The following is a 106,195-nucleotide window of genomic DNA, read 5'->3' as shown; positions in this document are numbered from 1 at the left end:
GAAGTTGTGCTTTATTAGCACTCTTTTTGCTTCAAACACGCTCTCGGTGCCTCTCTCAAGTTATACAGTTACCTCAGGCTACCTGAGCTTGTCTCAAATTCAACAATCGACTACAGGTGTTCAGCCTGCTCTGTGGCATCAGAGTTTACCCTGGAAACCTTGCACTGAACACTTGGGGCTAATTTAGCCAGCAAAGGTCAGCATTAAAAGGACAGAAACCATCTCTGGCTGAATATTGGCCCGACTATGTCTTAGCAAAGCTTAAGGGTGAGTCCATTTCCGTTTCCAGGGTCAGCTGCAGACAAGACCAATCTTAAAGAAATGAAACAGCTTAATTTTCAAATTTTATTTTGAACAAATAAAGTACAGAATTCAACAATAAATACAAACATTACGTTAACCAAAAATGCTCTCATGGGATGAAAGATTAATACCCTGAATCTAATTCTCATTTTTCTCAAATGCCGGGTTGGAAAACACTTCCAGCTTGCTCTCCGTCCCGTCGCCGACTTGGTCTGCATAGATGGTTCTGTTCAGCGGAGGCCAGTCTGGGTCCTTTTCCATGGCGCTCAACAGCTTTTTATATTGACTGCTGGGCAGGAGTCGAAAGCAATTCTTCAGTGCTATCCAAAGCGCTCTGTTATCAAGGATAACATCCTGCAGAATTAATTGTGGACAATATGTTGAAACTCTCAGCTCAGGATGCAGCGAAAATCAAAAGAGAAAATAGGATAGTGGCATAGCACCCTCAATATTGAGAAAATTCTACTTTTGGGGGGAGGGGTGTAAACTTCCATTGGGGTTAGTACCCCCAATCATTTTGAAAAGCTGGCTCCTATGGATAGTACAAATGTTTCTGAAAGGAATGATACCACCCCATCTCGAGTACTGTAAGCAGTGTGAGTTGTCCTATATATGATAGATAGATAGATATATACATATATGTATATACATATAGATATATAGATAGGTATAGATAGATAGATATATACATATATACAGATAGATATATACATAGATATATATATACATAGATATATACATATAGATAGATATATATACCGGTAGATAGATATATACACATAGATAGATAGATACGATAGATAGATACGATATATATGATACGATATATCTATATCGTATATATCATATTATATATATACATACACACACACACACACACACACACATATATATATATATATATATATATATATATATATATATATATATATATATATACCAGATTTATATATTATATATATAATATTATAAATACCAGATTTTCCTTTGGGAAAATCCAGACCCATGGCAATGCCCCCATGACTGCCCAGATCCACCTCTGCCCTGTTCTGCCCTCAGCCTCGTCCCCAGATGGCATTCGAGCATGCACGGATGCCTCTTCCCGACGTGTCTGATGAAATCTGGACATCTGGAAGCCATACAATGTAACTAGAAAAGGTCAAGCAATGGAGAACCTCATTTATGAAGAATGCTAAGAGGTTAGGGCTATTTACTGTGGAAAAGAGACAGCTGAGGGGAGATAAGAAAGAACTCTTTACAATAATGAGTGGGGTGGAACAGGTACATTAGGAACGGTTGTTTAATCTTCAAATAGTTACTAGAACTACAAAATCCTTGCCCCGATTTACTAAGGCTTTTCTAGGGTTTATATTCAAAACCACTTATGCAGCCACCTCTGGGTGTTAACCGCTGAGGTGGTTTTGTTCAAATTAGCCACTGCTGAAAGGAGACACATTTTCAAAGTTTAAATTGTTAAGGCCAAAGTTTATCTTTATGATTTGAGGCATGGTACAGAGGTTGGGCCTGAAGTTATACATAGGATTACAAGAACGTCTGGATTTCCCCAGACACATCTTCCTTTTAGAACAGGTCAAGGGGGGCGGGCCTGGGGGCATGGCCAAGAGTCCGGATTTTCCTGAAGGATAATTTTGTATCCCTAGTTATACATGTCTCCCTCCGTATTCGCAGTGATAGGGGATTAACCCTTTCAGGACCAAGGGACATATTTGTCCCATAACTTTAAAATCCTATAAATTTTGATTGGGATAGTCTACAGTTCTAAATTTGATATGTACGGATTCCATATGATACTGCCTTTATGTAAACAAACTGGTTCCGACATTCATTCATTAGCGTCGTTGCTAGATTGACAAGAAGATTCACTTGCCACACTGTCCATAAGCCAGAAGTGTTATTTTTTTAAATAAAAATAATGATATTTCACAAAAAAAAATCAATTTTTTGGCATCTGCAAGCCCTTTTTACCATAAAAATGTCGTCAAAACCACAAAAATTGGCCTACGATCCTTATGGTCCTGAAAGGGTTAACAGACCCATGAATACAGAAAAACTGCAAATAACTTTTTCACATGTTACTTGCTGTTTTACATTAAAAACCATCGTGAATATGGTGAAACCGCGAATAACATGGTGGGAGACCTGGCCTGTTCTTGAAGGAGAGGCAAAACACGGTGAAGAAAGTGCTGGGAATTGGCGATTGTCTCTGTAACCGCTTGGAATCGGCGATTTCTCTATGCAAGCTGATGTCATTTTGGGGGAGGAGCCAGCGAGCTAAAAACCGTGAATAATCGAAACCGCGATTATGGAGGGAGAAGTGTACAGAGAGTGGCAAAATCAAGTTGCTCTCTGTGAGGGTCATTTTACTAGGCAAATTTTTTTCTGCACACTAAAACCAGTTTTACCACAGACGGAAAAGTTAGGCGCTGTTTATAGGACAGCGCAGACGCCCAAGAGCCTGGCCTAACCTTAGGCGTAACCATTTGCATCAGCAAAACCTTGTGCTTAAAGTTAGGCGTGGAAGCGCCTTATTCTATAATTACCCGTGTAACTTTGAGGAATGTTCCTGATCCGCCATTTCTGTGCCCCTATTTTGACACCGCATGTAAATTTTAGGCAAATTATTTTTGGGTTATTTTTTTAAGAAAATGTATTTTATGGTACTGTAATTTAGCTCTAATTTTAGAATTGTAATTTTGTCTTGTATTTGTAATTATGTACAGTTCATTTATACGGAAACTGCTTTGTTTAAAGGCAGTATATAAATTTAATAAATGAAAAATAGGCATGGATTGCGCACCTAACTTTACACGCATACGTTTAGATTAAAACCAATTAAAGCTAATAATTGCTTGCCAAGAAGTCAGTTATTAGCATTAAGGACCGGATTCTGCAAACGGAACCTACATCGATGGCTGCCTTAGAAAATGCCGCCGATCTCATGTCTTTTTTTTTTTTTTTTTTTTACTTTATTTAGTTTTTAATGCCAACAAAAAGTGCAATACAATTTAAATACAAATAATGATAATCAACCAAGCACTTATAATCAATCAGTATCTATACAAAAGATAAAAATTCCCTCCCACAGCCATCATTACCATCAGGAATAATGCCAAAACAAAATATATACCCCCCCTTCCGGATGTGTGGGTGAAAAACAACGGAAAATAAAGATAAATCCTCCACTTGGACACACACGACTTGATGAAACACAGTCAACATGGATTCAGGAAAGGGAAATCGTGTTTGACGAATTTACTCCAATTCTTTGAGACCGTGAACAAGCAAATTGATAGTGGAAAGCCGGTAGACATAATATACTTGGACTTCCAGAAAGTGTTCGACAAAGTTCCACACGAAAGACTTCTCAGGAAGCTACAAAGCCATGGCATAGAGGGAGATATACAAAGATGGATAGGCAAATGGCTGGATAACAGGAAGCAGAGAGTGGGCATAAATGGGAAGTTCTCCGACTGGGAGAAAGTGACTAGTGGTGTACCCCAGGGCTCGGTACTTGGGCCGATCCTTTTTAATATTTATATCAATGACCTGGAAAACGGAACATCCAGTGAGATCATCAAGTTTGCAGACGACACAAAACTCTGCCGGGCAATCAGATCGCAGGAGGACAGTGAGGAACTCCAGAGCGATTTGTGTCGGTTAGAAAAATGGGCGGAGAAATGGCAGATGAAGTTCAACGTGGAGAAATGCAAGGTAATGCATTTAGGCAGTAAAAATAAGGAATACGAGTACAGAATGTCAGGTGCAACTCTGGGAAAAAGTGAACAGGAAAGGGATCTGGGTGTACTGATAGATAGGACCCTGAAGCCGTCGGCACAATGCGCGGCAGCGGCAAATAAGGCAAATAGAATGTTGGGCATGATAAAGAAAGGAATCTCGAGTAGATCGGAGAAAGTTATAATGCCGCTTTATAGGGCAATGGTCAGACCCCACTTGGAATACTGCGTCCAACATTGGTCTCCCTACCTAAAGAAGGATATAAAACTGCTGGAGAGGGTGCAGAGACGAGCAACTAAACTAGTGAAGGGTATGGAGAAACTGGAATATGAGGATCGACTTAAAACACTGGGATTGTTCTCCCTTGAGAAAAGGAGACTGCGTGGGGATATGATCGAGACCTTCAAAATACTGAAAGGAATCGACAAAATAGAGCAGAGAAGATTATTTACATTGTCCAATTTGACACGGACAAGAGGACATGAAATGAAGCTAAGGGGGGACAAGTTCAGGACTAATATCAGGAAGTTCTGCTTCACACAGAGAGTGGTTGACATCTGGAATACTCTCCCAGGGGAGATTATTGTGGAATCGACAGTCCTAGGCTTCAAAAACAAACTAGATGCATATCTCCTTGAGAGAGGCATATAAAGATATGGTTGGCTATAAAATAAGCCAGGTGTATACCTAGCAGGGCCTCCGCGTGTGCGGATCGCCGGACTTGATGGACCGAAGGTCTGATCCAGAGATGGCGCTTCTTATGTTCTTATAAAGATATCAATCGTGCTACAGCGCCATTTGTACCTACCATCAAATGTAAGCACCAGTTTTGAAGTCCTACATTCCTGGCGCCTACATATGAAGAGAATATCGTCCAAAGAGGGGTGGCACGTCAAATGCGCGCCAGTGGCGCCCAAGGTCATTTCCAGCATAAACTACGCCCACTTTGATCTGAGACACCATTAGATGCCTCTGTGGACGCAATTATGGCATCCTTTTTTGGAAACACCTAAGGATGCCTCCGTTTGTTATGATGTTTTAATCGGTTTTAAATGACACGGTCAATTACTGAACCGATTAACACCAATTAAAACCGATTAAACACCCCCCCCCCTCCTTTTACAAAACCGTAGCGCAGTTTTTAGTACCGGCCGCAGTGGTAACAGCTCCGACGCTCATGGGAATTCTATAAGCGTCGGAACTGTTACCGCTGCAGCCGGCGCTAAAAATCCACGCTACAGTTTTCTAAAAGGGGGAGGGGGTAAGTTAGGCAGTGGTAGAGCACCTAACTTATGGCGCCATTTAGAGAATTTGGGCTTAATTGCCTTGTTGTTCAATTAAAAAACGCACACCCCCAAATTTGCACACTCACCCGAAAGCGCGATTTATAGAATCTGAGGAATACTGACAGATGCACAGTGCTCAAAAGTGTAAATAAAGTCTCTCACCTCTACCAACGTTAACGTAACAAAACACACAACCAGCATAATTAGCATGTGAACCCTCCAGAGGGTGGGCGTGCAGACAAGCTGTGGGAGAAGCAAATAGACAAGTCCAGTTTACTAATAAAATTGGTTTCATTCTTAGAAAGAGATGAGCAAATATTTCTTTATTTACCGCCTACCTAGGCGGTTTACAATCAGGTCCTCAAGCCTTTTTCCCTGTCTGTCCTGGTGGGCTCACAATCTGTCTAATGGACCTGGGGCAATGGGGGATTAAGTGACTTGCCCAGGGTCACAAGGAACAGTGCGGGGTTTGAACCCACCACCTCAGGGTGCTGAGGCTGTAGCTTTAACCACTGCACTACTCTAGAAATCAAAATGTAGTAGAAGTGAGCCAAGTATAAGACAATCAAGCCATTGTGACATCACTGATGAGGTTGGCTCTTATTGGTGGAATGAGGCATTGTGACATCACAGTATCAGCTCTGGTTACCAGAAACTATTCAATTTTCTCTACTGTTCTCCCAGGGGAGCTCAGAATGGTTTACATGAGTTTATTCAGGTACTCAAGCATTTTCCCCTGTCTGTTCCAGGAGGCTCCCAATCTATCTAATGTACCTGGGGCAATGGGGGGATTAAGTGACTTGCTCAGAGTCACAAGGAGCAGCGTGGGGTTTGAACCCACAACCTCAGGGTGCTGAGGCTGTAGCTTTAACCACTGTCCCACTCTAGAAATCAAAATGTAGTAGAAGTGAGCCAAGTATAAGACAATCAAGCCATTGTGACATCACTGATGAGGCTGGCTCTTATTGGTGGAATAAGGCATTATGATGTCAGAATACCAGCTCTAGTTATTAGAGGCTGAAACTTTTCACACTTTATTTATTCTATTTTCTATCCCGTTCTCCCAGGGGAGCTCAGAAATATTTACATTAATTTATTCAGGTACTCAAGCATTTTTCCCTGTCTGTCCCGGTGGGCTCCCAATCTATCTAATTTAGCTGGGGCAATGGAGGGATTAAGTGACTTGCCCAAGGTCACAAGGAACAGTGCGGGGTTTGAACCCACAACCCCAGGGTGCTGTGGCTGTAGCTCTAACCACTATGCCACTCCTTCCTCCTGCATTAATGATTCTCCCCCGGCAAATGCACCAAAGTCCATAGGAATTGAATGGGCTTCGGTGCGTTTGCATGGAGAAATCACCACCAGGACTTTGTAAAAGGGGCCCAAACAGAGAACTACTGTAATATATAATGTTTCAACATTTATGTAACAGTCACAATCAGGTCACTTAGTTGATAAATATACAAGCCTCTGCCTGGTGGTGCACGTTTACCCACGTGGGTACTTGCAAAGTGACTAAGCACTGCTCTATAACAGCTCATGAAAGTGGCATGGAGGAGCATTTCCAAAAGAATGTCTAAGTCAGAATTGGGACGTCCCCAATGGCATAGTAAGAGGGGATTGGGGGAGGGGGGAATTGGACCACCATGGGCACTGTCTTGATGGGGGCACCGGCACCTCTTCTCCTCTCCCCTTTTATCTCTTTTCACCAGCGCGAGCCGCATATTCAACCTGCTGCTTGTGCCAGCCTCGGCTCTCCCTCTGAAATCACTTCCTGGTCATGGGACCAGGAAGTGACCTCATAGGGAGAGCCAAAGTCAGTGCGGGCAGCAGATTGGAGATGCTGCTTGTGCCAGTGAAGAGTTAAAGAGGTATGGTGGGAAGGGAGGGCACGAGCACGGCAGGGAGGGTGGGGAAGGAGTGGGGGTGGAGAAGAAGGTGGGGAGCGCCTTCTACCCTTGCTACGCCACTGGAAGTCCCGCTCATAATGTCCCCCCAAAAGTCCATCTCACAGCTATTTTTGAACAGGAAATACATCAGTGAATCTCGAGCGGCACACAGTTTGTGATACACTGGTATAGACACTCACACACACAGTCTCATCTCTCAGTTGGGATACTCACTTCCAGGGCAATGTATAAACCCTCGATGTCGGCGAATATTAAGAATAAGGTGAAAGCAACTTCAACAAGCAGCACACACATAAAAATGTCTGAAGGAAAAAGGAGAACTCCGTTAGCCAAGAGATTTCCACAGCACAAATGTTTGCAGCTAATCTCCACAAAGGGAAGAACTCATTGTGCACTACGGGGCTTCTTAAATCTGCTCCTGCATCCCTCTCCAACCCGCTGCCCCTGGTTTCCAGAAAATCCGACATGAATAGCCATGAGATAATCTAGCGCTCTCACGGCCCTGCTTCACCGTTCTCATTCAAGTTTATTAAAAATCTTTTTAAACCGCTTAATCGTTATTCTAAGCGGTGTACACTCTAAAATTATTCAAATACATGTTAAAAAAGGGATACTAGGTAAAAACCAAGTGTCATAACAAAACACTGATAGACATAAGGACTTAATTCAAACAATAGGAGAGTGGGGAAGAACTACAATTGTGAAAGAAAACAGCAACATAAAAGGAAAATACAATAGGTTAGGGGAAAAATTATCAATTTAATCTAAAATTTAATCTAAACTAAACTAAAACTCCATAAGCACGGCGGCTGGTGCAGAACGAGGCCTCGGGCACTGATGGCATCTGTACAACGCTAGTACCACAATGCTCACTTATGAATTATGAATTGTATGGACGTGAGTCCGTGCTGTTGCACTTAGTCCTCAAGTCTGATTTGATTGGCTCATGTGATCTGCACGCCTGTCGCCACATCTGCAGTTCACACAATGCAAAATACAGACGAGCAGATTTGCTTTGCTCCTGCTCTCCTTTATTTACTGTACTGTACACGAGCAATCATGGTCGATTATTTCATTAAACCGTTATTATGATTATTATTCCTGATTTACAGAAAAATTGCATTGTCTTTTGTGTTTCAGATGTTGAGCCTTAAATATTAATCTGCAAAACCGCTCATGGATTAGTGCCCGTTTCCAACAATTCTTTTGCCAGGAATTTCATGCAACATGTGAAAACATTTAATGCCAAATAAGGACAATCTGACCCCTAGGGCAGGGCCATAGCTATCAATGAGTGAACCCAACAAAAGGACAGGACAGGACAGCCCAATGGTAGGGCCACCTCCAGTCAAACCCAAAGTGCTCACATTGACTTCCTGCTTTTCATCTTTATTTTCTAGCATCTCTAGCCCCCACACAATATCTCTTCCCTCCCCCTCCCCTGCCCTGATGTCTCTCTCTAGCTCTAACCCCCCCTCCCCCCCACCCACAATCCTCCAGACCAGCACCACCAACAGCAGTAATGTACACAGGCTGCATCTTTTTTTCTGAATTTTCTAGCAGTAATATGTTGACTTTGGGAAATGTGCATCTCTGATATCTTGCATTTCAGTATATTGTAAGTATAATTTGGGGGAACATGATCCCTAGGTACAGTACTGCAAGACTACAGATAGAGGCGCTGTATTGATGGAAGGTGCCGACCAGGGTGGGAGCAACTGGGAATCGCTCCTGTCACTAGACCACCATGGACTATTAAGGGTAGGGGTGGGGTGGAATCATTTGGACGGAGATGTTGGATCACAGATGGCGCTTTGAATCGGGTGGTGGGACTTCTGACTGAGGAGCTTGGGTCTTGAACCCCTGGAGTTTGGGGAATTATTGGGGTCTTGAGTGGAAGGGATTCAGAAGATCATCAGGACCTTGTGGTTTGAGCAGGAGTGTGTGTGGGGGGGGGGGGGGGGGGCTCAGAGGATCATCAATTGCCTGACAGCATCGACAGCCCCTCTGAGAATGGCTTGGGAGCATCGGGCTTTGCGTTGTTGCTCGATGCTCCTGAAATGCTAGAATACCGTGCTTGCCGTGATAGTGCAGGTTGGCGTAATAAGAGCTCACCCCGTCAAATTGGGACCTGTGCTAAAATAGTAAACTGGCATGTCTTAACAGTAGCCCCCCCCCCCTTTATAAACGTGCGCCATAGTGGCGAAATAACACTTCTTAATGGTAACTGACATTGATAACTACTGTATATTCAACTTTCCGAGTTTATTACCTATTTGATATACCATATATCAAAGTAGTCAGTGGTGTAGCGAGGATGAGAGGCACCCGGGGAGGTTGCGCCTCCTCCCCGTCCTCATCTCCGTGCCCCCTACTCCTTCCCTGACCCTCTCCCCCACCGCTGTGCACGTGCCCCCCCCCCCTTCTCTTCCCCTGTACTTCTAGTTCACCGTGTGAGCAACAACTTCAACGTGGTCAAGAGGGGAGTGTGTGGCTCAGTGGTTAAAGCTACAGCCTCAGCACCCTGGAGTTGTGGGTTCAAACCCACGCTGCTCCTTGTGACCCTGGGCAAGTCACTTAATGCCCCCCATTGCCCCAGGTACATTACATAGATTGGGAGCCCTCCAGGACAGACGGGGAAAAATGCTTGAGTTCCTGAATAAATTCATGTAAACTGTTCTGAGCTCCCTTGGGACAACAATATAGAAAATTGAATAGTTTATGGTAACCAGAGCTGATACTGTGATGTCACAAAGCCTCATTTCACCAATAAGAGCCAACTTCATCAGTGATGTCACAATGGCTGGATTGTCCTACACTTGGCTCACTTTAGCTACATTTTGATTTCTAGAGTGGCTCAGTGGTTAAAGCTACAGCCTCGGCACCCTGAGGTTGTGGGTTCAAACCCACGCTGCTCCTTGTGACCCTGGGCAAGTCACTTAATCCCCCCATTGCCCCAGGTACATTAGATCGATTGTGAGCCCTCTGGGACAGACAGGGGAAAATGCTTGAGTACCTGAATAAATTCATGTAAACCGTTCTGAGCAATCCCCTGGAAGAACGGTATAGAAAATTGAATAAATAAATAAAACGTGTTCCTCGCAACCGCCGATGTCAGTTCCGGGTGCCACACTTAGGAATCCTATGCGCGGCACCCAGAAGTGACATCAGCGGGAAGCGACGCGGTCATGAGTAGCATGTTGAGGTTGTGGCTCACAGTGGTGAACAACTAGAAGTTCGGGGAAAGGTAAGGGGCGGCTCGTTTGCAGTGTGAAGAGGTGAGCTGGAGAGGTGGAAGGGTACCGGACTACCGGCGACCACACGTCGGCACCTAGGGCGAACTGCTTCCCTCGCCCCCCCCCCCTTAGTACCCCACTGCCTGTAGTTGAAGTGGTCAGCTCAGCTGGAGAAGTTTTGAAGTGGGGGGGGGGGACTGGCTAACTGTCAGAATCCAAAAGGATTCCCTTGCGTTAATGGTCCGCAAAACTACAAGAGCATACTCACAGTTTTTGTAGACGGGTTGCCTGAATGGTTTTCCTTTGGAGAACACAAACGCTATTATCACAAAATGATTTGCAGTTATTAACCACAAAGTGGTGTTTTCATAACTTCTATGATCTATGCCGGAACCATACAAGTGTGAACCGAAGTTGCTAATGTTCGTATATCTACCAGGGCATCCGCTGCAAAAGCAAACACAAAACACGCGGACAAAGTTACTGTATCCAGCAATCTCCAAAAGAACAACATGGCGAGACAGTCACAGGAGCGAGAAAATCTCAATGCATAACTGACCCCCCTCCCCCCCCCCTTTTACAAAACCGTGATAACAGTTTTTAGCATAGGCTGGCACGCTGAATGCTCTGCGCTGCTCCCGACTCTCGTAAGAACTCTACGAGTGTCGGGAGCCGCGCAAGAGCATTCAGCACGCTATCCTGTGCTTAAAAAAGCTATCACGGTTTTGTAAAAAGGGGGGAGGGGGTATAAGAGGCTTGTTTTACAAAAAAAACATTGAGAATGGAAGTCAGAAGAACAGTCCCTGCTTTCTCTTTATTTTTGTTTTCTGCTTTATCAGATTTTGGTGCTCTTTTATTTATTGTATTTACAGTTTCTATTTAATGTAAACCGCCTAGAAGTCGCAAGATTGCTGGCGGTATATAAGAATAAAGTTATTATTATTATTATTATTTTCATTTAATTAGATTCTAAACCACCTAGAAGGGCCTCCAATGGGCAACAGAGTAAATCTATCTATAGATATATAGATATATAATCTATTGTAAACTGCATAGAACTTAACGGTATTGCGGTATATAAACTGTTATTATTATTATTATTATATATAAAATTGGACTAACATCACACCACAGCTGCACTTCTTTATATACTGTTGACTCTGACATCATTCTGACTGTGTGATATCATTCCCCGAGCTTCACACCATTGGTCCATCTATATATTTAAATTCTGATGTATGTGTAGCCCCCTTCCCATCCCCACAGTATTTTCCCCCAGATAGTAAGTGATATGTATACCAAGTTTGGTTGAAATCTGTCCATGCGTTTCAGAGTTATGCTGGAACATACATACACACACACAGATAAATCCGATTTTATATCTATAGATGTAATTGTTTTAATTTACTATTCAAACATCTTTTATAATGACCTTTTATTGATGTACACCGCCTAAAAGCCTCACTTGAAACATACTGGAAATAGACAATCTACTTCTCAACAATTACTATAATTCTACCAGCCATATTAGTCTTGAAGAAAGCCAGACTCATGGGGAGAGATTCTTCCTGTTGGTCCAATAGAAGAATGAGCCAAAGACTACCTAGCTCTCTCTTCCTCAGATATCTTCTTCTATTATCGTCTTTAACCATTCTGAAAAGTATCACACTTTTGCAAACACAATTTGAATCTAGTGTGTTGAATTCTTCTACCGTCGTGTATTCTGAGGACTCTAGTTACCTGGACATGTTTGTGGCACTATACCAGGGTTGTTGCTGGACTATGAGGAAGGCGTAGGTTTCCATGGCGACACTGAAACAAATATTAAAGATCACCGAAAGCAGCATAGGGGGAGAGATCAGCTGTCCGGGAGGTCTATACGGGGCCAGCTTTGGATAGGCATGGGTGGAACTCACTAGAAAATATAAATTATATCGTTTTAATTCAATCATTTAAGATAAGTCATTGAATTTATGAATTATTGAAAAGTTTTAACAAATAACTTACTTAAAAACTATTTTAAAATATTTATATACAAAAATATAGCACTGAGCACTTTATATAAAAAAAGCATGAAAAAATTTGAAATGGGCTAGTGAGGAGGCCATAAGCCAAAAGTTGAATGGTGACCAAAGAAATGTCTGGGCACCAAATGGCAAATCTGAAGCCCTAAGAGGATTCTTAGAATAGCATTCAACAAATATAGGGGACATTGAAATGTTTTTTTTATTTTTAAAAGTAAAGGGGAACATGTTGGAGGCGTGTTCTGGGCGGGCTTAGACTGGGACATCTTGTGGGTGTCAGGTCAAAAGCGCGCCGGGACAAAGGCGCGAGCAGACAATTGAGCGCAGCGTGAGAAAATTACTGTTTTAGGGCTCCGACGGGGGGGGGGGGCGTGGGGGGGAACCCCCCCCCCACTTTACTTAATACAAATCGCGCCGCGTTGTGGGGGCATTGTGGGGGGTTTGGATTTTACTGAAAACTTCACTTTTTCCATGTTTTTAGGGAAAAAGTTAAGTTTACAGTAAAATGTGGGGGGTTACAACCCCCCAATCCCCCCACAACGCCGGCGCGATTTGTAGTAAATAAACTGGGGGTACTCCCCAACAAAACCCCCCGTCGGAGCCCCTAAAAACAGTAATTTTCTTCGGCGTGCACCTCCGTCTTGCGCTCAGTTGTCGGCGCGCGCCTTTGTCTTCCGTGTTGTTGTCTATGAACCCATCTTGTGGCAATAATCAAACGTTTCCTAAGATGTCCTGGATGGAACTTAAGACATCCAGAGCTGATGACCACTGAAGGGATTAAGTAATGAATCACCCACACTCCACCAGTGGTCACTGACCTCCTCTCATCCCCCTCCCCCCCCCTAAAGACCTAAATGAAACAACATATACCTGTCTCTAGAACAGTAGCACCTGGTATGGGAAATCCTAGCAGAGCATCACACAGGTGTCTTAAGTAGCCTGGTGAGTGGGCTAGTGAGCCATAGAGAGGAAGACCCAAGCCCATAAGCCACTCTAACCACTACATTTATGGTGGAAATTGTGAGCCTCCAAAACCCTACTATATTGCCATAAAGGTGCCACCTACAGCTATAAGGGCCATTGGGGTGGTAGACAGGTGGGTATAGTAGGTTTAGGGGAGGTTTTAGGGGGCTTATGGTGAGATGCACTTCTGCACCCTTTATGTGATGTTCACAGCAGTGCCCTCTGCTCAGTTGCTATGTCTGTGTGGACAGCCCATTCTGGCCCTTCCAACATCCAAATGGTCTGGATTTGGACATTTTGACCTTGGACATTTCTGTGGTCGAAAATGGCAAAAAAGTTAAGTGTCCTAAGGATGAATGTCCTGTCGGACAAGATGTCTAAATAGGTGATTTTTTTTTTTTTTTTAAATGGGCATGTAGCAGTTTTGCAGGTTTTGAAAATGGCCGTTTCTCCGCCTCCGATTTTGGACGTCCTATCGAAAATGCCCCTCCACAGCAGATATCTAACCAAAAAAAACTGGATGAAAATGTAAAATGCTGCCCTGGGTTGAAAAAAAAACCTCTACTTCTGAATAACGATGCATTTGGGGGCAGATCCAGCTTCAAGTTGCAATTTCAAAAAGGCCAATAGTTATGTACAAAATGGTTTTAGCAAGACACGTACTTGTACAGAAAATGACAAACATGACAGCGAAATCATGGACGAGAAACTGGTTATTCCCAAAGATGTTTCTTTGCTAAAAAAAAAAAAAAAAAGAGAGAGAATTAAGAGAATCTTGATTCTTCAGCTTATCATATCACAAGCAAACTATTAGGTAAGTCACATTTTAAAACTTATCAGAATAAATAGATTGCCAATATAGTAACTTATAAGATCCAAGTAAAAAGAATACAGAGTACAAATGCTGTATACTGACTCCCTGTATCGACCGTTTTAGCTTTTCACATACGAGTAGCATTTGGCATTTTCCATTAGCACACATTAATGTAATAGAGCACTGCGAGGGTCTGTGTGGAACAAGGTAGGGTTTCCTTAAGAATACTCCTTCACTGAAGCAGAGCCACCTTAAGAATAAATAGGTTCACAGCCATTCGTGCGTGGGACACAGCCGCGCCGACATTTGAGTCCAGACAATTGGGCGCAAAACTCCAGCACGCCGCCGGAAAAGTTAATTTTAAAGAGCTCCAACGGGGGGGAGGTGAGAGGAGACCCCCCCAGTTTACTTAATAGTGTTTGTGCTGCTGTTGGGGGTGGGGTGGGAGGGTTGGAACCCCCCCATTATAGAGGAAACTTAACTTTTTCCCAATTTTTTTTGAAAAAAAGTTAAGTTTTCTGTATAATGGGTGGGTTGCACCCCCCCCCCCACCCCAACAGCAGCACGAGCAGTATTAAGTAAAGTGGGAGGGTTCCCCCCCCATACCCCCCATCGGAGCACTTTAAAATTAACTTTTACAGCGGCGCGCTGGAGTCTTGCGTGCAATTGTCTGGGCCAAAATGTCGGCACAGCTTTGTCCGGCTTGCTTTTGTCCCGTCACTGAATAAATATGTTAGCCTGTCTGGCCAGCAGGGCGGGGCTCAAGCAGAGAATAGGTAATTAAAAGCCCTCTGGCAGAATAGGATTGGGGGTGAGGGGGGGTGTGGTCTGGAGAGATGTCTTCAAGGAGGAGGCCTCAAGTGAGAATCTTTCCAGAGTGTTCCGGTTTGGCTGCAGTTCCTAAGGAGGGTTCAAGGGAAGAGCAGAGGCCCTAGTTCAGATGCTTGCATTTTGTGCTCTAAGAAGTCTTAAATCCATGCCTCCATGGATGCCAGGGATTTTAGGGATTGTGGGGAGGTTTTCTTGCACATGCACAAATACTCCACCATTTCTAGTCATGAAGCACACCTACTGAGAATGATGTAGCAAACTTACCCAGTACAACAACAGTGTGTTATTGTATTCAATAATTCCAAAGAGAGACATGTACTTGAACATGCAGAAGGATGTAACAAGTGCAGCACGCCCTTCCCTGTTCAAAAAAAAAAAAATGCACAGACCACACCGTCAATACATAAATACAATAGGGTGGTAAACTCGTCCTTTTCCTGCCAGTGCCAAAACTGTTAAGTGTGGCCTTTTGCCTTGATCGAAATGGACAGTCAGTTCCCAAAGCAAGTCGGTGAGATTCCGTACAAAATCTCCAAACACAGTCAGAGGCATACCAGAGGTGGATACTTTTGGCAGACCTGCATACCATGTCAACCATTGTTCCGAGTACGATGGAACACTTGGATCATGATAATGATAATAATAATAATAACTTTATTCTTTTATACCGCCATAACCAAAAGTTCTAGGCGGTTTACACTAAAAAGAGCTGGACAATCATTGAAATACAATAATACAGTAAAAAATACAAATATTTGTAAAATAGAATTTCAATAATAAAACTCACTAAGTAATAAACTTATCGAACAAAGTGGTCTTAATTCATTTCCGATAACATAGCTTGCTGAATACATTTACCTAACCAAGATTGTTGCTAGAGTCCTATCTAAGAAGGTCTTATATCTACACCCATTAATTTTTGGATAAGCAAATAAGGAGAAGCTTCTAGTTTCTCTTGATGGTCTGTGCAAAACAAAATGAGGAAAGATTTTCCACATCATTGGAGGAAATGTGAAGAGATGAAGCCTTCCGACTACGAGACCAAATTAAACGGCAGAAGAAAATAGATTGTTGCAGATCACGTGACTATTTGAAGTCCCCTGCCCACAATTAAAGCCACAGGAAGAACGGAGATGTTCAGAGCACCCTCTTGTGGTTGACAGTTGATGTGGGGTTTTATTCCAATTCTGGGACATTTGATACCTTGGAAAAGATTTCTTGCACTTGTAACCGTTTTAAAAAAAATGACATGGATTATTATGATTGTATGTCCGTGGTGATTACCAATTTTCTTATTATAAACTGCTCTGAGCTATATAGATTTTGCAATAAATAAATAAATGATGATGATAATTAAAATGCCAGATCATAACGAATGGTATTAGACATTTTAAAATAATAATCCTGATCATTTTTCTGGCCCCTAATAATTGCATCCTAAACCCAAATTTCACTGACTGTACCAAGTGGTCTGGAGCAGAGCTGGGCAGTCAAGAATTTTTTATTTCACGTTGTTTTTCATCTGGTTTGTTCATGGGATTCTCCTCCCCTCCCCCATTTTATCATTATGGGATGACACAAAATGAAAATTTTCTGGCCCTCCCTCCAAGTAGTCACTCCTTTTGGACCCCTCTCTTCATAAGACCCCCTACTCACTCACCATAGCCCCCCTGAGATTACCCCAATCCCTGATGGTCCTGTGTCCATCTGCTCCTGTCCATGGCTGCAGCCACATCTAGGGTTACGAGACATCCAGATTTCTCCGGACCCATCCTCATTTTGAGGACATGTCTGAAGGGTCTGGACGGCTTTTCAAAACCCAGAACTTTGTCAGGGTTTTGAAAAGCCTCCTCAAATCGCGTCTGGCAGGTAGCGGGGGGGGGGGGGGGGGGCGGGATTAAGGCGTTACATGGCAGGGATGGGTGGAACTGGGCGGGCCTGGGGGGCGGGTCTAGGGGTCCAGATTTTCCGATTGGAAAATCTGGCAACCCTAGCCACATCCAATGTGGCAACTGCAACCTTTCAGCCTAGCCTCTCCACAGAAAGGGGGGTCAGAAGAGGCGGTGAGGGGATTGGGACTATAGCTGCCACATCTGTCATTGGTAAACAAAACCCTGCCCATTTTCATTTGCCAATGACAGGAAACACAGAATAAATGTCATTTGACGTTTCCTTCATCGTTGTTAATGACTTCCCATACCTAGTCTGGAGAGCCATTCCTCACAGAATAAGATTACATGTGGCCCCCGCCCCGTTCGACCCCTGCCCCACACCCCAGAACCCTACCTCTTCTTCCCGGAGGTTGGGGCCACATCTGAAAGGCCTCCAAGCATGCACGGATGTGACATGACGAAATCACACACATGTACACATACGTGTGATGTCACATGTCACATCCGCACATGCTCAGAGGGCCTCCAGGTGTGGTCCCGAGCTCAGGCAGAGCCCGGGCCGTCCAAAACCTGGACAAAGTGCCTGGACAGGCTTCCCAAAACCCGCAGTTTGTCCGGGTTTTGGAAAGCGCCGCGGTGTCCGGAAGGCCTCTGAGCATGTGCAGATGACATCACATGCACCCGTGTATGCTCGGCGGCCCTCCAGACCCAGCGAGAAAGAAGAGACGAGGCAGTGTGGGGGCGGGGCTGGAAGCAGAATGGGGTGGAGTTTGGGCCAGAAAGGAGTGGGGCCATGCGTCCGGGATTTTTTAGTTTCAAATATGGTAACCCTACTAACTCAGAGGTAAGAAGCAGCCCTCTGGCACCTCGAACTCCTGGACATGAGGTCAATACAGAGCCTTGCAGGTTGATTGCACCTTTATAAGCAAGCTGAGTGTGTAGAACAGCATTTTGCAGGGCATTCAATAAACAAAGCAAACACTTAGGTGCTGAAAAAATTCAGAGCTGACTGCTATTCTATAAAGGGTGCACACCTTATATAGAATAGTGTTTAGCATGGATCCTGCACCTAACTTTTCGATACCAGACTTACACCTGCTAAAATCTTATGTAAATGCTGGCGCCCAAGTTAGGCACGGTTAGGGAGTATTCTGCAATTCCGCATGCACTTTTTCGGAACAACCCTGATACACCTAAGGCTGTGTCCCCTTTTGAAAAATGCTCCATGGGAATTAGACACCATGCCTTAAAAAAACAACGCCTATCCAGGAGCGTGCACACATGGTAATGGGTGCCAATTAACATCCCAATTATTGATGGTTCAGAGCTCACTCTCCAATGAGAGAGTGTAAACTCACTTGAGTAGATCAGACACGCAGGAGATGTTGGTGATGCTGGAGTTGAAAGGTGCAGCCACAGAAGCCTCTTGTTCGGACAGAGAGATCCCCGCATGGGCAGTTTTCAAAGCCTGAAAAATATACGCCTAGATTATGCCTATGGAAGTACCAACAGTAGGTGCTGTCTTGTCATCATGCGTGCTTGTTCTTATATCATAAGGTGTTTTTAAATGGCATATACAGGTGGAGAGACTTTTATAATTGAGCCCTGATGGAGTAATTCTATAACTAAGATATTCACATTTGCATACATGTGTACATAAGAATTGCTGCTGTTGGGTCAGACCTATGGTCCATCATACCCAGCAGTCTGCTCACGCGGCAGCCCTTAGTTCAAAGGCCAGCGCCCTAACTGAGACTAGCCCTACCTGCGTTCGTTCTGGTTCAGCAGGAACTTGTCTAACTTTGTCTTGAATCCCTGGAGGGTGATTTCCCCTATAACAGCCTCCGGAAGAGCGTTCCAGTTTTCCACCACTCTCTGGGTGAAGAAGAACTTCCTTACATTCGTACGGAATCTATCCCCTTTCAACTTTAGAGAGTGCCCTCTCATTCTCCCTACCTTGGAGAGGGTGAACAACCTGTTCTTATCTACCAAGACTATTCCCTTCAGTACCTTGAATGTTTCGATCATGTCCCCTCTCAATGTCCTCTGTTCAAGGGAGAAGAGGCCCAGTTTCTCTAATCTTTCGCTGTACGGCAGCTCCTCCAACCCCTTAACCATCTTAGTCGCTCTTCTCTGGACCCTTTCGAGTAGTACTGTGTCCTTCTTCATGTTACCAACTTTCCGAGATTGGCATCACCTCCACTGTCCTTGAATGGTTCTCAAAATTCCTTCGTTCCTGCTCCTACATTGTTAACATGAATGTACCTCCCCCTGGACACCAATCTGTGGAGTCCCGCAAGGTTCACCTCTTTCTCCTATCCTCTTCAACATTTATATGTCCTCCCTAAAACTCCTCCATCTATCCCCCCTTGAAACAATTTACACCTATGCTGATGACATTCTTGTCCTTCTCGAGACCGACTCGAACCTCACTGATCTCCCATTGAACATATCCTCCTGTATCTCAAACCTCCAATCTTGGGCCCACACCGTCCAAATGAAATTGAATGAATCCAAGACAAAACTACTTTGGCTTGGCCCAAAATTAGCTCAGCTACCCCCCTCAATCCCACTGCCTTCCGGCTCCTCTCTGCAGCTCGAATTCTCCAGCAAGGTCCTGGGCGTCATCATTGATTCTACACTGTCCTTCAACGAACACCTCAACTCCCTGGTAAAAAAATGCTATTTCAGCCTTCACATGCTGAGGTCAGTAAGATCCTGTTTCCATCAAAAACAATTTGCCGTTCTTGTCCAATCCATCATCCTCTCCAGAGTGGACTATTGCAATTCCATCTTCATATGCCTAACGAAGAAAAACCTCCACAGACTCCAGCGGATCCAAAATGCCGCGGCCAAGCTTATCTTTGCTAAAAGTAAATTCGATCATGTCTCACCACTCCTTTCCAAGCTTCACTGGCTTCCGATAACTTCCAGAGTCCACTTCAAATGCATCAGCCTAACCTTCAAGATCCTCCACGGCATCCTTCCTCCATTAATTCCACTTTCCTGGAATTCCTCGAATCTTAGTACCTCCAGACCTACCCAAAAATCGAAACTATCCTTCCCCTCACTAAAAGGCATTTCCCACCCAGGAAAACAGGGGACTTCCCTCCTCTTCAGATTCACCGAGCTGTGGAATAACCTCACCTCCCCCCTTCGGAACCTGAGTGCTCTCCAACCCTTCCGCAAACATCTGAAAACCTGGCTTTTCTCTAAAATCTAACTCTCCCTCCTCTCTGACATCCTAGCTCTCTAACATTCTTCTTCCCTCCGATCTTCATCTAACCCTTTCCCTGGAGTTCCTTTCTCATTACAATCCCTGTAAACCGTGCCGAGCTCCACAACCATGGAGATGGCGTGGTATAAAAACCTAAGGTTTAGTTTAGTTTAGTCAAAAATATACCTAACACTATTCTATAAATATGCATATAGACCCAGATTCTCTAAACAGTGCCGGATTTTTTAGGCACCCAAGCTCAGTAAAAAAAATGCTGTTTATACGTTGTTTGAAACTGATCTTCAATGCGCCTAAAATTCTGGCGCCTGAAATGCGCCTCCTTAGGAGTTTTACGGCGTTTAATCCCTCTGTAGTCATTGCTAAGGTCAAAAGTGGCACTAGGCGGAAAAAAGCGAGCACAATTCCCGTCAAAGGCAGGCTCTGGAAATGTAGGCCTTAGAGAACTGTCCAGACATCTGGATGGGTTTTCAAAACCCAGCACTTTGTCCGGGCTTTCAAAACCATTGAACTCAGGGGGGGGGGTCACATCTGGAGGGCATCCGCACATACGCAGATGCCCTCCAGTCGCAACCCTGAAGAGATGAGGTTTATGTGGGGCTGAGGTTGGGGGTGGAGTGGGGTGAGGGGTTGGGCAGAATGGTGCGGGGTCACCCATCCTCTTTTGGGGTGAGAAAAAGTGTAACCCTAAGAATCCCCGCCCTGTATCACAAAAAAAAATTGCTTTTGCTGCTGCTAAAAGTCTTGATACATTTCTGCTGAAATTCTCCTAAAAACAGGGAGAAAAAAACATTTTTCAGAAGAGAGGCAGAAATGATGAGACATAACTGGCTGATTCAAGAAATGATATCGCATACTGCTACAATTCATGGGATACAAATCTAGAAGCAATCAGGTCTGGCATTGCGCCTGGTGTTTGAGTTAGAGACTGATGAGGACTGGTTGGCGCGGCCTCATTCAGGGACTTGTTCCGATTTCTCAAATTGCATTTCCTAAGGAAAGCAAGGTTATTTGTCCCTGCGTGCAGATAGATAAACCCAGGAACGGATCACTATGTCCTTGTGGAAAAAGTAAGTTATGGTCAAATTAATGTGGTAATGTGTCTGAGGGTGTGGTTCAGATCTGCTAGAAAAGACAGCTTTACATTCAGGATTTTCAAACAAAAAGAAAATATTTATTGCTCTGAGTTAAAATGTATCGCTCTTTAACACTCTCTTCCCAGGGCTGGCTCTGAACATACACCCAAAAAGTGCCTTCTGCATATAATTTTAGATTCTTTCCTACCTTGATCTTCTTCCCACAAAGATGCTGGAGCCAGACTTCTTCCCTGATCCTCTACTCTTCCCTCAGGGCTTCCCTCCTGGAAGCCTCTCTTGCCTCAGGGCCTCCCTGAACTACTCAACTCCGGGATATTTAAATTCCTCACTGCCTGGGCCCAACCCCTCTGACTCAAGACCTGTTCTAGCAGTTTGTCGCCACCTGCTGTCAGCCAGCTAAATTGCGCCCTCAGTGAGGAAGTGCTGATCACTATTCCACCTAATTCCTCACAGTCCTGAAAATCTAGATCCAGTTGGCAACCTTACATCAATGGCCTAAATATCTTGGTTTAGCGGGACACTAATAATTGTTATATTTCAATTTGATGGAATTCCAAAGTGGAACATAGATAGGTATAAAATATGAAATTTGGTTTACTTACTGCACAGTCGTTTGCTCCATCTCCACACATGCCCACATAGTAACTGGAAAAGAGGAATTATGATGGTGGTTAAGATTTCTTTCATCTTTACAATCATCTGACAAGGTGGCATCTTGGAACCTTCCTACGGACAACTTGTAATTCACTATTATAATAATAATAATAATAATAATAACAGCTTATATACCGCAATACCGTGAAGTTCTATGCGGTTTACAAAGATTAAGCAAAGGTACAAATTGATTGACTTTAAGAGGGGAGGAATAAAGAGGGTTAATAGGACAGGAAATCCATTTTTGAGGAGAGAGTGATCAATAGAACAAGTTAATCGCTATAGAGGGGAGAGAGAAGAGAGGATCAGTTGTCTAGATACGTTAGGAACAGGTGTGTTTTCAGACGTTTCCTATAACAGTTCACTGGTAATGTGGGGAGAGTATTTAATCGAAAGAGGAAACCTACTGGATAAATGTTACATCAGGGAGTGCTAGGGAGGTAAAATTCATAGATGTCATAAATGACTGCTTCTTGGAGCAACTGGTACAGGAACCAACAACAGGGGGAGCTATTTTAGATGTGGTCCTTGGTGTGACTTGGATAGGGCTCCGTGAAGATGGGATACTGGGCTAGATGGACCATGGTCTGACTCGGAAAAGACATTCTTATGTTCTTACTCTAGACTTCGATAGTCTTCAATCAGGGTTGCTTTCTGCAAAGGAGACACTCTAGCAAAAACCGTTCCATTCATCAGAATCTGGAAAAAGACAAACACCAATGGACAACTTGTAACATATACAAATACCTTTTAATAACCTTTTTACATGTTTCCAAGTGGATTTCATAGTCTTTGCTGGAAAATACCATAGTGCGTGTGGACGTGTATAGATAGAAGCTCGTTCAATAGAATTTGCACAAATAGCATTTAGAATGGTGACTATGTTCCTTTGTGTGTGCAACCATTGGTGTAAGCAGATTGTCCCAGGCGCTGTCTTCACAGGGGGCACCGGGGAAAGGGAAGGGCGCACGTGCGTGGCAGGAGGAGGGGAAAGGAACGGATGGGGTGGGGGCAGAGAAGAGGGCAGGGGAGGAGCATCACCGCCCCAGGTGCCTCTCACCCTCGCTACCCTACTGATGCCCACTTTGGAGTTGTGCGCTATGAAATTTAGATGGCCATGTTATTGAATAGGGCTTACAAAAAGACAACCTAAGGTGGATTACATTGTAGAAAAATATTTATGTGACCAAAAATATGATGTGAATACATAAGAACATGCCTTACGGGGTCAGACCAATGGTCCATCAAGCCCAGTAGCCCGTTCTCACGGTGGCCAATCCAGGTCACTAGTACCTGGACAAAACCCAAAGAGTAGCAACATTCCAGAATCTCAAAGAGTAACAAAAGATTCTAGAACCCGTAGGAGTAGCAACATTCCAGAATCTCAAAGAGTAACAAAAGATTCTAGAACCCCAAGGAGTAGCAACATTCCAGAATCTCAAAGAGTAACAAAAGATTCTAGAACCCCAAGGAGTAGCAACATTCCAGAATCTCAAAGAGTAACAAAAGATTCTAGAACCCCAAGGAGTAGCAACATTCCACGCTACCAATCCAGGGCAAGCAGTGGCTTCCCCAATGTCTTAATAACAGAATATGGACTTTAAATATCAGAAAAAATAAATAAATAGAGGGAGAAACATCGGACTTATATGTTGTAAATGGCTCATAGGGACTCCTATAACACAAAGTCATTTCAGATCCCGTACAATGTAATCCACCTCAAATTGTCTTTTTGTCTTTTTATTATTAAAAAGTTTATAGACCGCATACAACTATGCGGTTTCCATATCACATACATAAAATCTTGTTTCCCTGCAATTTCCACATATAACATATAGATGTCTGGACAACATCTTAAGCATCCCCCCAATATAAAATATCAGTAAATCAAGACAAAATAACATTCACCAATTATAAAAACAAAAGACGTCAAAGTGGATTTTTCTCATTTGTTTTTACCTTCTACTTCTTTGGTGACTTTTTGATAGATTAGGGCATAGACAGATCCACACGTAACTCTAATTACTGCCAAATAAATGCTTGTTAATGTTAATAATTGATCATAGTCACCTAGATGTGCGAGCCGATTTAGCGTGCGTTAATTGTTAACTCGCCCTTTATATTCTATGGACGCGTTAGCATTTAGCGTACGCTAATCATTGGCGTGTGCTAAATCAGTTCACGTGCGCTAAATCGGCTAGCGCACCTTAGTAGAAGAGGGGGCTAATTAGCTAATTATTTTATGCACAGATCCGAGATCAATGCCAATAATTACCTGTCCAACTTTAGGTGACCTAAATAGAATCCAGCAGGTATGGTCACCGCTGTATGGATGCTATACCTAAAGTAATCGATCTAAAGCCAATCTTGAATTTCAGTAGTTTTGCCTGTAAACGGTTTCCCTCCGCAAAACTTACTTTTGGTAAATAGCTAGGGAAATAGTTCTGGACAACGTCATAGGATTTTCCACTCAAGGCGAAATGATATTGGACTTTATCAAATTCAACATCGATACGTGCATCCTATATGAAAAGAAAAGCAATCTGTTTAGACGCTTACAGATAATCCAGAACACAGTGGTCAAAATGATAGCTCATGCAAGAAAATTCGACCATGTAAACCCCTTGTTGATGGCAGCCCACTGGTTACCCATCGAGCACAGAATTCCATATCAAAATTCTGCTATTAACCTTTAAAACCCCTGAAGCTAGTCAACCTGGATTCATGAACAGATTACTGATTCTGTATTCTCCTCAAAGAAATCTTTGATCAGTCTCTCAGAATTTGCATTCTGTTCCATCTTTTTTTAGTTGAAATCTGTTTTTAATTAAACAATAAACCATAACACAGGCAAACAGCAGACAAAAAAAAAATTATATATCAGTTTCACCCCAACCAAGGAAACAGGGCTCCCCACCCCCCAAGAGGACCGGACTCTTGTGTCCTCTCAGGTTACAAAGAACCCCAAACCCCCAGCCCCCCCAAAGCAGTCCCCCCCCCATACCCCTCACCCCCAAACCCCTGTTCCATCTTTAAGACACCATTTTCTCGGTTACTGCCCCGTCTCTCTGGAACTCTACTCCAAGCCATTCAAGAGAAGCTTCCTCTTTAATTTATTTTAAGTCCAACTTAAAAGCATTCTTGTTTAAAGAAGCCTTTGGGCTCTATCTGTCCTTGTAAGGATGATCTATTTTTATTTTTCACTCAGTACAGAATTCTGATTCTTTTCAAAAGAATTGTTGTCTCCCCGCCCTATTGGGATTCCCCATCCTTGTTCTTTCCTATCAGTTATGTAGCTCTACCTTAATTCCTTTTTGTTTCAGTTTTGTTTTGTAATTTTGTTTGTTTTGTTACTAATTTGCTGTTTTTTCACCACGTTTGTAGCTTTGTTATTACCATTTTATGTTATACCCTTTCATTATATTGTAAACCGCCAAGAAGTTTGATTTGGCGGTATAACAAATTTTTAATACACTTGGAACTTGGAAACTTGAAGACATCAGAGTACCAGGCCCAGAAGAAGGGGTATTTGAACAGAGATAGGAAAAGCTATATTGAGTTAGAGCCAAGGCCAATGGAGCCCAACATCCGTTCACTAACAGTGGCTTTTCCTGGCTGCAACAATACCAGAAAGATCCTAAAAAGTATTTTACATTTCTCATACTTAATTTCAAGGGACCAGCGATGGTTTCCTCAAGTCTAACTGGCTAATAGGTGTTTATGGACTTTTGCTCCAGGAACTTGTCTAATACCTGTGTTGATAGCAAGGAGCACTTCCTCACTGGGGGTGCAGTTTAGCTGTCTGGCAGCAGATGGCGCTAAACTGCTAAAATAGCCCCCCCCCCCCCAAGTAAGAGGGATGGGGCTCAGAGGAAAAGAGGGTTAAAAGCCTTGACAGGAAGTATAAGTCGGGAGTTCCCAAATGTAGAGATTTCCAGGAGGAAGGTCTTGAGTGAAGAGGACTCCGGGGGAAGGACGAGCCATAGTACCTGAAGAGACTGGACCAGGGAATCAAGGTGGCTCAGATACCTTTGTGTTGGGAGAGACTATTAAACATAGAAACATAGAAATAGACGGCAGATAAGGGCAATGGCCCATCTAGTCTGCCCACCCCAATGACCCTCCCCTACCTCTCTCTGTGAATAGATCCCACGTGTCTATCCCATTTGGCCTTAAAATCAGGCATGCTGCTGGCCTCAATAACCTGAAGTGGAAGACTATTCCAGCGATCAACCTCCCTTTCAGGAAGTTTTGACCCAAATCTTAGGGCACAGCCTGAAGGCAAGTCTGTGTGGGTCTGTAAGTGGTTGGGGAAGTATAATTTGTGTTTGGGGTGCAGCCAGGGTCCAGCCCTAGTTAGGGATACCAGATTTAAAAAAAAAGAAAAGAAGAGGACACATGGCTCCGCCCCATTCTACCCTGTTCCTGCCCCATTCTGCCCACAGCTCCGCCCCATTCCACCCTCCAACCCCAACCCCACACCAAACTCATCTCTTTCGGGCCATGTCTGAAGAGCATCTGTGCATGTGCAGATGCTTTACGATGATGTTAGCTGCATGTGTGTGACATCATCACGTCGCATCCCTGCATGCACAGATGCGACGTGATCCCGAGCTCAATGGTTTTCAAAGCATGGACAAAATGCCGGGTTTTGAAAACCCATCCGGACACATGGACAGACCTCTAAAAAGGAGGACAGGTGGTAACCCTGGCCCTAGTAGGACTGCCCCCTATTGGTTTACAAGGAATGTTGATGCTACTGTCTCAGTGCAAGTTATGTTAATCATGAACAAAGTCTTTTGGTTACTCCTACGCCTTGTCTGCCCCTCCCCTCCCCCACCATCAGCTCCTTCCCCACCCTCTCCTGCTGCATGTGCCCCCCCTTCCCTTCCCCCGTATCCCTTCAACCTCAACCTGATGCTTGCGCCAGCATTGGCTCTTCCTCTGATGTAACTTCCTAGGCGCGGGTTTAGTATTCTAAATATTTCTGCATATAACTAGGGATACCAGATTTGTTCATGCAGAAAGGAAGACACGTGGCCCCCACCCCTTTCTGTCACCAGCCCCGCCCTGTGTGTACCTAGGTAATGCTTACATTGAACTGAAGATCACTCTTTTCAGAATATTCCATTAAACGCCAAGAAATGGATGCCTGACTAAGGCCTTGAGGTTCATTTGCCTCGACTAAAACCACTTTACTGTTCTCAGGAATCATTCCAGATGTTTTAGCCACTGTAGCAGCTGTCTGAATGTTGTCACCTAGAATAGAATGGATATACAAAAGGGTTCGTCATTCACGCTAATGAGCTGAGGCTTGTTTTATATCATAAGAATATAGGAATAGCTTTACTGGGTCAGGCCAATGGTCCATCTAGCCCAGTATCCAGTTTCCACAGTGCCTGATCCGGGTCACAAGTACCTGGCAAAAGCCCAAATACTGTAGTAGCAACATTCCAGGAAGCACAAATAGTATCAAGATACCAAGCAGAATCTCAAGGAGTAGCAACATTCTGGAACCCCAAAGAGTATCAGGATTCCAATCAGAATCTCAAAGAGTAGCAAGATTCTAATCAGAATGTCAATATAATGTGTATACGTTTAGCTGGGTAATATGTAGATTGACCTTGGGTCATCATAAGCTTTAGGGCTGGAAAGTTGATAATACATTTTTAAATTTGTGCACATTATTTTGCAAGGAAAAGTACCTGAAAGAGCAAGTGTAAATCTCCGTGGGCATTCCCCCACCCCACTCCCATTTTCAAAGGGAGAAAACACTCATACTTTCCCCTTTGACAACTGACGTAAAGCCCCTATGAAAATTGGGTCTTGGAAGAGCATGACTTCTTTTCTTTTAATTAACCATCAAAACGGCTGAAGCATTAGCTTTGAAGGTTCAGGGTCTGCCTACCTGTGAGCATGATAGTCCTTATATTGGCACCGTTGAGTTCCTTCAAGATACCGACAGTCTCGGGCTTTAAACGGTTTTCCATGATTAAAAATCCAAGAAACTGCAGATCAGATTCCACATTCTCCCTTAAGACGTGCAAATGAAATAACATCAACGCGTCACTGACTGGTACCACAGGTTGACTTTCCCTGGACAATATATTTACTATCTTATTCGACACCAGACAAAACAAGAGCTTTCATTGGAAGAAAGGTTACAACCAACACATTTTGTACAGACTATAATGAATTAATGATTAACCCGTCAAATGGCTTTCCCCTTTTTCTGTGTATAGACAATGCTTCTCAACCTTCTCAGATTTCCAAGATTACCACACGAGATAAACTTGCAGCCAAAGGATTTCCAATGTATGAAAATTTGTCTCATGATAAACCAGGTAGGAGTCGAGGAGAAAGTGGAGGACCACTGCATTACAAGAGAGTGCTGAAACGTTCTCAGCCCAACCAACCAACTTCCTGAATTCTGAGCGTTATTTGGCCACTATAGTTGAAAAGAGTATGTTGTTTCATTAACCTCTCCCCCCCTTTACAAAACCGTGAAAGCGGTTTTTAACACAGGTCGGTGCGTTGAATGCTCTGCACCCGACATCAAAATTGCAGTAGTTAACATCTGGAGAGGCCCTGATGATTAAATGTCATTAAAGAATACACGGGCCTTGAGACCTCCTAAAATGCTTTCAGAGAAAGGTTGGGGTGAGAAAGTAATCTGGATGGGACAATAATACAGATGTGCATTCCTTGTTTCACATAGGGAATCCACATCCGCAATGTGAAAGCCAGATGTTGAAATTTAGACCTGCTCCTAGGCATGACCAAGTGCCAAATCTGGGGCAATCCTAAATCTCAACATTTGGGGTCCTGTGAATCCAGTACTCTCCCTGCCATCATCGGACCCTCCCCCCCCCCCTTCCTGACAGAACTAGACCTCCTTTGCTGCAGTACCAGCCCCTCCCAAAAGGAGCATACCCGCTGACAGAACCAGCTTCCTTTCCCAGAGGTTTCCATCTTTGGGCCCATGGCCAACACAAGGCAAACTCCTCAATATCTCCCCTCCCCTTCTGGGTTTTGTGGCTCCCTGGAATAAACCAAGGGCTGCAAACTCCCTATCCCTAACAACTCCTTGGTGCAGTCCCTGGGCTTACCAGGGGTCCCTTGTGTCTAGTGGAGTGGAAGTGATACCTACTTGATCCCACCTCTTGGCTACAGAGATTCAAAATGGCTGAGACCACTAGCAGCAATGCCAAGATATTACCATGAGTGGGAGGCTTTATGATGCCAAGAAAAAAGCCAGTTAAATTAATGCCCTAAACTCTACGAAGTATCAACCATAGGGATGTTGTGTTTGAAACAGACAATGAACAAGGAGTCTGTATTGTAGATTTCTTACCTTGTTAAACTCTCCACACCGTTATGTTGCCCTGGCTCGATAGATTTATATGCCAGGCCAATGACTCTGAAGCCTTGAAATGTATAAATTTCAAGTTGTTTTGAAAAATCATCTGGAACTGGGAAGAAAAGAAAAAAGGAGACTTAACAGCAGAGAAAGGCCACGAGATCCATCCGGTCTTTTCATTACCTCTTCGTAGGGATACCAGATGTCCAGATTTCCCTGGACATGTCTGGGTTTTGAAAAGCCTTCTCTCACTCACGTTGATCGGGAGGCAATCCGTGTATGCACGGATTGCCTCCTGCCCGACCAAAGCAGGCAGCGGGGGCAGAGCTAGGGCAAGACTGGGGTGAAAATGGGTGGGTCTAGAGTGTCCGGATTTTACAATTGTAAAATCTGGCAATCCTCCCTCTTCTAGTGCCATTGACTTACTGGATCTTGCCGTGGGTTTCTCCCAGGTACTAGTGACTTAGATTGGCCACTGTTGGAGGAAGGATACTGGGTTAGATGGATCATAAGCCTAACTCAGTATGGCTATTATGTTCCTTTGAATTCCTTACACATAAGCTCTTACCTCAGAGCCGAGACTCCAGGCGGTATATTAATTTTTTTAATAAATAAATATAGCCAATTATTTTAACATAGATCTTCCAAAACTAATAAAGTAAGCCAATACAGGATGAGAAATCTCTCGGGTCTTCTGCTCGACCATCTCTCTCCCCTCCAATCCATGCAAACTTCTGCTGCATGACTTATATTCTGAAAGATGCGCCATGCTCCTATTACCCCTCTCCTCTTACTTGCCCACAAGTGTATTCTCTCCTCACTTATCTCCCCCTATGCTCTCCCCTGCCATGAACTCCATTCATTGGGCAAGTCCCTCCTATCCATATCCTTCTTCTCCATGACCTTCTCCAGACTCCATCCGTTCTATTTTGCTGCACCATATGCCTGGAACAGACTGCCTGAGACATTACATCGGGTTTCCGTCTCTAGTAGTATTCAAATCCAAGCTAAAAGCCCCCTTTCAACTCCTAACTCCCACTCACTATAAAATTACTTATGTCCATCCTATCATTCTCTCTGCAAGAACTCCCCAACCTCTGTATTTCCTGTCTGTCTGTCCAAATTAGATTGTAAGCTCTTCTGAGCAGGGTCTTTCATCACTACAGAAAAAGATAAATAGTAGTCGTAGTTCTTTTAAATTTCTTTGCCTGGCTTTTAAGACTTTTTAAATGTGGGTTCCATACTATCTTTTTGAAAAGTTGATTCCTCAAGAACGTTGGAGATTTTGCAGTCTTCACAGCTTCCGTCTTTAAAGTAAGTTAAATTGTCTTCGACAAGAAATAAGGCATTTAGGGGTCCTTTTATTAAGGCGCATGCTAACTGCTAATAGAATATAATGGATGCCTTAGCATTTAGCGCCCGCCAAATCGGTTAGCGTGCCTTAGTTATCTAGGTCCATCTTTGTGGAACTCTGTGCCTGATGTGGTCAGTAGTAGAGAATGACACGGTGAAAAATTCTGTCCCAGTCACCGCCCCGTCCCTGGACCACCATCCACTGCACCGCCCCGTCCCTGCTGTCCCTTTCAGCACCCCGTCCCCCTCTCTGCCGTCCCCTTCACCGCCCCGCTGTCTCTTTCACCGCCCCGTCCCCGTCTTCAGTGTCTTCTCCTCTCCATCCCCCCCCAGCACCCTTCATGCGGTCCAGCAGCTCCCTCCCGCTGGCCAGCCGTGTATTTCCCTCCTTTTCCCTTACCTTTTCTTCTTAAAATGGCGATTTCTATAAGGCTACGAGCTGTATTACAGCCGGAGCCTTGAAGTCGCGTCGGGTTGCCTGCTAGAAGTCTCCTCCGATGCAACCGGAAACAGGAAGTTGCGTCAGAGGAGACTTTTATACCAGCAGGCAACGCAACGCAACTTCAAGGCTCCGGCTGTAATACATCTCGTAGCCTTATAGAAATCACCATTTTAAGAAGAAAAGGTAAGGGAAAAGGAGGGAGAGAGATACATGGACGGCCAGCGGGAGAGAATGGGCTGCCGGTTCGAACGCTCGGTCACCGCGCGTTCAAGATTTTTCACCGCCCCGTGCTACCATTCACCGCTCCACGGGGCGGTGAATGGCCTTGTCCCCGAACTTGCAGTGACCATTTTTTTTGGTCACCATTTTGGCGGGTTACCCGCGGCTAAACGCCATCGTGTCATTCTCTAGTCAGTAGCCTTAAAGGCTACTCCAGCTTTCGAAAAGCCTTGAAGGCTTTGGATGTTTTCTTGATTGCTTTTCTTTCAAAAGGGACTTAATGTAGCCTGCGCTATTCGTGTATTGTGTTGGGTTTTGTTGTTGTTGTTTTTTTAATCTAGTTATTGTAAACCGCCTTAAAACTTGTGTGAAAAGCTGTATATCAAATCTAAGATGACAGCCGAAGAAAGACAATGAGAAATTATATTTTTAAGGTGGTGTAGGAAGATAAACTTCCGTACTTGTTTCTGGCCTGCAAAATCTGGCGACCGTCTCTGGAGCTCCCTTCATGTACACAACGAGCTTTTCTTCTCCAATCGCTTGAGTAATAACAGCCATGCGCTGCAAGGATGAGGAAAAGGGGTACTGATCGAGAACGGAAATCCCTTTCACCGAGTCCTATGGAGAAAAGAAAGTCAGACGTAAATGCCTGAAAGTATTAGGTCCCAATTTGTGATATAAGCTACTGAGGGGTCTTTTCTGTGCTACAACTAAAGCAGTTAACATTTATTACATGGAGGCACAGGCAAACCCCGGGTTAAGAACGAGTTCCGTTTTTAAAGTACCGTATTTGCCGGTGTATAAGACGACTTTTCAGTACCTTAAAATCCTCCCCAAAGTCGGGGGTCGTCTTATACGCCGGGTACTGTTTACATCACAGTTCTTCAACCGGTGCCGGTCCGCAGAAAATTCCTGCCGGTCCGCACAGGACCGGCGAGATGGACCCGTTAAAATTTCTGCCCCGATGGTGTTTGCAGAAATCTTCTGTTCCTCCCAGCCTCGGGCGATCAAGACAGGCGGTCATTCCCTCTGTGAGTCTCGCCTATGCGGAAACAGGAAGTTGAAACAAAATAGGCGGGACTCAGAGAGGGAAGGTCCCGACGTTTGCTGCCTGTCTTGATCGCTGCCCCTGCTGAGTCGCCGAAGAGGGCCGCGGGGAAAGTGCAGGCAGAGAGAAGATGGTCAGCGTGCGCGGGGAGGTCAGCGTGTCGATTGGGGCCATCAGCAGCATTTGTGCTGAGTCTGCCCACGTGCAGGATGCGGCAGGTAGGGGCCTCCGACTCGTCTTGGGCGGCTGGGCCTGCGGTGCAAAGCTGTTTTTGCCGGCTTGGGGGGGGGGGGGTCGCGAATCGGAAGAAGGGGTAGTCTTATACGGCGAGTATATAACAAACTCTATATTTTAACTGTAAAAGTTGGGGGGTCGTCTTATACGCCGGCAAATACGGTAGTTCTTAAGTCGGATTTGTATGTTACCCCGAACTTGTAGATTTTAAGATTGCTCCCAGCTGACAAAAAGGCCAACAGTCCCTACCAGTGTTCCTTCTAAGGTACAGCAGGGCTTTTAATGTGGCCATGCATCATTCCTGAATACTGCTCAGTGAAATCAAATGAAGCCACGATCGTGTTCTTAAGCACGAGTCGTACTTAAGTCAGGCGTCTGTAACTCGGGGCTGCCTGTACTTTCTCAATACCTAGTGAACTCACAATCTAAGTTTTGTGTCTGAGGCGACTGAGGGTTAAAATGACTTGCCCAGAGTCACTACAGCTGCAGTGGGAATCAAACCCACTTCTCCAAGGTTCTTAGCCTACTAAGCTAACTTAAGAGAATGACACGGGGACAAATTTTTCCCCCTTCCCCGGAGGATCTCGCTATCCCCCATCCCGTCTCCGCGAGCTCTGACCCTGCCCCATTCCCGCAAGCTCTGTCCTCGTCTGCACAAGCCTTAAACACTTTCAAATCATAAGTGCTGGAGGCTTTGTGTAGTTAAGGCAGAGCTTGCAGGAATGGGACAAGATGGGGATATTGAGATCTCACGGGTGCAGAGACAAATTTGTCCCTATGCATTCGCTACGAGTCCCCCCACTCTGACTGTGCCCTGTTCATTCCCAGCTCAAGAGTGACGTGCATGGAAAAAAAATTGTTTTGAATCAATTTCAGATTTTTTTTTTTCCCCCAGTTTTCAAAACATATTTTCAGTTCAGAAAAAAAATGCACGTGCAGAAAATGTCAATTCCGTCTGTTAATCAGTTTTATATGCAATAATGTAATGTAATGTAATGTAATTTATTTCTTCTATACCGCTACATCCGTTAGGTTCTAAGCGGTTTGAAGAAAATATACATTAAGATTATAAATGAGAAGTAAGAAGGTACTTAAAAAATTCCCTTACTGTCCCGAAGGCTCACAATCTAACTAAAATACCTGGAAATTAATAAAGAAGAGAAAATAAAGATGGTTGAAAAAAGAAAAATTCTATGTGAATTTATAGGATGGAAATTAAACTGACAGTGAAGAACTGTATGAAAAATACATATGGAATGCAGTTAGAGAGGGTAGGTTACAATCTATTTATGGTATTTGTTTAATTGGAAGGTGTTAAGGTGTTAAGGTAATTTGGGGGAAGGTTATCTGAAGGTAGGTGAATCTTCTGGAGGTAAAAGAGGAGGGGTTAAGATATTTGGATGAATTTTTTGAAAAGCAGGGTTTTGATTTCTTTTCTGAATGTTGATTCGATGTCCATTCATACATTCACAAGTTTGACAAATCAACTGCACATCTGTCTCTTCCAAATGTGGCTCTTTGGAGGACTTTTTGGTTAGTGCTTCTGTAATTGTTTTTGTGATCTTATGAATATGAGTCGTTTGAGATCTATTTCACAGTACCGGATTTTCATGCATATAACGCGCATACGTGTATAACACGAATACACGTATAGCGCGTGGGTCCAAAACATTTCAGTAAAAAAAATTTTACATAACACGCACATGCGTATACCGTGCATGCTGCTATAACCTCCTCCCACTCCCGCTTACTCTTCTGGCCTGCGAACCGGCATCCTCCCCCCCGCTCGCGTCACCCCCCCTCCCCTGCGATCCTACATCCCCCCCAGCACCGCAAAACATCTCTTACCCGATTGGGCACCGGCACCAGCACCAATGCACAGGACGTGCCAGTGCCCGAAGATCCTCCCTCGTTGGTCTGGGCTGGGCTGGGCGGTGCAGTGCGAGGGAGATCCTCCTTCTTCCCTGTGTCGGCTGGACTGGGCTTTGAGCATTTGTGCATGCTCAAAGCCTTCTGGTGTCGCTCTCTCCGAGATTCTCTGAGACCAGAAGGCTTTGAGCATGCGCAAATGCTCAAAGCCCAGTCCAGCCGGCACAGGGAAGAAGGAGGATCTCCCTCGCACCGCACCGCCCAGCCCAGCCCAGACCAACGAGGGAGGATCTTCAGGCACTGGCACTGGCACATCCTGTGCATTGGTGCTGGTGCCCAATCGGGTAAGAGATGTTTTGCAGTGCTGGGGGGGGGATGTAGGATCGCGGGGGAGGGGGGGTGACGCGAGCGGGGGGATAGGATGCCGGTTCGCAGGGGGGATGCTGGATCGGAATGAAAAAAAATATTTATACAACGCGTTCACACGTATAATGCACACGGTTATGCACAGTTTGTAAAAATCGTGTATAACGCGCACGTTATATGCGTGAAAATACGGTAAATGCTTTTGAAGGTGATGCAATATAGGGAAAATGATTTTGTGGGGCCAACATAAGGATACTCCTATAAATTTGGGCGAATGCTTTCTGATAATAAAACTATAGGGCTCCTTTTACTAAGGTGCGCTAGCATTTTTAGCGCACGCAGGAAATTACCGTGCGCTACGCGGCTAGAACTAACGCCAGCTCAATGCTGGCGTTAAGGTCTAGCGCGTGCGCTATTCCGCGCATTAAAGCCCTCACGCAGCCCATAGTGATAAAGGGTCCGAATCTGAGCATTACAGTTCTTACCACGTAGGCGTTAGGACCTGGTTTAAGAACCTTCCCTTCAGATGCATCTCCGATGTCCTTGTCTGTTTTATGATCTTCTATTTCCTGTCAATAAGAAAAGGACACATTTTAAATTGCTCAAAACCATAATGTGTCCAAAATAACCCACTCGATATCAGATTTTTCCTTTCTATAATTACAGTTCACATACAGTATATTTAATCTCTTCTCTCCTTCTCCTGTGGTCTCTATCATTAGCCCTCCCAAAACATGTCCTTTTACGCAGAGTCCTTGGGTTACGCACGACAAACATTTTTGATTCTTTTTCAAACGAGTTTCAGAACTATTGGCCAATTTTCAGAAGTTTTAGATTAACATTTCATTCATTATGCATGTAAAATTAGGGCCTCTTTTACGAAGCCGTTTAGAGATCTGAAGGGCTTCGGGGCCGTTGCTCAATGGCTTTGTAAAACATGCTTAAAATTAAAGATATGTGCACTCATAAATTCAGAATTTTTTAAATGCGAAAGATTGATTTAATTCATGTTCATTACACACATACAATCAAATCCCTAGGGGCCTTTACTAGGTTAACGGAAGAACAATTCCTCTTTGAAGTCATACCCTCAGCACTGCTTATTGGACTGCAGAGCCACCAATTAGAGATAGCCCCACCCTCTTCATGCCTCAGTCCATCCATACTTGACCGGCTTCAGTAGCGTAGGTTTTTTTAAAAATTTCTATACCGTTTTATTCCAAAACGATTTACAAATAAGTTGTAATCTTATAAAATCTTATAAAATTCAGAACAAGGTAAGAACAAAACAAACTGATTCAATTTCTCAATGAAATGCATCTACAAATAGCTAAATGAGTTCCTATCTCTACATTTTCGGATCTGACCAACCACAGCTTAACTCCTCCACATGTAAAAGTTATGGCCTCCGTCTCCACATATTTAGGGTTAGCCTTCGTTTTCAGCAATGATCTTAATGGCTGATGCTCAGTAAGGGAGGGTTGGGGGGCCGCCATCTTGGTGAGGGCACAGGCCCCTGTCCTCTTTTCCACACCCCCTCCCCCACTCCTTCCCTGCCTCCGTACCTCTGTAACGTTCCTAGCGTGGGCAGCAACCCTCAATCTGTTGTTGCGACAGCATCGACTCTAACTACGACATCACGTCCTAGGCGCGGGTCCAGGAAGTGGCATCGGAGGAAGAGCCAATGCTGGGGTGACAGCAGCTTGGGGGTTTCTGCTCTCGCCATGAACATTACAGAGGCACAGGCACGGCAGGAGAGGGCGGGGAAGGAGCATGTGGAGGTGAGGGGCTCCACCACCCTGGGCCCATCTCACCCTCACCACGCCACTGACCGGCTTCAATAGATGAGCACGGGGGATACAAGGTTTTAGACTTAAATCTCCAGCACTGTCGCGATATAACTTGAGCCCTGCTCTCTGCTCTTTTAACGGACATTTGCATGTCTTCCATCTTGTGTAGAGCATTTACTTGTGTTTCTCCCAAAAACTAAAGATCTCAATACAGCACCCCAATAATATTTGAAATCTGGAAGCCTAAACCTCCTTCCCTTTTAAGCAGCATCAAGATTTCATAACCAATTCCATTTTTTTACCTTCATATTAATCTAGGTGGGGAGAACGAGAGGGCACTCTCTAAAGTTGAAAGGGGATAGATTCCGTACAAACCGTAAGGAAGTTCTTCTTCACCCAGAGAGTGGTAGAAAACTGGAACGCTCTTCCGGAGGCTGTTATAGGGGAAAATACCCTACAGGGATTCAAGACAAAGTAGATAAGGACAGGTTGTTCACCCTCTCCAAGGTAGGGAGAACGAGAGGGCACTATCTAAAGTTGAAAGGGGATAGATTCCGGACAAACGTAAGGAAGTTCTTCTTCACCCAGAGAGTGGTAGAAAACTGGAACGCTCTTCCGGAGTCTGTTATAGGGGAAAACACCCTCCAGGGACTCAAGACAAAAGTTGGACAAGTTCCTGCTGAACCAGAACGTACGCAGGTAGAACTAGTCTCAGTTAGGGCGCTGGTCTTTGACCAGAGGGCTGCCGCGTGAGCTGACTGCTGGGCACGATGGACCACTGGTCTGACCCAGCAGCGTCAATTCTTATGGTCTTATGTTCTTAATTATACGTTTCTGTGATTCAGATACAAAATAAGCTGGAATCTTAATAATTAAGGAAGACCCAGCAATTTGAAAGCATTAATTCTTCTTTACCAGGAAATATTTTTCTCAGAATAAACATCCAAATCTTTTTTTCATTTTTTGAAAGGAGAAGAACCATAATTTAGACAAAATAAATTATTAAGCTGATATTTGAACCCCGTATATTTAAATTGTGCATCGATCTTGAAACCCCAATGTATCTAGAGAGTGGTAGAGAACTGGAACGCTCTTCCGGAGTCTGTTATAAGGGAAAACACTCTCTAGGGATTCAAGACAAGGTTGGACAAGTTCCTGCTGAACCAGAACGAACGCAGGTAGGACTGGTCTCGGTTAGGGCACTGGTCTTTGACCCGGGGGCCACTACGTGAGCGGACTGCTGGGCGCGATGGACCACTGGTCTGACCGAGCAGCGGCTGTTCTAATGGTCTTATGTTCTATCTAATAGTAAAGCTATGTAATGTTCTTGACCATTTTCATACCATAGATGAGGTAAGAAGGGTCTAGAAGGTGAAGGACTATGGGAAAAGGACCTCAAGGATTAGTTTTCAAAATTAGGTGGGGTATTTTTGCAATGGCAAGCCAGGAAGAGAGGCTGGAACAAGCTGTGACTGGCTATTAAGTCTTAAAACTACCCCCCCCCCCCTTAGAATTCCGGCGGTAAAAACTGTGCTACGATTTTGTAAAAAGGGACAGGGGGAATCAAGTTTCAAGTTTATTAAAAGATTTGTTTGAACCGCTTATTCAGGTTTACAATATAAAATGACATAAGAATACGTAAAAACGAGGGATATTAAATAACAGCACAGTCTAATTTAAAACTATTAAAATGTACGGGCCGATGTTCATATCTTTTGTTTTCGAACAAGATATGAATGCAATTATGCGTTTATATTTCCGAAATCCTCAACAAATGTTTCTTAGAAAGAAAGTATGGATTTTTCCAGACATCACGAGAACAACGCAGGAGCAAAGAAAATTATTCTTAGCAATGAGAGTAGAGACTTTGACCCTTGGAGCGACATTCTTATTAGCATATCCATGCAAATGTCTAATTAAATATCAAGGTGTTAAATATGTCTACTATGCACCAGAACAGCTACGCACCTTTTTAGATTTAAAGAATCTTGCTACCCAGAATGTTTAAGAGTAGGAAGAAAAGAGGGGGTTAAAGACTGTTAAGCCTTTCAAGATTATAGTTATTACTTATGTTTGTTATCTCTTCAATATATTCATCTCCTCTCCCTCCTGAGTTAGTGGTCTAAGAAAGAATGAATTTTTCCTGGTAGCAGTAATTGTGAGTTTGTTTCTTTTCTGTTTTGCTTGTACAAGAGGAATATTCTTGTGAATTATGTAAAATTTCAATAAATAAATAAATAAAATAAAATGTACGGACCTACATTCAAACAATGGGGTAGTGGGGAAGAACTACAATTATTATAGGAAAAGTGCAACATAGAAGGAAATAACAATAGGAAAGGGGAGACATAGCAGAATGCTTTAGTTTTGTCCTTAAAAGGACAGTTGTTATCCAAAGGCATCTTGGAATAAAAATGTTTTTAACTTTGCTTTAAATTCTTTTAAAATCTGGCTCGCTACGTAGGTGGTTAGATAGTGAATTCCATAAAGTAGGGGCGGTAGCGGCAAAGTTATTAATGCGTAACGTATTAATTGACTTCATGGAGGGAATAGTAAGGAGATTCTGCGATATAGACCGGAGAGAGACAATTTTAAAAAGAAACTCGGGGGAGGGGGGGGGGTTAATGAAAGAAGAAATTTTATTTCATACCGAAAAGACATTCCTTAATCCTGGAGAGGTGGAGAGGAGACAGGAAGCCCTTATTGTTAATGCAGGATAAACGGTGTATGAATAATAGCAGTGTGTAGCTTCTGGGAAGCCTCAGATTTATGGCCACGGGGGTGATATCGGGTCTCAGTGATCTTGCCGTACTCTTTGAATGGACTTCAAGTGATGATTTACAAATAACAGCAAACCTTTTGAGCCTGTATTTTTCAGTACGGAAAGTCAGCAGTGACCCGAAGCTATTTGCTAATCCTGTAGGTAAACACAGCTATTGCATCACTGGGGTGTTGATGAAGTGTCTCGACTGAGATGCCATTGTCCTAGTGGAATTTGCAGGAAGTGGTTCCTTACTAGGGCAATTGTTTGTTAATTAACGTGATACTTTCCCTGTCTTCTTCTTACACAAAACACAGTAATACCTTTTCATTGGACTATCAATATATTTTATGACTGTCTCTTAGCAGTGCTTTCCTCTGCTCATACCAGAATGAATGACTCACAGTAAATGATGGCAATATACGTCACAAGTGACGGGGTATATCCTATATCTCGTGCCCATAAATAGACTTCCTTTGAACCCTTCCTACTACCATTGCAATATAATCTGTGATTTATTATGTTTATTAAAAACATATATATATATATATATATATATATATAAACACTCTGCTCCCGATGCTCATACATTTCCTGTGAGCGTCGGGAGCAGCGCGGAGCATTCAGCGTGGCTCCCTGTGCTAATAACCACTATCATGGTTTAGTAAAAGGGGGAGGGTAAATTTCTGAATATCAGGGAACAACCTTAATAGTCATAAGAACATAAGAAATGCCTGCACCGGATCAGACCTGGGGTCCATCCAGTCCGGTGATCCGCACATGCGGAGGCTCAGCCAGGCGTAACCTGACGCATACATTAGTCACTCATATCCCTCAATGTGTCCTGCAAGAAGATGTGCGTCCAATTTTCCCTTATATCCTAGAATGGTGGTTTCCTCCACCATCTCTTTCGGGAGAGAGTTCCAGGCGTTCACCACTCGCTGTGTGAAGCAGAACTTTCTGACATTTGTCCTGGCCGTGTCCTCTCTCAGCTTCAGTCCATGACCTCTGGTCCGAGTCTGGGTCACATTCACCAATGTGAATAAAGCTATTTCTTGCTCTCCATCCTTCCCAGTCAAATCATTCCATAATGAAACATCTGCCACTGAAATTGCAGACTCTCTTGTCCATGCAATAGCTCCCTAGTGTCTTAAGTTTAGAGGGCAAATCGAACCACCTAAACAGCAGTCCTATCCTTGGCCATTACAACTTAACCAGTCAGAACTGAATATTGGCTTAAACAGTTACGGGTGACAGGTCAAAAGCGCGCGACGACAAAGGTGCGCCAACAACCCAGCGCAGACAACTGAGCGCAAGGCGGAAGCGCGTCGAAGAAAAACAGTATTTTAAAGTGCTCCGACGGGGGGGGGTGTGGGGGAGGAATCTTCCCACTTTACTTAACAGAGATCGCGCCGGCGTTGTGGGGGGTTTGGAGGGTTGTAACCCCCCACATTATACTGAAAACTTCACTTTTTCCTTAAAAAAAGAGGGGAAAAGTTAAGTTTCCAGTAAATGAGGGGGGTTACAACCCCCCAAACCCCCCACAACACCGGCGCAATCTCTATTAATTAAAGTGGGGGGGTTCCCCCCCAACACCCCCCGTCGGAGCCTCTTAAAATGCTGTTTTTCTTCGGTGTGCTTCCGCCTTGCGCTCAGTTGTCTGCGCTGGGTTGACGGCGCCCGCTTTTGTCTATGAACCACAGTTACGTTAGAGCTGGTTAAAAAAAAAAAACCTCTAGATATTGAAATGCCAGTCACTGGAAATGGCCCAGCATTGAATATCCAGATTTACCGCAGGACTTAGGCAGGCTGCCTCCCGTAGTCTAAATATTTAGGGTTACCAGATTTTCCCACCCCCAGGCCCGCCCAGTCCCATCCATCCCCGACCATCACGCCCCCCAAGCCCGCCTCAGCCCTGCCTCCAATCCCACCTGCCCGAAAGAAAGCTTTTCAAAACCTGGACAAAGTGCCGGGTTTTGAAAAGCCGTCCAGACCCCCAGATATGTCTGCGGAAATCTGGTCGTCTGCTAACCCTATAAATATTGAGTCCACAGATTTTTTTTTTGCATTAGTGCCAAATGAAATATTACCCAGTTAGTGGCTTCAAACATCTTCAGGTCCAGTGGATCTCCCTGTAGTTCCCCGTCAAGGATAAGCAATGAGTGACAGCTGACCATAGCCCCAAACAGTGGTGACCAGGGTAAAGAGCTGTCGGGTGTAAACTTGTGCATTTTCTGAAAGCTGATTGAAAACAAAGAATATATTGTAATATACTGAAATTAGAGGCTCAACAGGAAAGGAGCAGATCGAAAATATTTTCAAGCATACTGAGGATGTCACTTAGACAGCAAAGACTGTTGCATTTTGACGGTTCATGAGCCATGAAAGAGACTTAAACCACCCAAAAGACTGACCAAGCAGAGATTGTAATAAACTTGTGAGGCGGCAGAGGGAAGGCCCCGGCGAGGAAGGCCGCGACGCAGCCCGTTCAGAGCGCTGCCGCCGCTGCCATTTTTGGAGGCCTCGGAGGTACAGTATGTCAGTCTCACGGTGGGAGGGTCAGTGGGATTCTGCTGCACAGGGGGGGAGGGAGAGATAGAAAGATGCTGCATAAGGGGATGGGTGAGAGGGGTGCACATGGAGGGGGGGGAAGCGCTGGCGCCGGTGAATCGGGCAGCACTACTGTCAGGGATGGAGTCGGGGAGTGTTCGGGACATTCAGGAGGGGCTTGGGAGGGGTCGATCTTAACTAGAGCTTATTTCCGGGATAGTTCTTATTTTGGGGGAAACATGCCTTAACCCCCTCTTTTATGAAACTGAGGTAGCAGTTTCTAGCGCGGGGAGCCGCGCTGAATGGTCCGCGCTGCTCCTGACGCTCATAGGAACTAAATTGAGCATCGGGAGCAGCGCGGCTCCCCACACTAGAAACTGACATCACAGTTTTGTAAAAGGAGGCCTAAGTATGATTCTATAAAGTCCACCTAACTTTAATAGAATCACACTTAGCACCACCCTAATGTTTAGGCATCATATATAGAATAGTTCCAGAATTGCCCTTTATGTGGAACGGTGACCCATCAAATGCGCGCAGGACAAACGCGCTGACAATTGAGCCCCGACATTTGCGCGCACGACAAATGAGCACACTGAATCGGAGGTCCACTGAATCGGATGTGCCTTTTTTGAGGGGGTGGAAGTCCACCCCTACAGGATATTATTTTGTCTTTTTGAGGGTTAAATGTTAGGGTTAGGTTAACAGCATGATTATGGGAACCCTTTCACTGGATATCCGGAAGGCCCCGATTTGCTGAGATTCCTCAGGCCCCGCCCCTTGGGAGGGGCCTGAGGAGTCTCAGCAAATCAAGGCCTCCCAGATACCCTTGACGGGCCGAAATTGTCCTGCGCGCAGCTCTGCTTCTCTCAGTGTCTCCAGCCATTTCACTGAGGTCCCGTCTCAACTGCCCAGCCTTATGTCATGCTCCAGAGTCCCCGCCACTCATCCTGGCTCAGCTCTGCTTTATCTCCCCCCGGTTCACGGGCTGCAATTGTCGGGACACATTTGTCTGAGTGGAATTGTCCTGCGTGGATTTGTCGGTGTCCCATGTGGAACGGTGCTAGGGCAGAGCATGGGCGGAGCCAGAACAGTCCCAGAACTTATCCAGACAATGGCAAGATTAAGAGAGGAAGTTATCACGGTGAGGCATAAGGCATGAAGACGATTATAAAGGACAGAATTACTGAGCTGGAATAGAGGCATAGCTTAATGAGGCAAAGCCAGCATAGATTTAGCCATGGGGAATCTTGCCTCACCGATCTACCACATTTCTTTGAAGGGCTGAATAAACATGTGGATAAAGGTGGGCCGGTCAATGTGTATCCGGATTTTCAAAAGGTATTTGATAAAGTGCCTCATGAACAACTCCTGGAGAAATTAGAAAGTCGTGGGATGGGAGGTAATGTCCTGTTATGGATTAAGAAGGGTAAATAGTGGGGTTCTCTAGGGACCCCCATATTATATCTATATTACTATAATATATATATATTTATATATTTATAAATGATCTGGAAACAGGAATAACCAGTGAGATGATTAAGTTTGCCGATGACACAACTTTGTTAAATCACAAGAATACTGTGAAAAAGTGCATGAGGACCTTACAAGACTGAGAGATTGGGCACCATGGGATGTTGCCGTAGCCCTTTCAGGACCAAGGGACATATTTGTCCCATAACTTTAAAATCCTATAAATTTTGATTGGGATAGTCTACAGTTCTAAATTTGATATGTACGGATTCCATATGATACTGCCTTTATGTAAACAAACTGGTTCCGACATTCATTCATTAGCGTCGTTGCTAGATTGACGAGAAGATTCACTTGCCACACTGTCCATAAGCCAGAAGTGTGATTTTTTTAAATAAAAATAATGATATTTCACAAAAAAAATCAATTTTTTGGCATCTGCAAGCCCTTTTTACCATAAAAATGTCGTCAAAACCACAAAAATTGGCCTACGATCCTTATGGTCCTGAAAGGGTTAATGCAGCTTGAGAATGTTCCTCCCCCTCCCCCCACCAGATGAGTCTTCTATCCATCCCGAGTTATCTGGATAATAGACTGCATATAGCAACTATTCGAATAAGTTCTGGCACTGACCCTATCTGGATATCCAGATATGTATTGACCCGCCCCTGTTCATGAAAACAACAAATATAAATTTGATCATGGCAACCGAATACTGGCTCAATAATCCTTAAATAGTTTAAAAAATATATATATACCAGTTTCCTTCAGAAGGAATGATCCCCAACAAATCCAGTCCATCTTCTGTCAAGGTCCCAGTCTAGGGTTGAATAAAAATATTTGATTAATAAAGATATTTGCAGTAATGATATAGAAATTGATAGCGAGTATATTTTTAAACACTTGCCATGGCCGGCGCTAAAAACCACGCCACGGTTTTGTAAAAAGGAGGGGGGTTTAGCGCAGGATCTAGAAAATTGTGACTGGCACTAACTCCCCCTTTTACAAAACTATATCACCATTTTTAACGCCGGCCATGGCAATAACAGCTCCAACGTACATAGAATTCGATGAGCGTTGGAGCTGGTACAGCCATGGCTGGCGCTAAAAACGCTAGTATGGCTTTATAAAAGGGGGGGGGGTAAATATCTAGACAGAAAGGACAGAACTTCCACGGGTGGGGAAGGCTGGGCCCAGTGCTTCTGCATTCTCTTTATGGCGTAGAAGCAGGGAGAGCTCAGAACGCGGCAGTGACCTGTTCCCCAATGGCAGCGGCGGTGCTTGGGGGAGGACAGGGAGAAAGAAAGAGAAAGAAAAAGAAAGGGGGGCAGGGAAAGAAGGGAGACAGAAAGAAAGGGGGCATAGAGAGAGAAAGACAGGAAGAAAGGGGGGTATGGAGACAGAAAGAAAGAAGGGGGCAGGGAGAAAGAAAGGGGAGGGGGCTGGGAGACAGGAAGAAAAAGTTGGGGGAGGAAATGAGGTCTGGAGGAGAGGAAGCATGCAGGAGGCTGAAAGAAGGGAAAAGAGAGAAAGAAAGGGGAGGGGGCAGGGAGAAAGGAAGAAAAAGTTGGGGGAGGGAATGAGGTCTGGAGGAGAGGAAGCATGCAGGAGGCTGAAACCAGAGACACATGAAATCACCAGACAACAAAGATAGGAAAAAATGATTTTATTTTCAATTTCGTGATCAAAATGTGTCCGTTATGAGAATTTATATCTGCTGTCTATATTTTGCACTAAACTGCAATAGTGATTTTTAGCGCAGGGAGTCTATGAGCATTGAGAGCAGCGCAGGGCATTAAGCGCAGCTCCCTGCGCTAAAAATCGCTATTGCGGTTTAGTAAAATCAGTAATGATTTCTATAGTTTACCGGTGTAATATGCTCTAAAAGGCTTCATTTTGCATAGGTTTTGAGCGGGCGACAACATCGATGTAGCCTCGATTTTCCACAATAATTTCTATTTACACTGCCAGCTTGTTAGTCAATTGTCTTTAAAGCTTGGCCAATAGCATCCACTAGTGTGAAATTTAATTCCCAGAGCAACTGGAAATTCCACTGAAACGAAGCCATTTATTTTAACTGATAACTGCGTTATACGTATCTAGAAAAGGATGAGTTGCCAGTACGATACTGTTGAAACAATATTTCAGAACCTCAAATTATAATGCTCAATAAAAAATGAAAAATAAGGCCTTCCATACTTTGTCGAAGCAGATAAGGTTTATTTGTCCACACATGTTGATCCTATGAGGGCTGATGGAATAGATCGACTGTTTCTTCAGCCTACTTTGGGCATAGAGGATTCCGACCGTCAAAGCTGCAGGTATAATTGGACAAATGGCCGATGTCACGAGAACAAGGGCTTCTATTATAATCCTCCCTGCAGACATCTGTAAAATAGTAGTTAATCCATTAAACATGAGGTATTTCATTGTCTGAGTTATTTGTACTCTCATCATTTCAATCTTTTTATTTTTGTGTCTTAAAAATTTATCCTTACTCTAATATGGTCTTCCTGTTCGATTCTTTATAAAGAGGCCTAGGGAACCTCAGACCAAAAACAGCAACTACACTTCTCCCTCCGTATTCGCGGTTTCGATTATTCACGGTTTTTAGCTTGCTGGCTCCTCGTCCCCCAAATTACATCAGCTTGCTTAGAGAAATCGCTGATTCCAAGGGTTTACTGAGAAAATCGCCGATTCCCAGCACTTTGTTCACCGCGTTTGCCTCTCCTTCAGGAACAGGCCAGGTCTCCCACCATGTTATTCGCGGTTTCACCATATTCACGATGGTTTTTAATAGAAAACAGCAAATAACATATTAAAAAGTTATTCGCGTTTTTTCTGTATTTGCAGATCCCCTATCACAGTGAATACGGAGAGAGAAGTGTAGAATTGTATACATTTTTGTAATTTCATGTACAAATCTTTTTAAAAACTCATAGGGACCCTTTAATCAAACAGTGGTAAAAAGTGGCCCTGATGTGCTACGGCCATTTCCACCCCTAGGGTAAAATGGTAGAATTTCCAGGTTTAAAAAAAAAAAAATTATGGCTACAAGCTAATTTTGCCATTATTGTGTGGCTATTAAAACAAATTAGCCGATGAGCCCTCACTGCCACCCAGTGCTCAGCAATGGAATTACGCTAACCGATTAGTGCAGCGCTTGCCCAATCTCCACCCCCAAGACACGCCCCCACTGTGAAAGCATACATTTTATTTTTTAGCAGGTAAGTAGCATGCGCACCTCCTGAAATTACCACAGGACATAGTACCCCCTTAGCTATGACAGTTTTTGCTGTGCTAAGCACGCCATCTCCCGCAGTTTAAATATGGTACCCAGAGATTTTTTTGTATTAGTGCCAAATGAAATAGTACCCAGTCAGTGACTTCAAGCATCTCCAGTGCTTTGCAAAAGAACCCCATAGTTTTTTATTAAAATAAAATATACATTACTTACGGCCTCTTTTACAAAGCCGTGCTAACGGCCCCGAAGCCCATAGAGATTTAAAGGGCTTCAGGGCTGTTGCCGCATGGCTTTGTAAAAGAGGCCATTAGAGTACTCCTATATGGTGCTACATTTGCCCTGAGTATTGTATTATCTTTAACTGGCAAGATATGAGCTGTGAGTACTAGGGGAAGGAAAGACTTTTGCTGCCAAAGGTCCCCTTTATCCCTCCCCCCCTGTAGCTGATGGAGACATCCCTTGCCTATTCCCACCTTTTTTTATTTTGTCATCGCCAGCAGATGATAAATTGCCATCCAGCCGCTGGAAGAAGCTATTCTTATGTTCTTATATGAGCCAAGTAGAGGACAATCAAGCCATTGTGACATCACTGATGAGGTTGGCTCTTAGGCATTGGTGGAATGCGGCATTATGACATCACAATATGAGCTCTGGAATGTTGCTGCTCTTTGGGTTTCTGCCAGGTACTTGGGACCTGGGTTGGCCACTGTTGAAATCAGGAGACTGGGCTAGATGGACCCAACAAAGCTATTCTTATGTACCAGCTGGCTAGTGAGTGGGGTGAGGGTTAGGCTGTAGCAGTGGATCAGCAATTCACTTTCATTGAACGTTCAGCAATAAATGCTCTATTTAATTTTTATCTGAACTGGACTGAAAAAAGGGCAACGTTTGTGGATCGCATTGCATAATATTAAAAAAATATATATTTGACCCATTAAGGGATATTGTATTGACGTCATGTACTTGGTGAGAGACCAATAATGGTGATAGGCTAAAGGTAAAGAGTAAAGAGCCCTGGAGTGCAACCAAAGCGGCTGAAATATATTCTACGCAGGTAGTTCTTCTGTCCCTAATGGGCACATAAATCTGTCTTGTCCCATAAACATGAATACCGCACTTCAGTGTCGTTGAGAAGTTAAGAGTGACGAGAGGGTCTCATCATGGTGTCCTTTTACAAAGGCGTGTTAGCCGTTTTTGTGCATGCTAAATATACACGGGTGCTAAATGCTAACGTGCCCATTATAAGTCTACGTGCGTGCTAACGTGCCTTTGTCAAAAGGATCCCATATGTATTACTATATACATTTAACTCTTGTACACTTAATAATAGAACATTTCTAGGTTATGTATTTGATATTTAATTAATTTATGACCCACTTCATCTACTATTCTGAGAGGTTGATAGACCACCTTTCTGTGGTACAACAAAAGTAGGTTACGGAGGGGCGGGATGGGGATGCTGAAAAGTTCTCAGCCCAACCAACCAACTTCTTAAATTTGAAACGTTATTTTGTCTCCATAGCTGAAAAGAGGGTTCTCTTATGTCGTTAAGTGCCAATTTGAAGAAATGAAATTCAGTGTTTTGACATTGTTGCAGATCATTGATTGAACCATATCCACGTCATTCCCTTCTTGGCTGGGTAAGAATTTTTTAGCAACTCCTCCCACCCACCCCCCTCGTATAAGCTCACAATCTAAGCAATGGAAGGTTAAGTGACCCACCCAGAAACCTGTCCTAATCATTAGGCCACTCCCCCCACTCCACAAGTGCTCTCTGGAAACTGCGCAAGGCTGTCTTCCATATAATTGTTGGGCGTGCTACAGCTATCTTGCTTATTTGAAACCATCAGATGGCTGCAGAACTAATGCCAATTAGAGAGAGCGGTAGAAAACTGGAACGCTCTTCCGGAGTCTGTCATAGGGGGAAACACCCTCCAGGGATTCAAGACAAAGTTAGACAAGTGAACCAGGACGGACGCTGGTAGGGCTAGTCTCAGTTAGGGTGCTGGTCTTTGACTAGAGGGTCGCCACGTGAGCAGACTGCTGGGCACGATGGACCACTGGTCTGACCCAGTTCTTAATGAATTCCCACACAGTTTCCATTGAACACTGACCGTGAACCTTGTAATGAAAACGAGACTTACCCCGCGCATTGCAAAGATGGTTACCGAATAGATGACTCCAATTAATGCTAGAAATGCCAGAAACTGGAAGAATCTTTTAACGTCCCTGTGCAGTTTGAAGTGAACGGGTTTGGGGTAGAGGATAGACCTCACCATATCACCTTTGGTCGTATTGAACCCTAAAGAAAGACAAAGAAACCACAGAAAAGGTATAAACATACAAAGGAAATTTAAAAGTCCTTTTTGTCATAGGCACCTAAATTCGCTTTGCCATGCTCACATCTAAGACTATTCCATAAGATGCTCACATTGACGAATGCCCATGCGCCACCTACTGGTAAAGCCCATTTGCTGCTATGCACCATGCAACAAGCACATAAATAAGTAGATGCGATTGGTTTCTTAATTTAGGCACCTTTTAACGACTTGCCTTATTATTGTGGATAACTGAGATAAAGTTCTATCGGCTAATTACATCATTAGCATTGATTACGTTGATTCTGCATCGAGACCTTAGTGAAACGAAGCAGCGGTCTTTGCAAAAGAGTAAAAAAGACATACTTCAATAAATTAAGAAGCTCAAGGGATAGAATTCCTTGAGATAAGTCATCGTTTTGATTGCCTATACCGAATATTATAGCTTTAGAGTTAATCTTTCACCCTGATTAATTAAGAACAATAAGCAAAGCAAGCCTTATAGTTTCGTGGTTTAATACCAGTGGGGGGGGGGCTTCTAAGATATTTTTTACTAAGGTGCGCTAAGCGTTTTAGGGCACGCTAAATCAATGCATACGCCATAGGATAACATACACGTGTTAGCGTTTAGTGCGCTCTAATATTTATTACGCGCTAAAAAGCATAGCGCACCTTAGTTAAAGAGGGGGGTTAGCTCCTTGACCCACTAACTAGATACCTTTATTTGGCATAGAAATATAGACGATGACGGCAGAAAAGGGCCATAGCCCATCAAGTCTGCCCACTCTAATGACCCACCCCCCTTGATTTTACCCCCCTAGAGATCCCACATGTGTATCCCATTTCCTTTTAAAATCTGGCATGCTGCTGGCCTCAATCACCTGAAGTGGAAGTTCATTCCAATGATCAACCACCCTTTCGGTGAAGAAAAACTTCCTGGTGTCGCCATGAAATTTCCCACCCCTGATTTTCAGCGGGTGACCCTCTTGTGGTCGAGGGACCTTTAAGAAAGAAGATATCCTCTTCCACCTCGATGCGGCCCGTGATATATTTCATGTCTCCTCTCTCTCTACGTTCCTCGAGTGAGTATAGCTGCAATCTGTTCAGCCTTTCCTCATATCTTTTGAATTTCCTAAATATTCACTCATAAATTCTTGGATCTATTATGAGGACTTGAGATTGTTTGAATAGAGAATTTATTGGTGAATTTTTTTTTTCTTAAAAAAAAAAAAAAGTTTAATCATGTACAAAATGTTTGATTTTGTTAAAATGTAAAATTGATAAATAAATAAAGAAAAAAAAAAAAAAAAGAAGGGGGTTAGTGGAAGATACTTGTGGACCAGGTGGTTAATTTGGGGGGTTTATTGGTCAAAAAAGCTCCACTTTAAGGATATCACCCTATTGCTGTCTTTAAAAAAAAAAAAAAAAAAAAGGCAAAAATGTGTCTTTAAGCAAATTTGTATATGTCATTAATTGGGAAAAAAAAAAAAAAAAGGAAAATGATCCATTTTACGGCTGCGGTAAAAATGGCATTAGCAAGTTTCAAGTTTAATAATAATTTGATTAATCGCTTACTCTAAATCCTAAGCGATGTACATAATAATAAAATTACAAAATAGGGGAATAATACAATCAATAACAAAACTAAGACTAACAAGACTATTGACAAATTTAACGAAAGTAGGAACATAAGGGAGGAAATGGATAAGAGTTACAATTTGTTTAAAAGTTAAAGGAACAAATAAGGGAGATACATAAGGATAGGGAAGTTAAAAATTACTTCAATAAAATTATAGAGAAAAAATAAAATTAGTTAGAAGACTAAATGACTAATTTACAAAGGCATCTTTAAAGAGGAAGCTCTTTAGTTTACCCTTGAATTTTTCTATATTGGGTTCTTCCCTTAAGTGGCTAGGGAGAGAATTCCAAGTTTGGGGGGGCCATGACAGAAAAGATCAATTGTCATCTAGTATTAATGATTCTAAGGCAGGGGTGTCCAATGTCGGTCCTCGAGGGCCGCAGTCCAGTCGGGTTTTCTGGATTTCCCCAATGAATATGCATGAGATCTATTTGCATGCACTGCTTTCAATGCATATTCATTGAGGAAATCCTGAAAACCCGACTGGATTGCGGCCCTCGAGGACCGACATTGGACACCCCTGTTCTAAGGGAAGGAATCGTCAGCAAGTGCTGTTCTGCAGATCTCAATGTTCTATTGGAAGTATATGGAATTAGTAACTTGTAGATGAAAGCCGGAGTTTTAAAGAGAAGGGATTTAAATGTGAGCAGACATAGTTTATATGTTACCCGATGAGCAACTGGAAGCCAGTGCGCTTTCTTGAGAAGGGGTGTTACGTGATCGAACTTCTTCGCTTTGAAAATGAGCTTAATGTTACAAAAATTTTGGAAACCTCAGAGGATGAAGTCATCTCATATTCTACACTTCTGGTGACATTTGTTTTTCAGCAAGATAAAGAGGCACTTCTTAGGCTGTTTTTTAGGCTTAAAGAGGTGACCTTTATGGACTCAAAGATTTCCATGTTTCCGGATGTATCCAAATTAACTCAATCCCGAAGGAAAGAGTTCCTGGAAATGAGACAATTTGTATTAACTTGGGGGGCTAAGTTTCAACTCAGATATCCCTGCAAATGTTTGATCTTGTTGGATCAACATTCATATATTTTTTTTGATCCCCCCCCCATTACGATTTTTTCTTGAGTCTAAAGGGGTAACGCTGTCCAGTGCTCCCACAGTGGAATAAGGTCTAGTTTTCATTTATTTGAAGAAGTAACACTGCATTTTCGTATTATAAATTTCTGTATAATATAAGGCCCTACTAATGTGAATTGCTTTTCCAATAATGTGGACTTTTTGGAGAGATGATTTATATTGCATTGGAAGTTGTTTAGTTTTCTTCTTTTTCCTTTTTATTTTTAACCCTTTCAGGACCAAGGGACATATTTGTCCCATAACTTTAAAATCCTATAAATTTTGATTGGGATAGTCTACAGTTCTAAATTTGATATGTACGGATTCCATATGATACTGCCTTTATGTAAACAAACTGGTTCCGACATTCATTCATTAGCGTCGTTGCTAGATTGACGAGAAGATTCACTTGCCACACTGTCCATAAGCCAGAAGTGTGATTTTTTAAAATAAAAATAATGATATTTCACAAAAAAAATCAATTTTTTGGCATCTGCAAGCCCTTTTTACCATAAAAATGTCATCAAAACCACAAAAATTGGCCTACGATCCTTATGGTCCTGAAAGGGTTAATTAATGTGTTTAATCTCTCTTTCTCATATACATATTGTATGAATGTATATCTATAAAATTAAATAAATAATTAAAAAAAAAGAAAAGAAAATGAGCTTAATGGATGCATTTCGCGTACGGGGAAAACCCCATGTAAGGGCGCACTAAAACCATTGTATACCGTAGCTTAGTAAAAGGACCCCTTAACGACTCCTCAGTAGGAGGTGCTAAATGCAGCTACGCTGACTGCGACCAGGTTCTACAGTATATGCACTAATGCATATGTTCCTGCGTTAGTTCCAGAGCACATGCTGGGGACACCCCCATCCGTGCATGCGCAGCCTTTGCACTTGACACGCCGTTTTATCTGGCTTTGTTCTTGGGGGAAGAGCAGGAAAGGAGTTGGATTGGATCGGACTTAGAAGAGTAAAAAAATGCGTCTCAAATTACCAACCTGTGCGCAACACAACAGCCCTTACTGGACCCTGAGCGGATGCTTCAGTACGGACAACTTCAGTGCCGCAGAAGAGGACGTGCCTTTTGTAATCCTCCCCGCTGTACGTCTTCCAGGGCATGGTCTTATCGAGGCTGGGCAGCGAGGTCTTTGTCACGGGAATGCATTCGCCTTTAGGAAAGCACGAGAAAGCCATGTTATCAATATATTTCAGGGTCTAAAATTCCTTACGGCTGGTTATTTTTCTGTAAATCTAAGTTACGGCAATTAGACCTCTTGGAGGAAAAGAGATCCAGTATTCAGTCACCTAAAACAGCACTTACTGAACCCATGTAATTAACACAAATTTGTCAATCTGCCGGAAGCAGTTCACCGTAGGGACTGTTGGCGTTCCCAGTTACGCTCTCTTCAGTTTGTTGCCTTATGACACGTTGGACCTGAATTCACAGCTCATTTCAAGTGTGGAAGTACATTTATTTTTGCCGAATTTGTGGACTTCCCGATGAACTTTCAAACGTGCAGCTTTCATGAAGATAAGATTTTGCTCTCGCTATTACCGTATTATACTTTCAGCTTCCCTATTAGTTGGCTGATATTTTGGGTTACTCTTGTAGAACGTAGTTATTTTCATTAGCACTGCTTTTTCGATTCATAGGCTAGACATTCTGGAAGAGATCAAACTGGCTATGTCACTTAGAACCCACCACGCTTTTCCCCCTACAAACCCAAAGCAATCTCTCAGCCCCCCCCCTTACAACCCCTCTTACTTTTCCTCCCCTTACTACCCTTTTCTTCTGTAACATTCCCCCTCATGCATTTGTAATTCGCTGAATGTCCAGCCTTCTTTCAATGTGAACCGCGTAGAAGTCATCTGACTATGGCGGTATAGAAAAATAAAGTTATTATTATTATTATACCATCGGAAGAGAGAGATCATTAGAGAAAGACACTATGTTTTGTAAGATCAAAAGATCAAAGGAAGAGGGCGACCTCAATCAGATGGCTGGACACGTTGAAAGCAATCATTGGAAAGATGCTGGAGGACCTTATCTAGCACAAACCCAATTTCTTTTAGATAAGTAATTCATGAAGTCAGTAGGAGATCACAGAGGAGAATAAAAAATATATGAAAGACCATGTGGTAAAGTATTGCTCTTGTTTCTCTGCCCTGAAATTATTTATCCATTCATTTATTTGGCCCGTCCTCCCAAAGGAGCCCAGAACGGGTTACAAAGGTACATTCACAGCATAGAAGGATAAAATTATTGAAAGACATTTTTGGCAGACATAGCTTAGAAGAATTTGCGGCATTTGTAGAAGATATTACATGGCATAGTATTGATATCCCTTCAAAAACCTTGTGAAACACACTATTATCTTCCAAAAAATAGGCTGATGCTAGACCCAAAAATCCATGCACTCAAAAATGAAATTGAATTGAATTAGAGGATTTTGGATCTCAAGTGCTCGCAGTTATTTGGCTCATAACTGTCTTGCAAGCTATCATCGGTCCTTTAGTCCCTTTTACGTTATTCAACTGAATGTATACGAAAAATTTTCCTTTTATGCAATTCGTTTATAATTCATTTTCTTGTTACCATTATAGTACTTGGCTCGGGTGTGAATTCTCTACCCGGCCCTCTGGAAACCGACGACGGAAGATATTCATTTCACTCTCACTCAAAGCAAAAGGGCTTCTTCAGGAACAGAGCATTTTGTATTTGCCAGCACGGTCTAGTTTTCAGGGCCGCCTCAAAGTATTTCGTCCTTTTCTGAGGATCGCAAGACAGTTATGAGCCAAGACTAGTTCTACTGGCAAAATAACTGCGAGCACTTGAGATCCAAAGCCTCTAATTCAATTCAATTTAATTTTGAGTATATGGATTTTTGGGTCTAGCATCAGCCTATTTTTTTGGAAAATAATAGTATAGATTTAGGACAGCATTCACTGTACTAATAGAAACATAATATAATTGTTTTAATGTTGTAGCGAGTACATGATTGGTGATCGGCAGTTTAGGACAAGTGAGTAGCGTTGGTCATTATGGAGCTGGATTTGTGAAAAGGAAGGTTTTCACGGCCTTCCTGAAGTTCCATAGATTGTCAAGCGATCTAATGGATGTGGGGATGATGTGCCAGAACATAAGAATTGCCGCTGCTGGATCAGACCCGTGGTCCATCGTGCCCAGCAGTCCGCTCACGCGGCAGCCCTTAGGTCAAAAACCAGCGCCCTAACTGAGACTAGCCCTACCTGGTTCAGCAGGAACTTGTCTAACTTTGTCTTGAATCCCTGGAGGGTGATTTCCCCTATAACAGCCTCCGGAAGAGCGTTCCAGTTTTCCACCACTCTCTGGGTGATAAAGAACTTCCTTACATTTGTACGGAATCTGTCCCCTTTTAGCTTTAGAGAGTGCCCTCTCGTTCTCCCTTCCTTGGAGAGGGTGAACAGCCTGTCTTTATCTACTAAGTCTATTGCCTTCATTACCTTGAATGGTTCGATCATATCCCCTCTCAGTCTCCTCTTTTCGAGGGAGAAGAGGCCCAGTTTCTCTAATCTCTCACTATATATGACAACTCCTCCAGCCCCTTAACCATTTTAGTCGCTCTTCTCTGGACCCTTTCGAGTAGTATTGTGTCCTTCTTCAAGTACAGCGACCAGTGTTCCAGGTGAGGGCGTACCATGGCCTGGTACAGCGGCATGATAACTTTCTCTGATCTGTGAACAAGAGCGTTTGTGGGCTGTTTCAGTTTTGAGTGAATGACCAGGCGGTAGTGCGAGCCGTCTCTCTGTTTGAGATCTCAGTGATCTGTTTGAAACATAAATTTGTAGTTTTGATGTCATGTAGTTCGGTGTCAACTTATGGAAGGTCTGGGTGTGATTCCACAAGACATTTTCTGCTGTGTGCTGAGTACAACAGATTCCAAATCACAGGCAACATTGGACTAATGTTCTGAATCCTGGGAATGAATAGCAGTGAGCACACATATCACAGAGCAACACAGGGACATAGGACACCATACCTGTCAGCATGCCTTCATTTAAAATGCAGACCCCGTTAATTAATATGGCATCACATGATAAGAAGAACTTCTCTCCCTTCAAAATGATGACATCTCCGGGGACCAGGTGGCGGGACTCCAGCTCACTATATTCTGTTGGGAAATATGACGGATACACAGTTCATCCCAATTTCAACTCCCCAGAATAATAATGTTGCTTGGCGATGCTTTTCCTAATGTCCTGCTGACACAGGCCACAGGTTTCTACACCAAGCTAATGGTCACACAACCATAAGACGTAGTAACATGCATTGTTTTCATTTAGAAAACTAATTGCTGAAGGAATATTCTGTAATTTATGAGTTTAAGTTGGGGCCCCTCCCATGTCTTGTTCATGCTCCACCCTCTTTTAACTATATAGCATGGCAAACATAGTAATACAGCGCTTGGTATCATCTGCAAAAAGATAAACTTTGACAGGCAGTTCTTCCTCAAAATCACTCACAAAGATATACCCCTACTCTTCAAAAAATACATAAAACCAATATAACACAATCAAACAGGCTTGGAACTCCTCCTGCAATTACCAACTACTCCTTAACAAATTAGAAAATGCTCAAACTTTTCCTAAGTAATATCTTAACAATATGTTCTTCCTATTGTCATAACAACTCTTATGTAATCCACCTTGAACCGCAAGGGAAAGGCGGAATAGAAATAACTAATGTAACGTAATGTAATACCTGGTGTCAGGTCAAAAGCGCGCCGGGACAAAGGCGAGCGCAGACAATTGAGCGCAGCACGGAGGCGCGCCCCGCAGAAAATTACTGTTTTTAGGGCTCTGACGGGGGGCGTGGGGGGGAACCCCCCCCCACTTTACTTAATAGAGATTGCGCCACGTTGTGGGGGGTTTGGGGGGTTGTAACCCCCCACATTTTACTGAAAGCTTCACTTTTTCCCTGTTTTTAGGGAAAAAGTTAAGTTTACAGTAAAATGTGGGGGGTTACAACCCCCCAAACCCTCCACAATGCCGGCGCGATCTCTATTAAGTAAACTGGGGGGGCTCCCCAACAAAAACCCCCGTCGGAGCCCCTAAAAACAGTAATTTTCTTCGGTGCGCTCCTCCGTCTTGCGCTCAGTTGTCGGCGCGCGCCTTTGTCTTTCGCGGTGTTGTCTATGAACTGTAATACCTAGCATGACTGATTATGATAGAAATGTGTCTGTCCTGAAAACCATCTCAGAAAATGCAAACTCTGTATTGTAACACCATTACAGAAGCTCATGTAAAGTGCTTTGAATTGAGTCCCCGGTCATTAGTAGCAGTATAGAGTCGGCCCATGGTAGGGTTACCAGATGTCCGGAATTCCCTGGACATGTCTTCTTTTTCAAGGACATGTCTGGGGGCCGGATGGTTTTTCAAAACCCGGCACTTTGTCCAGGCTTTGAAAAGCTTCCCGTCAAAAGCGCATCAGGAAGGGGCATCTGCTTACGCGTGCATGCATTGCAGTGATGTCATTGCCTCACATCCGCACATGCACTGATGCCATCTGGGGTGGGGCTGGAGAGGTAAACGGGGCAAGGCACGAGCAGAACGGGGCGGAACTGGCTGGGCCTGGGTGCGTGGCTATGGGTCCAGATTTTCTTTCGGGTTTATCTGGTAACCCTAGCCCAAGGACACTCCACTAATAACATCCTTTTCCTCCAAGCAAACTCCATTTACCACTGATATAACTTAAGCTGCTACCAAATAGGTGTAAAAAGGTTGAAGAGCACTGGTCTAAAGGATAACTTCTACGATCTTTCTTTTGCACCTAAAATGCTTTAAATTCTCAGTGGTTTAATTTTTAAATTCATGTATTCTAAACATATAAACTATCACTAGGGCAGTTCATGGTCCCCCAACGTTGGCTTTGGCTGGAAAGCTATTAAGTTAAGTGTTGTTGCTCTTGTACAAAGCATATTTTAAAACAATATATGGTTCACACCAATAAATAATTACATTTCAGGGTAGGAAGGAGGTTTGTGAAGTAAATGATTACCTCACATGCATTCAGAATGAAGACTTGAAATTTATTGAGAATTATGCATATTTATGATACTTCAACCTCATTATTAATTACAGGGATTAGTTCCATGTTTTAGGTCAGGGATCTCAAAGCCCCTCCTTGAGGGCTGCAATCCAGTCGGGTTTTCAGGATTTCCCCAATGAATATGCATTGAAAGCAGTGCATGCACATAGATCTCATGCATATTCATTGGGGAAATCCTGAAAACCCGACTGGATTGCGGCCCTCTAGGAGGGACTTTGAGACCCCTGTTTTAGGTGATAGTTTATATGTTTAGAATAAATGAATTTAAAAATTAAACCACTGAGAATTTAAAGCACTTTATGTGCAAAAGAAAGATCGTAGAAGTTATCCTTTAGACCCCCTATTGGTGAATTTGCATACATTTAAGTGTGGGTTGGATAAATTATAAACTGATCCATAAATGTAGTTTGAGTTTCAACATATTTGCAGAATAGCGCGTAAGATACCTGTTAGTAATTCATATGCAGGTGTTACCAGTCTAAACATTTACAGGTAAAACATGTGTTTAAAAGTGGGTACCTAGACCAGTGTTCCCAACCCTGTCCTGGAGGACCACCAGGCCAATCTGGTTTTCAGGCTAGCCCTAATGAATATGCATGAGAAAGATTTGCATATAATGGAAGTGATAGGCATGCAAATCTGCTCCATGCATATTCATTAGGGCTAGCCTGAAAACCCGATTGGCCTGGTGGTCCCCAGGACAGGGTTGGGAACCACTGGCCTAGTTCATAGAACAACCCTATAAAGGTTTCTTTTTTTTTCTCCTTTCTTTCTTTTCTTCTCCTAATTATGTAACTTTACCCCTCCCTTCCCCTCTTACCATCACTCTCAAGTTCGTCCAGTTCATGTCCTTAATGTACACTTTTATTAACTCCTTTTATAAATATAATTTTCTATCTCTCTTTTTAACATTTTATTGTAAACCGGCTAGATACCAGTTGATGGTCGGTATATTAAAAGTTAATAAACTTGAAACTTTACCTATTTTAGGCAGGTTAACTGTTTTAATTTGAGTAAGAGGAGCCCACTTATTTGAAAATTGATCCCCTAAAACACAAATTAATAGTCATTGCTCCCATATGTTTTCCTTTCCACTTACATTCCATCTCAGTCCCGATTTAACCACTCCCGCCCCCCAACTGACTTCCTCTCAACCTCCATGATCACAAACTACTCACCCCCTTTTCTTCTGCACACAGTGACCTTCACGTTGTTATGGGCTTCGACGAGTTTATGAAGTTTTACCGATTGCTGCGAGTTAAGATACAAATATGAGCTATGCATTAAATTATCCATATAATGTGCCATCATTTAATGAGACCAGAAATTCAGTTTTATAAAAATGAGAACTTATGACTTCTATTCAAGTCCCAATCCAAAAAGTTAACCCGTGTCTCCCACAGTAGAAACACAAGACAAAGCCACGAAGACTGAGGAGACGGATGTTGTTGATTGAGACTTTTATTAAAAATAGTAAAGTCAATAAATTGTATCCACAACCTGGAAAAAGAGGACCCATATAGCACTGAAGTTATAACTATTAAAATAAACCGAGAAGACCATATTGTGAAATGATGAAAACATAGGCCGGTACAATACATAAACCAAAATGCTAAAAACTAAAAACATTTGATTAAATATAGCACACGTGATTGGATAATATATATATGATTAAAAATAAGTCATCACTTTGCTGTAGAACAGGGGTCTCAAAGTCCCTCCTTGAGGGCCGCAATCCAGTCAGGTTTTCAGGATTTTCCCAATAAATATGCATGAGATCTATGGGCATGCACTGCTTTCAATGCATATTCATTGGGGAAATCTTGAAAACCCGACTGGATTGCGGCCCTCAAGGAGGGACTTTGAGACCCCTGCTATAGAATGTACTGTTATACAGGAACCACCCCTTCGACTGGTGAGATTTGAATGTCTCCTTCTTGCCCTGGATCGGTAGCATGGAATGTTGCTACTCTTTGGCGATTCTGGAATCTTGCATACTCTGAGATAATGGAATGTTGCTACTCTTCGGGGTTCCGGAATCTTGCTTTCTCTGAGATAATGGAATGTTGCTACTCTTTGGGGTTCCGGAATCTTGCTTACTCTGAGATAATGAAATGTTGCTACTCTTTGGGGTTCCGGAATCTTGCTTACTCTGAGATAATGAAATGTTGCTACTCTATGGGGTTCCGGAATCGTGCTTACTCTGAGATAATGGAATGTTGCTACTCTTTGGGGTTCTGGAATCTTGCTTACTCTGAGATAATGGAATGTTGCTACTCTTTGGGGTTATGGAATCTTGCTTACTCTGAGATAATGGAATGTTGCTACTCTTTGGGGTTCCGGAATCTTGCTTACTCTGAGATAATGAAATGTTGCTACTCTTCGGGGTTCCGGAATCTTGCTTTCTCTGAGATAATGGAATGTTGCTACTCTTTGGGGTTCCGGAATCTTGCTTTCTCTGAGATAATGGAATGTTGCTACTCTTTGGGGTTCCGGAATCTTGCTTACTCTGAGATAATGGAATGTTGCTACTCTTTGGGGTTCTGGAATCTTGCTTACTCTGAGATAATGGAATGTTGCTACTCTTTGGCGATTCCGGAATCTTGCATACTCTGAGATAATGGAATGTTGCTACTCTTCGGGGTTCCGGAATCTTGCTTTCTCTGAGATAATGGAATGTTGCTACTCTTTGGGGTTCCGGAATCTTGCTTACTCTGAGATAATGGAATGTTGCTACTCTTTGGGATTCCGGAATCTTGCTTACTCTAAGATAATGGAATGTTGCTACTCTTTGGGGTTCTGGAATCTTGCTTACTCTGAGATAATGGAATGTTGCTACTCTTCGGGGTTCCGGAATCTTGCTTTCTCTGAGATAATGGAATGTTGCTACTCTTTGGGGTTCCGGAATCTTGCTTTCTCTGAGATAATGGAATGTTGCTACTCTTTGGGGTTCCGGAATCTTGCTTTCTCTGAGATAATGGAATGTTGCTACTCTTTGGGGTTCCGGAATCTTGCTTTCTCTGAGATAATGGAATGTTGCTACTCTTTGGGGTTCCGGAATCTTGCTTTCTCTGAGATAATGGAATGTTGCTACTCTTTGGGGTTCCGGAATCTTGCTTTCTCTGAGATAATGGAATGTTGCTACTCTTCGGGGTTCCGGAATCTTGCTTTCTCTGAGATAATGGAATGTTGCTACTCTTTGGGGTTCCGGAATCTTGCTTTCTCTGAGATAATGGAATGTTGCTACTCTTTGGGGTTCCGGAATCTTGCTTACTCTGAGATAATGGAATGTTGCTACTCTTTGGGGTTCCGGAATCTTGCTTACTCTGAGATAATGGAATGTTGCTACTCTTTGGGGTTCCGGAATCTTGCTTTCTCTGAGATAATGGAATGTTGCTACTCTTCGGGGTTCCGGAATCTTGCTTTCTCTGAGATAATGGAATGTTGCTACTCTTTGGGTTCCGGAATCTTGCTTTCTCTGAGATAATGGAATGTTGCTACTCTTCGGGGTTCCGGAATCTTGCTTACTCTGAGATAATGGAATGTTGCTACTCTTTGGGGTTCCGGAATCTTGCTTTCTCTGAGATAATGGAATGTTGTTACTCTTCGGGGTTCCGGAATCTTGCTTTCTCTGAGATAATGGAATGTTGCTACTCTTCGGGGTTCCGGAATCTTGCTTACTCTGAGATAATGGAATGTTGCTACTCTTTGGGGTTCCGGAATCTTGCTTTCTCTGAGATAATGGAATGTTGCTACTCTTTGGGGTTCCGGAATCTTGCTTTCTCTGAGATAATGGAATGTTGCTACTCTTCGGGGTTCCGGAATCTTGCTTACTCTGAGATAATGGAATGTTGCTACTCTTTGGGGTTCCGGAATCTTGCTTTCTCTGAGATAATGGAATGTTGCTACTCTTTGGGGTTCCGGAATCTTGCTTTCTCTGAGATAATGGAATGTTGCTACTCTTTGGGGTTCCGGAATCTTGCTTTCTCTGAGATAATGGAATGTTGCTACTCTTCGGGGTTCCGGAATCTTGCTTTCTCTGAGATAATGGAATGTTGCTACTCTTTGGGGTTCCGGAATCTTGCTTTCTCTGAGATAATGGAATGTTGCTACTCTTTGGGGTTCCGGAATCTTGCTTTCTCTGAGATAATGGAATGTTGCTACTCTTTGGGGTTCCGGAATCTTGCTTACTCTGAGATAATGGAATGTTGCTACTCTTTGGGGTTCCGGAATCTTGCTTTCTCTGAGATAATGGAATGTTGCTACTCTTTGGGGTTCCGGAATCTTGCTTTCTCTGAGATAATGGAATGTTGCTACTCTTCGGGGTTCCGGAATCTTGCTTACTCTGAGATAATGGAATGTTGCTACTCTTTGGGGTTCCGGAATCTTGCTTTCTCTGAGATAATGGAATGTTGCTACTCTTTGGGGTTCCGGAATCTTGCTTTCTCTGAGATAATGGAATGTTGCTACTCTTTGGGGTTCCGGAATCTTGCTTTCTCTGAGATAATGGAATGTTGCTACTCTTTGGGGTTCCGGAATCTTGCTTTCTCTGAGATAATGGAATGTTGCTACTCTTTGGGGTTCCGGAATCTTGCTTTCTCTGAGATAATGGAATGTTGCTACTCTTTGGGGTTCCGGAATCTTGCTTTCTCTGAGATAATGGAATGTTGCTACTCTTTGGGGTTCCGGAATCTTGCTGACTCTGAGATAATGAAATGTTGCTACTCTTTGGATTCGGGCCAGGTACTAGTGACCTGAATTGGCCAGTGTCAGAACGGGCTACTGGGCTTGATGAACCTTTGGTCTGACCCAATAAGGCTAGTCTTATGTTCTTATCAGATGTGAACCTAGACTGGCTCAGCTGGTGGGATTTTAACCTAAAACCAAACAGATGCACTTTTCGGTGCGTATATAGCTTATGAAAGACCACATACAGTACCTGTCTCAGCTCATATAGAGACAGAGTAATGGTAACTGTACACAGGAATACGATGGCGATGGAATATCCCAAATAGCCTTGAGACAGCCAAAGGCCCACCGTGAAGAACTGGTACAAGTAAAAGAGATTTATGACCTGTGGAGACAAAAATAGTACAGAGTTCATACAAATAAAAAAAAACCACTCGGTATCACTATATTCTGTACCATCAAGCATTGCCACCAACAACAACAAAAAAAACCCAGAAAACAAAACCCACAACAACAACGGAAAGAAACCTTGATACATGGAAGAAACTCTCTAGTGGACATACCCAAACATCCTCCACTACGTTCAAGATAATGAAGGGAATAGACTTAGTAGATAAAGACAGGCTGTTATAGGGAAAAACACCCTCCAGGGATTCAAGACAAAGTAGATAAAGACAGGTTGTTCACCCTCTCCAAGGAAGGGAGAACGAGAGGGAACTCTCTAAAGTTGAAAGGGGATAGATTCCGTACAAACATAAGGAAGTTCTTCTTCACCCAGAGAGTGGTGGAAAACTGGAACGCTCTTCCGGAGTCTGTTATAGGGGAAAACACCCTCCAGGGATTCAAGACAAAGTAGATAAAGACAGGTTGTTCACCCTCTCCAAGGTAGGGAGAACGAGAGGGCACTCTCTAAAGTTGAAAGGGGATAGATTCCGTACAAACATAAGGAAGTTCTTCTTCACCTAGAGAGTGGTAGAAAACTGGAACGCTCTTCCGGAGTCTGTTATAGGGGAAAACACCCTCCAGGGATTCAAGACAAAGTTGGACAAGTTCCTGCTGAACTGGAAAGTACGCAGGTGAGGCGGGATTCATTTAGAGCACCGGTCTTTGACCTAGGGGCCGCCGCGTAAGCGGACTGCTGGGCACGATGGACCACTGGTCTGACCCAGCAGCGGCAATTCTTTTTTTTTTTAATTTATTTATTTATTTATAGAATTTTACAATATTACCAAGCATATACATCTTGTACAGTAAAGTGAGATCAAACAATATACTAAACTAAGATTCAAAAGTTAAGATATACCACGATCATAATTCCATTTAATTAAAAAATAAAAATAAAAATAGATAAATAAAATAATAATAATCTAGCTAATCTCACACTAGTCCTCAATGTTAATTGGATCCAAGATTAAAGAGTAGAATAGGTATAATTCAAATTAGCAGCGGCAATTCTTATGTTCTCTGTCCCAAAATTAAAGCAGCCAAAAAAAAAAAAAAAGTGTGAGGGGGAACAGAGGTACCCTCATGACAGATATTCCAGCAAGCCAAAAAAAGGAGGGATTAAAGACACTCTGTACCCCTCCTCCTTCCCTTCCCCCATCCCTTTTTATGTGAAATCTGTTTCTATTAATAAGAAAGAACAACAAACCAGCAGATTCAAAATGGCAAACAAGAAATTGACAATTATACAAGAAAGGGGGGGACCCCCCAAGAGGACTGGACTCTGATGTCCTCCTGGGTTCCCCCATACCTTTTTAACTTCGGGCAAACAGCCACCAATTTGCTGCCTGCGTCAGCTTCGGCGCCCGCTCTGACATCGCTTCTGGTACGCCTAGAACAGGGGTCTCCAAAGTCCATCCTCGAGGGCCGCAATCCAGTCGGGTTTTCAGGATTTCCCCCATGAATATGCATGAGATCTATTTGCATGCACTGCTTTCAATGCATATTCATGGGGGAAATCCTGAAAACCCGACTGGATTGCGGCCCTCGAGGATGGACTTTGGAGACCCCTGGCCTAGAAAGTGATGGTCAGAGAGAGCGCCAAAGCCAACGCAGGCAGTAAGTTGGTGGCTGCTCACGCCAAAAAGGGATGGGGAAGGGATGCATGCGCGGGGTGGGGGGGGAAAGAGGGCAAGGGAGGGGGTGCCACGCACCCTCCCAATGTACAATCAATTTGCGCATTAAAAAATTCAAACGTGCATTGGATTCTTCCTATTAGGCAAATGTATGAAAGAAACTGAAAATATTTTGCCTATTAATTCTGGGTGCAGAAACGCTTGGACGGTACCTATGCCAGGGCCACATCTGTTATTCCGCATAGGAAGAGAATGTGAGATGCCACGTGTGGGTTGACACTTGAAACAGAGCAATCGGATGCTAATGAGTCTTACCTCTTTGAAGAACAGCTTCCAAAGTGGAGCAATCTCGACTTCGATGGTATTTGGCCCACACACCAGTCTCCTGACGGATGTCAAGGAAAAGCCCTCATTAGTATTGCTCATGTCCTTAACCTTTTCCTATCGTAATAAATTTTACGTTACGCTGGTTCCAATCGTAATTATTTTAGCAAAGTTTTTTAGAGAATGACACGGTGACAAAATTCATTACCGTTCCCGTCCCCGCGGATAACCGCGGGAAACCATCTTCATGTCATTTTTTAAGGAGAGAGGGAAGAATCAGAGTATGAATGGCCACAACCACTGACCCACAAGCTTTGCTTTGAAGAATGCTGATGTAGAAGGACCGAGGTTGAAACAGACACTACAGAATGACAGTCTCTGGTATCCAGAGCAGATATTGTGATGTCATAATGCCTCATTCTACCAGTGCCTAAGAGCCAATCACATCAGTGATGTCACAATGGCTTCATTATCCTTGGCTCCCATAAGAATCAGAGTATGAATGGCCACAACCACTGACCCTCAAGCTTTGCTTTGAAGAATGCTGGTGTAGAAGGACTGAGGCTGAAACAGACACTACAGAATGACAGTCTCTGGTATCCAGAGCAGATATTGTGATGTCATAATGCCTCATTCCACCAGTGCCTAAGAGCCAATCACATCAGTGATGTCACAATGGCTTCATTATCCTTGGCTCACATAAGAATCAGAGTATGAATGGCCACAACCACTGACCCTCAAGCTTTGCTTTGAAGAATGCTGGTGTAGAAGGACTGAGGTTGAAATAGACACTAGAAAATGACATGGGATTATTTCCCGCGGTTGTCCGCAGGGATGGGAACGGTTATGAATTTTGTCACCATGTCATTCTCTATTTTGTATTATTCACCATTATCATTTACGGCTATTGTAAACATAATGTAAATAAGTCCTAAGTCTGTAAATTCAAATATTTTGTGTTCCTGGCTCTTTTAGTCCATACAGACAACGACATTTTTGGAATGTCCCGTCATCTGGGACACACGACAGGAAAAGGTTAAGTCCTTTTAATGTACATATTGCAAGGCGGCTCAGTGTTTCCCATCTCATTCTCTTTTTTTTCAAATTTTAATTATTTATTGGTATTTCAATATTGCATAATCTTAATCATAATTATTACAAAGAAACAGAAATAAATTCAAGTGCTACAAAAAATATCAAAAACCAAATAAAAAGGAAAATGTTTTCATTTGTTCTGTTAATTAGTCCACAATATATGAGGGAGCAAACTTAAAAAAAAAGTCAAGACATTATCAGAATCAGAAAAACTTTGTAAGGAAAAAAACAACACCTCTGATTACCACCCAGAATCTATTCAGGAGCCTTCCTCCTGTTCGTCCACGGAGGAGCTCCCCGAAATCACATTTTTACTAGTTATAAATCTTAACAGCTGTGAAGACTCAAAGAAAATATATTTAGCTCCTTGATAATTAATATAACATTTACAAGGAAATCTTAATAGAAATGTAGCTCCCAGGTCTTAAAAGAAGAAACTGTTTCCTCTTTTGGGGGGTTATTCTAGAAACATCTGGGTACATTCTTATTTTTGGTTTCAGGAATAATTTATCTTTAAATCTAAAGAAAGTTTTTAATAGCCAGTCTCTATCAGAGTCCAGTGCCAATTGTACAAAGCGTGTAGCCACTTCCACGCCTACCTCATTCTTTATTTGTGCAACTGACTCCACTACTCGATAGCGGGTTTGCGTAGAAATGGTGGGAGCTGAAATGAGACTGGAAGACCTCCATCCGTAGGTTGTGAATGGAATGTTGCACTCTTTGGGGTTCCGGAATCTTGCTTACTCTGAGATAGTGGAATGTTGCTACTCTTTGGGGATTCCGCATGGAATGCTGCACTCTTTGGGGTTCCGGAATCTTGCTTACTCTGAGATAGTGGAATGTTGCTATTCTTTGGGTTTTGGCCAGGTACTAGTAACCTGGATTGGCCACCGTGAGAACGGGCTATTGGGCTGAATGGACCTTTGGTCTGACCCAGTCAGGCTATCCTTATGTTCTTAAGGCTGAAAATCGAGAGCTAAGTGAGTTATGTCCTTGGCCTCCCTGGTGAATAAATATCTTACTTTAAACATTAGGTCCCTGAAGCCTATGAAAGCTGATGCCTTAGTTACATGGGGTAAGATTGTACTTGTTTAGATGGAAAGTTCAGTACTAAATATAATACCTGACATCCCCCTCTTCCTTCGTTAGACCAGCACCAAACTTGCTGTGTATATCAGAACAGCTGTGCTCATCTTCCAGGGTCCTAAAAAGGGTTCAGAAAATGCTTTAAAATTATTAACCCTGAGAACAATTGAAACGGATACCACACACGAGTGACAGATCCCAGGAGGACATGACGTAACATAACATTCCATTTGTATACCGCAAACAGCTCGGAGTTCTTTACGGTCAACATAAAGAGAACTATGCATTCACAGAGAATTACAAAATAACAATGGAAACATACATTACATCCACATTATCCCCCCCCCTCCCAAATTGCTACATAAGTATGTTTTTTAACATTTTCCTATAATGATCATTATAGGGCCTAGTTTTCTCTCCCAGCTTACAGCCTGAAAAACCAACATCTTTTCCACATATTTTAATTTAGAGCAGCCCCTAGGAATAGGAAACATTTTTTTAAAAAGCGGAAAAACTTGAAGGGCGCTTTGATATACTGAAAGCAAATTGATCAATCGGAATACAAGGCAGCAAACCATAAAGGGCTTTGTAACAAAACCAGCCAAATTTGAAAACTGCCCTGGCCTCCAACGGACCTCGGCGTAGTTTAAGAAAATAAGGAGCAATGTGATCCAATTTTATCAAACTAAAAATCAATCGTAGTGTGGAGTTCTGAATTAACCGCAGTTTCTGAAAAACCTTTGGTAGATTGGCGAAATAGACTATATCGCAGTAGTCCAAAACTGACAAAACTGACGACTGCACCAATAATTGAAAAGCGTAGTCATGATAAAATAATACAGAGAAATCCTTTTTTGCTGCAGCATCCACTTGTGCTCGTATAGCAAGGGAGGGGGGGCGGTCGGTCCACCCCGGATGCCGTCTTGCTAAGGGCGCGGCACCCTCCTCCTCCCCCTCTCGGCCCCCCCCCCCTTGCTCCTCTCCTTGCGGCGTGCGCACACCCCTTGCCTTCCCCCGTACCTTTTTTACTCCCCCAAGCAGGAGATTCCTGCCCGTGTCGGCATCGGCGTGCCCTCTGACGTCACTTCCGGGAACTGAGCCTAGGAAGTGACGTTAATGGGCGAGCCGACGCCGACGTGGGCATGCTGCTCACACCGTAGAAAGTTAAAAAGGTATGGCGAAAGGGAACGCGACATGCACATGGAAGGGGGGGGAGTGCGGAGAAGAGGGCGGGGGAGGGGCACCACTTACTACGTCACTGCATTCATGAAGGGAAAAGAAAGGCAGTTCATAGCATACTTCGAATAGGAGAAAAGTGTGTGTAAGTGGGGGAGAAATCTCAACTCGTTTCTCATTGACTAACTAAAGCCTATGTTCTCTATGGCTCCTCCAGATGTTCTCTCTCTCTCTGTACTAGATTGCACTCTTCCCTTAGTAACTTTTTTCCATTGATGAGGTGGGATTTATCATTAGGATAGTTTATAGTTTATAGTTTATTCAATTTTTGATTAAACGCTTTTTCGTTTCTTCAAAGCGTTGTACAGAATATAAAATAACTTTACAGTAACAAAAAAGTAAATAAAACATTTAATACAAACTTTCTATGATCGACATGACTGACGGAAGAACGTACTAGGTAATTATAAGCAGGCATGCAATAGACACAAATGGTAAAGGGGGTAAGAAATACAATTGATAAAGTAAATGTAAGAAACATTTAAGGTAAACACAAAAGGAATTAGGGAAATGGGTATGAATTAAAAACAAATATTATTTATTTAATCTCTAAAATGAGCCTCTTTTTTTTTTTTTTTTTCAGTTAAAAGCGTCGTTAAAAAGGAAACATTTTAAGTTGCTTTTAAATTTTTTTAAGTTTTTTTCCATTTTTAAATATAGTGGAAGAGTGTTCCAGATTGTAGGGGCTGTAACTGAAAAAATTGAGGTACGGCGTGTGCCAATATTTTTTAGGGAAGGATACAATTGATGTCACTAGAACCATCACCCTAGATGCCATTAAATTTGGGTTTATTTATTTATTCAAATTTCCTTACCATTCTCCCAGGGGAGTTCAGAATGGCTTATGTTCATTTGTTCAAGTACTCAAGCAATCGATCTAATGTACCTGGGACAATGGGGGGATTAAGTGACTTGCCCAGGGTCACCTGAAGCAGCGTGGGTTTGAACCTACAACCTCAGGGTGCCAAGGCCTTCGCTTTAACCACCGCGCCACACTTGTGGCATCTGAACCGGGCCATCTCTCACGGGAACGAAGCTAACCGGTGGAATCTCCGTCACAGGCAATTTTAAGAGCCGCAAAAGCAAAACTGGAGCGAGTTACTTTTGATGCCTTTAGGACACAAACGTCCCAACACAAACAGCCAAATTCGGGCCGCCTGGACATTTTATGTGGCCCGCGGTGACTGTGCCGCGTCCAAGCGCCTGAGAGAACAAAACAGGGGAGAAACAAAACCACAGATAAAATGCAAGAAAACAAGGATGGAATTGTCCAAGGATGAATGATGTGCACTAAAATAGGTCTGTAGGTGTAAAGATCTTTATTCATCCAATATTGTCAACCAATGATAATCAAGGTTTGTTTCTATAAATTACGTTTGATTAGATCTATATCCAAATTCCTTGAATCCAAATCCCGTAATATCTTAATTCATTCTCTTGTAATAGCAAAATTAGACTATTGTAACGCCAACTGCAAATAGTTCAAAATACTGCTATTAAATTAATCCATGATGCCAAAAAATTTGATCATGTAACTCCTCTTTTTATCGAATCACATTGGCTCCCTATTTGCCAGCGCATAGAATTTAAGGTCTTGTTACTTATATTTAAAAATTTGATATTCAATCAACCCCAATGCATTTCTAAAATGTTAATTCCCTATAGTTCTACACGCACACTTAGATCGTCTTCCCAAAACCTATTGGTTGTTCCCTCTTTAAAAATAATAGGCACTCGAAGATTAGATATGTTTTCTGTAGTTGGCCCCCAATGGTGGAATTCATTGCCCCAATACATTAAAATTGAAAAAGACATTTTATCTTTTAAGAAATCCCTGAAAACATTTCTTTTTAAACAGGCTTTTAATATCTAAAATTTATTTTATTTTATTAATTTTGTTTTTAAAATCCCTTTATTTCCCAAAGTTTTTTCCCTTAAATGTATTTCTCAATATAATAGATGTAACTTTATCCCCCCTTCCCTCCCAATTGTTGTTGGTCATGTTGGATTTCTATTGTTTATATATATTGTATGTATTTTAACTCAATTGTATTTTATTATTATGTACATCGCTTTGTATAAAGATATAGCGATTCATCAAATATTTAATAAACCTTGAAACCTTGTCTCTGATCTCTGTATTTCCTCTAAATATCTACTTATTATATTTCGCCGAATGTCCAGCACTCTTGATTGTAAACCGCCTAGAAGTCGCAAGATTGTGGCGGTATAGAAGAATAAAGTTATTATTATTATTATTACACCTACAGACGAGTTTATGGACACTATTTTAGTGCACATCATTCATCCTTGGACAATTCCATCCTTGTTTTCTTGTATCCAAGCGCCTGACCATGCAGCCCCTGTCCAGTGGTACTCCAAGCATCTGAACGCACTTCACCAGACCCAGCGGTGCTCCAAGCGCCTCACTGCACTGCCTCAGACCCCCATGTGCAGGCAGAAGGACCCAGTCCCATGTGTAAAATGCCAGGGCACTACCTGACCGTGCTATTTTCAGAACATGATTAATGCACGAGGATGGCGTGTGATATGGTGTCACTTAATAAAAAATCTGGCCCCTTATCTGATCAAGTTTGTCACCCCTGCTTTAGGACATAAATTGAAAGGAAGCTCTGGCATGAGGGGCCATAGGGTGAATATTGGCCCAAATGTGTTGTCCGCGTATACTATGATCATGAGAAAAAAATGATAAAAAGTTTAAAAAAAAAAAGAAAGCCTCACCCAATTTTCTTGAACTGGCTGCTCGTATGGTCCCAAACGTACCGGATTTTCTGCACACGAATGTACTTCACCTGCAAAATAACCACAGCGTCATCACACTGGAGCAGCATCGAACACGCTCACCGTGAAGAAAAGGGAGCAGAAAGACGATGTATGTTTAGCGATTCGCTCCGAACAATATTTTGTTGTGTTGTGAACTCCTGAAACCACAAATTAATATTTCTCTTCTATAACTATCGGACTGTATTTAAATCGATTACAATGGGGACCTTTTATTAAAATGCGCTAGGCACTTAAGGCTAAATTCTATAGATGGTGCTGGAAAAAAGCGCTTTAAGTTAGACACTTTGGGCCAGATTCTGTAAATAGCGCCTACATTGATCGCTGCCTAAAAAAAAAAAAAAAAAAGGCGCCGACCGCATATCAATCACATTTAGGCACCATTTAAAGAATCGCACCAACGGTACCGATCATACAAGTTTATTAACTTTTAATATACCGACCACCAACAGGTATCTGGCCGGTTAACAATAAAATAATAAAATATATTTTTTTTTAAAAAAAAAAAAGGAAAAATAATGAATATTTAAAAATAATGAAGGTGAACATCAAAGACATTAACTGGACAGACTTGAAAGTGAGGGTAAAAAGGGGAAAAGGAGGGGAAAAGTTACATATTTTGAGAGGAGAAGGAGATAGTGGGAGTGGGGTAAAACATATTGGGTGGGGTCGCTTTTTTAAAGCGGTTGGTTGAGTAGAAGAAGAACAGAAAAGAGATAGAGAGAGAAAAGAAAAAAAAAGAAAAAAAAGAGATCTAAACACAAGTAAAGGCGTCACGAAATAAGAAACTTAGGCATCTGTAATGTGGGCCAGGGTTTCACATTGCAGACGCCTACGCTCTTTTGAGAATCATGCCTAACCGTGCCTAAGGTCAGCTCCGCCCCCTAACCACACCTACTTTCTCCGTAGGTGCCATAAGGTGGCTTCCTGTAGATGCAATTATGATGCCTACCTTGGTAGGCGCCTACTTTTTAAATGACTTTTTAATTAGGTTTTAAACAGCAAGTCAATTACCGTGTTGATTAAAACAAATTAAAACAATTAAATAAGGCAATTGTACGGTTGCTATAAACGCTTGGGGGGAGGGTTTTTAAAAAAAATTCTGAATAACCTCTACGTTTTAAAATATTTCCTTTGCTAATTAGATAGATCTTGGATCCATTACTTCATTTGTGGACAGTTTAATAATATTTTTTTCTGGTCGGGTTATCCGACGGGTAGTTTTTTTCTTTTTTGGGGATTGTCATTATTTTTTTTTTGTTTCTATATATCTCTATGAATTGGTGATATGTTAAAAGGATGTTGTGGTCTATAATTTTTTTAGAATAAATAAACCCACTTTTTACAGAACCGTAGCATGGATTTTAGCGCCGACCGCTCATAGAATTCCTATGAGCGTCTGAAATGTTACCGCTGCAGCCAGCGCTAAAAACCATGCTATAGTTTTGTAAAAGGAGGGGGGGTTAAATACAAATACACATACATCTTTCCGACTCTCCAGCTCCATAGAAACCCTGCTCTCTGCTGCCCCAAATCTCTCCTGCCTGCCGCCCCGATGCTCTGCCCCAATCTCTCCTGCTCGTCCCCGGTTTTCTCCTGCCTGCCGCCCTGAATCTCTCCTGCCCTTCCCTGCACTGCGATCCCGTGGTTTTAACCTGCGGGTTTAAGCGAGTTAAAACCACGGGCTCGCTGGGCTAAAAAGTTTTTTTTTTAAGTCGCGGCTCGGACGGGTCTAGACGGATGCGCAGACCATCTACAGATGGTCTGCGCATGCGTTGGGATCGCACACCAGCGATCCGTGCCGGCAGATGGGGGCGTTCCTCCGAGCGCCCCCATCTGCTTATTCAACTTTGATGAATTCATCGGACCTGCCCAGATCGGGAATGGGTCGGTCCCGATCGGGCAGGTTTGTGAATCTAGCTCAAAGTTAGGACAGCCTTTTTTCTATCCTAAGTTTGTGGCTTTTTTTTTTTTTTATCTAAAGCTTAGTGTGTGCTAACAGAATTAGCACACGATATATGCTAAGAAGCCCATAAGCATAAAATGTGCTTCATAGCTTTTAGCCCACTCTAATTCTGTTAGTGCATGCCAGGTTGTAGTATAAAGGCCTCTTTATATGGTCACTTAGCAGCTAGTCAGTGGACTGAAAATTGGCATAAATGAGCTACATTTCTGCTCTGCCCGTACACCACCTACAAACTTGCCACTGAATATCTCTGGGTGGCCCTGTGCAAGTGATTTAAATGGTCAGGAGTCTCCCTGGCTACTTAAATCACTCTGAATAACAACCCCTAGACTTCTGTGACCGTACGAGGTGGTGCTGAAAAGTTCTCAACCCAACCAACCAACTTCCTAAATTCTGAGGGTTATTTTGCCACTGGAGCTGAAAAGAATGTGATCTTATTTCGTGAAGCGTCAATTTGCAGAAATGAAATTCTATGTTTCGACATTGTTTCAGTGACATGCATCCAGCCTACCCAACCATACATGCTCCATAAAATAATCATTTAATTTAAATCAGGGGTGTCCAACTTGCGGCCCTGTGAAGTATTTTGTGCGGTCCCGGTCGAGGCAGTGTTTTCCTCTGCTGCCCCTGGGTGTTTACTGTCTTGCCGGCTCCCTCCTCTGTCTTGCTGCAGCATTTGCGTGTTTGTGCAGCCCCAGAAACATCTTTTTTCGGCCAATGCGGCCCAGAGAAGTCAAAAGGTTGGACACCTCTGATTTAAATGGTCCTTTATCTTAGAAATTTCTGGGCCAGAAACACAGAGTCCTGCCCGGTTGTGTGCTTAGACTCTATCTACTCACGCCAGCCCATTTTAACCATCCCAGTCATTGAAGCCCTTCCCAGCCCGTCCTCAACTGAATGTCCAAGTCTGCCCAGTACTGGCCTTAGGTCCTTCAATATATACCCATTATTTTCTCTTCTTGGTTGAGCTGAGAACTCGTAAAACTGTTCTATGGTCTCAAAGATCAGTTCTAGAAATGTATGATATTCCCCAAATTTTTGATTTTTTTTTTTTTGGTGGAGGGAGGGGGGATGATAAACTTGGATTCATGGGATACTGGAAAGCTCTGGTGCAGAAAATGAAAGTCAACTTACTTTTAAGCCTGGTTTGGCCGTTGCTTTGTGAATGAGGAAACTTTCATCGGTAATGATGGACTCCACGGGTGTTCCTTTCAAGGACTTCGCCAAAGATGACAGCTGTATCCAGCGCACCTTTTTCCTGGTGTATTTTTTTGCTCCATCCTTGAATGCAGAAATTTAAAAAAACACAAAGCTCAGTAGTTGAAAGATGATAGTACAAACATCCCATGCTTTCATGTTTTGACTTTTCAAAGAGAGTTTGGTTTGCCACATATTAGAAAGTCAAATATGCAACATAAGATCCAAATTTGCATGGGCTTTTTTCATGTGTTAAAGCTATTTTCACCACAGCCAGAATATAGCCTACTAAGGGCCATGCACTAATGTTTGAAATTTACGTAGATCACAGTCAGGAGTTGCCACTGTGTGTGTGAACTAGAGGTCTGCACAGGAATGGGGGTCGCGGGAATCCCCCCTAACCCAAGCGACTCCCACGGGGACCCCCCTCTAGCCAACGGGACTCCCACGGGGATGGAAGGCTTTGGAAGCAGGGTTCGTCTATATAATATAATGGACACGTCAGCTTTAGTAAAAGAGGGGGGTTTATAAGTTAATTACCTGAACAGAAAACAAAAAAAGGGTTCCACCAAAGAGATTCCGCAAGGAAAACAGCAGCGCAAACACAAAAGAAACTGTGGAATTGATGATCCTGTCAGAAGTAATTGCTGCTTTCTATGGGGACGGGCAGGATCCTGATGGGGCGGGTGGGGACAGAGAGGATCCTGGCGGGGACAGGCGGGGACAGAGAGGATCCTGATGGGGGCGGGCGGGGACAGAGAGGATCCTGATGGGGGCGGGGACAGAGATGATCCTGGCAGGGACGGGTGGGATTTCTGTCCCCCTGCAACTCTCTAGTGTGAACGTCAGTAGTGAATGTTCTCGTGCTAATAGTGAGTACAGTTTTTTTGAATGCAGAGAATCTTGCTACAATTCTGTGTTTTGCTATAAGTATTACACTTCTCCCTCCGTATTCACGGTTTCAGCATTCGCGGTTTTGATTATTCACAGTTTTTAGCTTGCTGGCTCCTCCCCCCAAATTACATCAGCTTGCATAGAGAAATCGCTGATTCCCAGCACTTTCTTCACCGTGGTTTTGCCTCTCCTTCAGGAACAGGCCAGGTGTCCCGCCATGTTATTCGCAGTTTCATCATATTCGCAATGGTTTTTAATAGAAAACAGCGAATAACATATGAAAAGGTTATTTGCGGTTTTTTGGTATTTGCGGTTCTGTTAATCCCCTATCACAGCGAATACGGAAGGAGAAGTGTATATAAATTTTTTTATGCAGAGCTGCTGCAGAAAAAGACCGTGATGCAGCGCTAAGAGCCTGTTTATCGCAAAATACTGGCAATGTCGGCAGGAAAGAAGCGGTGTGAAGAGGAGGAAGACATTTGGATGAACAAGAACGCCTCTGAAGTTATAAAATTCTTATGAAAATCATCAAGATTTCCTTTTAAGTGTTTTGTTTGCTATCAACTACTTTCTTCCATGTGGTGCGTAAGATATTGCTCCGAGGAGATGCAAGAGCCTCTACTAAAGTATATTTTGAACATTAAAGAATTATACTTTGGATTTAGAATATTTAAGAGACACTTTTGGAAAATACTGATTTATTTATACATTGTGATATTACTGAAAAGTGAGAGCTTCTTCATTTGGGGAGGATTTTATGCTGGTGATTGGAGCAAGAGCTGGTTTTGCTATTACCTATTTCACCTATCAAGGCATTAACTCCGATTCAGAGGCTTTTCACACCCCCTTTAGTAAATTAAATTAAAGTGCGTTTTGCCACTAGTTCTCCTGGTGGGATTTTTTTTTTTTTTTTTTTTCATTTTGATATGGTCATGCTAGAGAATGACATGGTGACAAAATTCAACACCCTCTCCGTCCCCGTGGATAACTGCGGGGAACCATCCCATGTCATTCTTTAGTGTCTAACTCAACCTCGGTCCTTCCACACCCGCATTCTTCAATGTTTGAGGGTCAGCGGTTGGGCCCATTCATACTCTGATTCTTCCCGCTCTCCTTAACAAATGACATGGGGATAGTTTCCCGTGGTTATCTGCGGCAACGGGAACCGTGATGAATTGTGTCACCATGTCATTGGTCATGCATTAAAGTTGCCATTAGCACACAGCTATTAAAAAGAATTATCACATGAGCACTTATCGGCATCTATTTTGTAGGTGGCATGGGCTCACACGGTAACTCCTGCACTGACCAGCTGGTGTGTGATTTGATTTTCAAAATTTAAATAAAACTTTAGGAGTGTGGTCTTCAGCTTGAGGAGTGACCTAGTTTTACAATATTTGGATGCTATTGACATCAGAGGCGAGGTGTAAGATTGGTTTCGAGGTTTTCTTATGTCCCATACCTATCAAGTTCGTTTTAATAAAGTAAGACCTCTCCGACACCTGGAGTAATCCATCTGGCGTTCCGCAAGGCTCACCGTTATCTCCACTGCTCTTTAATGTTTCTATGTCATCATTAGGTGCGCAATTATCTCAGCTGGGGATAAAGTTATTTAGTTACGCAGATGATTTTACGATCATTATTCCATTTGCTACCTCTCTTTCTGAAATTATTCCTAAGGCAACAGAAGTATTGGTTTTGATGGAGCAATGGATGATTGAGTGCAAACTGAAGCTTAATTCAGAAAAAACGAAATTTTTTTGTAGCTTCACCTCATCCGTTTGATACTAAAACAACATCATTGGTATATAAGAAATAAATTACATTACATTACATTACATTGTATATCAATAAAATTAACTATCCCATTCAATCTACTATTAAGGTTCTGGGTATTATACTGGATCAGGGTTTGACAATGAAGGACCAAGTGGACTCTTTGGTTAGAAAGGGTTTCTTCACTCTTTGGAAGCTTCGGTCCATTAGGGCGTATTTTGATACTTCTTCATTTAGAGTTTTGGTGCAACATCTCATATTGAGTCAACTTGACTACTGCAATGTTGCCTATTCAGCAACACTTGCGAATAGTGCAAAATGCAGCGGTCAGGTTGATTTTCGGGTTGAAGAAATGTAACATCTTCTTATCGAGTGCTGCCCTGGCTGCCGATGGAGGCGCGTGTGAAGTTTTAAGTTTGGTGGTTTTTGTTGTAAGGTTTTATTTGGTCTAGCTCCTAAATACATAACTGAGCTTTTCTTTTTTGCAACCAATAAACCTAAGAGAAACCCTCGCTAAAAGGCATTTCCCACACAGGAAAGCTAGGGACCTCCCTCCACTTCAAAATCACTGAGCTCTGGAACAACCTTACCTCCCCTCTTCGGAACTTGAACTCTCTCCAAGTTTTCCGCAAACATCTGAAAACCTGGCTTTTCTCAAAAAATGTAAGTCTCCCTTCAACTTAGGAATCAAGGAAACTCTTATATCTTGGCATCCCAAGTCCTCTAAATTTTCTTCACACTTCTACCTCTAACCCTCTGTTGTAGTTCCTTCCTATTTCTCCTACTGTAAACCGCGTCGAGCTCTACGAACGTGGAGATGATGTGATATACAAACCTAAGGATTAGATTAGATTAGATTAGAAGGTCACATCTGCATTTTGTTTCTCCGCCTGTTAGAGGATGTAAACTTAAAAACGTCATCAACATCTTTTCTCATATCAGGCAGCAACATGGGGCAAGGATTTAGAACAACTGCTTCTGCTTACTGATATTTACGAGGAGTTTAGAAAACATCTAAAAACATATCCGTTCTCGAAATATTTAGGTAGATGATTTGTAAGAATTTTATTATGCATGACTCCGATTTTTTAGGGTATTAGCTATTGGTTATAACATATTAATTCTTTTACTATTATTGTAAACCGCATAGAACTTTACGGCTTTGCGGTATATAAATTGTTATTATTATTAGTGGTAGAGCTGCTGCCTTTCCACCCAGAGGTTGTGGGATCAAATCCCAGGGCTATTCCGTGTGACCCTGGACAAGTCACTTCATCCTCCATTGTCCCAGGTACAAAAGTTCCCCTGAGTTTTTGTTTTAACTCATCAGCGATCATTATTATTCATGATATCAACCTTTCACTATTTAAGCCTGATTGAGTACACGTGCTGGCCTGTTTGTCCTTTGATAGAGACCGTGAGTATACTTTCTTTGCGCTTGGTTTAATTTAGTAGGGTTGTTTTTTTGTTGTTTTTTTTAAATCAAAAAGGCTCTTGGAACTTTGGAACCTTATTAATCTGATTTGATTTCAAATATTTTTATTGAGTTTTCAATAACACAACAAAATACCATAAAGGAAAACAAATGATAAAAATGCAGCAATTAACAAATGAACTGTAAGGTTCAACTGAACCATTCAGAATTCCAAGAAAATGACATACAAATCATCTCATAGAGAAACATAGGGAAAAACCGAAGAGTCCAGACGGACCATCAGAAAACCTGAGGAGGAGGCAAAGACAGAAGAAAGAGGGGAGGAAAAAAGAGGGAAGAAAGCGAAAGAGGCAAAGAGAAGAGTGAGAGAGTGGAGAATGTAGGACAGACATCCCAGCCCCCCTGCGGGGAGATAGAGAGAGAAATAAAATATAGGCAGAATCAGAAAAGAAACAGGGGAAGACAACGGTTAAGGAGAAAAGTGTTGGATAGGTTCCCAAATTTTGGAAATGGGCAGAGATCTGTTAGAAAATTCTGCCGCTTTCATCTCATACAAATGGATCATAAGAACAGTGTTCCACCAGAAAACAACATTAAGTAAGTCGGCAGACTTCCGGAACCTTATTAATCTAGTTTGGACATGTCCTTGGTTTTTGGTTTTTAATTTTTGGACCTTATTGCATGTTTGGATTAAGCTGTTCCTATGTTTCTAATCCAAGCAAGGTAAGCCATTCTTTACAGACTTTGATATCTTTTTATTAAATTCTGATTGTATTTTTAATTATAGTGATTGAATTTGCAAACATGTTTTGTTTTATTGTCACCGTTAAATGCCCCCAAGGCAGCCTTGTTTGGCGAAACGCGTCAGGCACTGTTGCTAGGAGCACCTGGAATAAATCTGATATTATCTCCAGACTGTCTACCGACTTTGTTCCACGTTGGATTCTCTGGGCGATCGCTTGCCTTGTTGCTTTCTCGCGTCTAACGGACTAGCACCGAAACGCCTACTCTCTGCTTCCCAGACACACCTCTTTCAAAAGAAAATATTTTTGCGCTCCTTTAGCGCACGCTGATTTGAAACTTTCTGCAGGATGTCCGAGCGCATCCTGCAGTAAGCCAATTTAAGATGGAAGTACACACATTAGCGATTACTGCAGATTAGTAAAAGGGCTCGATAGGTCTCTAACATTGAGCTAGATCCACTAACCTGACTTCCAGGGCCGATTCCAGCGAGCCCGACGAATTCCCGAAATAATAATGAGGGTGATCGGAGGAATGCCCCCCTCCGACCGCATGGATCGGTAGTGTGCGATCCCAACGCATGCGCAAACCATCTGTAGATGGTCTGCACATGCGTCTAAGACCCATCTGTACTGCGCCTTTTTTTTTTTTTTTTTTTTTACTTTACTTTAACCCAGCGAGGATATGGTTTTAACCTGCTTAAACCTGAAGGTTAAAACCATGGGCTCGCTGTGCGGGGAAAGGCAGGAGAGATTCGGGGGAGAGCAGGGCGGCAATGGAGCTGGAGAGTTGGAAAGGAAGTTTGCGACTGGTCCCCAGCAGTCGCTTCTTGGGTTGATCAGCTGGCCCAGTTGGTTTACAAGATTTCATTGGTGAATTGGATCCCTGCCTACTTTGCATGCTGTTCCCCTCATTTACATGCGCGGATCGGAAGCGGATCGCAGGAAAGGTTAGTGAATCGGGTCGGAGGGAAATCAGGTCATATAGGGGTCGCAAACCAATCGGTACACGTTCAGTTTGCTTAATGAATCTATGCCATTGGCCAGGAACCAATCAGACCTCCTAGCTAACACAACCTGAGACATAGAGTAACAAGAAGTAAAAAAAAACCCCAAAAAACATACGTACTGTTTCTCGAAGCAATATGGCATTTGCCTTTTTCAAGGAACATGGTGAACAGTTAGCCCACACACTCCACTCCGGCTTCCAATAAAAGAGAAGCAGGAGAATCCCCCCAGACAAGATGTAGCCAGCAATGCATAATCCAATCCAAGCGGCATTCATCCGGTAGCCATATATCTCCTGCAAGCCAGACAAGAAAAAGAAACATCAACATTTCTATCCAAAACTATGCAAAGCAAAGTATCCACACACACACCCTTTTTTTTTTTTTTTTTTACTAAGTCAAGGTAGAGGTTTCTACCACAGCCCAGAACGCTAAATGCTCCGACGCTCATAAGCGTCGGAGCATTTAGCGCTCCGGGCTGTGATAAAATCCTCTATCGCAGTTTAGTAAAAAGGGGGAGGGAGTTAGTGTGTACTAAATTAATTAACGCATGTTAACCTACAAATTATCATGCGTTAAGATGATTAAAACACAATAGCCTATGAATTAATGCACATCACATTTTTCAAAAATGAAAACAAGCACGTGAAACAATCTGAAAAGCGTAAAAAAAAAAAAAAGAGGAAGGAGGCCAAATGAACCAAAAGCAACATTTTTTCTTTCCCAGATCCCTATTATCGATCTTGGTTTCATAGAAACCAAGGCCAAGAAATAAGCTGAATGCGATACCTTTATATTTGGGAATTGGTGTTGGAATTGGGTTCTTGCTAGTCAACCAGGGCTTAGCTTTATCTGTCGTCTCATGGTTGTCACCTGTGTGATCTCAAAGGATCTTCATTTTGAACCAACTCCCAAGAAGAGGAGAGTCCTGGGAGTGGTGGAAAAGAGACGCCCAGTGTATAAAATTTTCCAACAGGTGACCGTAGGATTTATGGGCTGTTTTGCTCATTTCATTTGTTCTGTGGATTATACCAGGATTAAATGCAGTGAGAAGAGACGCCTAGTGTATAAAATTTTCCAACAGGTGACTGTAGGATTTATGGGCTGTTTTGCTCTTTTCATTTGTTCTGTGGATTATGCAAGGATTAAGCGCAGAGTATGTCAGATGAAACACATATTTCCTAGTAAAAAAAAATAAAAAGACTTGGTGAACCACCATCGCATTGTTTGGCAATAACTTTGTGTCAACTGGCAGATGCAAGAGGACATTCCAGTAGCCTCATGCCTTGATAGACTGACTTTCCTCCCTACAACAGGAAAGGACCCAGAGGATTTTTCCCCCCTAACTTTTTAGAAGATCTGTTAGTTATGAACTTGCCACCCGCGTTCGTGTCGCCTCTCTCTGTCGTCATTTCAAGGCCCCTGCACCTAGGGAGTGACGTCAGAGGATAGCCGACACGACATGGGCAGCAAGTTTGCGTTGTTGCTCTCACCTGGAAAATTAAAAAGGTACGGGGGAAGGGAAGGGGGTGAACAGTGGCGGAGTCGGGAAGGAGTGGGGGGATGGAGAAGAGGGTGGGGGAGGAGTGCCACTTGCTCTCGCTATACCACTGCGTTAGTGATCTGCAGTCTGCCATTAAAATCATCCATCACATCTGGAGATCAGTGGCCCAGAAATTCTAGATCAGTAAGCCTGATATCAATGCCAGGAAAAGAGTGAGCAGAAACTATTACAAAGAATCAAATTACAGAACACATAGACAAACCTGATTTAATGGGACAGAGTCGGCATGGATTTAGCCGAGGGAAGTCTTGCCTCACCAATCTGCTTCATTTCTTTGAAGGTATGAATAAACATGTGGATAAAGAAGAGGCAGTTGATGTAGTTTATTTAGATTTTCAGAGAGCTTTTGACAAAGTTCCTCATGAGAAAATTGGATTAGGAATTGGTTATTAGACAGAAAACAGAGGGTAGGGCTAGATGGCTATTTTTCTCAATGGAGGAGGGTGAATAGTGGAGTGCCACAGGGATCTGGGACCGATGCTATTTAACTTATCAGTTGGAGTGTAGAATCAGGTGAAAAATAATGTCGATCATCAAAGCACCTGCCAGGGTTTCATGGAACAGAACCACAGATTTATTTGGATCCTGAATGCTAGCACAGGGTGAACGAAGGATGTTTCTCTACCACATTCAACACTTTCTTAAAATCTCAACCTTTGACAAATAAAAACTTTATGTGCACAGTGCAGGCTGCAGTCGATTAGCTGAAATACTTTTGGCCAATGTTAGTGGAATAAACTGACCTGTTTTTGGAAACAAAGGGAGTCAAGCCACTGCTTATCAGATATTTGCACGAAGGGTTTGTAGATTTTCCACATGTGTAAATTAAGGTGGCATGGGAGTGAAAGAGATTTGAAGAAAACATATAGCAAATGGTTTCTCTAGTGTGAGCAGCGCTTCTGGCTAGCTGTGTGGCACCATTTACACAAGATAAGATGCTTTGGTAAACTTGTATTGTAACCGCAGATTTTGAAGAATGGATCCAGGCCACTCAGGAAAGACAGACAGACAGACAGAAAAGTCAGAAAGAGACAGAAAGAGAGAAAGTCAGGAAGTCAAGTCAGTCACAAAGACAGTCAGAAAGACAGTCAAACAGAAAGACAGACAGTCAGAAAGAGACAGAAAGTCATAAAGTCAGGAAGTCAAGTCAGTCACAAAGACAGTCAAACAGAAAGACAGACAGTCAGAAAGAGACAGAAGGACAGTCGGAAAGACAGTCTTCATTCTTAATCCTGGTGCATGTTTCCCAGTTTACGAGCTGACAAGGGATGCATATGCATGCTATCTCTCAAGAATCAATTTATAACAAGCACTAAAATAATTCAAACAGAAGTCCAACTAAACAAACTTGAGATTTCAGCTTCCAGACAAAGCTCTTCTCTAAGATGTCAACACCTAGACTGAGCCACCTTCATTTTCTTAATCCTTTTTATATTATTTCTTCAGGTATGTTGCCATCACGTAAAAAAAGAAAACTAGCAAAATGTGGCATATCTAGTCCATAGTACTTAGAATGCAAGATACCGGATCTAAAAAGGCCACAACAGACACAGTGGAGAGCTCCTCTCTATAAGAGGCCAAGCAAAAGGGTTAGGTCAGAGGTAGTCAGCTCCGATCTTGGACGCTCACACACGTGTCTAATATATTGTATAGTATTAAGAACATATGAATAGCTTTACTGGGTGAAACCAAAGCCCAGTAGCCCATTCTCGTGGTGGCCAATCCAGGTCCCTAGTACCTGGTCAAACCCAAGGAGTAACAACATTCCATTATCTCAGAGTAAGCAAGATTCCGGAACCCCAAAGAGTGCAACATTCCATGCGGAATCCCTCAAAGAGTAGCAACATTCCATGCTACCGATCCAGGGCAAGCAGTGGCTTCCCCCTCGTTTAAAGTGGAATGAGGAGTGGCCTAGTGGTTAGACCCCCCCCCTTGCCTCAGCTCCCTGAGGTTGTGGGTTCAACCCCCATGCTACTCCTTGTTACTCTGGGCAAATCACCTAATACTCTGTTGCTCTAGGTACCATAGTTAGACTGTGAGCCTGCTGGAGGTAAACTGCTTTGAATAGAAGTGGTATAAGAAAATAAATATGGCAGATTTACATGGCATGGCTGCTACCCTGGAGAGAAGAGCTATTCCTGCTTGGAGAAAGGTCACTAAAGATACCACATGAACCAGTCCCTTGATTCAGTGGCAGTGCTGTAGAAAGATCTAGCTTCAATTCCCAGTGTAAGTCTTCTGTTCTCCCAAGCTGGTCATGGCCTGAAGATGCTACGGAGGTTGTACTCACTGCCAGTGAAGTAGAATTGGTTGGTTAACAGCATTACCAGGTGACTTGGTTTTAAAGTCCATGAGTTACATCCATTGTTATATAAATTACTATGTAGCTTTATGCACTGTGGTGATTGTTTCAGAGAGAGACAGAGAATAAATCTGACTCAAAGGATTCAAGTTTCAAGTTTAATATTTATTTGATTAATCGCCTTGTCAGTATTCAAGGCGATTTACACATGGATAAAAGTTACAGAATAAAAAGAATTTTAAAACAATTAAAAACTGACTAGACACAGACGATAACTAGACAAACTGGAAACAAGAGGAAGGTAGGGGTAGAAGTTACAATGTAATTGAGCAGAGTGGGAAGCCAAAAATGGAAAACACAAAAGGATGGGATGAAAAATAGTTGAATGTGTGGAGAAAAGACAGTTAGGTCCAAAATTTTGTTGAATATTCACAAGACAATCTGGAAAATACATTTGCAAACTCTTTCCTGGCACTTTTTTCATATTCTGTTCTTCTGGGGAAGACAATTAAAGGTTGCATGATGATGGCCCAGGATTCAGCACTGGGGGAAAAAAAAGGGGCCTTAAGCAACCTGGGCCAATCAAAGCCTTAGGCCCTTCCCGGTGCATCCCATGATGCACTGGGAAGGTGAAGGCCCGGTTAGAGCTTTCTTAGAATGAAGACTGGGTATATAAAGCCAGGTATTAGATTAGATTAGAGGCAGGCCTGCCTGCCAGAGCAGGGTAGGTGTCCCACCAGCCGAACTTCCTGAATAAGGTGTGTGTGTGGGGGGAGGGGGGGTTGTCAGGGGCATGGGGAGAGTTGTTGGGGGGGATTGGCCAACAGCAGAAGAGAAGGGGAATCCCTCCTGCCCTGTGAGGGTTAGAGTCAAGGAACTGTGTGAGCATGACAGGAGAGAGTGGGCATCTCTCCTGCTGATCTTCAATTTGGGGTTTGTTTTTTTATTTTAATTTGCCGGGGGGGGGGGGGGGGAGGGCTGAGCTGTCAAACCTTACTTTCCTGTCAGTGCCTAAGCCAATCAGTGCTCAGGCGCTGATCAGAAAGTAAGGCTACGACAGCTCAGACCTGTCGGCAAATTTTGGCCGCATAAGTGGCACGACGAGGTTAGGGAATCGCTCGGCAATGATAGAGAATCGCTCCGAGTGCTCATTGTAATATTAATGACCTCGTTGTACTACATTTGCATGGTGGCATCGGATACTGCTAGGAAACTCAGAAAATACCACGGTAAGCCATTTTGATAATCCGCCGCTAAAATGCAAGTTTCAAGTTTAATAAAATTTTGATAAAATCACAATTTCAAAATTCAAAGCGATGTCCAGTAAAATATGGGAATGATAAGTAAAACAATTACTAATATAGACAAAAAAGACTTACATGACCGATTGGATACAAAAGGATGTAGGGGGAAGTACAATTTTGATAGAGACATTTAGGGCTCCTTTTACAAAGGTGCGTTAGGGCCTTAAAGCGTGGAATAGTGTGCGCTAAAATGCCACGCACACTAGCCGCTACCGCCTCCTCTTGAGCAGGCGGTAGTTTTTCGGGTAGCGCACACTATAGCGCACATTAATCCGCTATAACACTAGTGTACCTTTGTAAAAGGAGCCCTTAAAAGGTTAACACAGGACAGGAAAAAGAAGATATTAAAGCCTCTTAGAAATTTTAACTAAATTAAACCTTAAGTTTATATACCGCATCATGTCCACGGATGTTGCGAAGCTCGGCACGGTTTACAAGAACTTAAAATATAGGAAGAGAAGGAAAAAAAAAAGGTTTACATGAACTTATATATAGGAGAGAAGAGTAAGGGGGGATAGAATTACATTTTAGTGAAAAGCCAGGTTTTCAGTTGCTTGCGGAATAATTGGAGGGAGCCCAGGTTCCGCAGCGGGCTAGTAAGGTCGTTCCAAAGACCTGTGATTCTGAAGAGAAGGGATTTTCCCAGTTTGCCTGCATAGCGAATACCGTGTAGAGAGGGGAAGGATAGTTTATACCTTTGGGCGGGTCTGGTAGAGTCAGGACTCGAGGAGTTATAAGATAGTGGGATTAAGGGAGGAAGGATGCCGTGAATGATCTTAAAAGCCAGGCAGGAGCATTTAACCATCGAAGGCATCTTTAAATAAAAAGGTTTTTAATAATCCTTTGAATTTGTCGAATGACTTTTCTTCCCTCAGTTGTTTCGGGAGGGAATTCCAACTTTGTAGTGCTACAACTGAAAAGATAGTATCCCTTCGGGTATTAATGCATCTTAAGGATCTTAATGCTCTTGACGGGGCATAGGGGATAAGCATTCTCTACAGGAATAGGGGAAATTTACACATTGATACTTTATGAGTCAGTAAGCATATTTTAAATGTCTTTCTATGGTTTATTGGTAACCAGTGAGCTTAAGAACATAAGAACCTAAAAATTGCTGCTGCTGGGTCAGACCAGTGGTTCATCATGTCCAGCAGTCCACTCACACGGCAGCCCCCAGGTCAAAGACCAGCGCCCTAACTGAGACCAGCCCTATCTACGTACATTCCGGTTCAGCAGGAACTTGTCTAACTTTGTCTTGAATCCCTGGAGGGTGTTTTCCCCTATAACAGACTCCGGAAGAGCGTTCCAGTTTTCTACCACTCTCTGGGTGAAGAAGAACTTCCTTACGTTCGTATGGAATCTATCCCCTTTTAACTTTAGAGAGTGCCCTCTCGTTCTCCCTACCTTGCTTTAGAAAGGGTGTAGCAAATTTTCTGGATTTGGTGATGATCTTTATTGCGGTGTTTTGAATGATTTGCAACCGTCTTAGTTCCTTAAGTGAAGCCCCCTTCTAGAGGGAATTGCAATAGTCTATTTTGGATATTACCAGGGAGTTCTGGAACCGGTTTAGCTTGCTTGTTAAAGGCACATTTTAGTTTTGAGAATCTTCCCCTGGGTGATTAATCCCTGGGCAGGGTAGAAGTGGGTTGGAGGGTGATACCAAAGCTTCTAGGGGGGGGGACTTCATTCACTGTTCACTCTAGGTTTTTTCTGGCTCAGCCCATTGTATGTTTGTCATTTTCAAACATCTCCCAAACAACTCTGTCTAGGACAGTTCATATGAGGCAAAACCCAAATATCCGTTACGACTTATGATGGAAGGGGTGTAATTAATTCTGTTCCTGGATTAGCATCTTAATCCTGTCCTGGACGTCTTTCAATTGTAAGAGAGTAACCCAAACCAAAAATGCAATAAAGATAAACTGCAGAGGTTCTCAAGGAAGAGTTTTGAAAATACTTCCTTCTTTCTATGAAGACAGAAAGCAGTTTGCACTAGCTTGGCAGACACACATCACAAAGGGCATTTTGATTTTCTGCAAGATTAAGATTCAAAGATGATCTTTTTTGTCACTTATTTAGCATTTCAGACTTGAACACTTTGCAGTAGATTATCCTAAAACAAATCGATAGCGCTTATTTCCAAAGCGGATGGATGTCTCAAAATGGCCCCCCCAAAAAAGTGCATCTACCAAAAATGTCCAAATCGCAATTTTCGAAAGACAGAATTTGGGCATTTCACACTGCAGTTCATTCAAATAAGAAAGCAGTGTGTTAAGACGTGTGTTTTGGGGGGGGGTCCTAGGGTTGGCCCAAAATCAAGGATGTCTTTCGATGATAATGAAAGATGACAAAACATCCAAGGCAAACATTTTTATCTAGACCCATTTCAATTATGTCCAGGGTAGAACAAGAAGCCCTGATTGTGCGGTTGACCACTGGCTGGATGAAGGCATGACCCCTACTTAATCTCCTGGTGGTTACTGACCCCCCTCCCACCCCCCTAAAATGAAAGTGGATACCAGACACTACAGTACGACAGCTTCAGGTCTTATGGCCATTCCTAACAGAGCAGCAAGAAAGTGTAAGGAATGGCTCAGTGGTCAGTGCAATGGACTTTGGACAGTGGGACCCAAGTGTAACACTTACTTTAACTCTTTTACCTACTTTGCCTGAATATATAAGACACCTATAAGTGGGATGACTATTGTCATGGTATACCTTTAGGTACACTAGGTTTATGTGTGTTCCTGGAGAGCTCACATAATATCAGGAGCTGGTAAGGCTCTCACCCATCCACCACTCCCCCTCTCCAACCCTTCCACACCTTCATTTTCATCCCATCTTCACAAAATATTTGACACAGAATTAGTGGAAAATAATTAATTAGAGGCCGCAGCCCGGTTTATTGGAATAACATAACAACTAAACAACCTCATAACAATCCGAGCTACCATTAAAACATTATTTTAACCTTTTAATTCCCAAATTTTCCCTGCCATCCTCAGCTAGGACCTGGGGTGTGGCATGACCTCCATGCCCCTTAACATTACCATTCCCGACGCTCGCTCCCCCGAGCTCACGTCCTCTTACCGCTCATCACCAGATGAGCCCCCTCCCCCCCCCAAAAAAAAAATGCTTGGTAACTCGGGACATAGCCACTGCAACATCTCCAAGCCTCAGCACCAACCAAACCACCCATGAAAGGGAGGGAGAGAAAGCTGCCTTCTGGAAGTCAGGAACCCTGACTTCCCCAATGGTCCTGGATTAAATCCTCCCTCCCCCCCCTCCAGAACCTTCCAGGCCAACCAAGCATCTTGATTGGCCAGGGCAGGAAAGAGACCCCTCCCCTTCCTTCACCTTTTTACCTAGTCTATCTGCCTAGTCCCGATGGGCTACTATGGGCCTACCAGCCTCGTATTAAACTTTACCAATCGAGACGAGCTCTCACACTTACACATAACAAATACCCCCCTGTTACATAACTGTGGTGCATTTTTTAGCGCCCTCCGTGGTGGTAACAGCTCCGATGCTCACAGAATTCCTATGAGTGTTGGAACTGTTAGCGTTGCATCTGATGCTAAAAATCACACTATGCTTTTGGAAGAGGGGGGAAATAATGCAATAAAAGTGGGATTTGTACCAGGATCCTGTTGTGTACAGCTCACTGCACTAACCATTAGGCTGCCTATCTGCTCTGAATAGACGTTTTTGTACAAATAGTGCCAGACGATTTTGTGGGGGGGGAGGGGAGAGTTTGCATTCATAGATTGGATGTTTCTATTTGGAAAATGGCTGTTCAGTTTGGGTGTTTTCAGCACAAGAATATCTTTAGCCCATATTTTCATACAGGGAATCTTGATGTTTCCCCCCTTTTTGGGGGGGAGGGGCTATCAGTAGGACTTCCCACGTCTGATTTGTACTTTCTTCTGAAAATGTCAGACCCATATGGATTCCTGAACTAGAAGTTGATAACTTGTGTAGGGTCATAGGACTGGCATGTGCCCTCAACCAAAGCAAAATGTGAATTAGAGAATGACACGGGGACAAATTTTTCACCATCCCTGTGGGGACTCATTTTCCCATCCTGGCGAGTGCTTTTCCCGTCCCTGCCCCATTCCTGTAAGCTCCATCCTCATCTGCACAAACTTCAGACACTTTAAAATCATAAGTGTTTGAAGTGTGTACGGTTAAGGCAGAATAGAAACATAGACAAATGACGGCAGAAAAGGGCCATAGCCCATCAAGTCTGCCCACACCCCTCTAACTTTGCCCTCTTAGATATCCCATAGCCCATCAAGTCTGTCAACTCTGATGACCCTCCCCCAAATTTACCCTCTTAGAGATCCCACATGTGCATCCCATTTATTCTTAAAATCTGGCAAGCTGCCGGCCTCGATCACCTGCACTGGGAGTTCATTCCAATGATCAACCACTCTTTCGGTGAAGAAATACTTCCTGGTGTCGCCATGAAATTCCCCGCCCCCGATTTTTAGCGGGTGTCCTCTTGTGGCCGAGGGACCTTTAAGAAAGAAAATATTATCTTCTTCCTCGATACGACCAGTGATATATTTAAACTATTCATCGTTTGCCTAAAATTATTACAGGATATATTTGGAGAGAATGTACATATAGAGTTTTACATAGGGCATTTTTTTCACAAGTACAAGCATTTCATGCAGGATTAGTTAATTCTTCTATTTGTATCAAATGTGAGAAGGATTCCAATGCTTTGTCTCATGCATTTTGGATATATTAAAATATATTTTGGAGGAATGATAAAATGTTTATACAAATGTTTTATTGTGAATTTGATTGTAAAGAATGACTTTTTGTATCATATTGTTGTATATTTGTTTGATTCCTTCAATAAAATGTTATAACATAAACGTCTCAATCATGTCTCCCCTCTCCCTGCGATCTTTGAGAGAGTACAGCCAAAATTTAGTCAGCCTCTCCTCGTACGAGAGATCCTTGAGCCCCGAGACCATCCTGGTGGCCATTCGTTGAATCAACTCAACTCTCAGCACATCTTTTCGGAGCAGCGGCAAAACTCATGATGACAGGACAGAGAAATTGAGTTCCAGCGTGGATGGGGACAAATTTGTCCCCGTGCCATTCTCTAATTTGAACCCAGGCTACTTGATTTCTTTGTAAATTATTCCGACTGGTAGCATCATTCTAGACACAAAACCCACTGGCCACCCATTTAAAAAGGGACCGAGAGAGCCAAAGAAATAACACATCACATGTACCTCCCTGTTCATTCTGCCAACATCTTGAAGGATGAAATGGCAGCTGAGGACAAGCACACAGCCGGCTTCTTCCCGGGGCTTTGACGGTTCTCTCCAGCATAAAAATTAATAAGTCAAAAATAAAAGCCTTTGTGAGCCGAGGTAACGCCTACATGGAAGTTGGCCAACAAACTAATATTATAAGCAAACTTTCTCCCAATCTTTTGTTTTCTTAAGGGACAACCCAGAAGTCTAACACACAAACATTCCTTAGCATTCGAGGACTGGCTTCTTCCTTTGTGGGGTTCATAGTACAGTTACAGGTCCTACTCCCCTTCCAAGCCTTGGAAATGCCTTTAAGAGAGCAGCTCCTGAGGTGCTGAACTTCTAACAGCTTCCGACAAGATTCAATTTTGATAAAACAGTGCGGTAGCCATGCTAGTGCATTTAAAAAAAAATTTTTTTTAATCTTTATTGATTTTTCACTCTTCAATAGTGCAATACATAAAAATATAACATATATAATAAGTCAATATAAGCATATTTAACTTTCAAATACACATAACCAACCATTTTCTCGCACCCACCCACCCGATAATAAAAACACAAAAGCATATATTTCCCCAATAACCTTACCCTAATCAGTTATTCATATCCTTCCATCCTCCAACCCATCCCATGTGTAAATATTTAAAGATCAAATTATGACAGAAATCCCCCCCTCCCTTGGATGTGTACCAAAATAAACAAAAATGTTAATAAGTAGGGGAAAAATGATGCCTTTTTATTGGACTACCAATACATTTGGGGGGTAATTCTACAGCTAGGACCCTTGGTAGGAACCTATGCTAAAATGGAACCTATGTTCCCTTATAGAAGTAAGTATAATTTGGAAACAGTGCTCCTAACAGTTATCCCTGCCAAAAAGCCAGCATAAACATAGGCAGGAACATGAGTAACTGGCATAATGCTGCTTTACAGAGCAATGGTCAGACCACACTTGGAATACTGTGACCAACACTGGTCTCCCTACCTAAAGAAGGATATAACCCTACTAGAGAGGGTGCAGAGACGAGCCACAAAACTAATAGAAGGTATGAAGAATTTGAGTTACGAAGAACGCCTCGAAAAACTGGGATTGTTTACCCTCCAGAAGAGAAGGCTGCGAAGGGATATAAGAACATAAGAATGGCTTCGCCGGATCAGACTCTAGGTCCATCCAGTCCGGCGACCCGCACCCGCGGAGGCCAAGCCAGGTGTTCCCTGCTGAGAAACCTTGTTTACTCGTATCCCCCAATGTGATTTGCAAGAAGGTGTGCATCCAACTTGCTCTTGAATCCCAGAATGCTGGTCTCCATCACGACCTCCTCAGGGAGAGCGTTCCAAGCGTCCACCACTCGTTGTGCGAAACAGAACTTCCTGATATTTGTCCTGGGCCTGGTGCCCCTTAGTTTCAGTCCATGACCTCTTGTCTGAGTCACATTTGACAATGTGAATAACGATGTTTCTTGCTCTATTTTGTCAAATCCTTTTAGTATTTTAAAAGTCTCTATCATGTCTCCTCGCAGTCTTCTCTTCTCAAGGGTGAACAGTCCCAGTTTTCCGAGGCGTTCTTTGTAGCTCAAATTCTCGATACCTTTAACTAGCTTTGTGGCTCGCCTTTGCACCCTCTCCAGTAGGGTTATATCCTTCTTTAGGTAGGGAGACCAGTGTTGAACACAGTACTCCAAGTGTGGTCTGACCATTGCTCTGTAAAGCGGCATTATGATGTCCGCCGATTTACTTGTGATTTCCTTCTTAATCATGATATGATAGAGACTTTTAAAATACTAAAAGGTTTCGACAAAATGGAGCAAAAATCTTCGTTATTCACATTGTCAACAGTGACTCGAACAAGAGGTCATGGACTAAAACTTAGGGGAGGCAGACTCAGGACTAATATCCGGAAGTTCTGCTTCACACAGCGAGTGGTGGACGCCTGGAATGCTCTCCCGGAGGAGGTTGTGACAGAGACCACCATTCTGGGATTCAAGGGCAAGTTGGATGCACATCTTCTTGCAAATCACATTGAGGGACAAGGGTGAACAAGGTGTCCATTAGAGAACACCTAGCTTGGCCTCCGCGTGTGCGGGTCGCCGGACTAGATGGACCTAGGGTCTGATCCGGTGAAGGCATTTCTTATGTTCTTATGTTCTTAATACCGAGGGGGTGCTGAAAAGTTCTCAACCCAACCATGACGAGAATGGCGAAAGACGTAAGAAGACTTGAGGCAGTCCAGAGGAGGGCGACGAAAATGATAGGAGGCTTGCGCCAGAAGACGTATGAGGAGAGACTGGAAGCCCTGAATATGTATACCCTAGAGGAAAGGAGAGACAGGGGAGATATGATTCAGACTTTCAGATACTTGAAGGGTATTAACGTAGAACAAAATCTTTTCCAGAGAAAGGAAAATGGTAAAACCAGTGGACATAATTTGAGGTTGAGGGGTGGTAGATTCAGGGGCAATGTTAGGAAATTCTACTTTATGGAGAGGGTAGTGGATGCCTGGAATGCGCTCCCAAGAGAGGTGGTGGAGAGTAAAACTGTGACTGAGTTCAAAGAAGCGTGGGATGAACACAGAAGATTTGGAATCAGAAAATAATATTAAAGATTGAACTAGGCCAGTTACTGGGCAGACTTGTACGGTCTGTGTCTGTGTATGGCCGTTTGGAGGAGGATGGGCAGGGGAGGGCTTCAATGGCTGGGAGGGTGTAGATGGGCTGGAGTAAGTCTTAACAGAGATTTCGGCAGTTGGAACCCAAGCACAGTACCGGGTAAAGCTTTGGATTCTCGCCCAGAAATAGCTAAGAAGAAAAAATTAAAAAAAAAAAAAATTTAAATTGAATCAGGTTGGGTAGACTGGATGGACCATTCGGGTCTTTATCTGCCGTCATCTACTATGTTACTATGTTACTATGTCGGGGGTTCAGTCAATGATCTGAAACAATGTCAAAGCAGAGAATTTCATTTCTGCAAATAAGATGACACTTTTCCGCTCCAGTGGCAAAATAACGCTCAGAATTTAGGAAGCCGGTTGGTTGGGCTGAGAACTTTTCAACACCCCCTCGTATTCTATAAGGCGGAACCCAACCTATGTCCTGCCCATGTTCTATTCTTCTGTGCACCCCTCCTGCAAATAGGGATTTTGCAGAACACTGCTTGTGGCATTTACACACAGATCCAAACGTATAACCTTGATTCTGCAGCACTTCAAGGATGCATTTTAAAAACTCACTTTATTTTGGGATATAATAACATAACCTAATACAACATTTTGGATTGTCAACAGTAGCAAATCCCATCAATGAGACACCCAGGTAACACACTTAGATTATTTACAGTTATTATATCAAATGGCCAAGGGTGAAATTAGAGAATGACATGGGGACAAATTTTTCCCTGTCTCCACATGAACTCAATTTCCACATCCCTTCCCTGTGAGATCTGTCGCTGTCCCTGCCCCATTCCTGTAAGTTCTGCCTTAACTGCATAAGCCTCGAACACTTAGGATTTTCAGGCGTCTGAGGCTTGTGCAGATGAGGACGGAGCTTAGGGATTGGTGGAATGAGGCATTATGACATCACAATCTGAGCTCTAGAATGTTGCTACTTAGGATTTTCAAGCGTCTGAGGCTTGTACAGATGAGGACGGAGCTTAGGCATTGGTGGAATGAGGCATTATGACATCACAATCTGAGCTCTACAATGTTGCTACTTAGGATTTTCAAGCGTCTGAGGCTTGTGCAGATGAGGACGGAGCTTAGGGATTGGTGGAATGAGGCATTATGACATCACAATCTGAGCTCTAGAATGTTGCTACTTAGGATTTTCAAGCGTCTGAGGCTTGTACAGATGAGGACGGAGCTTAGGCATTGGTGGAATGAGGCATTATGACATCACAATCTGAGCTCTACAATGTTGCTACTTAGGATTTTCAAGCGTCTGAGGCTTGTGCAGATGAGGACGGAGCTTAGGGATTGGTGGAATGAGGCATTATGACATCACAATCTGAGCTCTAGAATGTTGCTACTTAGGATTTTCAAGCGTCTGAGGCTTGTGCAGATGAGGACGGAGCTTAGGCATTGGTGGAATGAGGCATTATGACATCACAATCTCAGCTCTAGAATGTTGCTACTTAGGATTTCAAAGTGTTTGAGGCTTGTGCAGATGTGGACAGAGCTTGCAGGAACGGGGCAGGGACAGGGACAGGGACAGGAAAAGAATTTGCCGGGACAGGGAAAAATATGTCCTCGTGTCATTCTCTAGTTGAAATTAAAGCATTTTCAGGATTTGAAAAGCATCTCAGCCTGCTGTTTGAGGGCCACAATGGAGGACTTCAGGGCTATAGGTTAGAGACCACTAGTGTAAAGCTAAATGAAATTAACCCCTAGATTCTATATAAAACAATTAGTTAAGTAAGCTTAACAAATAATTATTGGAGTTATCAAATACTTAATTGGCAGTAATTAGGACAGGCATCGATCTGACCTACATCCTACTCTATAGCATGCAGCTCAAAAGGGGGTGTGGTCATGGGAGAGACATGGGTGGGTCACGGCGTTGACAAAAATTAGACACAATGTTATGGAATACTTGGATTTGTTTGTGTGCCTATTGCCATCAGTGTTGTGGTTACAGCTACAGCCTCAGCACCCTGAGGTTGTGGGTTAAAACCCTGTGTTGTTCCTCGTGACGCCGGACAAGTCACATAATTCCCCCAAGTACATTAGATAGAATGTGAGCCCACCAGGACAGACAGGGAAAATGCTTGAAGTACCTGTATGAAAACCGCTTGGAGTGTGGTTGTGAAACTACAAAAAAGGCTGTATACCAGTCCCTTTCCCTGATGTCATAATGCCTCATTCCACCAATAAGAGCCAACCTCATCAGTGATGTCACAATGGCTTCATTGTTCTATACTTGGCTCGCTTCTGATACTATATTGGAGGAGAAAGTGTGGAGCAGTGGTTAGAGCTACAGCCTCAGTACCCTGAGGTTCTGGGTTCAAATCCATGCAGTCACTTAATCCTCCACTGCCCCAGGTCCATTAGATAGACTGTAAGCCATCCGGGCCAGATATGGAAAAAGTTTAAGTACCTGCTTTGTAACCCATTCTGAGCTCCTCCTTTGGGAGGACAAGCTAAAAAGATCAAATACATTTGCATCATAAGATGTGAACTGGAAAAATTGGCACAGTGTAAGAACATTAGAATTGCCGCTGCCGGGTCAGACCAGTGGTCCATCGCGCCCAGCAGTCCGCTCATGTGGCGGCCCCCAGGTCAAGGACCAGTGCCCTAACCGAGACCAGCCCTACCTGCGTTTGTTCTGGTTCAGCAGGAACTTGTCTAACTTTGTCTTGAATCCCTGGAGGGTGTTTTCCCCTATTTGAATCCCTGGAGGGTGTTTTCCCCTATTACAGACTCCGGAAGAGCGTTCCAGTTTTCTACCACTCTCTAGGTGAAGAAGAACTTCCTTACGTTTGTACGGAATCTATCTCCTTTTAACTTTAGAGAGTGCCCTCTCGTTCTCTCTACCTCAGAGAGGGTGAACAACCTGTCCTTATCTACTAAGTCGATTTCTTTCATTATCTTGAATGTTTCGATCATGTCCCCTCTCAGCCTCCCCTTTTCAAGTCTATTCCCTTCATTATCTGTTTTATAAACATTGTTCCAGTTGATCGCAGTTTTTAGAACAGCACTTAAGAGTCGATTCCCATGTCCAAAATTGGGCACTGGTATTCACCCAGCTGAAACGTGATATAAATGCAGCACCCAACTCCTGGCATCTTAGCAGGAAAATGGCGCTCAAACCTGGTCCCGGAGGCCCCCCCAGCCAGTAAAGTGTTCAGAATATCTACAATGAACATTCATGAGAGATATGTCCATGCAAATCTCTCTCATGAATATTCATTTGGATATCCTGAAAACACGACTGGGGTGCCTCCAGGGCCAGTTCTGGGAGCCGCTGGGCTATTCTGCAACCCTGCAGACAACTTTCTGAAACACCCCTGCCTGTCCCTGGCAAGGTCTCCTCTTGAGTTGTGTGCTAGACCAGTGTTCTTCAACCACCGGTCCGTGGACCGGTGCCAGTCCACAGAAATTTCCTGCCGGTCCACAGGGCCAGCAGGTGCATCAGGCCCAAAACAGTGTTCTTCAAGCCATCTTCCTCTTCCTCACTGATTCAGTGCACAAAGCCAAGGGCAGTGGCTCCTACGCGTGTCCTGCGCCTGGACTGGAAGCCTTGGCTTCCAGATGAGGCGCAGGACGCACAAGGAGCCGCTGCCCACAGCTTTGTGCACTGCATCAGTGAGTACGAGGGAGCTGACCTGAAGATAACACCAGAGGCAGGATAAAACGGCCAGACGGGAGCAGGCCAGAAGGTAAGGCGCAGCATGGAGGGAGGGAGACAACAAAGGTAGGGGGGAATGATTTTATTTTTGAATTTAGTGATTGAATTATGTCAATTTTGAGAATTTACATCTGCTGTCAGTGTGCTTTGTGTAGTTTAATTTTCTGGTTAACCATTATGTGTTGTTAATAAGATTATATTGTGAGTATCTATGAAAAATGAATGGAAAAAATAGTGTTACAATTAGTACTATTATGGGGGCGGGATCTGGGATGGAGATTGGGTAGAGATGGGCGGGGTCTGGCCCACGACTTAGCCCAGTGTTCTTCAACCACTGGTCCATGGACCGATGCCGGTCCACAGAATAATTCTTTTATTTCTGCCGGTCCATAGGTGTAAAAAGGTTGAAAAACGCTCTGCTAGACATTTAAGCGTGGAGATTATAAAACAGTGTATGAATGGACGCATACACAAATCTCAATGATTGCCAATTAACTACCATCAATTTGATTGCTAGTTAATAGCGTGGTAGCTAATTAAGACGCCCGCACCTGGAGTACTGTGTTCAATACTGGTCGCCGTACCTCAAGAAGGACATGGCGGTACTCGAGGGAGTGCAGAGGAGGGCGACTAAGCTGATAAAAGGTATGGAAAATTTTCCATACGCTGACAGGTTAAAAATGCTGGGGCTGTTCTCCCTGGAGAAGAGGAGACTTAGAGGGGACATGATAGAAACCTTCAAAATCCTAAAGGGTATAGAGAAAGTAAATAAGGACAGATTCTTCAAACTGTGGGGAGCCACAAGCACTAGGGGTCACTCGGAGAAATTGAAAGGGGATAGGTTTAGAACAAATGCTAGAAAATTCTTTTTTACGCAGAGGGTGGTGGACACATGGAACGCGCTTCCGGAGGAAGTGATAGGCCAGAACTCTGTACAGGGGTTCAAGAAGGGTTTGGATAGGTTCCTGGAGGATAAAGGGATAGAGGGGTACAGATAGAACTTGAGGTAGGTTATAAAAGTGGTCAGAAACCACTTCACAGGTCGCAGACCTGATGGGCCGCCGCGGGAGCGGACCGCTGGGCGAGATGGACCTCGGTCTGACCCAGTGGAGGCAACTTCTTATGTTCTTATGGTTATCTTGGCTCTCAACTCAAATTTGGTATTTTTCTTCTTTGGTCCCCGTTTCATTTAATTCACAAGAAATCTCTAATTCTAGGAGCTCTCAGAAATATAAACTATGGCCAATTTTTGTCGATCATTCTCTTTTTTATTCGTAAAAGTTTGGAATGTCCTTACTTCTATAATTAATAATAATAACTATTTTTCTATACCGCCACAATCTTGCGACTTCTCGCTCGTCTACACACTTTTCGTAAAGCATCAAAGACACTTATTTCGGAAATTTAGTAATGATTCTTCTTTTTCAAACAATCAACCATAAAAAATAAAAAATTGGCCTAAAAAAGGTATACCCCCTCTTTTACTAAGGTGCGCTACGTTTTTTAGCACGCGATAGATATTAGTCCGCACTAATCACGCGCTAAATGCCAACACGTGCGTATTATCGTATGGATCTGTTAGCGGTTAGCGCACACACTGATTTAGCGTGCACTAAACGCGCACTAACTTAGCGCGCCTTAGTAAAAAAGGGGGGGGCCATTGTTTCTGTTCTAACCTCTTGTGCAATGTATTAATATCTTGCTAAACGAGTCGAGGCCTCCTGTGGGGATGAATCGGAATCTAAAATGAAAGATTAGATTAAATTTCAGTTCTGAAATCTCAGCGCTCCAGATAGAATTAGTGGTGTAGCACTCAGAGCAGTGGCGCCCTACATGGCTGCACCAGGTGCTCCCCCACCTTTTCCCTGCTGCCTGAGTACCCCCCCCCCACACACACACACACACTTGGGCACTCCCATCCCTCCCCTCCCCGCATCCCTTTTCCCTTCTGACATCACATCCTGCTCCTGCAACCAGGAAGTGACATCAGAAGGGTGCCGGTGCTGGCGAGAGCAGTGGCTGAAAGATACTGTTTGTGCCGGCAGAAATTTAAAGAAATACGAGGAGAGGTGCCCCCCCCGCGAAGACGGTGCCCAGGGTGGTCTGCCTCCCCATTACCACATCACTAGATAGAATCTACTACTACTCATATCTATAGTGCTACAAGACTTTTGTGCTGTACACATATGCAGGGACTTTCTCTGTCACTAGTGAGCCCACAATCTGAGTTTTTCTGTCTGGGCAATGGAGGGTTGAATGACTTGCCTAGGGTCAGCGGGGAATTGAACCCACTCCCCCAGGATCACGGTCTGCTACAGCAGTGTTTCTCAGCTGGGTCCTGGAGTAACCCCTTGCCAGGAGAAAAAAGTGGGCAGCTAGTCCGCAAGGGCCAGAGTGGCAGAAACCAATGGCAGACCAAGCCATGATGATCCGCCCCCTTTTTGTTAAATAAACAACAGCGAGTACCGCGAAGGAGAGAAAAGGTTTGGACCACCATTGATGTATGTCTTTCCTGACACCACTTTGGTTTTATGGCTCCTGAAGCAGCCCATCAGGGCGAAACTTAGCCAAGTTGGGCTTTGTGTTTGTTACCCCTCCTGCAACTGCTGTTTATTAACCCTTTCAGGACCAAGGGACATATTTGTCCCATAACTTTAAAATCCTATAAATTTTGATTGGGATAGTCTACAGTTCTAAATTTGATATGTACGGATTCCATATGATACTGCCTTTATGTAAACAAACTGGTTCCGACATTCATTCATTAGCGTCGTTGCTAGATTGACGAGAAGATTCACTTGCCACACTGTCCATAAGCCAGAAGTGTGATTTTTTTAAATAAAAATAATGATATTTCACAAAAAAAAATCAATTTTTTGGCATCTGCAAGCCCTTTTTACCATAAAAATGTTGTCAAAACCACAAAAATTGGCCTACGATCCTTATGGTCCTGAAAGGGTTAAAGGGGTTGGATCAACTTCCGTGGCTTGGTCTGCCATTGGTTTCGTATCCCCTTACCAGTCAGGTGTTTAGGATATCCACAATGGATATGCATAAACTTGTTTGGCATACACTGCCTTTGTTATATGCAAATTTCTTTCATGCATATTCATTGTGGATACCCTGAACACCTGACTGGTAAGGGGGGTACTCCAGGACTGAGTTGAGAAACACTGTGCTCCTCCTCCATGGAGGGGGGGGGGTATTCTGTAAAGATCACACCCTGCAAAACACCCTTTATAAAATACTATCTTAGCACAGATCCTTACGTTGTGTAACTTTGGCCACCATTTACTGAATCTGGTCATAAATCTGCCTCAGCCTTGAAAATGTCACGCAGATTAGAACAGCTTCAGCCTAGGCCACCGTCTGCCTTACATATGACCTCTGGCTACAGACCCCGTTTCACAAGCAGTGCGTTTGAGCTAACGTGCAGTGCTCCGGCTATCAAGATCTGGTGGCCTGCCCATCTACATACATGATTGTGCCTCCTGTTCAGTCATGTGCTGGTTCTAGCTTGTGGTATAACATCTCACCCCCCCCCACCCCCACCCCCCTCCTCCGATGTTAATCAAACAGCAGCTTTAAATTTTCAGGTGGGGCATTTTAAATGCTGCAGGTAAGTAATTACATATGCATGTGAGATTTACTGAGCAATTTCTATGCTAAAAATCATTCTCTCTCTCTTTCACTGACTCTCACTTTCACTCGCTCTAAAAGATAGAAACATAGAAAAAGACAGCAGATAAGGGCCGCGGCCCATCTAGTCTGCCCACCCTGGCATCTTTTAGGGTTAGGCCCACTTCCAATGTTTTGGGAAAAAAGATTTAGAAATATCATTCTGAAAGCAATTGTAATTCTATCCTGATCATGGTGAAAAAATAATCGGTAAGAACTAAAATATTGAACTTAGCATGTAGTGCAAAAAAACATTTCAAACACCAGATTTACCAATTCTGGGCATGCTTCTAGAATAATCTTATAGCAATATCATTAATCATGCATGATGAAATTAATAATATGTCTTTATGTTATTGTAACTGAATAAGGAGTTGTATCTTTTCATTTGGCATATTCTGATATTTGTAACCCATAAAATTTAAACTGCAAAAATACACTTACCATTTCATTTTCTTCCCCTTCATTGAGTAATGCAAAGTGGTCTTTCTTTTTCTCACCTACCATACTCTAAGAAGTTTGTGTTTCAATGATGATGATCTCAAAAGCTGGTCAAGTTAGGAAGAAAGAAGTTGGGATTAAAGAGAGAGATGATGGGATTCGAACCGGCTATATTGATCTTCCACTGAGGTCCCTCCCACAGTTATTCCCTATGCACACACCTTCTTAATTAGATTAACACTAGGGAGGGAGAAGCTCCGCCTCAAAAAATTTCAGGTGCTCAAAATCATTGTTTTAATAAGCTTCATAATTTCTCCTCGTCACGTTGGTGCTGACTGACCTGTACCCAAGTTGCAACTTGACAAAGAAGTTGTGACAAAAGGAAAACAAAAAACTGCTGGCAACATGCAGTGTGTGATAGCAAAATGTTCCAAGATAGCCCTTTGAGTTTCTGTTGTTCCAGGGTAGAGGGCTCAGTCTGAACATCCTACGATCTAGGTGTAATTACACAGTGATAATATAATACTTTGAAGTCTCAAGACTGAGAAGTCATGGCTGTCCTTTCTTTGCCTCTTCTGGATTTCCTCCATGTTGTTAGAGAAGATTAATTCTTGCCCCTGGGTCCCAGTACTTGGAAAAAATTATCCTTAAAACAAACATTTCCACTTTACTGTAAATCCCTTCCACCACCTAGTACACCCTGCTTTAGCAAATAATGTCCTTATTACTTTGTTTTTTTAAGAGAGGCTTTATGATTTTCAGAATTAATGAACACATATTCCCAAGCCAGTGAATGATTTACTGCACATGCCGATTGTTACCCAACAAGTATGTCTCACATGTGCACCATCACCTCCAAAAAGATTATGGGGACAACTTTGGAAAGTCTAAGAGCATAAAGGCCGATTGAAGTTTCAAGTTTATTAAGAGATTTTTTAGACCGCGTAATCAAATAAGAACATAAGAAGTTACCCCCGCTGAGTCAGACCAGAAGACCATCTTGCTCAGCGGTCCGCTCCCGCGGCGGCCCATCAGGCCTAGTGCCTGAACAGTGGTCCCTGATTAATTTTGTAACTTACCTCTAATCCCATCCCTATAATCTACCTCTACTCTTATCTGTACCCCTCTATCTAAGCGGTTTACAATGTAATAGGACATAAAAATAAAAACGTACATCATTATAAAAACAAAAACAAGGGGTTATGGAAAAATCCCCTGGTAAATTATGAATGTATCAGTCTTCTGCGTACCATTCACAGGCGACTGCCTTGTCCAGTAGCGAGTAGAGACACGATAGAACATTGTCTGCCGGTAGGGATTTTGTGACATTCAAAGAACATAAGAACTCTTCTGTTTTTTGGATTATTGCTTTCCATAAACAGGATGGTCAAATGTTCCAGAGGCAGCCTCGTTGAAATATCTAGTAGGGCTGACAGTGGCATGCAGTCAGGGCCTTTGGGGATTTCACCCCACCCCCTGAAGGCCCTGAGGGCACTGCTCTGCATTCGATTGGTTGAGCAGGCAACAGGCAGATGCTGCTCGGCCAATCAAATTCAGATCAGTACTGTTAGGGCCTTCAGGGGGTTCGGTGAATCCACAGCCCAACAGCCCTGGGTTTTTTTTTTTGCTTACTTTTTCTTTAATGCGGTTTGACTGGTTGGGTTCATAGACAATTGCGCGCAAGACAATCACACACGGACAAAGAGGCGCGGACAACTGAGCGCAAGACAAGCGACAGGTCAATTGCACGCAAGACAATCGCGCACGGACAAAAACGCACAGACAACTCAGCGCAAAGACAATGAGCAGGCTGTCTATTCAAGAAATCAAACTGCATCAAGCAAAAAAAAAAAAAATTAAAAATATAACAGCAGGGCTGTAGAGCTGGGGATTCACTGAATGCCCTCGCCGCACACCACTCTGTCCAAGTGAATGGTACCTGATGTGGCATGTGCATGATCTTCCTATGACACGGTACTGACCAAAGCCGAAAATCAATCATGACCAAAATGGCCCCACCAGCCCTGTACGGTTAGATAAGAATTTAATATGCTTCAGACTGTACCCACCTCCAACCTTTAACCCTTTCAGGACCATAAGGATCGTAGGCCAATTTTTGTGGTTTTGACGACATTTTTATGGTAAAAAGGGCTTGCAGATGCCAAAAAATTGATTTTTTTTGTGAAATATCATTATTTTTATTTAAAAAATCACACTTCTGGCTTATGGACAGTGTGGCAAGTGAATCTTCTCGTCAATCTAGCAACGACGCTAATGAATGAATGTCGGAACCAGTTTGTTTACATAAAGGCAGTATCATATGGAATCTGTACATATCAAATTTAGAACTGTAGACTATCCCAATCAAAATGTATAGGATTTTAAAGTTATGGGACAAATATGTCCCTTGGTCCTGAAAGGGTTAAAGAGATAGTAGACCATGTATTCTACCCATGGCCTGACGATACGTTTCTAAACGCTTCAAAACTTTAGAAAAATGTGGTAGAACGAAAGGCCAAGAAGTTATTTTCATCTTAATAGAACAAATTATACTGTTGCAAACTCGGGGCTCCTTTTACTAAGCTGCGTTAGCGATTTTAGCGCACGCTAAACCCGCGCTCCGCGGCTAGAACTAATGCCAGCTCAATGCCGGCGTTAGCGTCTAGCGTGCGTGGCGATTTAGCACGCGCTATCCCGTGCGTTAATGCCCCAACGCGGCTTAGGAAAAGGAGCCCTTGGTGTGCGTGGGATCTAGGGCAGTGGTTCTGCTTTTTAGGGAGAAGCACCAAAAAAAAAGGCAATTCCATAAGCCGACACCCAATGTCAGACACCGCCTACATGTTGGGACCGGGCGCGGCCAAGCTGGGCTCAGCAAAGTGGCCTAACCCAGTGCACACAAACCTCGGCCGAGCGGTTTGCGAGGTTGTTTTGGTCGCTTGGTAAGGCTCAAAAGTAAAAGAGTTCAAAACTTTGGGTGCAATTTTCTTGGGTACTGTTTATTGTTTCACCGGTATAAGCAAGTGTCAAATAAATTCTCAGGTTTGCATCACCTTGTGCTTAAGACCAGCATTTGCAAACCAAACAATTGCAGTCGAAGCCAAAATTATGCCAAAACCGAAAAGCCTTATTTCATCAAAATTCAAGTTTATTAGGATTTTATATACCGCCTATCAAGGTTATCTAAGCGGTTTTTACAATCAGGTACTCAAGCATTTTCCCTCTCTGTCCCGGTGGGCTCACAATCTATCTGGGGCTATGGGGGATTAAGTGACTTGCCCAGGGTCACAAGGAGCAGCACGGGGTTTGAACCCACAACCCCAGGGTGCTGAAGCTGTAGATCCAACCACTGCGCCACACACTCCTCACACAAATGAAAGCTTTTCTGCCAGGCAAAACTCCCTTGGGGTTAGGCTTAATGCCCCATGAGTGGGATCCTCTCATATAATTTTCCCTCAATGGATCAGCTTGGACAGATCCCCCTCCCCAGATCCCAACAAAATGGCTGCCTGTGGCTTGTATTTAAAGTTCCAAACAAAACTTCAACATTTCCAATAAACTTGGGCAGACTTTACTTTTCCCTCCAGCTCCCTTATTAGCAATGGCTCTCAGCCTATGTCCATACCGTCAGAGCAGGGCAAATCAGAACATTCTATCGCCATATCATAGGAAATGTCATTATCCACCATTTCACTATCCTGCACAAACCCAGAATCAATCTTATCATTGGCCTCTTTATCACAAACCTCTGCTTGAGTTTGCTGCCATGCGGTGGGCTGTTGCTTTCTGCTTTCTTTTTGCTGTGTGGCTCTGTCTTGCTTGGTCTGGAGCAAGTGGACACTCAGAGGCTGGCCCTGGAACTGTCTCTGTGTGAAAGCTAAACCCCTTTCTTTCATTGCAGGGAGCAGATTAATCCTCCCTGCAGGTATGTTAGGGGAGCCTGCCCTTAGAGAACTTCTTATCTAAACCAATTTGAGCTTGTTTGGGTGTGGCCAGTATGCCATTCCTGCTCTTTCCTTTCCCTGGCCCTATGGCTTCTGGGAGATGTAGTCTTTCCATCTGTTTTCCCACAAATGGCTTAGGTAAAGCTAATCAGTACCTTCTATAATCACAGTTACTTTTTATACATATAAATATAAATATAATTATTGTGGAAATCTCAGACCCATAAACCCGTGAATGGTGGTATCACCATAATGAGGTTTAATTAGGGGACCATCATAGATTTACACCGTCCCTCTGCCATCCATATAAAATTAATGTGAAAAACTAACTAAAAGAAACAAAACTTATCTGTGAACTGGATGGTATAATATCACTGTTGAGCCTCATCGGTGATTATAGTGCAAGTGAAATGTAGAAAACATTCGTTGCAGTTCCTTGAAACTATGTGTGGAGCGGTGGGGTGGATACATTACATCAGTTTATGAAAGAAATTAACACTTTGGATTCCAATATCAAGTTTACTTATGTATTTGATAAAAATCAAATCGCATTCTTAGATATTACTATCAAGATTCATCAAGGTTTCCCATCCACCACTCTCCACACAAAGGCGTCTGACCGTAATACCCTCTTACAATATCAGAGTTTTCACCCCCGCCCTTTACGTAACAGCATTCCAGTGGGACAATTCCTTCGGTTAAGAAGGATTTGTTCCTCCGATGAAGATTTTGATACACAAGCTTTCATTATGTACAACAAGTTCCGGGAGAGAGGTTACCCTCACAAGATTGTCAAAAAAGCATGGAAGAGGGCTAAAAATTGCCATCGCCCATGGATCATGACTTCTCACAATAATAATAACAACTCCTCACAACATCATTCTCAGCAGACAGTATGTGTAATGCCATACTCAATTCACAGCAATTACATCAAACATATCATCCTTAAATACTGGCCTATAGTCCAATTTCATACTGCTCTGCAGGAGAAACCTAAATTTGCCTTCTCCCGGGCTCCCAATCTGGGAGAAAAATTGAAATTTAGACCAGAAATGAAAGAAATAAACTCAGGTCTTCCACACAGAGCTTGTGGCAAATGCAAACTCTGCCGGTATGTATGGAACATCTCTCAAATTTACATACCAGAAGCTAGACGAAATACTTTCATACTACGTTCTGGGACTAACTGT

At 43.1% G+C, this 106,195-nt stretch overlaps 1 protein-coding gene across 3 annotated transcripts; it reads right to left on the bottom strand.

The window, feature by feature from the left end:
* Positions 1 to 331: 331 nt before the first annotated feature.
* LOC117366792 (probable cation-transporting ATPase 13A4) lies at positions 332 to 105,032 on the bottom strand. Of its 3 annotated transcripts, none has more exons than XM_033958674.1 (30): positions 104,808 to 105,032; positions 80,281 to 80,454; positions 74,244 to 74,390; positions 71,084 to 71,154; positions 67,143 to 67,223; positions 64,916 to 64,985; positions 62,773 to 62,907; positions 59,012 to 59,084; positions 55,765 to 55,896; positions 52,744 to 52,914; positions 48,855 to 49,012; positions 45,666 to 45,854; positions 44,225 to 44,286; positions 41,534 to 41,684; positions 35,378 to 35,461; positions 31,837 to 31,993; positions 29,356 to 29,473; positions 27,910 to 28,034; positions 27,097 to 27,260; positions 24,419 to 24,523; positions 22,621 to 22,700; positions 21,950 to 21,992; positions 18,374 to 18,483; positions 15,388 to 15,484; positions 14,142 to 14,214; positions 12,232 to 12,406; positions 10,760 to 10,938; positions 7,469 to 7,557; positions 5,508 to 5,588; positions 332 to 657 (listed from the first exon to the last, which is right to left on the bottom strand). In XM_033958674.1, the coding sequence occupies exons 1-30, from the start codon at positions 104,955 to 104,957 to the stop codon at positions 442 to 444; spliced, it is 3,660 nt and encodes a 1,219-aa protein (XP_033814565.1). In that variant the 5' UTR covers positions 104,958 to 105,032; the 3' UTR covers positions 332 to 441. The 3 variants fall into 3 exon arrangements, with proteins under 3 accessions (XP_033814565.1, XP_033814566.1, XP_033814567.1); XM_033958675.1 differs by lacking the exon at positions 104,808 to 105,032 and adding an exon at positions 101,068 to 101,195; XM_033958676.1 differs by lacking the exon at positions 7,469 to 7,557 and having other exon boundaries at positions 502 to 657.
* Positions 105,033 to 106,195: the final 1,163 nt, after the last annotated feature.

The sequence above is a fragment of the Geotrypetes seraphini genome, chromosome 9, assembly GCF_902459505.1.
Source record: "Geotrypetes seraphini chromosome 9, aGeoSer1.1, whole genome shotgun sequence".
Taxonomy (NCBI): domain Eukaryota; kingdom Metazoa; phylum Chordata; class Amphibia; order Gymnophiona; family Dermophiidae; genus Geotrypetes; species Geotrypetes seraphini.
Note: the sequence above shows the minus strand (reverse complement) of the source record. Positions and strands in the feature narration are given on the sequence as shown.

Coding starts and splice junctions, on each gene's coding strand:
- LOC117366792 (XM_033958674.1), bottom strand. CDS start 104,957: ATGAAAGAAAGGGGTTTAGCTTTCACACAGAGACAGTTCCAGGGCCAG. Junction 62,908..64,915: donor GGAAGCTGTTCTTCAAAGAG/GTAAGACTCATT, acceptor TTGTCTCCACAG/GTCATAAATCTCTTTTACTT. Junction 29,474..31,836: donor ATTTTGCAGGCCAGAAACAA/GTACGGAAGTTT, acceptor TTTTCTTCCCAG/TTCCAGATGATTTTTCAAAA.